Below are 137,101 nucleotides of genomic sequence, written 5' to 3'. Positions count from 1 at the left end.
CAGGTGATTTCTGCATTTTCAACTGAGGTACTGGGTTTATCTCACTGGGGCATGTCGGACACATGGCGCTGGTCCACAGGTACAGCCTGACCAGCAAGAGCTGAAGCAGGGCGAGGCATCGCCTCACCTGTGTAGCGCAAGGGGGAAAGGAATTCCTTTTCCTAGCCAAAGGAAATTGAGACACACAACACCTGGAAAATCAGGTAACTCCCACCCTAATACTGCACTTTACCAAGGATCTTAGCAAACAGCACACCAGGAGATTATATCCCACACCTGGCCCAGAGGATCCCACGCCCATGAAGCCTCCCTCATTGCTAGCACAGCAGTCTGAGATCTAACTGCAAGGAGGCAGCGAGGCTGGGGGAGGGGCGCCTGCCATTGCTGAGGCTTAAGTAGGTAAACAAAGCCTCAAATTGGGTGGAGCCAACCACAGCTCAAGGAGGCCGTCCTGCCTCTGTAGACTCCTCCTCTGGGGACAGGGCATAGCTAAACAAAAAGCAGCAGAAACCTCGGCAGAGGTAAATGCCCCTGTCTGACAGCTTTGAAGAGAGCAGTGGATCTCCCGGCACAGAGGTTGAGATCTGAGAACAGACAGACTGCCTGCTCAAGTGGGTCCCTGACCCCTGAGCAGCCTAACTGGGAGACATCCCCCATGAGGTGCAGACCGACACCTCACACGTCACACGGTGGGGTACACCCCTGAGACGAAGCTTCCAGAGCAAGAATCAGATAGCAACACTTGCTATTCAGGAATCCTCTATCTTCTGCAGCCTCTGCTGCTGATACCCAGGCAAACAGGGTCTGGAGTGGACCTCAAGCAAGCTCCAACAGACCTACAGCTGAGGGTCCTGACTGTTAGAAGGAAAACTAACAAACAGAAAGGACACCCACACCAAAACCCCATCAGTACATCACCATCAACAAAGACCAAAGGCAGATAAAACCACAAAGATGGGGAAAAAGCAGTGCAGAAAAGCTGGAAATTCAAAAAATCAGAGTGCATCTCCCCCTCCAAAGGAATGCAGCTCATCGCCAGCAACGGAACAAAGCTGGATGGAGAATGACTTTGACAAGTTGAGAGAAGAAGGCTTCAGTTGATCAAACTTCTCAGAGCTAAAGGAGGAACTACGTAACCAGCGCAAAGAAACTAAAAACCTTGAAAAAGAATGGATGAATGGATAACCAGAATAATCAATGCAGAGACGACCTTAAAAGAACTGATAGAGATGAAAACCGTAACAGGAGAACTGTGTGACAAATGCACAAGCTTCAGTACCTGACTCCATCAACTTGAAGAAAGAGTATCAGCGATTGAAGATCAAATGAATGAAATGAAGCAAGAAGAGAAGTGTAGAGAAAAAAGACTAAAAAGAAATGAACAAAGCCTCCAAGAAATAGGGGATTATGTGAAAAGACCAAATCTACATCTGATTGGTGTACCTGAAAGTGACGGGGAAAATGGAACCAAGTTGGAAAACACTCTTCAGGATATCATCCAGGAGAACTTCCACAACCTAGTAGGGCAGGCCAACATTCAAATTCAGGAAATACAGAGAACGGCACAAAGATATTCCTCGAGAAGAGCAACTCCAAGACACATAATTGTCAGATTCACCAAAGTTGAAATGAAGGAAAAAATGTTAAGGGCAGCCAGAGAGAAAGGTCGGGTTACACCCAAAGAGAAGCCCATCAGACTAACAGCAGATCTCTTGGCAGAAACTCCACAAGCCAGAAGAGAGTGGGAGCCAATATTCAACATTCTTAAAGAAAAGAATTTTCAACCCAGAATTTCATATCCAGCCAAACTAAGTTTCATAAGTGAAGGAGAAATAAAATCCTTTACAGACAAGCAAATGCTTAGAGATTTTGTCACCACCAGGCCTGCCCTACAAGAGATCCTGAAGGAAGCACTAAACATGGAAAGGAACAACAGGTACCAGCCATTGCAAAAACATGTCAAAATGTAAAGTCCATCAATGCTAGGAAAAAACTGCATCAACAAGCGAGCAAAATAACCAGCTAATATCATAATGACAGGATCAAGTTCACACATAACAATATTAACCTTAAATGTAAATGGACTAAATGGTCCAATTAAAAGACACAGACTGGCAAATTGGATAAAGAGTCAAGACCCATCAGTTTGCTGTATTCAGGAGACCCATCTCGCATGCAGAGATACACATAGGCTCAAAATAAAGGGATGGAGGAAGATCTACCAAGCAAATGGGAAACAAAAAGAAACAGGGGTTGCAATCCTAGTCTCTGATAAAACAGACTTTAAACCATCAAAGATCAAAAGAGACAAAGAAGGCCATTACATAATAGTAAAGGGATCAATTCATCAGGAAGAGCTAACTATCCTAAATATATATGCACCCAATACAGGAGCACCCAGATTCATAAAGCAAGTCCTTAGAGACTTACAAAGAGACTTAGACTCCCATACAATAATAATGGGAGACTTCAACACTCCACTGTCAACATTAGACAGATCAACGAGACAGAAAGTTAACAAGGATATCCAGGAATTGAACTCAACTCTGCACCAAGCAGACCTAATAGACATCTACAGAACTCTCCACCCCAAATCAACAGAATATACATTTTTCTCAGCACCACATTGCACTTACTCCAAAATTGACCACATAGTTGGAAGTAAAGCACTCCTCGGCAAATGTAAAAGAACAGAAATTATAACAAACTGTCTCTCAGACCACAGTGCAATCAAACTAGAACTCAGGATTAAGAAACTCACTAAAAACTGCTCAACTACATGGAAAATGAACAACCTGCTCCTGAATGACGACTGGGTACATAACGAAATGAAGGCAGAAATAAAGATGTTCTTTGAAACCAATGAGAACAAAGATACAACATGCCAGAATCTCTGGGACATATTTAAAGCAGTGTGTAGAGGGAAATGTATAGCACTAAATGCCCACAAGAGAAAGCAGGAAAGATCTAAAATTGACACCCTAACATCGCAATTAAAAGAACTAGAGAAGCAAGAGCAAACACATTCAAAAGCTAGCAGAAGGCAAGAAATAACTAAGATCAGAGCAGAACTGAAGGAGATAGAGACACAAAAAACCCTCCAAAAAATCAATGAATCCAGGAGCTTGTTTTTTGAAAAGCTCAACAAAATTGACTGACTGCTAGCAAAACTAATAAAGAAGAAAAGAGAGAAGAATCAAATAGATGCAATAAAAAATGATAAAGGGGATATCACCACCAACCCCACAGAAATACAAACTACCATCAAAGAATACTATAAACACCTCTATGCAAATAAACTGGAAAACCCAGAAGAAATGGATGATTTCCTGCACACTTACACTCTCCCAAGACTAAACCAGGAAGAAGTTGAATCCCTGAATAGACCAATAGCAGGCTCTGAAATTGAGGCAACAACTAATAGCCTACCAGCCAAAAAAAGTCCAGGACCAGACGGATTCACAGCCGAATTCTACCAGAGGTACAAGGAAGAGTTGGTACCATTCCTTCTGAAACTATTCCAATCAATAGAAAAAGAGCGAATCCTCCCTCACTCATTTTAGAAGGCCAACATCATCCTGATACCAAACCCTGACAGAGATACAACAAAAAAAGAATTTTAGACCAATATCTCTGATGAACATCGATGCAAAAATCCTCAATAAAATACTGCAATGTATTTTGCATGAATCCAGCAGCACATCAAAAAGCTTATCCACCATGATCAAGTGGGCTTCATCCCTGGGATGCAAGGCTGGTTCAATATATGTAAATCAATAAACATAATCCAGCATATAAACAAAACCAAAGACAAAAACCACAATTATCTCAATAGATGCAGAAAAGGCCTTTGACAAAATTCAGCAGCCCTTGATGCTAAAAACTCTCAATAAATTTGATATTGATGGAACGTATCTCAAAATAATAAGAGCTATTTATGACAAACCCACAGTCAATATCATATGGAATGGGCAAAAACTGGAAGCATTCCCTTTGAAAACTGGCACAAGACAGGGATGCCCTCTCTCACCACTCCTATTCAACATAGTGTTGGAAGTCCTGGCTAGGGCAATCAGGCAAGAGAAAGAAATAAAGAGTATTCAGTTAGGAAAAGAAGAAGTCAAATTGTCCCTGTTTGCAGTTTACATGATTGTATATTTAGAAAACCCCATCGTCTCAGCCCAAAATCTCCTTAAGCTGATAAGCAACTTCAGCAAAGTCTCAGGATACAAAATCAATGTGCAAAACTCACAAGCATTCTTATATACCGGTAACAGACAAACAGAGAGTCAAATCATGAATGAACTCCCATTCACAATTGCTTCAAAGAGAATAAAATACCTAGGAATCCAACTTACAAGGGATGTAAAGGACCTCTTCAAGGAGAAGTACAAACCACTGCTCAGTGAAGTAAAAGAGGACACAAACAAATGGAAGAACATATCATGCTCATGGATAGGAAGAATCAATATTGTGAAAATGGCCATACTGCCCAAGGTAATTAATAGATTCAATGCCATCTCCATTAAGCTACCAATGACTTTCTTCACAGAATTGGAAAAAACTGCTTTAAAGTTCATATGGAATCAAAAAAGAGCCCGCATTGCCAAGACAATCCTAAGCCAAAAGATCAAATCTGGAGGCATCACGCTACCTGACTTCAAACTATACTACAAGGCTACAGTAACCAAAACAGCATGGTACTGGTACCAAAACAGAGATATACACCAATGGAACAAAACAGAACCCTCAGAAATACCACACATCTACAGCCATCTGATCTTTGACAAACGTGACAAAAACAAGAAATGGGGAAAGGATTCCCTTTTTAATAAATGGTGCTGGGAAAATTGGCTAGCCATAAGTAGAAAGCTGAAACTGGATCCTTTCCTTACTCCTTATACGAAAATTAATTCAAGATGGATTAGAGATTTAAATGTTAGACCTAAAACCATGAAAACCCTAGAAGAAAACCTAGGTAATACCATTCAGGACATAGGCATGGGCAAGGACTACATGTCTAAAACACCAAAAGCAATGGCAACAAAAGCCAAAATTGACAAATGGGATCTAATTAAACTAAAGAGCTTCTGCACAGCAAAAGAAACTACCATCAGAGTGAACAGGCAACCTACAGAATGGGAGAAAATTTTTGCAATCTACTCATCTGACAAAGGGCTAATATCCAGAACCTATAAAGAATTCAATCAAATTTACAAGAAGAAAACAACCCCATCAAAAAGTGGGCAAAGGATATGAACAGACAGTTCTCAAAAGAAGACATTCATACAGCCAACAGACACATGAAAAAATGTTCATCATCACTGGCCATCAGAGAAATGCAAATCAAAACCACAATGAGATACCATCTCACACCAGTTAGAATGGCAATCATTAAAGAATCAGGAAACAACAGGTGCTGGAGAAGATGTAGAGAAATCGGAATACTTTTACACTGTTGGTGGGACTGTAAACTAGTTCAACCATTGTGGAAGACAGTGTGGCAATTCCTCAAGGATCTAGAACTAGAAATACCATTTGACCCATCCATCCCATTACTGGGGATATACCCAAAGGATTATAAGTCATGCTGCTATAAAGACACATGCACACGTATGTTTATTGCTGCACTATTCACAATAGCAAAGACTTGGAATCAACCCCAATGTCCATCAGTGACAGACTGGATTAAGAAAATGTGACACAGATACACCATGGAATACTATGCAGCCACAAAAAAGGATGAGTTCATGTCCTTTGTAGGGACATGGATGCAGCTGGAAACCATCATTCTCAGCAAACTATCGCAAGAAAAGAAAACCAAATACCGCATGTTCTCACTCATAGGTGGGAATTGAATATTGAGACCACTTGGACACAGGAAGGGGATCATCACACACTGGATCCTATTGTGGGGCAGGGGGGAGGGATAGCATTAGGAGATATACCTAATGTAAATGACGAGTTAATGGGTGCAGCACACCAACATGGCACATGTATACCTATGTAACAAACCTGCACGTTGTGCACATGTACCCTAGAACTTAAAGTATAACAAAAATATAAAAGAAAGTTTTGAGAAACATTGAGTTCATATCCTAACATGAACATTAGGTTTTCTTTCACTTAAACTTACCATCAAGAGCACCATTTTAGCAGATTCTTTTAAGGTTTACTTAGAAGGCATGTCTAGGAAATCAAAAATCTACATTAAAAAAAAAAAAAGTGCTAGATAAAGGTGAGCCATTACCACTCTTTCAATCATTGCTTGTCTGGGAAGGATGAGGATGCAGGTAAAAATGGAAAATGAGGCAAAGGGATGAGGTCACTCTGAAAAGAAGGAAAAATGTAGAGCTCGTGAGGCCTTAAATTTTGCCAAGCCATTTTGTGATTAGACTTCAGTTATTTAAAAATATCTCCATCTTACAAACTTCTCTGTATTTGAAACTCTGCATTTTCAGACTTTGTTTTCGATTTTGACTTTACTTTGCTTCTTGGGGAAGCCTGTATGAAAAATATCAGCATTGATATAAAGTAATTAATGCCCCAGATCATTAATTCTTGGGCTTCAGAGGGTTTCTGAAATAAAAATTTACTGATACTAGATATTTAAATGCATTTATGGATCTTAGGTAAAAATATTTTCCCCACCAAATTCTGTAAGAATACGGGGACACCAAAAGGTTAAAAATCGTCCTCTAGGAACCAGCTTCTTTGTGGCTTCTTTCTGACCCCACTGTCTGTGACTCCAGATGAGCTGGTACTCAAACAAGGGTAGTCTTGACCCCCTCTCCTCTGGAATCATTTGGCCATGTCTTGAGATATGTTTGTTATCACAACTAGGTAGTGCTAGGGGCATCCAGTGAGTAGAAGTCAGAGATACTACAAAAAATCTTAAAATGCACAGGACAACCACCCCCAACAACGAATCATCCAGTCTAAAATGTCGGTATTGTTGAGGTTGAGAAGCCCTACCTTACAGGTGACATCAGCAGAAGTTCATCTGAAGACTGGGGGCAGCTCTGGTGAAGCTGAGCACTTAGTGGGGAGGAGTAGCAGAGCTGGGGACAAGAGAGATCATTATTTGATGAGCAATGGCATAGGCTTCCTGTCAGTGCTATGCCAGATGCCAATGGCAAATTATCTTGGTGAATGTAGGAGATACTCCTACCAGGACCCTCTTTGGGTCTTCATGACTTGGTACTACAGGGGTACACTCCTACCATGTGAGTCTCACCGCTTACTCCATTCATAGATGAGATGTCAGGCTCACTGAAAATGTGGATGTTTGATTCAGAAGCAGACACACTTAAATTCTTTTTCTGTAGCATAGACTTATCAGGGGAGACATTTCCTCACGTGGGTAATGAAGTCCCTATAATAATTAGCACTAATTGAGATCCAGGTAGGCAGCTTAAGTAGAAAGGCTGACAACTAAATCACTGATAGTGGTGACCTAGGGGACTAGTCTCACAGGTCCTCATTTAGTCAGAAAGAGGGAAGCAGAATTGAATAACATTAGTACGTTTTCAGGAAGCATTACATTTGTTACAAACAATTAGCAAAATATTTATTTGAGCTAAATGCTGTGAACAAAACACACACATACACATACACACACATATACACACTTCTCTCAAGAAGAGTCTGATCTTTATCTCATCATATAGAGAGATCAAGAGCCAGCAGGATTATTCTTTGAATAATATATAGATTCTGTCTAGTAGCCTGGGGACAAGATCACATGGGTCCCAGTTGTGTCCCTAGAGTGTCTTCCTGTGACTCTCACTTAACTTTTCTACAGTCTCTTCATCATTAAAATGGCCTAAACCTTTATTATTTTCTGTTCTGTGGAAGTGCTTCCTTACCTCTGGAGAACTGCATTTGAAGGTGAGGCTACATCACAGAGGGCTGTGCAATTTAAAGAGATGTGAGTTCATTAACTTTCTAGAGTTATATCCTAGTTTGTGGGATAAATAGAGTGAGTATGAGAAAGAAAATCATGAAAAACATTTCTTTTAGATGGATCACAGATCAGAAAAAATTCAACAAAAAAACTGGAAGAGACCTGCTTTGGAAAATAAGGTGTACACTGTTTAGACCTTAGCTTTGTCGTACAGACTTAGGGAATAGAAGCCAATTAAAGTTTGCAGGATTTTGACATTTCTCTCTAATCTTTCTGCTGAGAGTACAGAATAAAGAGTGATCTAGACTACACAGGGGCGAATTTTCCATAATCCAGGACTAAATGTGGCAGATGCTAACTTTATGAGTGTTAGTAATATTCACTCTGTTGTTCTTGGGATTTTTCCATGAGGAGAGAAAAGAAAGAATTATCTGGAATCTAGTTCCAGCCTTTCCACTACCTAAAAAAAAAAAAAAAAAGTTTCTTTATATGCCAAGAAGAAGGAATTGAACCAGATGACATTTAACTTCCTGTTCAGAATTACATTTCTATAAACTCAGCTCCATGATGTTTCAAGAACACTAAATTCAATCCAAAACAACTTTCTATAATGGAAGTGTCTTTTTTTTTTTTTTTTTTTTTTTAAGTCTTGCTCTGTCACCCAGGCTGGAATGCAGTGGTGTGATCTAGACTGATTGCAACCTCTCCCTCCTGGGCTCAAGTGATCCTCCTACCTCAGCCTCCTGAGTAGCTGGGACTACAGATGCATGCCACCATGCCAGGCTAATTTTTGTATTTTTTGTAGAGACGGGGTTTCACCATATTGGCCAGGTTGGTCTCAAACACCTGAACTCAAGTGATCTACCTGCCTTGGCCTCCCAAAGTGTTGGGATTACAGGCATGAGCCACCACACCTGGCCTATGACAGAAGTTTCTGTGAAAAACAGAGTAGTGTCTCTGTGATCTATAATCCTGGAACTCCTCAATTCTGAACAAGATTTCAAACTCAGATCTTACCCTGGCCAAATATATCATCAGAATTAACTTACTGCTAGTGGTCCAAGCTTGAGCCTACGCTGCTGTCACCTCAGGCCATTGGTCACATCTGCTCCTGTTGGCAAAGCCAAGCCAGTGAGGTCACTCACCAGGAAACTATTTGTACAAGAGACCTATGAACTCTGTGCATTCTCTGTCCAGGCAAGAAATTCTCGGAGAAGAGGGTGCTAGGCACCCAAGCTTGCTCTAACTACTAGCCTTGGTAGTTGAAATAGCTTTGAGTACATATATAGTAGTGTCCACTATTTCTATTTTCCTGTTTCCACTAATATCTCACAAGACCTGAGAGTGGCTGGCTGCTCTGCTTTGGTATTTGTGTGGCAGAGTGGAGCACAAAATGGGGAAACCCTTCAGCAGGGAGCAAAATTATGGCTTTGGGAAATTGAGGGCTTCAGAATATAGCATCAAAAAGACTTCAGCAGAGTGACATGTTTGCAGTCAAGATATCTAGGGGCTCTGACAAGGGTCTCTGGGGTGGCCTTTGGAGCATTGGGAAGCAGGACCCTTGTGGTTGTGGTCTCACTGTGGGTGCATGCTGCAGCTGTGCTAACAGGACTCTCTTGAATGACTTTTTAGGGAGTGTATGTGTTGGGGAGGAGATGTGACAATATGACACAACAATGAGGTACTCCACATGGAGTGGAGAAAGCTCTTCCTTGAGAACTTGTAAAGCACCCTTGGGTGGGATGTCGGATTGGGACCGGAGCTCCCATTAAAATAGGTCCAGGGAGGAATCCAACAAACACTGCATAACTGTAAATGTGGCCTCCTGTTTTCACTCTTTCTCCTCTGCTCTAATTCCACCCTCAACCTCCTTCTGCTAACCATCTCCATCACCAGGCTGGTACCCTAAAAATCATTCCATCAGAGGTCACATCTCTTGTTAAGTCTGAATAGAACAGAGCTAAAACCATTGCTTTGCTAGGTACTGCAATGTTTGAAAGCAATTCTTTTATAAAAGTTGGAAATAGAAATGATTTTGAGGGGTTTCAGGATAATTTGATGCCAAATTTGGAGTGATAATGTCTAGAATACAGGGAAAATGCTAAAAAGAGCACCCAAATGGAATATCTTGGAGCAGAATTTGTACACATACCACAACTTCTTGGAAAAGAGCCATAGCATATGCTGTGCTACCAACCTTACCTGGTGGTCCTAGCTTGGAATGGACAAATAATCAGCATAATTTCTATCACTTTTCCAGTTCCAAAATCAAGTACAATTGCTTAATTGCACTAAGCTTCCTACCCTGACATCCCAGATCTGTACCTCTGTAATGGTCTCCAATATTGATTTTATTTTGCTTTCTGGCATCCATTTACCCTATTTTTGGCAACTGTACTCCAGTTTTCCTCTGGTAGACTACTGTATTCAACTTTCTATTCACAGTCTTCATTCCTCTGTAGTTGTCTCCATCTCCGGCTTCAGAGACAGGCAGCAGGATAGAACCCTGGGTAATTAGAGAATTATACTGCTCTGGTCACAGTGATTGGCTCAGAAATATCCCCATGACCGACTGGGATCAATGAGAGGTACTGAGACAGTTGCTGGAACTTGTGAGAAAGAAGCTCTCTTTAGCTTGTTTTCTGCAGCCATCTGGTGACCATGAAATAAGAGCCTGGCTGAACATGAAGCCAACATAGAGGAGAGTAGAGGCAGATAGTGGAAAAAGAGGCATTGAGTCCTGGCTTTATCACGAGTTTTCCATAACTCAAGGGACTGGGACTGGCTTCACCATCATGCATCCTGTGCAGTTTGCACAGGGCTCCATGATCAGAAGGGCCTCGTGCTTTGTTTAATGCTCTGCTGTTGCTATGTTGAACATCTTAATACATTTTATCTTTGAACTTGTATTGTGTAAATAAAATCCAGTGAGATAATGGAGCATGTGTGTGAACAGAGGAGCACATGAAATCAGCATGCCTGCCATTCCTTGCCATGCCATTTGCATATAGTGACCCATGAGTACAGAACTCCAGCTAGCCCCCTATAGCCCCCAGTGTGCAGAGGTTCAGTGACTCAAAGTAAGTAGGAGGTATGTTGATGGCTGAGTAAGTGGTGTGCTGACAACCTGGAAAGCCATGCTTTCCCTTGGAATCAGAACTTGCTTCAAATGCAGAAAGAAGGCCATGACATTTTAAGAAAACACAAATGGCCAAAGAGCCCTGTTAGAACCTTTCTTTTATATCACTTCTCTATATTACTCAATCATTTTCAGGGGAATTAATGACACAGATGGAAAGAGAAAGAAAGAAAAACCCAGAGTTGCTTATCCTTTTAAGTCTTTCTTCACTCACAGATGAATGTAGAATAGAGGATGTTGGCAGAATGTGTATCAAGAAGTGAAATAACATCACAGTTGAGTTAGTTTTTGAAGCTTTTCCACTATTCTGTTAAAAATGGTATATATATGTACATATGCATGTATGAGCTATGAAATATAAATTCTGCAATTTTGGTGTTCTGCACATGACTTAAGAGCTCTTGTATTTACATTTAAAACTGATTTTGCATGTACAGATAAATGGTAAAATTCATGCTGATAACTAAAAATTTTAGTTTTTCTTTGCTTAGAAACACTTACGTAGCAAAACCAAGTCATCCCTAAACTCCAGAAAACTCGCACAACAAAACCACCATTACAAGTAAGAGTGAGACCACAGAAGGAAAAAAAAGCCTTATATTTCAGTATCATGAGTCACACTTTTCTCCTACTTTTCATTTTTCACTGGATTCTGCCAATTTTACAACTAGCCCTACAAGAGACTTGTATTGATTTGCTCTGGCTGCCATAAAAAATACCATAGAATAGGTGACTTAAACAACGGAAATTTACTTTTTCACACTTCTGGAGGCTTCGAAGTCCAAGGTTAAAGTTCTGGCAGGGTTGGTTTCCTCTGAGGCCTCTGTCGTTGGTTTGCAGGTGGTTACCCCCTTTCTACCTCTTACCGTGGTCGTTTCTCTGCGCCTGCGTGCCTCTGATGTCTCTCTTTGTGTCCAAGTTTCCTCTTCTTTAAGCACCCCAGTCAGATGGCATTGGGGCCCCTCCATATAACCTCATTTAACTTTAATTATCTCCTTAAAGACCTGATCTCCAAATATAATCACATATTTGTGAATGAGGGAGGATTAGGGCTTCAACCTATACATTTGAGAGTAGGGCACAATTCAGCCTGAATGGTACTTTTCAATGGCATGAACCAATAAATTCCATTTTTCTTTATGCCAGGTTAGATTGTATTTTTTTTAATCCCTTAGAACTTAAAGGAGCCCAATTGCCACAGCTTCATAGTGTAACCCCTCAGCATCTACTCCTCAGTATTCTGCTACCCATGGACAGGATATTTTCAACACTCTTAAGCAACTCAGAAATGAGGAAAAGAGACAGCTAAAGTTGTCAGGAAGTGAAACAAGATGCTTGTGAAAATGTATATTCACTCTATTCATGAAGCCTAGAAAATATTAGTGCCAGTGAAGATCAGCCCCTTTATTTTCACAGTTTCTAGAATTAGGACGTGGAGGAGTAAAATAAAATCTGCATAGGTCAGGAAACTAGTATCAGAACCCACAGCCCCTGATGGCTACGTCAGGATTCTTTTCAGTCTACTCCATGGTACTTACCTGAATTTTTCATAGTATGGAGATGAGGGGTATAATTTTAATCTCTGAGGTGGTTCACCTGTTTGATAAAAACTCCTTTGAAGTTGTTTTTGTGTATTTTTTAAACAAAAGGCCATTTAAATAAAATATGCACCAATCTACCAAGATCCCCTGTTAAGTCCAAACTAGCAAAATAAGTGGTGTAGAAGAGAGTTTTTTCATTTAAACAACTTTTAAAAAATAGAAGTGATGCAAATAAATGCATGTCTCATTCTGGAAAAATCACATATGCTGCAATCTAAACTGAGATCTTTGTAGATGTGACTTCAATTATAGTATGTATGAGGTAATCAATAATTATAGAAGGCAACTTCTCAAAGGCAACAACGGGCCTCAGAACCAGGATTGGGATTTGAAATTTAGAACACCTTTTACCCATCCCCTAATGTTAATTCCACATTCAGGGCATAAACTTTTAGTCTGAAGAACTAACAGGGAGCAGAAATAACACTATTTTACTTGCACAAATTTTTAAAGAGGAATCACGTACAGGGGGATGGATATTTTTTATTTATTGAATGTTCTCAGCATTTCTCATTGGTGTCTCTAAGCAGCAGAACTAAGATCAATAGGAAGGCATAAAGTTGCAAGATGGGAATGAAAAATGAGATTAAGAGTAATGCTTGTAAAAATGCAAAGATACCTGCTTGAGAGACAGCAGGGGCTGCGTGACCCAGGCCCTCTTAAGCCGTCTTCTCTTCTTACATGGCAGTCCCAATGTTGCAGGCCCTTGGAAAACGCTCCTTTCAAAGTGTGGAGAAATAGAAGGCAAAGTGGAGATAGTGACAGCAACAGAGAGCAGGAGACTTCAAGGGAAATAACCATTCGGTCGGAGATGAGATGTTTGTTGCTGCCCTAAATACACATGACAGTGATGTGGCTGTTTTTGAGTTGTTCCTTATTTTCCCACAACTGTACTAACAAATCCAAATGAGTGTTTTCATTCAGAATAGTCATCTTAACAGTACATGTATTGCAACACAGTAGCCATTGCTTAAATACCTTTGGGATTGCTTTTTTCCTTTTAATATATTCAGAGCTAATAAACATTTATCAGTTGAGTTTTGGAAACTGCCAGAAGCCTACAGGTGCCAAGTTGAATAAAGCCATTATTTGAGTCCGTACCTCCCTCCCTCCCTCTCTCCCTCTATTCCTTCCTTCCTTCCTTCCACAATTGGTAATCAAAAATGGAGACTCGATATAAACTACGAGAATTACCTTTCTTGTATGGTTTATAAAATGATGCGGAAGGCTTAAGAAAGAGCGCAAAATGACGACGTCATAAATAGAGGCTCCCAAGGTAACTCTTCTGAAGGTTCCAATATTCAGGAACATTTGGTTGTGCTTGTAAAATACACACACACACACACACACACACACACACGTGTGTGCGCGCACGCACATACCAGCTTGTGAGTCGGTGTTTTCAAGTATCTTTGTTGTGTAAAAAGATACTTGTGTAGCTTTATTTTATGTAGCTCTACTAAATACACATTCAGAGACACTATTATTCCATGGTTATAAATAATACCAGTCAAGTGAATTCTGAGTCTGCTCTGTTTCTGATCTAAGCTCCATCAAGTCATTAATTTCTCCTTTTTCCTGGTGCTAATCTAAGCTGTGAGGTTTTCAGTCTCAAGCAAGTGAAGAGGAGAGTTAGTATCTAGTCCTTGGTCATTCCCTGTCCTGCACTGGTCTCTCCTGAGATACACAATTCTTCCATTTGGTCCTCCACGCTGCTCCCTGCTGCTTTGCCCTTGCGTCATGACTACAAGCCCATTTGGGGTCACTTGTTCTCTCTCTCTCTTGTTCTCACTCCCACTCTCCTCTCTCTTTTAGAGTTAACTTCTGTTTCACAAAAATGTGGGAAAGGGGGAAGGATCAGTGTGTCTCCCACAGCTTTTAGAGGTGCTGGAGACTTAGGGAACTCTTGGATCCTCTGCCCCAGACATCTCTTGAAGCCATTTGGCTCTATTGCCGCCTTGCTTTAGTGATGTAGAAAAAGCAATAACAACCCTGTAAAGGTTCGCCTGGCACACAACAGGATCTCTCTGAATATTTATTGATTGATTGGCTGGCTGACTGAATGAATGCAAATGCTATTTCCTAGAGTTCCATAGGGCATATGTTTTCTCTTCTATTACATTCTCCAAATAATGTAAGGATTCTATTATCTTCTCTACTCTCATTGAAACTCATCCTGGATGCGGTGGAGAGAAGAGGATAAGGCCCCTTCACAGGGACCCTGCAAGAATAATTCTAGATCTCTGAGGAGCTTCTGTAGTCATGTAAGGAGGCTGCCAAGTGTCTCACCTCATTTGGTTAAATTATGCTCATCTTTTAGGTATCAGATGAGACCACCTTGACTTTTCTTTAGACTGTGTGCTCTTTTCTGTTCTGTCCTCATCACCATTTTATTACTAGGTATTGTGCTTGGCATATCAGGTTGTCAATATTTTTTTTGTTTGTGTTTCTGAGATGACCTCACCTGTTGCCCAGGCTGGAGTGCAGTGGTGTGATCATAGCTCACTGCAGCCTTGAACTCCTGGGCTCAGGCAACCCTCTTGCTTCAGCCTCCGGAGTAGCTAGCAATATAGGCACACCACTATGCCTGACTAATTTTTTCTTTTTCTTTTTGTAGAGATAGGATCTTATTGTGTTGTCCAGGCTGGTCTCAACCTTCTGGCCCTAAGCAGTTCTCCTGCTGTAGCCTCCCATAGTTCTGGGATTATAGGTGTGAGCCACCACACTCAATCGGTATCTTGGAAATAATTAATGTGAATATGAATAATCGAACTATTTGAGCTAGGCTTGGTATTTCTGAGTGTTAACTGGAGTTTTCTAGATTTTGCTAGTTTAACTATCTCAGAAGACTGGAAATATTGTTTTTTTACTGTCTGCATTTTTGCAAACATGGAGATAATGGGTTAAGAGGGAAAAGTCACATTTCCCAAGTAAACATCCTTTATGCTATCAAAAACTAAGGGAGGTAATCTGGTTTTAAGATGCCATTTATTTAACTTTTCAGATAGTTTCTTAAACATTTTTTTGCACATATTAAATGTCCTGTTAGAGTGCTTTGGGACAAGTTGAGATCTAACAAAGTCAGTAATCATATGTAAATTTTTGGTTGTATAACCAACAGCCCATTTCTTACAATTCAGATTCCTCAGTGACCATAAATGACTTTGAAAGGAAGAGTACTTGTCACCAACTAGTACAGGGAAATCTCCAATGGACATTTTGCACAGTGAAGATTAGAAATGGCTGGTAAATCTTTAATGGACAATTGGCTTTATTCTTCATGGGTTTATGAGAACAGCTGCACCAAACTTACTAAATTAAAATGTTCTATATTCTGCTGAGAAGGGTCAATTTTTCTTTCCTTTCACCGTCCCTTTTTCTGTCACTCCTTTCCTTCCTTCCTTTTCCTTCTTTCATTTTACCTGTAATATTTCCTTTTTTTTTTTTTTTTGGAGACGGAGTCTTGCTCTGTCACCCAGGCTGCAGTTCAGTGGGTCTATCTCAGCTCACCGCAACTTCCACCTTCCGAGTTCAAGTGATTCTCATACCTCAGCCTCCCAAGTAGCTGAGATTATAGGCATGTGCCACCACACTCGGCTGATTTTTGTGTTTTTAGTAGAGACAGGGTTTCGCCATGTTGGCCAGGCTGGTCTTGAACTCCCAACCTCAAGTGATCCTCCCACTTTGGCCTTCTAAAGTGTTGGGATTACAGGCATGAGCCACCACCCCTGGCCCATTCCCTGTAATATTTCTAAGCCATCATTCTTTAACCTTCAACTAGATTTGCACAGAAGTAATTGTTTTTATGATTGGCATATGTGGGGGTGAGAAGAATACTTATTTCTGGTTGTTTAAACCTCATCCATATCCAATTCAGCTATACATAGGAGCAAAATTCTTTTCAGGATAAAGAATAAAATCCAAGAAATATACTTAATAATATGGGACTTCCTCTGGATACATGCCTTCCTTCATCAGATACCAAAGAGTTATTATATGTCCTCAGGGTAAAAACCAAAATTCATTTGGTGCATGCAGTTTTTGATCTTTATTAACTTGGATTCATCACTTCAAGGCAGCACAGTCAATAGGAAGGGTGAGAGTTAGATGTTGTTCCTTTATCTTAGATTTGGGGAAGATTATTTAACTATAGTTTTGAAATCTGGGGCAAGCATACATTCAATATGTTTTTTATTTCTTCTTCCTTCTCCCTTAGTTTTGACAGTGGATATTCCAAACATTTGATGAGAAAATTGGATTATCAAAAAAAGTCTATTAAACAACTAATTGCCTATGTCATTGACATACTGACTGCATTTATAGCACATTTTAAAAGTTTCTATTATAAAATATCTAAAATATGCAAAAAGGACTGAGGATTTCACAGTGAACTTCTCTGTATCCAAATCCTGATTTCATTTATCAATTCACAGCCAATTTTAATTTATCTAAACTCTCACCCACTTCCCCTTAGGTTAAATTATTTTGAAGCAAATCCTAGACATTGTGGTATAATTCATCAGTGTTTCTATGTTTTAGAAAAGATTAAGATTCCTTTAGAAAAGCCATAACCACCACATCATTATCACACCTACAATTATCAGTAATTCCTTAATATTATCAAATATCTCTTCAGATTTACCCATTTTTAAAAACATTTCATTTATTAAAGATCTAAATAAATCTAAATATTGGAATTGGTTGATGTAATTTTAACTTTCTAAAGATGGCTCTTCTCTCTCTTTTTTAAAAAATGTTTTTGTGACAGAAATTGAGTTTTTCATCTTGTGAGTCTCCCTTAGTCTTGATTTTGCTTATTGTATCCCTGCAGTGTCATTTAACATGTTCCTACCTCCCTTGTCTTTCCTGTAAATTGGTAGTTGGATCTGGAGGAGGCTTAATCTACTTCTTAGATGGTGGTGTGTGCTTCTATTAGGTGATGCCTAATGTCTAGTTTTCTTTCTTTTGTTATAGCATGCATTTTAACACTTGATCATACAACTTATTTTTTATTTATTTCATTAATGAATATTCAATCTAGTAAAGGAGATTTTTAAGTGCCTTTAGGGTGAGATTGGTTTCTTTGATATCCTGTGTAGTGTTTTACCAAGGTTAGACTCACAGCATGTGGGCTCAATTCTGTTTATTGACTTGCTGCATGCCTTCCAAACAAGAATGGGGGCATAACCATTGGCAAGCATGGCAGATAAGTGGACCTAATTTCACTCATTATTAAGAGGCTTCAGCGGGAAGACAGATGAATTCAACATCTGCTGTTCACTAAAGAGGAACAAAGTGAATGCTACCAAAACTTGCACTCTTTTAAAGAACAACTCTTCTACAAGCTTTCAATGTGCAATCGAGAACTTATTTGCTTCTTTGCATCTGTATGTGGTGATTGTATGATGCTCTAACTCCATTTTAAATTTAATAATCAGTGCCAATGAAGAAGAGACCTGTTATTTGTGTATTTGGAGCAATTCCAAATTCCATGAACTGAAGACTTGTTGTGATGATTGACCAGGACATTTTGTTCTGATAAATAAGATTTCTGCTGCTTCATCTCTTTTAGCCCCACAATTGGATGCACTTAGGGTCTGGTGTCAAAGTGATTGGTATTGATGGATAAAAATTTTGTTTGGAGTAAAATAAATAGAAAAGACAGATGCTTTTAGTTTTTCTTAAATAGTAGTAAGAAATATGTTAAAAGTTAACATATATCCATGAATGGGTTGGAAGCATAGAAAATATCAAATAAATATTTACTGATTTAGGAGAAGGAAAAAATAGTAAGTGACTAATTTGTATGGCCAGTCTCTATGTCTGAGGGTCTTTGCCACATGTGTTATGTATGTTAATGTACAAAGTGCTGTGATGGCTAGATTCTTACTTGTCTTTTGCAGATAGGGAGACTACAGTTCAGAGATTAAATAACATGCCAAAGTCTTTGCAGCTATTACCTGGTAGAGACTTAGTTGAAATCTGAAGCTATCTGATTCCCAAGCCGATGCACTTTCCACCCTACCAGCTTTTCCAAAGTGTCTGGAGAAGGCCAGTGCTGAGAAATGCTCCCTGAGTAAAGGATTATGTCGCCCTATGAATTTGGAAGACTGTGAATAGCAAACCCCTTTCTTAGCAAATTCCCAATGCATATAATAAAGTTTCTGAGAAGTCCTGTAGAAATTAAACTAAATTAAGTTTGTTAAATCCAGCATTGGATTATGAAAACTTTTCTTTTTTCCTTATAATTCTTTGAGAAATACATACTTTACTGAGTTGGACTGAGAATCAGTGGTCCTGGAAGCTTTACCAGCTAAGTAGGTAAAACTGTTTACCTGTGGATAAGTCACATTACCTCTCTGGGCCTAGAATTCAACATTTATAAAATAAAACTCTGGCTAGATGTTTTCTAAGATCCTTCTTGAGTATAAATGCTTGATGACTCCAACCCATTTCCATATGAACAAAACCCATTATGCTTTGTTTAGATTACCAACAAGATACCCGAAATCTCCACTCAATTTCCTACAGACATCTCAAATTCATTATGTACAAACATGTTCTTATCCATTCCACTTCCCCATCCTCCTACATTTCTTTATCTCTGTCACATTACCAGTCACTTAAGTTGTTTAATCTAGAGACCTAGTAGTGATCCTGGACTCCTTTTTCCTTTGTCACCATCACATCCAATCGGTACAGCTTAGTAATTAAATGTGTGGGCTTCAGTACTGGAGTCTACAAACCGTGGCTCTACTTGTAGGAAAATGGGAAAGCAGCTTGACTTCTCTGTGCCTCAGTTTCTTTATACATAAAATGCCTATGATAATGCCAAGATATAAATGTATTGTGAAAATTATACAAGAGATAATCACATGCAGAAAGGAAATTCAATAAATGGTTCCTTCCTGTTATTCTATCTTTAAACCTCTTATGCTCTTCCCCTCTTCTCCATCCAGAGTAATACCATCCTAACCCGGACCTCATTGTCTCTTACTGATACTGCAATAGTCACCTAATCGGGCTCTCTAACTCTTGTCTAGTCCCTCCCACTTTATCCTTTGCATTTTTGGCTGGGTGATCTTTTTGAAACAAATTCTGTCATATTACTCTGCCCTTGAGTCTTGTGGTCCAGTGACAGCAAATGACTCGAAGTTCCCAGAAGAAGCTGTGTCACTGCACACTTTTGTATTTTGCTTTGTTACTTCCTAAGGTGACCCGGAGTGCTCTTGCCACTGCCCTTAGTTTGGCTAGCAGATATCTATTCATCTTTCAACTTAAATAATGTTTCTGGTCCCAGATAAATTTCTAGAATCTTGCTGCTTCTCTGAAGAGACGGAACCTATTTTCTCTCCTTTTAAATCTAGATAGAGCTTTCAGATTGCCTCAGCAAATAGAATGCAGTGGTAGTGATACTGTTTAGCCCCTGAGGCTAGGACATAAGAGGCAATGGGATTTCAGCCTGGCTTGCTTTCTTTATTGGGATGCTTGCCCTTGCATACCAACCACCAAGCTTGGAAGAAGCTCAAAGTAGCCCATCTAGGGAGACAACATGAAGAGACCATCTGGGATGCAACTCCCACATGGAGAGTCTTCTAGATGATAGCCAGCATCAACTGCTGACTGGGACTTCATATTTATACATGTGTGTGTATCTGTATTTGTGTATATATATGGATATATGTATATACACGTGTGTGTGTGTGTGTGTATCTTCACAAAAATCTCTGCCTTCATGGACCCTACATTCTCTGTAGCCTTGTGGCCATGTATTGGAAAGGTAGTGAAAGAGACATATCTGATGAGGCAAGAGGACAGACCTCAGGAAACTGTACTGTTAGGTAGACTTACTCACTAATGTGAAAATCCATTTACTATTTAGCATGAATTAGAAGAGAAAGCTTGAACGAGAGGGTCCCTTTGAGTTGTTCCACCTGCTTATCTAGCCAGTGAACTTCACAGCCAGTTCTACATTCAAGCTTCTTTGTAATTTAAACGTTCTCTTGTGTGTTGCATATGGCAATCTGGGCTAGCCGTCTGGGATGTGACTCCTGCTTCAAGAGCAATGAAAAAGTTTCTAGCAGTCACTGTTGATGTGGGAAGCAGACTGTTGTTGAAGTGTTATTATTAATGAGAATTACTGCTGGACAGCTTGAAATGGAGGATAATTTATTCTCCGTGAACTTCTAATTGCAGTAAAATAGTTTTTTCACTGCCATGCTTGTCCATCTTGTTTGTTCCTGTCTTTCAGGCACGGTTGGCTGCAATGAAATAAGGCAGAACTGCACAAGCTGCACTAGAAACTGGTCACGCGGGGTTAGCTCGTGTAAGAGATGCTTGGGAAAATGGTCAAAGCAATATGGCATGCTCAAGGTGGAGCCAGTCATAGTCAACTCAGACGAAGCAAGACACCTACCGTGTGCTATGCCTTATGCCAAAATGGGAAATCAGTATTTCCAGATGGCTACTCACTGCTCTTACTTTTGAAGTTCTCATTTCCCCTGTGGCATTTCTGACAGAGAGCTCTTTCACTTATTTTAAAATTCGGCATGTCTTCTCCTCTCTCCTCATTTTGCTTCTGTTGATTGCTTGGGGAATATAAAAACTGACCATGATGAGGAGATGTAGGTTTTCCTGGTAATATCTTTAATGTTCTGGTGTCTTCCCCCCCAATTTTTGCCAAATCTCTTTCTCCCATTGATCTCATTCTTCTCCATTTTGTTTCCCTCGTAGAACCACTGCCTTTCTCTTTGCACAAACGTCATTAAATGTGCTCCTGATTTGCTGCTACCATGGTAATAGGCGCTTGTCATAGGCTATTGACTCATTACTCTATTTATATGAGATTTGGTCACTTGTGGTTTAGCAAGCTTAAGAAACAAACTGACTGTCAGCCAGGAAATGGATTCAAACCTGTCTGTGATGAATGATAGATTAGGATTTGGGTGCTATTATTATTTAATAGTTAGTAAAGCCTCTGAGTGGACTAGGGAGAGTGCATCACCTGGGGAAATGGTCCTGGCTGTCACACAGCATCTATTCTACTATAGACAACATTAGTGGAGCACACAGCCAGAGAGAGGGGGAAAGAGGGGGTATGAGAGAGAGAGAGGGAGAGAGAAAGAGAAAGTCTTATCATCACTATCTTTGAATATCCCTGGAGAACAGGGCTAGAGGACAGGTCTGGAGGAAGCCAGGAAATGTCAGGAACGTCTGCATAGATGTTATGGAAGCAGAGAACCTAGTTAACCTCTTGATCTAACTGTGACTATTTCAGATGAGAAACACAGGGCTTACATTGTGATTTGAGGAACACTAGAAAAGCATGCCTACAACAATTCTTAAACAGATGTGCCCACTCACTGCTACAGAGCCTGACATTTTACCCCAAGGTTTCCTTCTTGAACTTCCTCACTGTACACACCATTTAACAAACTCTTTTCCTTGCCTTACAATAACAATTCCCACTGCAGATCACCCAACCACGTGTCTTCTCTCATCTTACTGAATGTTGCTGGTAAAATATTTCTTCTCAGAATATCTGTCTACTTTCACATGTAAGCAGGAGATAGTAATTATTTTTGAAAGAGGAGGAAGGGGGACAATATAGGAATGTTGAGAATCAGTGTTGTTTCAACCTGGTAATAACCAATGGAAGAGGTCATATTCTTATGTGTTGAGACAGAAAATTACTGAGATCGATTAAGCTTAGGCACTGTCCTCCCTGGAATTCAGTTCCCCTGGGAGAATAGAAACACCTCCTGTAGATAACAGCTATACTGAGAGGCAGTTATATAGAGAGGAATGGCCCCCAGATTTTGTAGACAAATGTCCTGGGTCCAAACCTTGACTCTGCCCATACTGTCTGCATAACCCTTGGAAAGTTATTAGCTCCTACATCTTTCATATTTCTTGTCTATAAAATAGAATTAACCATTGTATTTAACTCATGGGATTACTGTGATTAAACGAGCAAATGCATTGAATACACTTAGAACAGTATCTCGAACTTAACAAGTACTACAAAAGTCTTCATAAATATTAATACTACTTTTCAGGGTACATTTGTTTTTCTCAAATTGCCTTTTCTTTTCTTTCTTTCTTTTTTTTTTTTTTTTTTTTTTTTCCTGACACAGAGGCTTGCTGTGTCTCCCAGGCTGGAGTGCAGTGACGCGATCTTGGCTCACTGCAACCTCTGCCTCCCAGGTTCAAGTGATTCTCTTGCCTCAGCCTCCAGAGTAGTTGGGACTACAGGCGTGTGCCACCACGCCCAGCTAAGTTTTGTATTTTTAGTAGAGACGGCATTTTACCATATTGGCCAGGCTGGTCTTGAACTCCTGACTTCATGATCCGCCCAGCTCAGCCTCCCAAAGTGCTGGGATTACAGGCATGAGCCACCGCATCTGGCCCTCAAATTGCCTTTTCTAAGGCAGTTTGCAATTGACTGTAGCACAGCCAAGTCAGTTTGATGAAAAGAGAAATAAAGGATGGTTATGACATTGAGAGCCCCTCCCCTGCCATGGTGTTCAGTCTGGGTAGGTCTTTTCAGGGACTGTTTCTGACATCCTGAGATCCATGTCGGGACACTGTATGGCTCCTCAGGGAGAGCTGAGTGAGGGAGAAGAGATGCTAAAAAGATGTTTGCTTTTTGTTACCCATTTTGTCAGAGTCTATAACCTTGACATAATCTTTCCTCCCATTCTTGTTCCCTTTTGAATGATGTAGAGAGTGTTTCACCTAAGTGGCTGGGGAATGATCCGTTGTTGGTGACATTATGAGTATTGTTGTACAAGGAGCTAGCACTTTAGCGACAGACAGACCAAGGTTCAAGTCCTGTCTGTGCCACCTACTATCTCTGTGACTCTTGATAAATCACTTAAGGTGTCAAGAGTTGCAATTTCTCATTTACAAAATGGACATGCTAAAGTATGCCTACCTCCCAGAGTGGTGGTGCTAATCAAATGTGATAATATGTGTGAGAGCAACTTGTAAACTGTAAAAGGTGACATAGATGTGAGTTGTTACTATTAGTGGTTCTTTTAATTTCCCTGCTCTCTACAAGCAGACCTGAATTCTAGCAGCACCTGTGTGCTGTCATCACTTGGCTGCTGATTTTATTTGAGGGCTTTACTTATAAGTCTGGGACCAATAATTGTACGCTGGCTTCTCTTGTAGTGAGAGAATGGTAGATGGTAGATGCCTATCACCCGACTGGCTCAGAGTACCGGTGTGGAAGCTTTGTTTTCATAAAACAAGGGATCCTGACAGTTTTCAGAAGGGATTATTTTCTCTCCTTCAATTTGTAAATCGTGCAATATTATAATAGAAAACTTTTTGGAATTATGAGCTGTTATTTGGTGATATTGTTACTCTGATAGTTGATAAAACACTTTTAGAAACCAAGAGAATTAAAGGTTGGTTAGGGTGGAATGAATGCATAAATCAAGATTGCCTGAAGGGGATATGTATGAGAGATAAGGGATTAAACTGAATAAAGAGGAAATAAGGAGAAATAACCACGGAGCTTGGGAACATTTACCTACTTTCAGGAGCAGATCTCTGCATGTTATTTTGTGCTATTAAAGAAATGATGAAATCACTCTGATGAAAACCATTTTCACTTATACATTTAGGTAATAAGAGTATGGTTTTCTTAATTTTGTATACAGGGTCAATGTAGTGACTTTTGGCTACAGTGGATTGAAGTGTTACAAGAGAAAAAGGAAGAGAAAAGAGATGTTACTGTCAGTTGTGAACAGAATCAGATGGGGTCAGACCTGTGCTCTGCGGGTCACAGAAAACATTTTCAAATACCTTGCATTTCAGGCCTTGATCATGGACAGAAATAGAGCACAGAAGGTGCTTCTTAGGGAAGTCTTCACTTTTCCAACCTTTTGCCGCAAGTGAAAAATGGAGCAAATGAGTGGCTGGGTACAGACCCTTGGCACCAAGTGGCTGGAGTAAATGGAACACTGCAGGGACACAGAACTTCGCCCGCCACTGAGCATATTACTGGAGAAATACAGTATGAAACCCAGCAGGCTTCTGCAAACAACGCATCCCTTTAAGTTAATTGGTGTTATATAGAAGCTGAAATGCTCCGCTTATTTACAAAGCTACAGATTTATGTAAAGCAAAACCAATTACACTTAATGCCTAAACTATTCCAGGTGCTCAATGATAATGTTGCTAGGCAGTAGAGAAGAAACTGCTGTGTGAATGCATCCTGTTCCGAATGGAAGCCTGTGTCGTTACTGCAATTTAGCTAATCACGAGTGTCAACGCCAACGTGAGGATTCTAAGCTCTTTTGGTGTTTGCTTTGGGTCAACTTTATAATTCTGTAGATCTTTCAGCTCTAAGGACAAGTGAAAGCATAATGAGCATCTTTTTCTATTATGATGTAGAAATTAAGGAGATGAAGGCAAATTTGTGGGGAGGGGGAGAACAAAATAAAGCAGGCCCCTTTTCTAACAGTAAGAGAGACTAGAGCTTCCCATTTGTACTGAGGTGAAGTATTTAAAGACTTCTGGCTCTTTTGGGTGTTCATTAAACCCAAATTGCAAACTTGGCATTTAACCTTTTGCAGCAAGGAAAGCTTCTAAGGAATATCAGGGGTCTGCCTCACTGTTTTGCTAGGAAACAATTGCTAAACAGAAAGGATTTGAAAAAGTTGCAGGAAAAGAATTTATGCCTGTACCAGCAAGTCTTTTCAGTTGTCCTCAAACAAAAAATAGTTTGAGTAACAGAAACACCTGGTGCTTTACAGCTCTTTTGCAATTAAAAATGCATAGCATACCTAATCAAGTTGAATAAGTCTTTTATTCTACAGACCTAAAATATTTTATGTATACACAAGCGAGGTGCATAATTGCAGAATAATTTGCAGTCAGCTGATAACACTCACCTGTCCTATCCAGCACGAATTGTCCTGGAAAGCAATGGCTTTTAAACTTTAGGGAACATGAGAATGATTTGGGTGTGCTTATTAAAACCACCAATTCCTGGACCCCAATCTGAAAAAAGATTTGGGTTAAGGCAGTCTGTGTAGGGGCCAGAAAGATTCACCTGTAGCAAACTGTCCTCAACCAGATTTTGACAAACACTGCTACTAAGAAACAGACATTAATTTTACTTGATTTTTTAAAAGATGAGTTTCCACATATTTTTGCTTATAAAAGAAGAAACTCTTAGAAGATAATTTTCTGAATGCATCTGAATTGGCAGTGGAGACCATAAGATGTTATTCATATAATTCCTTTAAGCATCTCTATTTGGTTTGGTCACTTACCCTCCTCTCAGCCCTCATTTGATCTTCCTGAGTTTCCTTCTTTCCTTTAATTCCAACTGTTCCATAACTTACATTTATTTTTCAACTTTTTTAGTATGTGGACATTCTCTTTGTTAAGGACATCTATTTTAGTAATACTCTTTTAAATTCAGAGAAAATTTCCTTAATGAAGTCGTATCTTGATAGCATAATATTAAGAGCAAATATAGAAAATCGTGTATATGTTTATTATTTACTCAGCTATATACAGTATATGGTCACAATGCTTGGCATGTAATAAGGGCTCAATAAGTATATTGAAAGAGAGTATATTAAAATACTGTCATTTTGCTTCGAATGACTCATTAAAACTCCAAAAAAAGGTCATATGCTTTCAATGGCTGAACCATTGTAGAAAGCGGCAAGGTACTATTGGTGTATAGAAAACTGTCATTTTTTTTTTTGTCATAGAGTAATCACCTAGGCTTTGAAATTATTTTATTAATTTTAATGCTATAGCATGTTAATGCAAAAGCATGACAGTTTGCTAGAAAGGTCATAATTAGTTTTTGTAAATAAAGTATACAGATGATATTTATAAAATCACCTCCATATATATGGCTTTTACACTAAAACGCATAAAATGCTCAACTGAAGAAGAAAACAATGAATACTGTTCTCATAAGACAGGTAGACTCAAATACAGTTTCATAGGGCTGTCTCCCAAAGATCAATACTTGAAGAAAATTCCTGTATACTGCCATAAAATTTCAGAGACTTTTCGTGGAGGAGAAGTGTTTCTTCAAGATTACTTCCACGGATGTTCTGGTCATTAAAATGATTTAGATTACAATATCTAAAAAAGAAAGAAAGAAAGCTTTTCTTAGGACCAGATGTAGATGAATTGATAAATCACTTGCTTCCCTCCTGTGCTTGTCTACCTTTTATGATGGGCTCATAGATACTGGCACAACAGTGACGATTATTTAAGAGTGCTGCTCACCAAAACAGTCTTTTTAAAAGTACAAAAGGAGTTTTGTGACTTAGTAAAGTGTCTCATAAGGACCTTTAGGTGGCGCTTTTTTTTACAATTTGCTGTGCTGTCTTCAATGCTGACAGAGAGATGGTGAGAAGGCTGAAAGCCTATCGACTTGACAGATTTCCTGGCGGTCAGGCTGCGTAAGAGGTTTACTGGGGATTTGTAAATTCAGTGCTGAGATTATGTGTAAAGCACCATTGTCAAAGAAGAATCCATGAATGTATTTCTAGAATGTGCACTCTCCATCCCCGACCTCCAGAAAAACCTGCCTTTCCAGTGTCTTCTAAGTACCAGTCCCATGCAAGGGTGGGATAGAATCATCCCATTTCGCAGATTGAGAAATTGAAGTTTCCAAGAGGTTAAATAACGCACTTGAGGTTCATAGCAGTAGTAGTTGGCAGAGTTTGGATTTGGAGCCAGAACTTGATTATTCTGAATCCTGGTCCTCTATGGCATACTGCCTCTAAAGACAAATTACTTTCTTAAACACTTTTGGGTAAGTTCCAGGAAAATAGGAACTTCAAATTGCTTTATTCACTGCTTTATTCCCAGTGATTGATACACAGTAGATGTTCAATAAATATTTGTCAAATGAACAAATGAATATCGGCTATAAGTTTAATTTTATCACATACACATAAGTTTCAAATATAGATGGGGTCAGTCATCTATTTTTGATTTGTGAAGGTTTCAAAAGTTAATTTTACCTTCTTTTCCTTTTCAATACATTACTAAAAATAACTGTAGCTGTAAGAGAATGAATACTGCCTGAACAACTCTGGTCATTTGTCTCTGATTTATGTCACTTTCAATGATTCCTACAGCATAGACACAAAAGATTACTGGAATATTTGACAAAACAAGTGCAATATCAACTTCTATGTTTCACAACACTGGAAGGACAGTGGTGTTAGTTATAAAAGCACTCTCTGCCCCCTCCCTCTCAAAACACCTGAAATTTCTTTTTATTTTGGCACCCAGTGTGGGATAGGATACATATTTATATAAAGCACTGTAGACATATTTACTTGCATTTACCTACTTCCTTCACCCCTAAACTTGAAAGCCTCGAGTATGACACGTCATCAGTGCAGTATTTCAAATTTGATTGTGGAGGGATTGTTTTCAGTTTCTTTGATTTGGTACATGTGACAGGTAAATCTGGCCTTATATTTATGTATAATTCCTAGCTGTATGCAGCTGGGGATTTGAGATAATGTCCCAGTAACCCTCACAAGATTGGTTTGGCTCTAGGACTTAACAATAAGATTGTATCAGACTAATATGATGAACTTGGCTGTGGAGGTGTCTAGGGTGCTAAAACAGACCTCATCCTACCTGTATTTTGGTGAGGAGGTTGTTTCATAATTAATCCACTGTCCTCAAGATCTTGAGGGCAAGAATAAGTTGGGACTGCCTTGTTCTTGATAGATTTCCACTATTACCTGGCTCTGAACAGATATACCTTTGGGTTTGATAAAAAATGGGATTGTGATTACATACGTGCTGAGATTAGATATGATTTGACTTTACGTAATATGTTTCAATAATGCTGTCCCTGGGACATTGGTACTTTCCCCCATTTATTTGCATGCTTATTGTTCCTTAGTGTTTGACAAAAACAATCAGTATAGAAAAAAATCGGAATCATGCACTCCTCACTGCAGGCACTGGTCTTTCTCTCTCAGGTTTCATACTGTGTCTTGCTTAATTCTTCTGACTTGGACTGTCCAATCCCAATGGCCAATAGGTTCCCAAGGCAACATGTGTCTTGGCATTGATGTCATTGGTTCTAGCTGCTTAATCTCTGGAGGCAAATGATCCAGACTCTCCTTACTTCTGACATGTGACATTCATTCTTTTCCTGTGGGGTGCTGGTCAACAGGTAGTAGTGGGTAGAGTTACTTTAACTGAAGGAAATAGTTTTCTCCCAAACCGAGTTAGGAATTGTCAGAGAGCAAGAAGATGGCTCTTCTATGGCACTTGGAGGCAGCATAGTATAGGAGTATAGAAGCGTGGGCTTCAGAGACAAATCTGGAGTTGAATCCTAGTTGTGTGAACTTGGTCAATTTATTTAACTAGCTTTGCACTTTAGTTTTTTTATTTATAACGTAGAATGATAAGATCTATATGCCAAGAAGATGGTGGGGAGTAAGGGCAGTTGTTTGTGTGTGTATAGCATGCCACCCAAGATACACAGGCTGCTCAACACATAGAAAATTAATTTATTTCCTTCTTGCTTTGTTTGTTCCTCTCTCTCTATCTTTATTCCCTCTCTAAAAAAGTATGCAGGAGAAGAGAAAGTAGATAGGTGATGGAGAAGATTTGGTAAGAATCAGATTTATCTCTGAATGAACTTTACATTTGTACTTAGTCCCCTCTCATCTTTGGTTCCTCCAATCTCTGGTGTGTTGTATGTTTTTATTCTTACCTCCTCCTCTGCACTCCACACCACTATTTCTCGCTTCTTTACAGGAACTCACTAGTTCCACAATCAGAGAGAAAGAATCACACTTTAATATTTTAATTTGGGCCCTAGATGTTAGCTCCATGTAGACTACGAGTTTGCCTATTCAACTCTATTTCTCTATTGCCTAGAACAATGCTTAGCATGTTGGTTGGGTGGATATATTAATGAGTCAATCCCTGGGCTAATGGATTCTGGGTCCACTGCTAGTTCTACCTGAACTCTGTCCATTACTGCGGTCATCTTGGCCACACCTCAATGTAAGTGTAGGAGAAGCATAAAAAGGAGGAAGAAGACAGCATATGGCTAGGTATGAGACCATTCTAATTATAATTGCTAACACTTTGGAGCATTTACTCATCCTCACAAAAGCCTTATGACACAGTTAGTATTTTTATCATTTCCATTTTTCAAATGAAGTAACTGAGGTTTAGCAAGGTTAAACAGCTTGCTGAAGTTTGTATAGCATATAAATTGTGAAACTGGACTCAACTGGGGTAACTAAATTACTTCATGAAAGACAAGGATCAAACCTTACTACAGGATACAAAGTAAAAATTGAGAGACGGTGCAGGTTTTTGAAAACTGCTGAGTGGGCACCACTTACGTGTCTGGAGGCAGTGGATGGAGGGGAGAGGCCATGCCTCCAGTTTCCATTTCCATTGTGAAATCTGTTTTGCTATAATGCTAAGAACATTCCTGTTGGACCTTTCTGCAAAACTTTCTGGTTCTCTAATTTGATTTTCAATCTAAGAATGAGATCAGCATTCAGGAAAAGTATACACTGTGAAGGACCAGTTTGATATTTTATACACTTTGGAGTGTAAGAAATATAAAAATTCAGGGAGCCATTAAGGCTTTTAATTTTGTCATCAGTTCTGCCTTGCATGAGGTTTGATTCTTTCTTATACCAGACCATAAGCCTGATGAGAGCAGAACACTGGTGAAAATAAACCTTTATTGACTTACTGACTTTGTATCTTTCTAGTTTATGACACCACCTATCACATGGCTGATATTCAAAAAGAGATTTGTTAGGTTAATAAAATAATGACCTAGGCAAGGGTGAAGTGACAATGAATGAGATAATATATGACTAAATGACTAAAGAGGTAAATGGATGGAAGGAAGTAAGGAAAATGAAAATCTGTTTAGTTTCTGCTTCATGACAGACATTGTGATTAGTCTTTTATCAGTATTCGTCCCCCTAAAACCGACAAGAGGTTTTTATTTTACAGGTGTAAAAACAGAGGCCCAGAGAGGTTAGAGAATTTTCTCAAAAGTACACAGTTGTCCAAGAATATGTCAAGGGGGGAGAGAGAGAGAGAGAGAGAGGGAGAGAGAGAGAGGCTGGCAATGGATGGGTGGATGGATGGTAGATGGTACCTATTAAGCCACTCTCAGGTGGTCTCAGGCAACAAGCTAAGGGATTTTGTACAGTTTTTTTATTGGCCTTGAAATGGTCACTGCTGATTTAAAGGCCTGAATAGGATCCAAATCTCAAGCATCATTAGATTTCTAGCTATTTGTTTAATGATATTTGCTTTTAATGGTAATGATGCACTCGTTCTTATTATCAATATGCTTATTTCTAATTCTAAAGTGATGCTACATAGTGGAGAGAAAAATCTTGTGTTGGAACGTATTTTAGAATTTGTAAAGCACTATTTTATTATGAGGATCGATGGAAAAAGTGAAGTCTAAATTGAAATTTCTTGCTCTGAATAATCTGTTGAATTTCTCTGATATGCTAATTTGTCCGGTCATGGTGTACAGAGTTCCCGCTGGCTCAGTGATGGTTCCCAGACCAATATTTCATGGACTCAGAAATTTTTCATCTTACCACACACTTACTTACCTTTGTGAAACACTCCAGAATCCCAGGATGTTCAACAATGTTAATGATGCCAGGAAGAAGAAGAAGCTTTCTAAATTGCCTTTGTTTAATGTGTTTGGAAACCAATTGCCTGTTTGGAACAAATGTAATTGTTATTCAACTGCAGAGTTGTAAGTTTCTGTGAATATTTTATCATTCCACAATTCATAGAGCTTTATTCGCTTCAGTAATATCCACAAAGCAAAAACGTTCATATGAAACTTGATTGTCAAAATTTATTTAATTATGTAATTAATAGTAAAATAAGCAAAGCACCCCAAATATTTTGAAGGTCACAAAACACTCTTAATTTGCATCACACAATATAGGTGTCAGAAGAACTGGTTCGTAAAGGTAATCCTGACTATTCCATTAACTTGCAGGAGCCATGTGTGTATCTTATTTCTCGTTATATTTCTAGTATTTAGAACAGTGCCTGGCATGTAGGGATTATTTGGCAAATATATAGTGAATGAATGAAAACTATTTTCTATGACCAGATAGTCTGTTTCATTTGCTAATTGTAAGGATAGTGAGATAATGTATGTAGGTGATAGATGTTAAATTATTTTCACAACTTTGATAAATCCAGGGCTACCTTATGATAATATCACAGACCTTATTGGTCAAATTACTTGCAATCTCTGGTTAACATGGAGATTTTCTTTTCACCTAATAAGTAAATTCTTCAATTTAATACCACCAAATAAAGGATTTCTACTTCCTTATGATGTCATACTGGGTATATATGAACCTATTCAAGATTCAAGGTAATTACTTTAATTTGCTTCTAAGTTTTGACTTTTGCTTTGGATCTGTGCTATAACTCTATCTCTCTATCTCTGTCTCCATCTTTGTCTCTGCCTCTGTCTCTGTCTCTGTCTCTGTCTCTGCCTCTGTCTCTGTCTCTGTCTCTATCCACACACATACTTTTTATTTCTTCAGTAAATTTTGGGGTATTGTTTAATGTATACAATAAAATGCATTATATTATACATATTATATATGTGATACTTATTTTTAGGCAATACATTAAAAACAGCAAGGGAGATCTGTTATTACCAAATGTATTTACATAGCATTACAGAATGCTTCAAAGGAAAAATCTAACTTAACAGAGAGAATTTAACTGTCTCTCTGAATGGGCTGAATTTTTTTAATGTTATGCATTATGAGAACAGGAAATGATCATCTTTGAACACACAAATGCCAAGGTTTCATCATTTTCTTGCGTTTTTATAGGAACAGCTCCTACAGCGGGAGGTGAAGAGGGTGTGGGACCAGAGCAATCAGTCTATGACCCAGTAGGACTGGGCTTCAGTACCATCTTTGGCACACGGGTTGTAGGGTTGCTTCCTGCAGTAGAAAGTGGTTCTTGGCCTCTCCCTTGACAATGCATTCTTGTAAATGGGATTTAACTGAAATATTCTGATCACAGTCAGCAAGTGCATAAGTATGACAATTGTGATTAATTGTGCCACTTCGCATTTAAAGCTGTTTGTCTTCTGTCTTTTACCTACTCAGTGACTATTACTATGGATCAATAATGAAAATTAGCTGTGTCTATTATTTTCTGGGACCTATGTCTGAAAGCTAGCCTAAATAAATTATAGGACAAATAAATAAAATGGTGAAGTGCAACTCACAAAATAGGTATTATTTTGTCAAAAGAACTGGGTTGTAAAGGTAATCCTGATTATGCTATTAATTTGCAGGAGCTGTGTGTGTCTTATTTATCCTTATATTTTTAGTATTTAGATCAGTGCCTGACAAATGGGGATTATTTGGCAAAATAATACCAAAATAGGTATTATGATAGGTATAAATAAGCATTACCATACCTATTTCATAAGTTTCACTTTACCATTTCATTTGGGTTCTATTATAATGAAAATTTATGGTTTTATTGCTACAGTGACATGATGCCTTTATCTGGTGTTTAGATGAGTAAATGAAGTTCGCTAAATGTTTCTCTATAAGTCTGCCTATTGGATATTGTGTAGCCTTTTTGATGTGTATATGTGTGCTTTTGTGTGTGCATGTGTGTGTGTGCCCGTGTATGGGTGCACACAGGAACTAAACATTTGATTGTACTTGAATGGGGAGAGTTGAAGTGGAGGTCAAGATAAGGTGTAATAATATCCTACGTATTTTCAGGAAGAACTAAACCATCCTTCTAAGCCTATTCAAACAGTGCTGTTTTTTCCCCTCTTGAATTAATGTCCCAATCGTATTTCCGACCTTTTCATTTCACATCAGCACTTTGCATGTCATGTGATTATACCTTTTTATCACCGTGTTTCTCTGGCTAGTGTAAGAGGAGTTTGCACAGAGTATGTGAAGCCTTAAAGTTAACATGACATTAATTCTTCTTAGAGCATGAATTCTGGTCCATAATAAGTAATTGAAAAGACTATCTTTATATTATAAGAGAGTCAGATGAGGAAGAAGAATATAAATTTTCTAAGATCTTTAAAGGTAAAACATAATATTTTAAAGAAATTTTGTCATTATGGCAAATGCCAGCCTTTGGGGAGATACCACTAGATCCCCCTGGTCACACCAGAGCATTCTCGTCACTGGGGAAGCTGTGGAAAACAGAAATGAGAAGTACTGTGACGTGGTATTTGGGAGTTTGGGGTGACAGGAGAGAAAGACATTTGTACTAGAAAAGTTAGAGAAAGATAATATAAATCTGTGGATATGGACAAAACATTTTGGAGTGGGATTATCTGTAAAAAAAAAAGAAAAGAAAAGAAAACCCCAAACCAAAGATTCCCATATCACGTATTCAAAATTTCTAGAATGCTCCTGTATTCATTCTTAAATATCATTTTTAGCACGTGACTTTCTAACGCTCATCTTCATTCTAGTCCCATATTTTGGCCATATTTAGATATGATTTAAAATTCTCTGTGTAGCTAATTTACATGGTAAAGAGAAGCATCGCCTGAATTGATAGCATGGGACAAACACTTGTATCAAGTCAGACAGAAAGATTCTTCAGGATACCTAAAATTTGCTTTATTTATATGGAGATTATCTGTGTATGTGAAGAGACAGAACTGTGTATAAAAATATATAGAAAGATCATGGGCTTTGGAGTCAGGTAGACTTTTAAAGTTAAATCTTGCCTTAACAGTATAGTCGTTGGGCAAATAACTGGACCACTTAAGCCTCAGTTTCTCTTCTATGAAATGATGATAACAGAATCTCCCTTACTGAGTTGTAATGAGAAGTTAAAGAGATAATGGTTGTCAAGGGCCGGACACAGAGGAGGCACTCCACAAACCTCAGATTATCACCTCCTCCTGCCTCCTTTCCAGGTAGCTCACACACCGTCATGTAGCCTGAGCTTCATCTTGGTCTGTCTCCTGTCAGATATTTCTTCATGTTCTGTGTGCCTTTTTTTTTTTTTTTTATCATTATCCCAGGACTGGTTGTAAAATGTTCCATTTAACATTGTCAGTTGACTCAGCTCTTAGGTACTATAACTTTATTTTAGTAGCTTATAAACTTTTATTGTCGTAATTCACATTTGTGCCATTTTTCATCTGACATTTCCAGTAGCTGATTGAAATCAGGAGCATCCTTGCAAAGGAGACATAGTGAAGACTTGAGGTCTAGAATGAGACTAACTAAACTTCTCCAGATCACAGGATAGCTGAACAGGAGCATGAGAAACAGTGTGCCACATAGAGTCTGATGAGTCATTCACTCACTGCCATTCGTAATGCCCACAGTGCACCCTAGTTACTACTTTCATAATATAACCAGCTAGTTAGTAATAGTGTTCAACTGCTGAAATAGTAAAGGACTCAAAATATTTAGCATTGTTCAGAATTTCCCCAAATATCTCTTACTTAGCTACATGTATTTGTTCATTTGAAAGTCATTTTTTAGAATTTTTTTGTGTACCAGGAAATGTGCATTCCATGTTGCTTAAGAAAAGGGATTCATAAATTAGTAGGGTAATTATCCTGGAGCATTAGGCCTTGTAGACAGTAAGTAAAGTGTTTATATTTATCTGAAATTATCACAGTCATTTTAGAGACAAAGAATTGTAGAATCGTCTAGACTCGTTCTTTATTTTATATATTAAGGAGTGAAGGAACAGAGAGGTCAAGTGAAACATCACTCAGCAGAACCCTCATCTTCCTGCTGTTACATGAAATGTACGGCTGTAGTCCACCTCTTGGTGTTTAATGCAACTACCACTTTTATGCCTTTCTTTAACATCTTCTCAACAGTTTTAAAATGTCTGGATTTCAGTCTTTGAAATCACTTACCCCAAATTCTTTCTAAAATACCTAACGACATTTCTACTCCGGTCTTGAGACTGGCATTCAACCTACTGTGAGATTCTTAGAGCAATTTACACTACATTTAAAGCTTTTGAAAGTGGATTGAAAAACATATATGGTGATGCACACATGCTATAACACTATAAACTACACAAATTTGCTAATATGAAAAAGAAATACAGTTTATTTCTCTTCTCCTTAATGCCGTACATTGTAAGGCTCAAAATTTCATTTGCTGTCTTGATGCCTTTGAGCCTCACAGGCCCCAAAGGTCTAACCACGTGTTTCCCTGTTTTCATTGGATAGGCTCCTCACCCAGCTGGAAGAGCTCCCCACCTGGCTAGTTCCCCTATTAGTCAGACCAGCTGCACTCCACCCAGCCCTCAACCTGAGAGGTTTCACTTCCCTGCTAGCGCTCAACATTATTCAAACCAACCAATCACATCCAGCCTACAGGAACCAGACAATCACATCCAGCCTACAGGAACCTGCCTGTCACCACAACCCTTTGTTATTACAAAGCCTGCGCCCGCACAGACCCTGCTTGTTCACTGTATGCCTGAGTGCAGCCCCAGGTGACCCTACACATATCCGGGTATTTTCCTTTCCCAGATTGTGAGTGTACGTGACTAATAAACTACTGTCAGTCTCATGTGTAGACTCTGTCTCAAAAAAAAAGGATGCGTGTTTTCCATGATCTCATACTATCTAGAGTAAGAGGCACCCCTAGGTCACCAATGTGGTGAATAGGAGATGATCAGAACATGCCCTCACCACAGAAATCAAGGTCAGTTCTAGAGAAAATAGTAATAGCTTTTGCTTTAATGCATAATTACTGTTTATTTTTCTTTTGGAAGGTGAAGAAAAGAGAAAGGAACCCTCCCATTCATCCTTCCGTACCACTACTCAGAACCAAGTACCTCTGCTTCTAAACTACATCAGGGAGTGCAACTCCCATAGAATCACAGGACAAGAAGTAAAGGGAACAGATATTTAAGGTAAAAGATATCCAAATTACCTTGATTTGACTATATCAGTTTATCAAATGATCACATGTATGCTGAAAACAAGTACACCTAATATGTATCAATAAAAAAATTTAAAAAATAATAATCAAATAAAAGAAGTAATGGGAACAAGACGCAGTCAAGTTGCACTGCATCCAAGAAGTATTGGCCTGACCAAAAATAAAACATTATAGGTGAGTATGAGTTCTGGGGAGTGCCGGATAGCCATGTATGCTTGACAATGCAGTCTGTAATCACTCCAGCTAGTCAGAGTGTTAGAAAACCTAAAAATGGTGTAAAGTTCTCACTGTAGCCTAGCAGTCTTGGGTTTAGTGGGGCACTTTAAATGCAGACTTTAGCAAAAATATTCACATATACTCTGAGTTAGTAAACCCTACCTCTCAGCAAATCTGTTCTTTTGAGGATGAGTAAACATAAAAAGAGCCAATATGGGTAAGGAAAAGTGACTACTATACATATTTGTTGCTTACAGGAAACACCCTGAACACAGAATGACAAAGCTAATAATAATAATAATAATAATAATAATATAATGAACGAGAAACTCGTAAGACAAAGACAGAAAATACTGTAAAATACTAATCTCCGCAAAGTTGAATTCAAAGGAAAACCATTTTAAAGGGACATTGAGAATTTTTTTATATTGATAAAAAACACAATTCAAATTGAAGATATGCCAGTGGATTTCCCTTAAGTAATGAAATCATAACAAAATCTGTTGTCTTTTGGAAATAACGATATATAAGTAATTCTTATCAATGACTATAACACGTTCTTGTCAGTTTTTGATCAAATTGGCAAAGAAGGGATGTAAAGAATTAACGTGATTGACAAGTGTTTAATAAAGATCACAACATTGTTTAGTATGAAAAAGAATATTTCACCCTCTTATAGAAGTTTCAATAACATTAGTAACAAACCAGACCTCCAAGAAATTGAAGATATGCCTCTTGAATAACTAACTGGTCAACAAAGAAATGAAAACCACAATATCAAGGTATTTAGAAAATGAAGAGAATAAGGAAGTTGCATTTACACATTTAAGAGATACAGATATAAACTCTACCCAGAGGCACATTTAAAGGCACATAGGCTTTCATTTTTAAAGTCAGAATTAAAATAAATGAAATAAACATTCAAGACAAAGAAGTTAGGAAATGCATAAAACAAATCTAAGGAAAGTAGGAGTAAGGAAATAGAGATGAGAACAGGAAATCAATATATTAAACTTTTTTAGATCTAATAGTTCTAAGAGATGATTCATTGGAGAAAATATAACAAAATAAATAAAACTGACAAATCCAATCAGAATATGTCACAACAGATACAGAGGAGATAACAATGTTTAGTTATGAGTATGCTACTTTAGAGTAAAAACTGTTATGGAAATGAGGTATTTAGATAAACATTAATTACCAAAGTTGAATCAAGAAGAAATGGAAATCTATTAAAGACCAATAATAGTAGGAAAAAGTTACAAAGAATAATTTTTTTAAAAAAGAGACATTAAGATCCCTACCAAAATTCCAATGACACTTTTCACAGAAATAGAAAAAACAATCCTAAAATTTATATGGAACCACAAAACACCACAAATAGACAAAGTAATTGTGAGCAAAAAACAAAGATGGAGGCATCACACTACCTGACTTCAAAATATACTACAAAGCTATAGGATCAAAACAGCATGGCATAAAAAGAGACACATAGACCAATGGACCAGAATAGAGTCCAGAAATAAATCTGTGCATTTACAGACAACTGATTTTGGACAAAGGTGTCAAGAACAAACTGATATGATTAGGCTTTGTGTCCCCACCCAAATCTCATCTTGAATTGTAATCCCCATAATCCCCATGTGTCAAGGGAGAGAGCAGGTGGAGGTAATTGAATCATGGGGGTGGTTTCCCCCATGCTGTTCTCATGAGAGTGAGTGAATTCTCAGGAGATTTGATGGTTTTATAAGGGGCTCTTCCCCCTTCACTCAGTATTCTCTTTCCTACCGCCTTTGAAGAAGGTGCTTTGCTTCCCCTTCACCTTCCACCATGATTGTAAGCTTTCTGAGGCCTCCCCAGCCATGCTGAACTGTAAGTCAATTAAACCTCTTTCCTTTATAAATTACCCAGTCTTGGGCAGCTGTTTATAGCAGTATGAAAACAGACTAATACCCAAACAAAGGAGAAAGTACAGTCTCTTCAATAAGTGGTGCTGGGAAAACTGTATATCTACATGCAGAAGAATGAAATTGGACACTTATAGCAGATATGAAAAATAAACTCAAAATAGATTAAGGGCCTCAGTGTAAGACATGAAACTGTAAAACTACTAGAACAGGGGAAAAGCTTCATGACATTGGTCTAGGTAATGATTTCTTGAATTCGACAACAGAAGCATCGACAATAAAAGGAAAAATAGACAAATGAGAATGTGTCAGACTAAAATGTTTCTGCACAGCAAAGGAAATAACAGAGTGAAAGAGATAACCCATAAATTGGGAAAAATATTTGCAAATTATATATCAGGTAAGGGCCTAATATCCAAAACATGTAAAGAATTCAAGCTACTCAATAAGAAAAAAGCCCAAATAGCTAATTGAAAATGGGCAAATGACCTGAATAGACATTTCTTAGAAGAAGACATACAAATGGCCAACAGGTATATAAAAAACTGTTCAATATCACTGATCATCAGGGAAATGCAAATTAAAACCACCATGAGATATCACCTCACACCAGTTAGAATTTTATAAAAAGGATGAAGATGAAAGATAAGTGTTGATGAGGATGTGGAGAAAACGAAACTTCAGTACACTATTGGTGAGCATGCAAATTAGTACAGCTATTATGGAAAGCAGTATGGTGGAATCCTGATAAACTAAAAATAGCATTACCACATGATCCAGCAGTGCTACTACTGGATATATATCCAAAGGAGTTGAAGTCAGTATATCGAAGAAATGTTTGTACTCAGTTTGTTACAGTACTGTTCACAATGGCTAAGATATGAACACAACTGAAGTGCCTATCAATGGATTAATACATTTTAAAAAGTGGTATATATACACAATGGAATATTCAGCCTTAAAAAAGAACAAATTCTGTCATTTGTGACAATATGGATGAATCTACAGTACAATATGCTAAGTGAAATAAGCAAGACACAGAAAGACAAATACCATATCATCTCACTTATATGTGGAATGTAGGAAAGTCAAACTCACAGAAGCAGAGAGTAGAATGGTGGTTACCAAAGGCTGAGGTGGGGAAGGGAAGTGGATGGGGGAAGGGGAAATGTTGACCAACAGGTGCAAAGTTTGAGTTAGACAGGAGGAATTAGTTCTGGTGATCTATTATACAGCATGGTGACTATAGTCAATAATAATGTATTGTATATATCAAAATTGCTAAAAGAGTGGATTTTAAATGTTCTCACCACTAAGAAATGGTAATTATTTGAGGTGATGGATATGTTAATTAGACTGATTTGAGCATTCCACAATGTATGCAGGTATTGAAACATTACATTGTACCCATAGATACATACAATTACTATTTGTCAATTAAACATAACATGCAATTTAAGAACAAAAGAGAGATACTAGGCATTTTTTAATTTTCACAGAAAAAATAGATCTTTTCTCTGGATCTTTCCAGAACATAGTGAAAGAATCATAATTGCCAACAAGTATTGTTTATTGCACATATATAAAGATGATTTAATATTGAAAAATTTATTAATTAAATGCACCCTAATGATAGGTCCAGTTTCTTATGATTAAGAAATATCATAAGGTGATCTTAATAGTTGCTTAAACATTCGATAAAATTTAAACTGATTTGTTTACCTCTTAGAAAACAAGAATAAAGTTTTTATATAATAAGGAATATTCTTTAAGGAATATCCTTTTTAATCCTGCAAATATACTTAATAAAATAAAAGATGTCCTCATTAAGATCATGAGCAAGATATAATGTGACTGTCTTCTGGTATTACCATTGCCCTGTAAGTTCTGGGTCCTGAGAAAGATGCAAAGCATAGGAGTAAATATTGGAAATAAGGATAAAAATTATATGTATTTGAAGATTAATTTTGCTGAAAAAGTAAAAGGATCAACTGAAATACTCTTATAAATTTACTAAGTTTATGAAATTGGATGCAGATGAAGACATATACATTAATAAACAGTAATAATCTCCCTGTATAACAGTGATCACCTCAGTGAATTGTAATGAGGGAAAATGATTCAGTTCAAATAGCAAAAAGGAAAAATGTATAAAATGTCTATGATAATTTCAACAAGAAATGATCAGGATATATATGAAGAAAAAAACTTCCTGAACTCAACTTTGAAATATTAAATTTAAAAAGTATGTTATATACTTGGATGGACCACTACCTATTGCAAAAACTTTAGTTTTTCTAAAATTAACTTACAAGTTTTACTCATTTTATTAAAATAAAAATAGGACTGGGGGGCCGGGTGCAGTGGCTCAAACCTGTAATCCCGGCACTTTGGGAAGCCGAAGTGGGCCGATCCTTTGAGGTCAGGAGTTTGAGACTAGCCTGGCTGGCATGGTGAAACCCCGTCTGTATTAAAAAAATACAAAAATTAGCCTGGCATGGTGGCAGATGCCTGTAATCCCAGCTAGTTAGGAGGCTGAGGCACAAGAATTGCTTGAACCCAGGAGGCAGAGGTTGCAGCACTCCAACCTAGGCAACAGAGCGAGACACTGTCTCAAAAAAAAATGGAGAAAAAAATAATAAAAATGTGAAATTCATCTAGAAGTATAAGCCATGGAGAATATGGTTTTCATAAATAAAAAATAACCAAAAAGATAAGTATGAGTAATAACTGATATAAACTATATATCATAAAATTATTATACTAATTAAAAGGAGAGTGATACTAAGCTAAAATAAAGAGGCAGCTGAAGGGAACAGGCCAGAAAGCCCTGAAACAGTCCCAAGATCACCTAAAAATATGTTAAAATATGTAAAACTGATTAGTTTCATTTCACTTACTGTATCGTTGGGAAATATTTAAAGTTTAACCAACTTTTCACAACTTATATTAAATACTGTTGTGAATGTTGGTTATTTGAAGCAAATAAGTATTTTCTTTAATGAAACCTAAATGAAATCCACATGAATAATAAAATTAATCCAAAATGTGAAACCATTAAAATTCTACAACCATAAATGCAATGAAATTAATCATAATGAAAAAGGTAGACAGATTTGATTACATATAGCAGCAAAACTTGTATAAAATAAATTTATGAAATAAAATGTTGAGTTAAAACTGGGAAAATACTAGCAATAAATATGACATAAATCACAATATTCTTAAAGTATAATGAGCATATGTAAACAGACAAAAAAAAGACCCAAAGAAAAATAGGCCAAGACTAAGCATATCATAAAAAAGATAAAAATGTTCTATAAACATTAAATATTTCAATTTTACACTCTAAAAAATACAAATTAAAGTATTTAAAGTGGAATATAACTTTTTCCAATCAAATAGACAAGGATCAAAATATTATGCTAAGGACTGAAATTCATATCTTGAGGCAAGTATTATCATTTCACAATGGCACATAATTGCAGTCTTTTAGAAGTCAGTTTTGCTTTAATTCTCAATAGTCTTTAAAATATTTAAAATATTTATCCTCATTGAAGGAATAATCCCATTTCCAGGATTCTAGTCTAAGGAGGGAATAAGTTATGTACTTAATGATTATAGAAAAGGATGCTTACCTTAGTAATATTTATAGCATGAAAAATTAGAAATAACCTAAATATACCATAAGAAAGGAAGGGTGCATATATATACACACACACATATATATGTGCATAAATATGTATATATGTATACATATATAAACACCTTTCCTCACTTCAGCAATATGTCAGTCCATCTCCCACCAAAATCAGAGCTTTACTGGATACTTCAAGTATATGTGGCATTAAGTGCTATAGCATATTGCTTTGGATTCAAGGCAGATTTCTGTTATCTCTCTTTGGAGAAAGATGCAATATTTCCCCTCTTGACAAACTACTGTTTTATTTTGAATGTAATGGAACTATGAAAATCTTAAAATGTGCCTTTTGGAATCTCTTCAAAAGATAGTTAGAGACAGTGAGCAATTATTTCCCTCAGACTTCATTAGATTTTTTAAAGTTATTTTGTAGTGCTGGTGTTCTAGCAAAAGTCCAAAATTGTGGAGACAAAACTGAAATGGATTTTATATTCTGCTTTATTTGAGGCACGCCTTCTACTTCACTATGTGCTTTTTGCTTGGGAGTGAAAAAGGGTGCAATTAAAAAGATGTTGCAGTCTGTCTCCAGGGTAGATGTGCCTCTGTACCACAGGAAATAAAACTAGTGTAGTAAAAAGAGCTTTGGAATCAGGAATCCACCATTACTATGTGATTTGGACAACTTATGCAACTTTCTGGGCTCACTTTCCTCTTATATATGATGGGGCTACAAATATCTACCTCCAAAGAAATGTTGTGAAGATTTAATGAAATAATATCTTCATGAAATGCATATAGCAAGGTCTGCATGTAACTGACACTTAATAAATGTTAATTTCTTTCCTTCCTCCTTTCAGTAACCTGATTTAAATGCTTCATTTGAGATTCATAGCTCTCCTACCTGAGTTAATTTTTAAAACACATTAATTTTCATGATACCTGAAGGAAATAATACCTAACCACTGTATTCTAACTTTGACTTTTCTACCAGTTTTTCATATTTATCTAATAAGGACTCAAATTTTTATTACCCTCAATTTATAAACAAGGAAACAAAGGCAGAGCAGCTGAACCGTTTGCCTAAAGTCATGGAAAGGGGACAGAATAAATATTTGTTGAGTGACTGGATGAACTGAGATTGGGCCTCAGATCTGAACATGCTCAATACTTTAATCTAGATAATAATGCCTGCATCATGACTTTAATTGGCATTTCCAGATCTTGGGAATTGTGGATAAAAATTAAGTCAGGCTGCTGTTTCCAGGAAGGAACACTGTGTCTTTCAAAATTGTAGGGAAATTGCTAGGCATTGTTCACCTGAACTGCAGAGAGAACAGGCATGGGTGATATTTGGCATAACCAGCTTTCTTATAAGGGTGAGTTCATTCTCTTGAAGAGCATTGGGAGGTAAAAACCCATCAAGATAGTGTGTTCTCATGATGATTTCAATGAATTATCATGGAAATGAGTTTTAGAAGAGAGGTAATGCTTTGTGATAATAGCCCGATAATGCCATTAGCTATGAACTGTAATTGTAATAGCATTAGTCAAATGAATATATCTGATATTAATTTGAGTGTCAAATATTTCTATAAGGTTCTTCTTATTAATTAAACATCAGACTTGGTATTATTAATTCAGCATCTAGCAGTGCTTGCACATAGTAGGAACCCAATATGTATTTGTGACTGAATTAATAAATCAGTCTATAAGTGGGGTTATTTAAAATAGTAAAATATTGAATTTAAATAATTTCATGGATATGACAACACTGATTTTTGCCCAGAACCTGCTTATTTGTACAGTCGGTTCTTCATTTGCAACTCTACTAATAGTGTAGATATATTAATTTCATAATTTTAGAAGAAAGCCTTTCTTATCTTTTGCATATTTGGAGGAAAATAAACCTTTACCCCAAATTACTTTAAGAGTAGAGTTTGTGCCTTTCATCCTGTGTCTTGTGCTCTTTAGGCTATTTAAAAATTTATGAGACATCTTTATTGAGCTTCTGAATATCACTGGGCAAATTCATGCTTTAGGTAGTTTGGGATCACTCTTCATGATCACCAACACAATTGGGGCCTTCAACACCACCAGCGATTTTTTTTTTTTTTTTAAGATGGAGTTTTGCTCTGATTGCCTGGTCTCCAGGCTGGAGTGCAGTGGTGCAATCTTGGCTCACTGCAACTTCTGCCTCCAGGGTTCAAGTGATTCTTCTCTCTCATCCTCCCGAGTAGCAGGGATTACAGGTGCACACCACCACTCCCCGCTAATCTTTGTATTTTTAGTTTAGACAGGTTTCACCATGTTGCCCAGGCTGGTCTCGAACTCTCGACCTCAGGTGATCTGCCCACCTTGGCCTCCCAAACTGCTGGGATTACAGGCGTGAGCCACTGTGCCCGGCCACCACCAGCGATCTTAACATTTGTCTTCTAAATCATCTTTTCATACCTTCATAATAAGTTTGTAATCCTTGCTCTTCCAACTCCCCATTCTCATCCTATTCCCTTTGCTCTCACAGTTGGCTCACTGCATACCTCATAAAAAAATGGAGAGTTCCAAAGGAAGGCTCCAGGATCTTCCCAATATCAGAACTATGCATCTGTGTGCACCTGTGCCTATCTTCTCCTTTCTCTCTTCTGTTTCAGTGCAGGAAAGAAGTATCCACCTTCCAATAAGAAGTCACCCTCTCTGGGTTGTCACTGACCGAGTCCTCCATTCCTTTCCTTAAGTCTTTAGCTCCATCAATTCTCTCTTCTTTCTCTTGCATTATTATTATTATTATTATTATTATTATTTTTTTTTTTTTTTTTTTGAGACGGAGTCTCACTCTGTCGCCCAGGCTGGAGTGCAGTGGCGCGATCTCGGCTCACTGCAAGCTCTACCTCCCGGGTTCACGCCATTCTCCCGCCTCAGCCTCCGAGTAGCTGGGACTACAGGCGCCCGCCACCACGCCCGGCTAGTTTTTTTTGTATTTTTAGTAGAGACGGGGTTTCACCATGTTAGCCAGGATGGTCTCGATCTCCTGACCTCGTGATCCACCCGCCTCGGCCTCCCAAAGTGCTGGGATTACAGCCTTGAGCCACCGCGCCCGGCCTCTCTTGCATTTTTAACTTCTCCATTTACACCAGGTATTCTTATCAGAAAAATACACTCAAATGTCTCTCAGAAATAAAGTATTAGGTGTGGTGGCTTTTGCTATATTCCCATCTACTGGAGAGACTGAGGTGGGAGGATCATTTGAGGCAAGGAGTTCAAGACCAGCTTGGGCAACCTAGTGAGACCCACATCTCTAAAACAATGAAAACAAATATTAGCTACGCTGTGGTATGTGCCTATGGTCCTACTCTGGAGACTGAGGCAGGAGATCCTTTGAGCCCAGGAATTTAAGGCTGCAGTGGCTATGATCTCGCTACTGCACTCCAGCCTGGATGACAGGGCAAGATCCCATCTCTAAACACCCCCCCAAAAATAAATAAAATAATAAAAAAAAGTATCTTGAACCCACACCTAAGGTTTTAAATACAGGGTTCCCACTTAAATTTGCATTTCAGAATGAGGAATTATTTTTTAGTATAAGAAGGTGTATGTATTTTTTAGTATAAGGAGGTATGTCCTCAATATTGCATAGGACATTCTTAAAGACCAAAAAGTTATTTGTTAACCTGAAATTCAAATTTAACTATGTATCTTGTATTTTTATTCACTAAATCTGGCAACTCCACCCACATCCCCTTCTAGCCATCACTCTCTCTCTTAAATCTTTTTCAGTTTCATGTTCTTCAAAAGAGTTCTTTAAACATGAGGCTTTTTTTTTCATTTACTGGATATTCATCACTCTAATTCAATCTAGTTTTCATTTCACCACTGAAATGGCTCTTATTAAAGGTATCATAGTGTTGCTAAATTTTACGAATACCTTCCATTCTTCGTCGTACTTGATTTTACAGTAGCATTTGACACAATTTACCATTCTCTGCTTGAAATCATCTTCTTTCTTATCTTCAGTGAATATACATATACGCATATACATATATACATACATATACACACATATATGTGTGTATATATACATATATAATTCCCTCCTCCCAGCTTTCTGACTGCTATATATTTTCTGTGGCAAACTAGTTCCTTTCCACTCAACCTCTAATGTTGGGGCTTCTTTTTCTCCTCATTCTTAATACTCACGCTAGGTAATTTCATTCACTACCATGGTTTCAAACGTTATTTTTGTGCCATAGAGTTTCATACTTATATATCTAACAAAGACCTTTTTTTCTGGCCTCCAGATATTTCTATTTGGATGTCTCACAGGTGTGTCAAACAATGTGTTAAAAAGCAAATGGATGGCAACTTTTAAAGTCTGTTCTTCTTCCAGTTTTTTCCATTTAGTAAGTGGAATCTTTGCCCACCCAGTAGCTCATGGGCAGAACCTGGGATGCTTTCCTGATACTACCTCCTCCCTCTTGCATCCTACTGTCTCCTGACTTTCTCAAAGCCATTGCTAAGACTCTGATTCTACGTCTAAAATATGCTTATATCCATTCACTTCGCTCCATCTGCCTACTTCCTCTCTAGTTCATTACTATTTCAGACTTATCTGGATTACTTCAATTGTACTTCCTTGTTTTTCCCAAATTATTCTTTCTTTCCTCAAAATCATACTGCATCCATAATGATCTTCCCAAAACACCAGGAGGTCATTGGTGTTTTGAATGTTATCGTTCTTATAACATTCAAGTAAACATAAAATCCCTGTATTAAAAGGTCCCACGTGGTTTTGCCCCTACCTAACTCTCCAATGTGACTTCAGGCCATTTCCTCCTTTTTTGAATATTTTCAGCTTACTGGCCTTCTCTGGGTTCCTCTTATGCACCTATCATTTATTTATTTATGGGCCTTGATATATGTGCTCTGTACCAGAAATCCTTCATTCCTGTGCTTACCAAGCTAAATTGCACTCATCTTTCTAGTTTCAGCTTCAATACCATTTCCAGGTACTCCTAATGTGCATGTTCATGTGTCTGTAACTCCACCTAGACTTACAAATTTGCCATGCGTAGGAGGGTCCATTAATTACATGGGTACATGAGGCCAAGAAGAATCTCAGAGCACTTTCTAATTTCATCGCCTCCCAGTCTCCACCTGGAACTGAAGTTGAACAGGACAACTGAACTCTGCAAATATGGAATCTATTCTTTTCTGGAGAATTAAGTGCCATACCAAAACATCATATCTATAATACATCTAGCCCACTTGGAAGATGTTGAGGTCCCACTCAAATTAAGATAACAACAAAATCATTCTTTTTTGTGCATCTGCATTTAGCTGGTGATTTTTATCTATTTCTTCTGGTCCTCATAAAAAGCTTGAAAGGTAAGTTACTAGTGAAGACTAGAAAGAGAAACAGACTCCATTCTAGAGAAGGTGAAACTGAGACTCGGTATGGTTAAGTGATGAGCTCAAGATCTAGGAGCTCATTGAGAGCTGAGTTGCATTTGAATTCAGGTTCATCTGACTCAGATGTCTGCCTTTCTACCTCTCGTGAGCCAACAGCAATGACTGTTGCTTTCCACAGTCTAAAGCTGGCTCTTTCCTGATGCTGTTATAAACTCAAAGTCCTCTGTGCAGCATTGGGGGTTTCTGTGGAGTAAAAAGTTAAGGATATAGAATAAATTGTATCTGAAATACATAAAACCATTGTATGAGGGGGGCTTTGCTTCAAATTCTGACTGAGGACCAAGAGCAGGGTTTGCCTATGGGAGTTGTTGGGGCCCTGCTGACTTAGCTACAGGAACACTGGCACTAAACCAGTTGACAAGTAGAGTATGGGCCTGGCTAAGGGTGAATTATGGCAGTAGGCCACTTATTTTCCCCTCTGAATCTAAAAATCTATAAGCCCAAATCCCATATGAAGTTGGACCCGAGGCATAGATCTGAATTTGAAGAAGCGTATCTCTTAGATAATAGGCATGAGCCCATGAAATGGAATTGGAATACTTTTCCAGATGCGTATTTTCTTCTTTCAAGTTTGCTGCAACTGCAAATTCCTGTTTCAAGAGTGACTCAGTGATTCATGCTGACATAACTGCCAGTGGCCTCAATAATCATAGATATTTAAATGAGTCTTTCAGGTGATCTCATTTTTAATTTAAAATACTCTTGATGGAAATTAAACAGCTACATTATTTGCCCCTTTCCTGAATTTTGAGGAGAAAGAACTTGTAGGGACAAGAAGATATACCACTTGACCTCTTGATTCTGCCCAGTTATCCCTTTTTGTCTTAAATATTTTGCTTTGGATCTTTCAATCACCTGCATGTCCATAACTAAGATGTCATTTTTTACTGAATTCTGTTTTGTTTTTTTTAATGAAAAGGTAAGTTCAAATTCAGGAGTGTGAGGAAATTGATCTTGTTGCTAATGGGATAGAGTCGAAATAAGCAGTTTGACTGACTTCTTCATTCCCTTATATTAGCATTGCTACTTTTAGATAAACTATTCCTGAAATGATTAGTGTAGGAGGATGAGTTTAGTCTTGTATCTTCTCCTTTAAAGCACTCAGAGTTAGAGATCCCAGAAGGATCAGTTTTCTCACTTGTACTGAAAATGTCACTCTAACAGTTATCTGTCTGCACAGTCAAGTTTTGAGAAATCTTTTGAATTTACCGCATTCACACCATTCTCCATCATGGTGCTAAAAATGACTAATGCAGCTTGGAGACTGGAAGACTGTGATAGCTGATCTTCTTTTCCAATCGTATCCTAACACTCTCACACACTCACACGCACACATGCTCAGCTGACATGAATCCTTAAAGGTTGAAAATATCCTATATACTAAAAGAAATGCTGAAGGATATAGGGTGCCTAAATATATAATTATAGTGTTTGTTTCATTATGGTCACTTCTGTCAAAAAAATTGGTCTGTTTGTTTGAGTGGACTGATCTTGTTTTTGGCCAAATGAGCCATTATAATGTATGACAATTTTGTATTTAAAAATAATCTCTGGCAGAGAAAAGTTTCAAATATCTTATTTAATTTTATTCTCTCATCCTCTCTGAGAAAAGTGAAGTAAAATTTCCTTTTTTAATTAAGAAAACCCAGTTTTAGAGGGTATAATGCTGACCTACCCAAAGTCATGCTTATGGCCACTCTCTTTTAGGGCCTTTATTTGTTACACCAGTATAGGATTACTATAACCACATCATCTAAATGAACCTCATTTCTTTCATTGAGGAATACTATCCTGATGGCTAAAGGGATTGTCACAAAGAGACTTATCCTATTTCCAGAAAAACCTATGAAAAGTCTCCTGTGATGTCATTTAGTGAATGATGGAGAAGTATGTGGGCTGAATGATAGTAATTAGGTGAATTGGGAACTGATTATATCCAAAAGGAGAGGATTAATGGATTGTCATTAACTTGCAATGGGGTCTAGGAATTTTCTGTAAGACTCTTTTTTGGTCCTGTCCAATTCAAAAATTTTATCAATTACCTGGAAGAAGTCTAGGAACTTGCTTACCAAATTTGCAGATGACACAAAGCAAGTAAAGATTAGTAATTCCCTGGATGACACAGAATCAATTTTCAAAAATGTCTATTACTTAGGATGATGGGTTGACATTTATTAAAGATAAAAATAAAGTGCTGCATCTAATTAGAAAAAAGAACTGTGATGAGTAGAACTGAGCTGAAAGCAACTCCTGAAAATTAAAAAAAGTTTCAAGTTTTAATTGACCATAAGCAGGATGCAACTGTGAAAAAGTCAACAAAATCGCTGTTGACATTCAGAGAGAGAGAGAGAGTCCAGGTTGATAAAAGTAACATACTTATCTTGATTGTACCCATTTTGTACCCTGGTTGTACTCATATTATCTTCAGTTTTGGAAGCCATATTTTAAGAAAGATACTGATAAGCTGTTGTTTGTTTAATGGATGGAGGGGCCTTGATAGTGAAAAATCAAGGAATCATGCAATATGAAAAGACAGGGGTGGTTTGTCTATAAAATAGAAAGGGTCATGATTGCCATCTTTATTGAACACTATGCATATTAATTGCTTAATCTTCAGAACAACATAATGAATTATTTATTGTCATTACTGAAATAGAAACTGAGAACACATAGCTAGACTACCTGGATTCAAATTCAGGTGGTATGACTCCAGAACCTATTCTCTTAACCACTATATGATATTATTTCTCCAAGTATTTATCAAATGTTTGAAGAGCTGCTATGTGAATGGAGAATCGGACTTACTTTGTAGAACATAGTGATCACTAGATGGGCACACTCAGGTTATATCTCAAAGTAGAGAATTTTTCTCAGCACTAGATTATCCTACTACGTTTTCTGTGTTTGGTACAATGTTAGACTAGTTGAGATCTAAGGCACCATTCAACTCTATGATTGTAATTTATTGGGATTATAATTTGATATAACACACTATTATTATTAACTGGAAAGAATACACTTAAAAGAAGATGTAGCTTAAATTGATCAGTGGTAATTTAAATGGTGTTCTCTTGAGCACAGTTTAGAAAGTGCTCCACCCCACAACCCATCTTGCTAAGATGTCCTCACCATGTGTCCCTGATAAATTTCCTGTCATGGGCACCAAATTGTGCCAAAATTATATAAACTTTTGTTTCTGCACCTTTGTACTGTATCTAGAATATTATCAATATTATACAGACGTCCATCCACGGAGGTTATATTGCAAAAGTAACAAAAGTCTTTAAAAACCTTTACATCTGGGGATTCCTACAAGTTCCTTGGTGTATTGAAATCAATGTTGGAACTGGTTTCAGAATGCCAAGAGGATTAGATCTCTGTCAGCTACCGGTTGTGATGACTAGAGAACTTGACTTCATTTTTTTTCTGCCTGAATCATTACATTTAAAAAACGAGAAGAATAATATAAGGTTGTTGTAATAAATGCAATAATGCATGTAACAGCTCCTACTATACTATACAGATTGCCAGTAAAAATTTAGATTTTCAGTGAAATGCTTTTGTAAGAATAGTTGTGTGATTAAAACATTTGCCTGGATTGATTTCTGGGAGGTAATCTAAATCCTTTCAACTTCTTGAGTGGTTGGAATATCTGTTATTTATGGTGGGACCCTCAGCCCCACCTGATAGTTTATGCTAATGAGGCAACTCAGAATGGAGAGGGCCCATAGATAATTTATGCTAATCAGATGACCCGGAATGGAGAGTGGGCAGCCAGGAAGACCAACCACGTAATCAGACTTCGAGCTTTGAGCCACATATACCAGCCCAACTTCTGGGGAGCAGAAGGAAGATGGAGATTGAGCTCACAGTGATTCAATCAATTGTGCCTATGTGATAAAGTCTCAATAGAAACGCTGGGCACTGAAGCTCAGGTGAGCTCACCTAGTTGGCATTATTCTTATATTGATGCAGGTAGTGCATACCTGAGGATGAAGGAAGCTCCACTTTTGGAACCCTCCCAGACCTTGTTCCATGTGCCTCTCTCTTTAGCTCATTCTGATTCGTATTCTTTTGCCATAATAAACTGTAATTGTAAGTATTGTCCTTTTCTAACTTCTATGAATCATTCTAGCAAATTATCATACTGAGGGAGTCTGTGGGGATCCCCACATTTATAGACAGCTTGTCAGAGGTGATGACAGCCCTAGGAATCTCCAAACTTGTGGCTAGTATCTAAAGTGAGGGTAGTGGCCAAGGGTGGTGGCTCACACCTGTAATTCCAGCACTTTGGGAGGCCGAGGCGGGCAGATCACGAGGTCAAGAGATCGAGACCATCCTGGCCAATATGGTGAAACCCCATCTCTACTCTTAGCTGGGTGTGGTGGCGGGCGCCTGTAGTCCCAGCTACTCAGGAAGCTGAGGCAGAAGAATTGCTTGAACTTGGGAGGTGGAGGTTGCAGTGAGCCAAGATCGTGCCACTGCACTCCAGCCTCTGGAGTGAGACTCTTTATGTCAAAAAAAAAAAAAAAAAAAAAAAAAAAAGTGAAGGTAGCCTTGGAGAGAACTTAGCCAAGGATGTTTGGTCTAACTCTGGGTAAGTTGCTTAAGCATGCATATGAAACATTGAAATTTATATAAAAGATAAACTAGTAGTAATATTTGACTTTGCAGTTCTTCATGTATATGTCAAATGTGATTTGATTCTAGAAATTTTGTTTTAGCAAATTTTTGGAAATATCTTCACTGAGTAACGTAAAGAAAGGAAACACATTCAACACTGAAAATGTTTCAGGTGTGAATATATGTTAAGAGTTTGCAAGATTATCTTACAAAATCTTAATGTCAGTGCTTTGTCTCTAGCTTATGTACAAAGAATCTGAGTACTAGAAAAGTCAGCAACTTGCCGCCGTTCACACAGTTAGCTATCGCAGTTTGAATTTGAGTTCTTTGAGAACTGGACCATATCTCACACAATTCCATATAGCACACGACCTAGTACGTAGTAAATACTCAACACACAGTTCATCTTAATTTTCTCAGATAACTGAGGAAAGGGCAGAGTTTGACCTTGTCAGTCATCAATCAAGGATTAGTAGGTTTCTCCCCAAGAACTCTGCTATTATATCTATCATTGACTTTCTCACTTTTAATTTCATTCTTACTTGTACCCCTGGAAATTTCCTGAGGGCTTAGCAAGTGTTTATTTTGCTTGCCATGGTATCACCAGTGCCCAATATGGTGCCTGGAACAGAGCGGGTCCTTGATAAATATTTTTTGAATGGAGATTTAGTGTTAAAAGGAGTGTCTCATTCATAGAAGTTGATTTTTTCCATGGTTTGAAAGCAGGTAAATTAGATTTGTTTGTTATAAGAGAATAGAAACTAACACTTTCTTTACATCATTTTCAGTGCACAACTATAAGTATTTTTGAAAATAGAGAATACATTTGTGATCATTTCCACAAAATAAGCAAACATACATTAAAATTAAATTAAAGCTATATTAACATTTTAGAACAAAATTTCAAAAGTCCGGATTTAAAATACAGCCAAAGTCATTTCACTGTGATGGCTGATCATTATTGTCATCCTGTCTGGCTGTTATTTTTTCAACACATGCAACCAAAGAGTAGTTCTTTAAAATTTGCTTTAATCAAATATTTGCTTTAGTAGATACTTTAATGTTTCAAATAATGTTTGAATTTTTCAGATTAGTTGTTTCTCCTGACCAAAATCTCTACTGGGAAAATTTTAAAATATCATTTATTATTCAATTCACAATTTCTCTTTGATTGCATAGACAAGAATTGTGGCAAATCATGAGAAAAAAAAAAGATCATTCAGGTACCCTATCCCCTATATTTACACAGGTCTTACTTTTTCTGAAGACTGTCTATGCCAGCTGTGAGGTATTATTGCATATGGCCTCATTGAAAGATCTAATAAGAATATAATAACCAGTTTGTTTTAAAATACACTAAGGACAGCATGACATTCTGTAATTACCTCCTCCTATCAAAAGAAAAACAATTCCCAGAAATTAATGAATACAGCAAGAGTGTATTTCCTATCTTAATTCTATCTTAATTGCAAAAGTGGATCAATTAAAAAAAGACTGCACTGGCAAAGCCCCTCTCTTAAGGTTTGGTCTCCCCGTTCCCTAGTCATCAACTCAATGTATATAAGCATGCCACGAACCTATTTTTACCTTCTGAGATGAGATATACCAACTCCACCAGCAGTGCGCCTGTGAAACAGCCAAATCCATTGAACAGTGTCAGAAAATTCATGGAGGTTCCTCTGACGGTGCTTGGAACAAATCTGTATGATATTACAGAGACTGAGAGAAAAAGAGAGATCAGAATTTAGAACTTCCTCCTGAAAACTCTTTCATAGAGACTGTTCAAATTGATGTTGATCATATATCAAAGAAAATTTACTGATACAGTAAAAATTTGGGTTGGACTTTGTTAAGGTTATTATAGTAAGATATACTGTGATACAATTTACAGATGTCTTCAAGGAATAAAATATGACAAAATATACCTTGACCCAGCTACAAGGAGAATTTGATTACTTAGTAGTTGAGTGTCCTAATGTATTCCCCCTAATTTCACTCCAAATTGAATATTTCTGATAAATTTTGGATTGAGGTGTGGCCTCTGTTAGATAATATGACAATCTATCAATTCTGTGATTCTGTGTAATTCATTAGGTTCCTTATAGAAAACTTGTATAAAATTTGCTTCAAGGTTAAGAGCATGGGCTCTGGAGTTGGACAAGATAGTATTAAAATACCATGTCAGCCATCTACTATCTCTGTGATTTTAGGTAAGTGACTTAAACTTTCCAAGCCTCAATGTCCTCCTCTATGAAATGGGAATAATATCATTATTCACTTGCAGAGGTGCTGGGACACTGACCTGTAATACTACATGTAAAGTGCTTAGTCCAATGCTGACTTGTAGGTCCTGAATAAGGGTTAGGCATTTTTGACAGTATTAATCTTATCAAACTAAGTAGCTCCTACTCTACAAAGCCATTAATATGCATTATCTCACTTCAGGAGAGGTTCTCAGAGAGAGAGAGACAATAGCTTAAGCATTAGATCTCCAAAGTGGTTATCTTTCCTTCCCAAGTCATTTTTTTGGGTGCCAGTAATGATGGTAACAAGAGGTTAAAAAAACCACGAAAAAAATTTTTTTAATTTTCAATTGAAAAAATAGCTTTCTTTTGAAATCAAATAGATGAAAATAAGTATATGAGGTTTTGTACATGCCATATAAACATAATATATTAAAATGCATGACAATCTTAGGGATATGTCTTAAAATATTTGATGTTTATTATAATACGATATTTGGGATTCCTTCAAAATTATACAACAAGAAGGAAAAAAGATGTGAATGAGAGTAGAGATGAAACAAGTTTTGGCTATGAGTTGAAAATTATTGATTCTAGAAGATGGATATAGGAGAGTTTATTATACTAATCTCTAATATGATGTGTGCCAAAAAATTTGTAAGGAAATACACCAAATAATATTAACAGTCTTAGCTTTGAGTGGTTGAATTACTGGATTTCTAATATTCCTCTTACTCTTTTGTGCTTTGCAAATCTTTCCACAATGAAATCATAAATAAATATTACAGCTCATTTTAAAAAGAAAAGTGATGATAGAAAACAGATGTGCAGTCATGTGTGGCTTAATAATGGAGATATGTCCAGAGAAATGTGTCATTAGGTGATTTTGTTGTGCAAACATCGTCGAGTGTACTTACACAAACCTATGTGGTGTAGCCTACTACACACCTGTGCTATATGGGTAGCCTATCACTCCTAGGCAATGAATCTGTACAGCATGTGACTGTACTGAATACTGTTGGCAATTAGAGGACAATGGTAAGTATTTGTGAATCTTAACATATCTAAACACAGAAATAGTACAGTAAAATATGATATTATATCTTATGAAACCGCTGTCATACACCTGATCCATCATTGATCAAAATGTTGTTACATGTTGCATGACTGTACTGTAAACACTAAACCTTTAGTTTCCTTCTCTATGAGAAGTAAGAGATCTTATTATCTCCTCCCGCTCCTCTCTGGAATACTTACCCCTGTGTTTTTTGTTTTTAATACTTTGCCACAGCAAAACTCTGCATTTACCAGAACTTTTCCATGATCTTACTAACACATGATGTAAATGTATTAATGCTTCTTCCTTCATCAATGTAAAATTTCTGTTTTACTTTCCGTGTGTCCTCCCTATGTTTTGATTTATTTATCCCATCAACATTTAAAGGAGTCCCGCTTTGTGCTTCAGGAAACTGGTGAGTGCTGGAACTGATAGGTGGGAAAAGGCATCAGTTTAATCTTTCCTGGACTTTAAACTCTGCAGCAGAAACAGCACATGATTTACTACAAAGGGCAGTGCTAAATGTGCACTTTTCCCACAGATGCTGATTGGAGATGAAGATAATAATGGTGATAGGTAAAATACTGTGGAGAAGGGCTTCAAATATTGGTGGCAAGGTAACACAGCTCTTTGTGTAGTACCAATCACCAGCAGAAGCTTTGGAGTATTTTCAGAAAGGTCCAAATAGGAGTACAAGAGGAAGTCTGAATAGGCTTTGGGAATAAATGATTCACAGTTATAAAAAGGTTTTGGCTTGTAAACTTTCCTTTCCATAAGTACAAGGAGACAAGTAATGAGCAGAAAGAGTAAATAGGCCTATTTCTTTCACTAAGAAAAAGCAGAACATACAAGCCCGTTATTACCTTGCTAGTTAATTATTAATCCTATGCTTTTCTCTTGCTAGAACTTCTGGTATGGTATATAATTCATGAACACACTTTGCCAGCTCTCTGCCTGCTGGTTAATCTCTCTTTGGTGTCATTTTAGTTGTTTTTGAAAGCCTCCAGTTCCCTTTTATAGGACTTAGCTTTTCAAGTCCTCGAATCTTCATTTTTAGGCATCTACTTGCATGTTCTGATCTTTTGAAACTTTAGTGATCATCAATTTGATTTTTTTTTTTAGACTCCGAGATACTCCTTTTAGCCCATTACAATGTAGATAATATCAACAAGTCTGTCACTAAAGTTCTCATTTTACTATGAAAACACAATAAAAAAATTCAATGTGTATGTGAAAGCTGGTCTTCTTGCCAATGAGTGCTAAAAACGTGCCTCTAGGTAGTAGCCGGTTAGTGCTTGCAAAGATGCCACATCACAGCATATGCAGAATCTTCAAAATGTAGGGCCATAACCACTTTCCTAATGGCACCTGGTGCTGGGGACTTATTGCTGGAAATTTATTTTACTCTAGTTGTTCTTAAGCAGTTGAAACGTGTTTATTTTGTTTGGTGAAAAGTTATTTTGAACATGTGGAGAAGAAGTACCATAGTCCCAGAAAACGGAACTTTATCCTGTTGCCATTTTTAGACCGTTATATCTCCCTTAACTCTAAAAATACTTCAGCTTTGAACCTTATATTATCAGATTATATCATCTACTTTTCTTTCATGCTGTCATCTGCCAATCTATAGGATATTTTCCTCTTTTTCTCAAAGTTGTCAGTTCCTCTCTCATTGTCATACTCTCTGGTACTACTCCTGCCTTAATGCTTGGCAATTTTACTATACATATAGATCATCCTTCCCACCTTCCATCCTTTCAATCTTGGTTGTCCAGTTCCTTGACCTCCAATGTCCTTGATCTCCAATCTACCTTAACTTCCACTCCACTCATACCCAAGGTCATGACCTCAGCCAGTGGTTGGCCAACTATGGTCAGGTAATATTCAGCTTGTCACCTATTTTAATAAAGTTTTATTGGAACACAGCCACACTCATTTATTATATGTTGTCTATGGCTGCTTTTGTACCACAATGACACAGTTGAGTAACTGTAACAGAGACTGGCCTGCAAAGCCATGTCTTGGATCAATAACTGTACCTACTCCATAATCACAATTTTGTGCACTCTTCTCTGATTAGAGCCTTCTATTCTTCCCAACTTACTCTCTACTACTCGACCACAGAAATGCTGTAAGCTCTACAATGGCAGAAATTTTTGTCTTTTTTTTTTTTAACTGATGTGTCTAAAGCTTCGAGAGCAGTATTAGGCACATTGTAGACACCTACACGGTATTTTTTGAATAAACAAACACAGGGTATGAGACAGATGAGGTGTGCACTACTACAATTAAAACATAATTTGAAATGTTTTCTACTGCTTTTTTTTTTCTAGCTCATCTCCAATGTATAACATGTCTTAGTAGGGCAGACTATGTCTACTGTCATTTATGGAGTAATTCACTGTGTTTCCTTGCTCAATGCCATCAATGTAGGACATTGTCAAAATTTTGAATAATGTATTTTAATTGTACCATATAGAAATAGCCATAGACTTCATTGATTTGTTTCTTCAAACAAAATGTATTTATTGATCACCTATTTTGTATATGCACTTTTTCGGAAGGAGAAACATACATTGACATCAGGAGTGTATATTCTTACAGTGAGAGGCAGGCAATACAAATATAAATAAAGTAACTTCAGATTATGAAAAGAGCTATTTAAAAAAACCAGGGTAATTACATGGAAAGTGATGGAATGGTCAAAGAAGCCCCTCCAAAGAGATGACCTTTGAGAAAGCTCAATAATGAGAAGAAGCCAGTCATTCGAAAACAGAGGAAAGGGAATTGTCAATAAAGGAAAAAGAAAGTAGAAAGTCCTTGGGGTAGACAGAAATCTGGCAACTTAGAAACACACACATTTCTGGGATGTGGTCAAGGGACAGAATGTAACCATATGTAGATGGAACAACCCGCGGAGACCAAATAGTGTGGAACATTATTCACCATTGTGAATAATTTCTCTCTAAAACCCTACTGTGGAATTTCAAGCAGGGAAACAACAGAACCTATGTTTTAAGAACACCACAGCTGTTTTGAAGAGAATGGACTCACGGGGCAGGAGAGGAACAGGGAGAAAAGTTCAGAGGCTCTGGTCAAATTGGGGCTGGAGATGATGGTGTTGTAGGCCAGGAGGAGAACAAAGGGGATAGTGAGATGTGGCCAGATTTAAGTTCTATTTCAGAGTAAAAACGAGGACTTGCTATTGGATTGGAGAGGAGAGGTGAGAGGAAAGAGACGGATCTAGGATGACTCAAGTGAGAGACAGTTCTGCTTACGCTGCCAGGTAGTTTATGGCAGAAAGAGCTGGGAACAGGACACCTGTACTTCTGTTCTAAGTCTGACACTATTAATTCATGTGAAACATGATAATAATATTAGGTCCGTGAAAAAGTAATTGTGGTTTTTGCCATTACTTTTAGTAATGATAACAACACATTATAACTGCTAATTATTGAATGCTGTCTATACACAGGGCACTATGGTTTTTGCTTTACATAAAATCTTCCACTTAGTCCTTTGAACCACTCCCTGTTTTATAGATGATGAGAAAAGCCCAGAAATGAGGAATGATTTTCCCAAACAGAGTTAGTCAGTGACAGAACTGGGTTTGAATTCAGGTCTGTCTGACTTTAAGACCATAGCGCCTAACCTCTATGCTGTACTGTCTCCCAGAAGGGTAATACTTGATTTTATAGTTCGAAATACCCTTTCATATTTTACGTCATCTGATTTTCAAGGAGTAGTCTCTCATTCCCATTGATTCTTACCCTATCAATGCTGTGATATAAAGAAGAATAAAATTATTTCTATTTTGAATATCAGAAAAATGAGGATTGGAGGTTAAATGAGTTCCCAAGTTTATGTAGGCAGTAATGGAAAAGCTAGATAGCAGATCAGATTCTTTCAGTCCCTGGCCCATGACCCCAACAGCAGATGAGTCAAGTGACCTAGACTTCAGTTAGACCTGATTTCCTGCAGAGTAAATCAAGGAGTGGTGGAGTAAGTGATGTATAGTACATGATCTGCCTTTTTCACAGTCATTGGTTTTTCTGTACCTCTCTGGCTTCTGTAGGTTGGACCACTATTGCTAAGCTGGCTAACAATTTCCTCCACATAGTCACTAATTACCTTTACTCATTATTTACTCTAATCCAGCCCAGAAAATTGTGGCTGACTACTTCCAACACAATTTTGGGAATAACATCAGAGAACATCACAAATTTTTGTGTAGTAGCATTGCTTTACACTTCTTTTGTCTTCCTTGCAATGTTGAACAGTGAGGTCCCCAGTATAAAATCACATAAAGTAATTTATGTATGCAAAATATATGGAATGAAATGATATAAAATTATAAAAAGAAGTCTGAGACACACATATATATGAATATACTCCAACTTAATTTTATTTTCATTGTTTAATGAATTGCCTTGGTATCGTAAGTATGTATGTGTATAAATACATATTTATTAAATATTTATCTTTAAGGAGTTTGGAAACAACTTTGAAGATAGTAGAATCATTGAACATTGTAGACACAGATGGAATGGTTAGAAGTGTTATTTAGGATGATTACTCTAAAATCCATGTGCTGGTTGATAGAATGGGAGAGATATTGGAAGTCAGAAGATAGTTAGAAGTTATAAAAATATTATCCATAAAGGATAATGGGGGCTTGAGTTACCATCAGGACTCCTACTACATGAAAATTTAAGGAGGATAGAAACAGATGTAATCAATTACACTGATAAATATATGTACACACACATTACTGTATTGCAAGAAGTCACTGAAATACTGTGATAAATTGTAAAGTGGCTAGTTTAATTAATATAAGCAATCTAGATAATTCAGAAACCCTTGATATTTAATAAACTTATTTTGAACCTGTCTTATGAAACATTAGTGATCTCATTTAATCTAGTGTAATTTAATTCAAAGACATCAAGTTATCTGGAAAATTGGCTTAAATTTTCATTTCATTTGCATGTTTATATACTCTCAAAGAACATTAAGTGTCATTTTTGGAGGGGTATATATGTGAGTTGTTTTTTTTTTTTTGAGACGGAGTCTCACTCTGTCGCCAGGCTAGAGTGCAGTGGCGCAATCTCGGCTCATTGCAACCTCCGCCTCCCGGGTTCAAGTGATTCTCCTGCCTCAGCCTCCCGAGTAGCTGGGACTACAGGCGCCTGCCACCACGCCCGGCTAATTTTTTGTATTCTTTGTAGAGATGGGGTTTCACCATGTTGGCCAGGATGGTCTCAATCTCTTGACTTCGTGATCCACCCGCCTCGGCCTCCCAAAGTGCTGGGATTACAGGTATGAGCCACCGGGCCCGGCCTGTGAGTTTATCTATGAGTGAGAATGGGGGAGGTGAGAAGAGGGAAGGGAGAAGAGAAGAGAGTTTTCATCTTAGTGTTCTGGAGTTGTCTTCTGGCTTTTAGCAGAGGTTTTCCTCCTGTGGTGTGTCTGACAAAATGGTTATTGCCTTTAACCAGGTTAAAAATCTTTTGTTCCATCTGCATCCAGGCAGAATTGATAATTATTCTGTGCATGGTAGAGGAATGAGGAGAAATGAAATGTTTGTGAAAATGAAAGTAATAGATAAATTTGCTTGAAGTGTTGTGGGAACTCTCTAGGGGGTGAATAGATGATCTACCACTTTAATTGTTCTGGTTGAGGTGATGTGTTCTGTGTAAAGGTTCAGTGCATTCTAACAGTAGTTGAAAAAGTGTTTACTCACGAGCTGGGTTTACCAGTGTTTCCGCCACTCCAAGTAAAACATACTGAAGAATCAGGTAGAAACAGGGCATGGAGGAAACAGTGAGAACTTTTCCTGAAAGGGTCTGCTCCACTGGAGGGAAATGTTTTCTGTGCATTTCAAAGAAGCCAGCTATCATCACAGACAATGCAGCAAAAAGATTTCCAGCAACTGAAGGAAAAGAATGCAAAAGAAAAAAAAGTTAAAGGAAGAGCTAGAGATTCATGTAATAGGCCGTAACATTTCTTACCCATTGACATTAGATGTTTCTTCAACATTTGTTTGCCCTTGGGATATCCAGACTCCAGTGAACTGTGCTGTCCGGCCATCCAGTGCTTAGGCTCTGGCCTCAGAAAGGACTGAGTTGACTTCCTATTCCCTGACTTCCGGCTTATAGGACCTCAGGTCAGTAATGTAACCTCATTATCACTTTCTCAACTCTAAGGTGGGGTTAATGATGCTTACTTTGTAGGGTGCTTGTGACATTTAAGTAAGACAACTGATACCTGCTGGGGATTGGTTCCAAGACCCCAAAGACACCAAAATTCCTGCTGCTCAAGTCCATTATATAAAACAGCTTTGTATTTATTTGCACATAACCTATGCTCCTCTTCCCCTATTCTTTAAATCATTTCTAGGTTACTTATAATCCCTAATACAATGCAAATAGTATGTAAATAGTTGTTACACTATACTGTTTAGGGAATAATGACAAGAAAAAAAGTCCATACATGTTCAATACAGATGCAACCATCTATTTTTTATTCAAGGTTGGTTGAATCTGCAGATACAGATCCCTTGAATTAGTAGCAATTATTATTGAAGATAAAGCAATGTTTCAAAACCTTTATTCCCAGATAAGAGATATCATCCTAGATAACCTTCATAAAAAAGATATGAGTCAAAAATGATTTGGAGGAAGTTCAAATATAAAATTACCTTTATATATAGTTTTAATTATTATTTTAAACATGTTTTTGACATAAACTTAAGGTATTATTGATCCTCAGTTTTCTGTCATTTCTCTAATTTTCACAGAGAAGGTAAAACAGCTATTAGAGAATTATGGACTAGAAACTTTTGTTTAGAAAAAAATTCTTAAAGAGGTAAATTAGCTAAGTGAAGAGTGTAAATGCAAACAATTATAGTGGTCAAACTCTTCTCTTCCTTTTACTTTTAAGGAATTATCTAGAAGTTTTTTGTTGAAATTGAGTAGGGAATTTGTTACAGAGTCTATATCTACTCTAACCATTCCATTTCTCCATTTAGCATTCATATTACTGGACTTAGTCCTGTCGTTAGAGTGGAGGCAAACTTTAACTTGATGGAATTTATTTGAAATTTACAGATAGTCACATTTTGCTAACTTGCATAAAATTTTAGATAAGGCAAAGCTTTCAATTCAGAAAAATCAATCTAATGTTTAAATAGCTTAGTGTTTGTTTTGGTTGATAGAGAAACTGGTAGGTAATTTTTTTTATTATATCTCAGAATTTAAATATATTCATAAAGACTGTTCTTTCCAGGGTCCCTAAGAAATCAAAGGTGTAAAAAAGGAGGAAACCTCAATAAACTTCAGTTCAAAAATTTGAGGAATTTTTAACTTATTACTCTTTTAAATTAAGGCCTATAAAGGCTTATTCATTGTAGAGTAGAGATTTTGGTTCTGTAAACAGCTCACATAAAAAATATGCATTTCACATATTACCTGACGTTAAGGCCAAATTCATTATATAATCACATTTATCAAGATTATTGCACACATTACAAACTCATCAGAAAGCGTGCTAATATGTCAATTCAATTTAATATTTGCTCTGTTCCTGTGACATGCAAGATAGTATGCTCAGCACCGTGGGGGATAAAACATGAAAAAGGTCCCTTCCATTGCAGACTCATATGCTATTGGGGAGCATCAAGAGAAGAACTTATTGCTAGGTGGAGAAGTGAGAGACATCATTTTATGCTTTTAAGAAAGAAGGGTTTCAGCATGAAAAGGTGAAGGCAGTACACGTGGCATGAGCAAGGGGACAGTGTTGCGAGAGCATCAGACAGATTTTCAGGATGACGAGATGCTCAAGTTATTTGGGAATCAAGGTAGACAATAGATTGGGGTCAGATCATAAGAAGCATTTAATACACTTTTAAGAAATTTGAAAATTACTCTGAAGATAAGAGAATGAAGATAATAGAATCATTGAAGATTTTAGACACAAGTGAAATGATTACAATTGTTATTTAGGATGATTACTCTAAAGGTCATGTGCTGGTTCATAGAATAGGAAAGATATTGGAGGTAGGAAGATAGAAGTGATAAAAATAATCCGGTAAAGTATAATGGGGGCTTAAGTTACAATCAGGGCTTCCACTTCAGGAAAATATAAGGAAGGTAGAAACATAAAATGCAATAGAGTGCACTGATAAAACCATAGCAACTGAAGCAAAGAGCAAGGAGGAAGCAGAAGTTAGTGATGAATATGAATCCAGGTGACCGGAAAGATGGTAGTGGTAATATAAGCAAGAACCATAGTAGATATGGGAAAAACATGAATTTAATTTTGAATTGAGTTGGAGGTACAAAGGGGTCATCTAAAGAGAAACGATCAGAAAACAATTGAAAATGTGTCATAGCCCAGAAAATTGGGTGAATCAAGAGAGAAAAACTAATGAGTCATCGGATTAGAGTCGGAGTTTAGGACCAGGTGAAACTGAAAGAGGACTGGGGAGGGACAGTAGAGAATATCTAAGCAGTACCTTCAAACATGTTTGCATTTGGAGCAAGACAATGAAGTAAAACGGCTGAAAGCAAGGTCAGAAAGATAGGTCATGTGTAAGAAAAGGTTTCAAGGAGGAGGATATACAAAGTAGAACTTTCAATCTTTCTCTCTAATTCTTCTCCTTCACTCTTCTGATCTCTTTCTCATCTGTGGTCCCCTCTCTTCCCCCTACCTCCAAATACATCATTAAGTTTTGTAGATTTTGTTTCCAAAATACACTTGACCCTTGAACAACATGGGTTTGAACTGCTCAGGTACACTTATATGCAGGTTTTCTTCTACTTCTGCCACCTCTGAGACAGCAAGACCAACCTCTCCTGCTGCTCCTCCTCCTCAGCCTACTCAGTGTGAAGACAGTGAGGTTAAAGACCTCCGTGATGATCCACTTCCACTTAATACAGAGTAAATATATTTTCTCTTCTATATGATTTTCTTAATAACATTTTCTTCTCTGCAGCTGACTTTATTATAAAGAATACACTATGTAATACATATAACAAAAATATATATTGTTTAAGTTATTAATATGGCTTTCCATCAACAGTAGGATATTAGAGTTAAGTTCACCGGGGGTCAAAAGTTACACGTAATTTTTTTACTGTGTGGGGCTTGATGCTTCCAACCCCTGCGTTGTTCAAGGGTCAACTGTGTATTATAAATCAGTTTGCTTCTATCCATAGCCACTGCCATCATTCCAAACCAAGCCATTCTCATTTTTAACTCAGATGATGTGCAGTAGCATATTAGCTGGTCTTCCTGTTTCCACTCTTGTCTACCCCTAACCTATTAAGCACCCGGCAGCCAGGTTGAACTTATGTAAATGTAAATTGAATATTACTCTTCAGCTTAATTCCTTCTATGGGTATCCACACAGTTAAGAAGAAATCCATAATTTTTAACATGGCCCGTGTGATCTTGCCTGTGCTTGTTACTCCAGTCTAATTGCCTGCTGCTTTCTACTGTCTGACCAGGTTTCAGCCACAGTAATCTTTGTCTTTCTTGAATATCTTGAACTCTTTATTTTCTACCTTAGGGACTTTGATTTGCTCTTCACTCTGTCTGAAACTGTCCCCTGCTTTTTACCTGTCTAATGCCTCTTTGACTTTTAGATATATACTTTATAATCTAAATTAGATCCCGTAACATCCATTTTTTCACTATACTTACTACAATTTGAAATGAAATATTTTTAGAGTGTTCATTTGTACCATGTGTTTCAATTACTTAATTGGAAGATTCACAAGAATTGGATCTAAGTTTGTTTTGTTTATTAGTCTTTACTACCAAGAAAAGGGCCCCGGTTCACAGTAAGACACCCACCCACACACACACACACTTAAATAAATAAATGACCACATTTAATATTTTAAGAGATAGAAGATAATAAAACATGTGACAAGTCAACTCTATTGAAGAATGGATTATCAGTTACCTTTTTACACTCAACAGGACTCCCATGATGAAATCAGAAAGCAAGGGGTTGAACATGAGTGGGTGGTGAGTATGTGCAAGTCGTGTCATCTGATCTTCTGAGAAGTTTGGTGTGCAGAAAAGGAGAAAGCTACACAAATTGCTTAAGAAGTTAGCAGGATCACGGGAAGCTCTTTTATAAGATGTGAAAGGCTTAGTCATGTTTGTATAGATGGAAGAGGAGTCAATGGAGATGGGAAAAATTAAAGATATATGAGAAAAAAAAATAATATAGAAACATCCTGAAGTAGGTGACAGAGAGAAAAGGATTAGGGGCCCAAGTTTAATCCCAGCAAGGAAAGAATAAAGTTATTCTTTAAAGGAAAAGTAATGTATAGAATGATTAGAATGCAGAGAATATTGACAAATAGAAAAGTGAATTTGAGGACATATTTACCATATAATCTTATTCTTGCAATTTAGAGAGGCTAGTCACGTGGTGAGAGTGAGTAGATGGGAATGAAATTGAGAGGATAGAGGGGTAAGTTTCAACAACCACTGCTGAGGAGTTTAAACTAAAGATAGAGTCTACAATAGAGCTGGTTGCTGAGGTTTGCAGCTTATTTTACTGAGCTCTTTTTTTTTTTTTTTTGTCCTAATAGTGCAAGAGCTGAACTATCCCAGACAATAGAAGCACAATTTAATATTCGTCCCATAGGCTTTGCTTTTGACATTACAGTAAACAATTAGAATGATGTTAAATTATTCAATTCGTTTACAAAATTTAGATGAATTTTTAAATATTTACACCAAGAGAATAAGACACTTGAGTATTTTTTATTTTTTAATTCTTAAAAAAGACAAGGCTGGGTGCAGTGGCTCACACCTGTAATCCCAGCACTTTGGGAGGCTGAGGTGGGTGGATCACAAGGTCAGGAGATTGAGATCATCCTGTCTAACACGGTGAAACCCTGTCTCTACTAAAAGTACAAAAAAAAAAAATTAGCCTGACATGGTGGCGGGCACCTGTAGTCCCAGCTGCTTGGGAGGCTGAGGCAGGAGAATGGCCCAAACCCGGGAGATGGAGCTTGTAGCGAGCCGAGATCGTGCCACTGCACTCCAGCCTGGGCTACAGAGTGAGACTGTCTCAAAAAAAAAAAAAAAAAAAAAAAGACAAAAATCTTTACATAATTATGTTCTTCAAGGTTTAGGACCTAGATAATGGCCAAGTATTTTTCTAATTAAATAGTCTCCACCAGTGGGATGAATATGATTCTTATTAGTTATATAACTGTGGACCACTCACTTTACCTTAAAAATTCTCAAGTATCTTACAAAATTTGGTATTGGATAATGCATAATGGTGAAAATTCTTTGCAAGCTGGAAAAGAAAGTTAGAAAGAATTATGCAGATTTAGAATACTTTTAAGATCCCATTCTACAAAAAGATTTTTATCTACATTTCAATATCTAGAGCAGTTTAAGGACTTCCAGTTAAGATGGCTGATTGACCACACAATTTTATTTTTCTTTCTCATGATTCTAATTAAATGATGGCAAAGAAATTTGGAAAAGGTAAAAAGTCGGAGGAAGAGAAAACATTGGTGGACAAAAATTGAAAACACGGTAGAAATTGGAAAGAGAAGTGATAACTGATTTAGAAAAATAAATGAGGGAGCTACAATCTAAACTGACAGCTGAGTGAGAGACTGAAGAAGCATGACCCTAATCCCCCTAATCCCCTGAGGAATCATTTAGAAGCTCATGACTTGAAGGCACCAGGTATTTCAGAAGGTGGGGTAAGACTCAGAAGGAAAACTGCAAGGACTGGTTGAAAGTCTGCACACTGAACAGTGAAATTGTCAAGTCTCCATTTCTATCCCCATGAAACAAGGTAAGTACATGTTCCATCTCCTCCTCTGGTAAGAGACTGGAGATGACTTTGCAGAATTTAAATAGGTATGACTTTGGATTCAGAGAAGGCTGAGGCTGAAAATGGAAAATGAGTAAAAACTAGGATTTTGAATGATGAGACATCCTCCATTCGTATCTGCACACAGCCACACATTACTTTCAGCACTAGGAAGTATGCCTCAAAGTAGGAGGCTGAAGAAATCTTCTCTCAATAAGCTGAATAACTCCATTAAAAGATTGCTGCATATAATAGCTGGGGGGAGATCCTTATAATAATATGACTGGTTCCTTGCCAAATGATTCTACAGAGAAACCCCATAAGTCTCACTTATGTACAAAGTCATATCATCCTCAGTAATACTATTATTTTACAGTCTATGAGAATAGATATCCAAAGATCACCAGACATTTGAGAAAAGCTTCCCATGTGAAAAACAAGGAGACACGCAAACAGGAAGTGGGGGTAATCTGTAGTTAATGCAATCAATAATAAGTAGCTATGAAAAAAGAATAATAAGAAATCTTAGAAACCAAATATGACTGCTGAAATACAAAACTCACAGAAAATTTGCAGGATGAAGTCAAAGAAATTTCCAAAAAAAAAAAAAAAAAAAGAGAAACAACAAAGCAAAAAAGGCAATAACAATAAAAATCAACCAAACACATTTATAGACATTTGAAGAGAAAATATTGAGACTTATTGAGTTATTTTAGGAAGATCCAACATCTGATCAATAGGAGTTGAAAAGGAAATACAAAGAAAATGGAAGAGAAAGAAAACTTTTTTTTTTAAATAAAATTTTTCTAATTGAAAGAGCCCACTTGGGTCAAAAGTACAATGGTTGAAAAGGACCTTTACCAAGGTATAATAACATGAAATTTTAGAACAGCATGGAAAGAGAGATGAGCTTTCCATTTAGGAAAAGCGATTGTAACACAAGAATGAGCATCAGAAAAGCAATGGACTTCTGGCCAGGTGCAGCAATTTGTAGCTGTAATCCCAGCACTTTGGGAGGTCAAGGTGGGAGGATTATTTGAGGCCAGGAGTTCAAGACCAGCCTGGGCAACATGACAAAACCACATCTCTACTAAAAATACCAAAATTAGCTGGATGTGGTGGCACATAACTGTAATCCCAGCTACTCGGGAGGCTGAAGCACAAGAATTGCTTGAACCAAGGAGGTGGAGGTTGCAGTGAGCCAAGATCACGCTACTGCACTTTAGCCTGAGCTACAGAGCTAGACTCTGTCTAAAAAAGAAAAAAAGAAAGAAAGAGGAAGAAAGCTAGAAACAGAGAGAGAAAGAAAGAAAGAAAAAGAAAAAGAAAGAAAGAAAAAGAAAAGAAAGAAGGAAAGAAAGAAAGAGAAAGAAAGGAAGGAAGAAAAGCACTAGACTTCTCAACAGTAATTCAAGTTGCTTTCTTTGGTTTTCTTTTAGAATTTGAATTCCATGGGTATCTTTTAAGACACCCCTTATCCTAACTAATTTGAGGTAATTTAGATTTTAAAACTATCATGCACTTTTTTTTGATTGTTACTTGTGCTATGTAAAAATGCTTATATTTTATGAAGGAAAGTTTGTGGCATTGTCAGCAAAAGTGTAGACAAGGGTCACTATTTTTTTTCTCTGTAAAAGGCCAGTAATAAATAGTTCAGACTTTTGAGAAAAACAACAAAATTGAGGATAAGTAGGTACTTATGTAACGAGAGAAAACAAATTTCTACGATTTTTAAAATTGATAAAATTTAAAATTATTTCTTTTGGAAGGGTGATGCAATTTCACTTAACTGGGGTTCAAAGGTGTTTTCTATTATGAAATCAGTTGCAAATGTTCATCTGTGTAAACCATTCTTACCATGCACGTCATACAAAAACAGATGGTGGGCCAGATTTGGCCCATGAGCTGTAGTGATTGGCTAACCCCTGGTTTAGTCATCAGCTTTTATTGCCTGTTACCGAACTTTCATTCTGGCCTAGTGAGAAATTGTGGCATTTTATCTGGGCCACTGCTGCCTATACACATGTATGAAACTTGAGAGAGCAGTCTTTTGGCCACTTTCTTTGTCTTTGATACTGAAAGTGTCCTCCTTGACCAGTAGTGTAGGTATCACCTGGGAGCTTGTTAGACATGGAGAATCTCAGGCTCTCTCCAGAACCACTGACTCAGAATCTGCATTTTAAACTAGGTCGCTAGATGATTCTTACACAAATTAAACTACGAGAAGCACTGCTCAAGCATATAACACTATCGGGCCTGATCTAGCAAACTCCAATGAAAGACAGTTCTCCAGAAAATTTCAAGCAAAGCACACATATTGAGTTTATTGTCTTAGTTTGCTTGTGTTATTCAAAAAAAAGTCTGAGACTGAGTAATTTATAAAGAACAGAAATTTCTTTTCTCACAGTTCTAAAAGCTGGAAAATTCGACAAGGTGCTGGTAGGCTTGGCTGTCTGGGGGGTGCTGCTTTCTGCTTCCGAGATGGCACCTTCCCCATGGCATAAGGTAGAAGAGCAAATGGAATGAACTCTATCAAACCCTTTTATAAGAGCACCTAATCCCATTTATGAGAGTGGAGCACTGATGACTCACTCACCTCCCAAAACCAACACCTCCCAATACTGTTGTACTGGGGATAAATTTCAACATGAATTTTGGAGGGAACAAACACATTCAAACCGTAGCACTCAGTTACCTAGGTATTTTAGCGCAAAGCATATTTTAGGATATTTAAGGATCTATGTTTGCTTTTTATTTGCTACTGGACTCTGGGTGCCAATAAAAACTAACTTTCTTAAAATTTAAAGCAAAGTTTGATTCCAACCTAAATTTAATCCACTCCATTTTAAATTCATAACTCGTATGAGATAATAACACACCCAAAGCAGAGTGCAGTTTATCAGAATGCACACATTTTAAACCTCTAGCAGATCTGTACTTACAAGATAAAGCACAATGGTTGCATAGGAGATATTATATTCAGATATATAATGTGTGTTTCAATATTGCCTGTGTGGTTGCAGACAAGTCCACAAGAGTCTTGAAGCTCTTATAATTTATGCTACTATTGAACCATGTAATAATTTTCCAAATTAGTCTACAATGAAATAAAAGACATTCAGAATTTATTCAAACATTAGGGTTGCACTTGTGATTTCATAATGAAGCTGAACTTCATACTAAAAAAGTGGGCATATTAAGATTCTTTAGGTATTGGTATAAGATTCTTTAGGTATAAATTTATTCACTGGGAAAACTATGGGTTTCTATGGATAGTGTGATGTTTGAGGTTCTGATATGTAAGCTCACAACCTTAAGTATGAAATTCTATTGAGTCCTTGAGAAATTCCCCTTGGATCCATGATTTTGGCAAATTCCCAGAATGAGAAATTTGCTCAGTGTTAATATATCAATCAGTGTTCATGAACTACTCTCATAAAGTCAGCTATAATTTTATTGTCTTATGTATCTGCTGCCTTTGGGGAAGATATTTGTCACTCACTTTTTAGGGTGGCATGTGTTTTTTACTTTTATTGTTTTCCCCTATTTGTGGCATGTTTCTAAATATAATATATACATAAAACGTGACATGTTCATATATATATATATGACCTTCTATCTTTTGTTTCTCTGTAGACCATTGGAATTCATTTCAGAAGACCCAGCTTCCGTTTATGTTTTATTTCTGAATGTAGAACAGGTAATCATTTACATAGAGATAAAATACACAAATGTATCGCTATAAGACATCAGTTTGCTTCAGATTACATATTAGATGATCTACTTCACCTCTGATTTAATTCCAACTTGATGTTACATTTAAGGAGAACACTAACGTGTCTATATCAAACAAATGTACAACCGAATGAATGACTTATTCAGGCTAGATGTTTACAATTCATGGTTTACTTCTTTTGGTGTTTACACAGTTCCTCCTATCAAGTATTTTACAATGGGTACATACCGTGATGTTTCTTGGGAAAATGTATCAGTTTGAAAGCTATATCAAAAAATAATTTTCCCTGAGATAATTGAACTTGCAATGAAAACAACTGGATCCCTGACTTGGTTTTTAGCTTAGCAACCACTTTGGTTTCAACCACAAAAAGAACTTTATACGACTGCCAATTATTAGAACTAGTTGAAGTTACTGGGACCTACACTGACTGTGTCTATCATAAAAGACTTTTAGCTGGAACTTGAATTTTCATGTTTTTATTTTAAGGAAAAAGGTATTGCAGTTATGTGACTATATTTCATCTACATTTCAATTTAAATGTTATTTAAAAGCCAAGATAATTGCTGCCTACTGTGTTGTACACTTCCTGCTTTGTGTAAGCCTTAATAACAATCTTAATTAGGCTAATTTTAGTCAGATTAATACTTGTGTGTGTCAGCACTAACTACTGAATGCTCCATATTGCAGGATTTTAATTAATGCTAAGGAAAGGAAATACTCATAGTGTAAACATTTTTGAACTAAAAAAAAGATAAAATGAAGTAAACCCAATTATGACAGGATAAATTACAACAATATCATTAGTTATGGATTTTTAGTGAATTAAGGTTGACTTAAATAGATAAATCCACACAAGTGTAATATTAAGAAAATGCAGCCATGAATAAAACACTGTGAGCCTATGAAGTCTCTGCCTTTCACGTTCTTGGAAGACCTAGAGATTTTTTTTTTTTTTTAAATAGTTGGAGACCCCAACATACTTCTTGACCTCCGTAGGTGATGAACTCAGGAATGTTGTATCTTGAATCGGAAACACCTTTGTCATTGCATTGCTTATGAGCTAGATAAAAAAGTAAGTTTATTTTTTCTTTATAAATTTCTAGTTTGACCCGCTGGGTAAGATTTCCCCATCTCTCACTCTTGGTTTGGGCTGTGATTTTGCATGTCAAACATTAGGCATTGTCATTGACTTTACCATCTGCCTCCTTAAACATGACAGTCCCTGGAAGGAGAATGCCTGAATGTGGAAGGGAGTGTGAGAGTATAAGGAGTAACTGCCCATTGTGATGACAAAAGGGGTTTTTCGGTTACTTCATAGTGCTAATTGGAAATATCAGTAAGGATGCCAAGCTAATATCAGTACATTAACTTCTGTAATCTAACAGCTACGTTTAGCTGCTAAGCAGAATAGTAATAGTAATAATAATAATAATAATAATAAAGTTATGCCCTTAAAATTAGAAAACCTGTTCAAATGACACTATCTTTGTGACTCTGATCTATTAAATGGTGGTTTATCATGAGATTGAATGTAATATATATATGAAGGTACCTGAATTCAAATTAGGAACTTATAAATATATGTTCATTCGTAATTCATATACTTATATACTTCACCCACATTTTCAGGCATTTGAGTTCAAAGTGAAAGGTAACTTTAATATTAGACTAATTCAATTATGTAAATTAGTATCAAAAAAGTACCCCAGATTGGTACTTTTATGTCCTGATAAAACTTGTTAATCTTTCATAATCATAACCAGAATATGGAAAACTTAAGCAAATATCTAGTTTAAAAGATGCATATCATCGCACTTTTATATTCCCATAGCAAAACATTATGCAAATAAACATACAAGTATGCAAATGAATGAATGAATGGAGTGGGGTTCAGAAACAACTGAAGTCAGAATTCTGTACCCAGTGGAACATAGCTTAGTTTCTTTTGAAGTGGGTCTAGTTTTTCCTTTTTCCTGTGCAATAGGTCTTGTTACCAGTCTTGAAGTGAAATATTTAATTCATTAACAACATCAAACAATGTACTAAATAACTCTCTAACTTTTCTAAATCCAGAAAAAAATACTCTTCTTTAGGAATAGATATGATTTCAAATACGCGGGAGTAGAGAACTGTCCAAAAGAAAGTTGCTTAACTTTAAAGTGAATTTAAGATTTCTCATTCTCAGGAAGAATTTATTTTAGCCATGCTGTATAGAATATTTTTCTAAGGTATTCAAAATTTTAAAATAGTAATTAAGCATGATTTGGAAGCTCAGATTGGGATGTTTCATGATACTGTACAAAACTGCTGAGATTTTTGGCACTTCACAGTATGATTTTACTCTTATTTTGTCCTGCATGCATTACGTTTCAATCATGGACTTGTTGAAAGTGTATACAAACCATGTCTTACTTTTCCTTTTTTATCTTCATTGTACCCATGCTAATCCTGGACATTCACCAAATATGTGGTGACTTTTGGATTTCTACATTGGCAGACAGAAAAGCACTTTTTAAGACTTAAGGATTGTCAAAACCTAAAGATTTATAGTTTGCTAAAGCCTATTACAATAAATAAAGATGGGGTTACTGGCTTAAGAAATACATCACAAAAGGTTATGTACTAAAGTCCTCCTCTATAATTGAAGATGATAAAAGAAACTAAGGTGAGTTTAGTCACTTTTAGTTCTAACCAAAAATAAACCCACTTCATGATGTGATGTTGATTGATCTGGTAGATAAAGAACAGGAAACGGCTGGGTGCGGTGGCTCAAGCCTGTAATCCCAGCACTTTGAGAGGCCGAGACGGGCGGATCACGAGGTCAGGAGTTCAAGACCATCCTGGCTAACACAGTGAAACCCCGTCTCTACTAAAAAATACAAAAAAACTAGCCGGGCGAGGTGGCGGGCGCCTGTAGTCCCAGCTACTCGGGAGGCTGAGGCAGGAGAATGGCATGAACCCGGGAGGTGGAGCTTGCAGTGAGCTGAGATCCGGCCACTGCACTCCAGCCTGGGCGACAGAGCAAGACTCCGTCTCAAAAAAAGAATAAAAAATAAAAATAAAAGAACAGGAAACACACACAGTGAAATGTAACTTCTGTAAACGGAGAAGCAACAAGAACTATCTGTGACTAGAAGACTGCATAGTCTCCGCAGATTATTTCAAAAGAAGAGCTTAAGAACAAGAACAGGTTAACTGAGAGAAGAGAATCTGACCTTGACTATTCCAATAGAATTGTTTCTCAAGTAGAGGATAAGACATTAGGTTACCATTGCAGGATATTACTTAAGAATTTCAAACTTCCTTTGCTTTCTGTTTATGCTCACTAAACAATTAAATGTGTCCCCTGCACATGATGACTCATAATAATAGCTAACATTTATAGAGCTTTTGCTATGTGTCTGGACTACATTCTGGGCACTGATGTCATCCTGAGAGATGTCAAAAGTTTTACAGAACAAAACGATCCAAAATTTATCTAGGGTATGTCCCTCAATGAAAAAAATAAGCAAACTAAAACAAGAAAGTTTCGGTGGCTTTGTCAAAGTCACCAGGAGCAGTTCAATGGCAGAGTTCTCTGATTCTTAGATTGCAACTTGTTTTACTGCATCTTCACTGTTCTCTTGTTCCCTGATGCTGTCGAAGGAAGACAGGCAGAGGAGAGTATGAGCAGAATGGACTTCCATGCTTCTCTGCCATTTCAATCAGATACATTTTATTTTATGGCCTATTGATTATGTTCTGAGAATGATATCCTAAATTGTTTCACTTTAAAAAATGATTAAAAAGCATTATTTCTATACCACTTACTATTTGATAAAGTACTGTATCGAAGCTGTAACTCACAATACTAATCCTTAATCAGTTCTCTTACTGATTCAGAAATTAAAATGATCTTTTGAAATTCATTAACTGTGTTTATTTTTAAGAACATATTTGACATAGACTTAAGGGGTAAGGACTGCCTGACTTTAAGGATTGGTCATTTGGCAGTGCTGGAAATTTCACCATCTCTTTATATCAGGTGTGTCTTCTGAGGAGACATAAACATAAAAGGATGGGAAGAAGATGGGACACATGTCTGGCTAGAGATTTGGGAAAATGGATGTTATCAGTCACAAATTCACCTTTTTTCCAATTTGTCAAAATCTGACACTACTCAGGAGCATATAGCTAGTTCGGATCTTAGCAGAATGTTGTTTTAAAAAGTTTCAAACGATTCACATGAAATGGTTAAGTTGTACTTACTGATGCATGTTGACAGAAATGATCCAACTCTCTTAGAGGGAAACAGGCAGGTGCTGAAATACTCCAGAAAAGGAGACAGAATTAGTAGTGGTAGGATGCTGATGGCATTCATTACTGCAATCGGCAGAAGAAATCCATCTAAACTCAGGTTGGAATTCATGGTTTGCAGATAATATCCTGAAGGAATCTGCATTCGAGAGGGAAACAGCCATGCATTAAGACAGTGGTTTAACATTGAAGAAAGCATCGTCCACCAGAGGCCATCCCTCTTGCATGTACTCTGAGATGGCTGAGCTGGATGTTCCCTAGTTTTTCAAGTCCAGTTATGAGCTGATAAAGGGTCTTCATCTGTGGTGGCAGGAGCTCTGTTTCGTCTATTGACAATAGTACTTATTCCTCATGGAAGACTCTTTCATCATTTAGTCTCTCTTAATTTTTCTATGAAAAGTAATGATGGCGGCCGGGCATGGTGGCTCAAGCCTGTAATCCCAGCACTTTGGGAGGCCGAGGCGGGCGGATCACAAGGTCAGGAGATCGAGACCACAGTGAAACCCCGTCTCTACTAAAAATACAAAAAATTAGCCGGGCGCGGTGGCGGGCGCCTGTAGTCCTAGCTACTCAGGAGGCTGAGGCAGGAGAAAGGCGTGAACCCAGGAGGCGGAGCTTGCAGTGAGCCGAGATCGCGCCACTGCGCTCCAGCCTGCGCAACAGCGTGAGACTCCGTCTCAAAAAAAAAAAAAAAAAAAAGTAATGATGGCCCCAATTTTGTGCTTAAGATGACACATAAAAACCTAATAACTTAAATTCTGCAGATAAGCAAAGTGACTTTTCTTCATGAACACTAATACAAAACCAGTAAAAAATACTAAAGACGTCTGTTTTTACCCTGATGAAAAAAAAATGAGACTAGAATAGATTCTTTAAAAAGCATCTAGTTTGGTGGCAATATAGAAATAACTTTTTTCTTAAGAAGAGGGGCCCAATGTGGACGCATGTTAATTGCTGTAGGCTGTCCTTGAGGGGGCTATTTAGAGAGGCTTTGTTTCCAATGTGAACTAAGTAACATGGGGAGGAAAAATAAACCTTCTTGTGTCTTTGCCCTCCCTTCAAACTAATTACATGATACTAGAATTCTATAAAGGAAACAACATGAAAAAGGTTTGCATGATAAAGTGAAAGATACAGATTTAAAAAAACAAACAAACAAAAAACCCTGTGCTCCACCCCAAATCCTCAATGTATTGTTAGAATTCCTTCATTTTAAAAATAACCCCAACCCTAACTAAAACTCTAACACTAATTTGAAGTCTCTTAGTGTATTCCAATCCTCTCGGCAACCGGGTGTGATATCAGTACCAAGGGATGATGTCACATGAAAAAGGTGTCTCTTCACTTTTCTAGTTCATGAGCTTTATTACAGATTCATCATGATTTTTTGTTTGCTTGTTTGTTTGAGATGGAGTCTTGCTCTGTCGCCCAGGCTGGAGTGCAGTGGCGCAATCTTGGCTCACTGTAAGCTCCACCTCCTGGGTTCACGCGGTTCTCCTGCCTCAGCCTCCCGAGTAGCTGGGACTACGGGTGCCCGCCACCACGCCCGGCTAATGGTTTTGTATTTTTAGTAGAGATGGGGTTTCACCGTGTTAGTCAGGATGTTCCCGATCTCCTGACCTCGTGATCTGCCTGCCTCAGCCTCTCAAAGTGCTGGGATTACAGGCATGAGCCACCACAACCAGCCCATAATGATCTTTAGTAGCGTATAGTATTTCTTTAATTCCCAGTGGTACACAAAGCTATTGAGTGGCATGGAGAGAAAGTCAACCAAGTCTTCTTGAGGAATGGATCCTCCAAACTCTTATAGTACAAGAGCTGCATTAGGATCCCTGCTTCACCACCATCCTGGGAGAGCAGTCTCGCTCAAATATCCAGATGATAACTTCTCATTTGAAACCTTTGCTAACCCCTTCTCTAGACTCAAATGTACAGTTCAAGAGGGTATATATGGAGAATCAGTGTTATGGTGTCAGTACAACTGTTACCAAGTCCACCAATTATAAAATGAGCCTATTGCCATGTTAACTGCCCAAACACAGGACAAAACCACATTTTCACTGAGATTCTTTCTATAGAAAACGTGTCCTGGTGATCATTTATCTTCCGATCTTTAATTTGACCCTTAGCATAGTAAACAAGGATTGTTTTGGCTGGGTACAGATGGCAAGAGTTGAAGGAACATTAGTTCATTCTGCCCTACTTCAATAAAATTATTAGGCATGGATCCCCTATCGGAGGAAAATGAATGATGTGTTTTAACAAAAAGTGCTGGCAGCAGAACAACTCTAAGACTGAAAGGCTCCCAGCACAACTTGGAAGTTTCTGTTACTGATTTCAAATGAGAATTATTGTTAATAGGAATAAAGTTATTATCGGCATGAATCACAGACATGGAAATCTGTTAACTTAATAATGTGGCAAATGTACTATTAATCTTTAGTGAAGCAATATTAATATATTGCCTAATCTTAGAAAAGGCTCCAGTGTCTTGAAAGCTTGAAATCATTTCTGCCTCTGCCTCAAGTTCTGAAATCATCCCCGTGTAAAATTTTAAATACTTTTATTTCATCCAAGCCTGTGAGTATTCAGAAATAATTGCTGTCAATAGAGATTCATTCTCACCTTTGAGTGGCCAGTAATGTCAAATGGCAACCTCATCAGCCGTAATATCAACATATTTTAGATGTATGTCCTGCAACTGAAGGTCAATAATGGCTACTAAATTTAAAATATGTATGAAATTCTATGATGTTTTATTCTTGGTACTTTGATTGCCTTTGTATTGGTGATTATTCCATTTGGGGGCAAAAATCTAATCCCAGCCTATCCTATTGGAAATTCCTCTGCCTCCCTGGTGAAGTATGATCTAAGCATTTTCTTTGAAGTTTCTAGCCTAACATTACTGCATATAATTTTGGAATCTATGTAGTATCAGGGTTTTTTAACCGAGTGCAAAATGATATTGAGGGTAATAAAGCATGGCCCTTGACACTAATCCTGAGTTGGGATGTTGCTGTGCCACACACTAGCAAGGTGACTGGGAACAAGTTGCAAGTTCGTTTCTGAACCTCGGATTTAGGAAAGTGATAGCCATGTAGCCTTGCTATGGGGATTAAATTACATACTGTGAAGCTATCTTTTAGAAGCTATGACACATAATAGGTGATCAATAAGTATTAATTTCTATGCTTTGCAATAAATTGGGCATCTTGAGTTGGTGATATGCTTAAAAATTAGTTTATCAAAATTTATTGCAATATATGTTAAATTAAAAAATATATGACTGTGTGCAAAGAAGGCTCGAACTTGGTGGAAAGAAATATCAGGTGTCATTGCATTATGAAGTTAAGCAACTGGTATTCTGTGCTACTTGCACATAAGGTTTTCAGGTTAGCTATGGACCATGTAGTAATTTTGTACTGTTTATCAGTTCCTCCATTCTAAGAGGTTTTATTATATTAATGTTTACATATATGGTAATATTTCTGCTGTATTCTGTTTTTGTGGCTACTGCTATTGCAAAATCAAGAGGGAGTTTGAATCTCCTAAATCAGACTAGTTTTCATGCATTTTTTAGTCTAGAGGTCAAGAAACTTTCTGTAAAGGGCCAGATAGTAAATATGTCCACATATGGGTTCCGTGGCAGTTACTCAACTCTGCTATTTTTGTACATAAGAAGACATAGATATTACAAAACAAAGAGCATGGCTATGTTCTGATAAAACTTCATTTATGGACACTAAAATTTAAATTTTATACAATTTTCTTTGTTTTCTTTCTTTCTTGTTTTCTTTTTTTTTTTTTTTTTTTTTTTTTTTTGAGATGGAGTTTCGCTCTTGTTGCCCGGGCTGGAGTACAATGGCATGATCTCTGCTCATCACAACCTCCGCCTCCCAGGTTCAAGTGATTCTCCTGCCTCAGCCACCCAAGCAGCTGGGATTACAGGCATGCACCACCAAGCTCGCTAATTTTGTATTTTAGTAGAGACAGGTTTTCTCCATTTTGGTAAGCCTGGTTTCAAACTCCTGACCTCAGGTAATCTGCCTGCCTCGGCCTCCCAAAGTGCTGAGATTATAGGCGTGAGCCACCACGCTGGGCTAAATTTTATACAATTTTCATGTGCCAGAAAACACTATTCTTTTTAATTTTTTTTCAAACATACAAAAATGTAAAAATCATCTTAGCTTACAGGATGTACAAAAGTAAGTAGTGGACTGGATTTGGCCTGCAGATAGCGGATTGCTAACCGCTGGCTTAGAGGGGCAGGCACCGTACTGAGAGGCAGAGGACAGATTGCATTTCCCTTGCACTACTGTTAACTGTGACCTGCGGCGCCTCACCTCTACCGAAAGAAAGTCACTTAATTTTTCTGAGCCGAAGGTTACTCTTTAACAAATAAAGTAGTTGATGAAGTTAATCTCTAACTTTTGTTGCAGCTCTATTATTCTGTGATTTCTAAATGTAACTCATTCATGAGCCTTCTAAATTCCAAGTTGGGGGTTAGCAATGAACAAAGTCCCAGATTTATTCAAAGACATTTGTAATCATTTATTTTTCGCAGTAAATAAGTTAGTCTTTAACTATAACCACATGTAAAAATTTTTTCAATCACATATATCTATAAAAGATACTTTGGGCTTAGTGTTTTCCCTTGATTTTCTCACAGCACAGGAACAGATTCCCCAAGGAACTAATAGAGTGGGTGGGGAGAGAATCGCTTGCTCATTAGTACTTATATTTAAGAGTACAGTGGAGGTGGTACTCAAATCAGTCAATTTAGCTACTTGTTAGTACCACTTTCTAAAGGTTTAATGAGGGAGGAAGGCAAAACCTTTGGCTAAAGGGAAGTTTGGTAATTGCTTAGAGATCTGATATGTTCGTGCACTGCTCTTATGCCTTACAACTATGCACTCTGAAGTACTGTCTGCACCTACTGACAGACATTTATAGCTCCACAAAAGAAACACATCCCGGGTCTCCTCAGGTATGCCTCTGCCTGACCCCGCTTAGCTCTGGAAATCAGAGCCTGTAATGATGAGAAGCTTCTGTGGGATAACTGCCTGCCAACGTATATGGAAAGCACTCGTTGGGGAGAAAATTCACCTTGACTTGTACTGTTGACATGCAATCACTTTCCTGTTGTTGGGGCAGTACTCATCTCCTGTCCTTACCTGCATAATGCACATTCTGTAGAGGAGCTGAAAAATGAAGAGAGGGAGAAGGGTGAGGGAAAATGTTGTGTCTTCTACATGGAGCTCACTGCAGCAGCCACCATTTTTTTCTTTGGCATGGTCTAACTGGCTTGTCGCGTCTCTGCCAAGAGGGCAGTATTGCAGGTGGCATGTTTTCAGCGCACGAACCAACACCCCAACGCTTGTCAGGAGAGAACAACCTGCAAGTAATTGGAGATACTATGTATTAGTATAGGAATTGGTCTCCAGTTTTTCAAGATGCTGATCAGAAAGATAACGATTCAAGGATGCAGGGCAGTGAAGTGAGAAAGTTTTTAGCACCCAAATGGTTGGATTCAAAGGACCACACTTCTGACAGTGATTCTGGCATCCTGATGACCAGTCCAGGGTGGCCCCTAGCAGTTGATGTAAAAAGTGAAAAAGGTAAGATCAATGAAAACATATTAAAAGGGAAAGAAAGGTGACAAAATAATATGCCAAAGTTAAGGACTTCAGAACCTCTGAGAAGTCTCTAATGCATTAATGAATACAATAAACTGAACTTTCTTTAACATCCTTAACACAAAGAACTAATACTATCTTTTCATATAAATTATTATATAAATAATCCTCATTTTACTTAGCAGGTAGAGGGTGGCTTCTTATTGTGACATGGAGATGAAGGGAAATGTAATCTCTGCTTTAACTTTAGCCTTGGATTTCAGAAATAAGGTTAAACTTTGAACTCTCTAAATGATTTTATGCATGTTCATAGTGTCATTAAGAGTTCAGATTAGATTAGTTAGCTTTTGACTTTTCCAGTAGTTTCTTCTAGGTTTACATGGCTGTTGCTCTATGATCAGAAGCACTTTATTGCTTCAGATGGCAGCACTTACTGCTAGTGATTTGCAACCTCCTTGTTGCTTCTTTTATTTTTCTTTGAGACGGAGTCTCGCTCTGTTGCCCAGGCTGGAGAGCAGTGGCGCAATCTCGACTCACTGCAAGCTCCGCCTCCCGGGTTCATGCCATTCTCCTGCCTCAACGTCCGGAGTAGCTGGGACTACAGGCGCCCGCCACCTCGCCCGGCTAACTTTTTGTATTTATGGTAGAGACGGGGTTTCACTGTGTTAGCCAGGATGGTCTCAATCTCCTGACATCATGATCCACCCACCTAGGCCTCCCAAAGTGCTGGGATTACAGGCGTGAGCCATGGCGCCCTGCTGTTGCTTCTTTATGATCTTTCAGTTCCTACCTTTTCTTTGACTCCATTAGGATTTCCTGATACAATGACAGATACGAGACCCCCGTTTAAGTAGCAGTTCAGCTGTGCCATCATGATGGTTACAATTTTTCATAGCACTCCCTTTGACCAGATAAATCCCCCCAGAAATTATGTAGACACCAAACTACTGTTGCCAGGTAAATAGCATAATACATGTGAAAATGTTTGTGTTTCTCAAAAAAAGGCTGCTATAGAAACTCAAAGTATAGTTTGAAAGTCATTTTGATTATGTTCAAGTTTCCTATAATAAAATTCTAGATAAAATGCATTCTAATGAAATTCATTTATATGCCATAGAGTCTTGGTTTTTATATTTAAATAAAGAATATGTATTAATATATTTTTATAGCTATAAAGTGGTTATATTGATTTGATCTGGTCTTTTCTTCAAGAGTTGTAATAGACCCATTATGTCAGCCTTTGATTAATTGAGGTAGCTGGGGGCCTGGTAATTGAATATGGAGCCTTTCACCTCTAAGTCACTGAATCAAATCCAGCCCAAATTGGTAGTGACCAAGAATGATTATAGCTGTGGCTCTTTGGTGGCCTTTGTGAAGTGTGCTTAGGTCTTCTGGGAGTATGTTGGGATACTTGCTAACAGGAGATAGGCTTATATCTATAGTCACTTTTGCCTCTTCTTAGTCACTGTTGCCTGAAGTAGATGAAGGCCCACGTACTGGTAAGGCCAAGAAAATAGAAGCCCCTGTGAGACGCCAAGATTTGTTTCTCTTAGGAAAGAAGTAATAGGGACTGCTCTTTATTATTAAGAGAATGAACTGCTCTATTATGAGACTTTCCTAGCTATTTCAATTAGTTTACTTAAGGTTTAAGTAAGATGAGAACTGAGAATGTGTTGATGAACAGTCTGGAAACTGAATTTGAACAGGCCTGGGCTGGGGGCTTAACTTCCTGACATTTCCTTACAATCTTGTCTCTGTTACTCATCAACCTGTTCTCTGCTAAACTCTTGCAAAACGGTGCTGTGTAGATAGTAGGGTTATTATGAACACTGATCCAAATTACTTTTTGCTTTCAGGTAGGTTTTATTATTAAATGATAAGTATTTGTAGGATGAAAGATTATTTCCTAAGATATTTTCTCCAGTTTCCCCCCAATTTTTAAAATTCAGGAATTTGTATTAAATATAATATATTTTAAACTCACTAACCCTTTTTTTGTATAAACAACCACTATTTGTTGCAAGATAAACTTGGATCTGCTTCTAATACATGACAAATTGATACCTGCAATCTTATTAAACAATTAAATATTGCCATCATTTTATTTCTAACGAGAGGTAGTAGTAGTTCAGATTAGTGCTTCTCAACCTGTGTTAAAAGCGAGTTTTAAAAAAATTTTCTCAACTATCATGGTCAATTCATTTGTGAAATCCAATAAAAATGAAATATCTAAACACAAAATAAAGGCATACAAAATATAAGCCCTGATATTTTTATTATTAGATTCAACAGACATAAGATGTCACTGTCCATAAATATCTCTGTATGTTTTCTCTTAACGTCTGTATTTATTTTGTTGTATACTGGCAACAAATAGTTCAGACACCAGCACTGCTCCAGGAACCAGGCTTTGTGTAGCACTGATTTCAGTTGAATATGTACTTTGAAAAATGAACTTGTTTAAACAAATAAAATTGTATCAGATATAGTTATATGAAGCAACAAAAACAAAATGGCCAAGAAACAAGAAATGATAACATATGAATGAGGTCTAAAACTCTAGCTAACACAGCAAGGGCATATAATTGATGCCAAAGAAATGTCATCACGATCATTGATTTATTCCACATATTTACTGAGAATCTACCAGGAGTCAGGAAACTGTTTTAGGCCCCGAAAATATAGCAGTGAATAGTACCTACAAACTCCTGATTCTTCTTTGTGGTGGGGGAGACCCTAAAAGCAGGAAAATATTAGGCAAGTTCTATGATGAAAACACAGTGGGCTGATATGGTAAGAGACCTATTGTGGGGTAGAGGAGACCTCCTAGAGAGTTGACATATGAACTGAGGGTTAAATGACTAGAAATAGGCAAAGAGACCTAGGAAACATATGCCAGACTTATCACAAAGTAGAAATTAGCCAGGAGGGGTTCAGAAATCATAAAGGCCAATAAGGCAGTAGCTGAGTTAGAGGGAGGATTGTGGGGAGATGAGGTCTAGGAGGTTGTCAGGGGGGTCAGATTATATAGGTCAAAGTAAGGAACTTGACGTTTATCTACAATAGTATAGAAAACCATTAAGAAGTTTTAAGTAGACTAGAGAGATCTTATGATGTATATTTTAAAATAGTTACTCTGGAACCCTGGTAGATGCATGGATAATGAATTTTAGGGGCCTGGGGAACAGGCAGGAGATAGTGGTGACCCAGACTAGTACAGTAGTAGCCATGAAGAGAAATGAAGAGAATGGGATGGTTTTTGAACAATCAGTAAAATTTTCTGATGTGGGAAAGGGGTGAAGAAGTGAGAAAATTTGAAGATGTCTGCTTTTTTTCCCCTTAAACAACTGGATGTTGGTGACTTTATTGAGAGGGAGAAAAAAAGAAGCCAGTCTGTAGTTAGCTGAATCAGGAGTTGTGTTTTGGTCAAATTAAGTTTGAGGAATTATTAGATAACCAAGTCAACATGTCAAATAAGAAGTAGAATATATGCTTTTCAAGGTCAGGAGAGAGGTCAATAGGACATTGAGTGTTTGGTATATTAGATGCATTAAAAGTCATGAGTCTAGAGATTAGTTGAGGAAAGAGGCAGGAAGAGAAGATTCAGGGTCCCTGGAATGAATCCTAGGGCTGCACATCGGGTAGGAAATTATCACAGGAGAAAGGTTGGTTAAGGAGATTGAGAAGAGGTAGACAGTGTGCTAGATGAGTTGTAAGAGGGAAGGAAAGGAGTGAAATAACCTAAGTCGATCAACTAGACTGAGAGAAACCCAGTAAGTCAGCAAGAAGGTCCAAGAAAAGAAACTATACAATAATCTGTCTACCCAAAGGGAGTGGCCCTTGTCCCATGAAACTGTAGTTACCACTAAATGTTAGGATGGATACCCTGTTGAAAACATTTACATGTAAACATCATACCGCTTCCTTGGATTAATCCATTAGACTTAATAGAAAACTCATGCCTTCTATGCAAATAATTTTGGATGTCATGTAGGCTCAGCCTTTAAAAAACTCCATTATCATTGTAGTTCTCAAATTGATTTTCTGTACCAGGAGCAGAAATGAGAAGTTGACGAAAATACTGAAATGAAAAATTCAACTGAGACTTCAAGTTCTGGTTTAAATGTGCAGGGCAAACACACCAGGCGTGCACATTTTAAAATAAAACAGATGAACTATTTTAAGTGTTTTATTGCAAAACTTAAAGATTGTAGTTATTACTATTTTTTTTTAAAAAAACTTTTAGAAAGCAATTTTCCTATTCTTTGGACCTTTAAGTCCTTGGCTTTAATGTTCTACTCTTCTGACCTTGATCTAATCATGAATATCTATGCTACTTAATTATAATTTAAAAAGCCTACATTGCACTCTAGATGGTAGATGCACATTTTTTTTTTCTTTGGTCACCTGCCAGTTCTCAAAATTATAGCAGTGGGAAGAAATGCAAATGAAAGCCGTGCTTGACAGCTAAACATAATGGAATGCATGGTCCACATTTGAAAAGTTACCTTAAAATAAAAGGTAGCATATAAAAAATCATTTCTTTAAGGTCACCTATGGCTTTGAATTACAGCTTTGAGGAATTTCCAATTTAGTCATCAGAGAGAAAGAAGCCAAAATAAGGATTATATACTTCACTAGAGGAAAGACAGAGTTCTACTTCATCATAGTTGGGTGATCTTAGAAATAGTAAACAAAACAAGGAAAACAAAGCACAACCCTCAAATATTCATTTTATAGAGGCTTGTGTAAAGTCAGTCACTGGAGAACATTTTCTATGCTAATTGTTCCTGTAGCTAATAAAGTTTTACCTTGTTAACATCCAAAAACAGGTTACCTTATCACATGTTAAAATATGTAATATATGGACTGCAATAGGCTGGTAGTAAACAGAGTTGATTATGTAGATCTGTATTAGTTGAAGGAGAATTGTATTTCTTTATTCAGATGAATATATATTCAAATAGTAGATTAAGAAGCAAATGAATGGATGCTGAATAGTTATTTAGAAAATTTGAATCCAAAAATAGTAATGAATGTATGTGTACATATGTGTGCATATGTGTGTGTGTATTCACAAAACCCCAAATTATTTGATAATTAGACACTTGAGAAAGTGCCAAAGTGGTTTTTAGGAAAAATCATATACTTTACATTTTCTTCTTTTTTTTTTTTTGCTATTTAGGACTTTTTGCATATTGACCCCAAGAATGGGGTCTATTAGGAGGACATGTACTGCTAAGTGTGGTCCACAGACCACAGAGCTCTCAGAAACAGGACAGTGTATAATATTTTCAATGCTTCACTGCCTCAGTATGTGGTGTAATAGAATGAACTCCAGTCTAAGAAAAAGAAGACTTGGGTTCTGGTTTCACTGCAGCTCTTTTCTGTGACATCTTAAGCAAGTCATTTAATTATATTATGTCTCAGTTTCTGTGCTCAGTTTAACAATAACAAACACTGATTGAACACTTACCATATTCAAGTATTTATAAGACACAGGAATTTCTAATTGTTTTTATAAATAGATAATTTCAACATGTGTGGTAAATAAAATGATAAAGGTGTGTTCAGAGTGCTACAGGAGCAGGGGCAAAGCATCCAGAAGCTAGTCTGCAAAAGGTGCCCTTCCTACCTACCTTGTAGGTGTAGGATAAAAATAAAATAACATTGGTGAATGTGCCTCATTTTTAAAAATGTAACTCATTGCATTACTATTGGTAGTAGCTGTATAGAGAAATAAAAGGAAAAGAAAAATATGTTACGAACTAAGGTCTGAGTTAAACAAGATGAATAGAGAGACTTAACAATGGAACAGAATAGAAACTCCAAAAGTGCAAGTGAAAGTACGCAATGAAGATGGCATCTAAAATCAGTTTGAAAAACATAAGCTTTTTAATAAGTAAGGTTAGGATAAGTTGGTAATAATATGGAAAAAAGATACAGTTGGGTTTATTCTTAAAAGATATTCTGACATAATTTATGAAGGGGTCAGAGAGGTAAAGAAAAGAGGCAATAAAATTAATACTAAAATAAAATGTGGATTAATTCTTTTATAACCTGAAAGTGAGTAAAACTTTTTACCACGACTCAAAATTTAGAAGCAGTAAGGGAGAATATTGATGAATTTTATTACAAACATAAACCCCAATGAAAGACAAAACAAACACATGGAAAAACTTGTGCATAAAAAATAACACAAGAAGCAAGTTAAAAATATGTATGATAAATAGGAAATAATATTTGCAACTTTTATCATAGATAAAATGTTAATACTCCCAAAATATAAAAATGCTCTAAAATTGACAAGAAAGGAACAACCAAACAACCTACTCTTAACAAATTGAACAAAGAAGCAATCACAAGGGAATTTAGAAAATATCTGGACACAGATCAAAACAAAAACACACTATACCAAAACTTATGAGATGCAGCAAGAGTGGTAAATACTAACATGAAAGTTTTTAATGGCAAATGTTTATATTAATGAAGAATGATCTCAAATCAATAACCTTACACCTCAAGGAGCTAGAGAAAGAAGAACGAACAATACAAAGTCAGAAGGAAGGAAATAATAAAGATTAGAGCAGAGATAAAATAGAGAATGGAAAACAATAGAAAAAACTCAATGAAAACATGTTGGTTTTTGGAAAGATTCAAAAAATTAACAAACCCTATCTAGACTAAGAAAAATAGAGGAAAGACTCTAATAATTAAAAATAGAAATGAAAGGAGACATTACGAATGGTGTCACAGAAATAAAAAGGCTTATAGAGGAACAATTATACACCAACAAATTATATAACCTAGAAGAAATGGATAGCTTTCTATAAACATACAACCTATTAAGACTGAATCATGACAAAATAGAAAATCTGAAAAGACCTAAAACTAGTGGAAAAACTTAAACAGTAATCAAAAACCCCCTAGAAGAAATGCCCAAGACCAGATGGATCCACTGGAGAATTCTACCAAACATTTAAAGAAGAATTAACACCAGTTTTTCTTGAACTCTTGCAAAGACTCTAAAAAGAGAAAACATTCCCAACTATTCAGAGGCCAGCATTACTTTGATACCAAAACCAGACAAAGACATAACAAGAAAAGAAAAGTACAGACCAATAGTTCTGATGAATATTGATACAAAATAGTAACAAACCAAGTTGAATAGCACATTAAAGGGGTCATAGACCACAGACAAGTGGAATTTATACCTGGAATTCAAAAATAGTTCAACATACAAAAATCAATCAGTGTAATACATCACACTAACAAAATGAAGGACAAAAACCACATGATCATCTCAATGGATGCAGAAAAAACATTTGACAAAATTCAACACCCTTTCATGATAAAAACATTAGACAAAGTAAGAATAGCAGGAAACTACCTTAACATAATAAAAGTTACATATGAATATCCCACAGCTCACATCATACTCAATGGGAAAGACTGAATGCTTTTCCTCTAAGATTAGGAACAAGGCAAAGATGCCCACTCTTGCTGCTATTATTGAACATAGTGCTGGAAGTTTCAGACAGAGAAATAACAAGAGAAAAAGAACTAAAAAGCATACAAATCAGAATAGAAGAAGGAAAAGTGCCTCTGTTCACAGACGGCATGATCTTATATGTACCAAATGCTAGGAATTCGACACAAAAGTCATTGGAATTAATAAAGGAATTCAGCAGTTTCAGAATACAAGATCATCACTCAAAAGTCAGTTGCGTTTCTATAATGAACGATGACTGATCTGAAAGTAAATTAAGGAAACATAGCATTGAAAAGATAAATACTTAGAAATAAACTTAACCAAGAAGATGAAAGACTTGTATAGTGGAAACTATAAAACTTTACCAAAAAAAAATTGAAGAATATACAAATAAATGGAAAGATATCCTGTGCTTGTGAATTGGAAGACTTAATACTGTTAAAATGTCCATACTAGCCAAAGTGATCTATGGATTCAATGCAATCCCTGTCAAAATCTCAATAGCATTTTTGCAGAAATAGAAAAAAATTCCTGAAATTCATATGGAATATTAATAGTTAAAACAAACTTGAAAAAAGAAAATTGAAGTTGGATGTCCCACATGTCTTGATTTTAAAACATACTACAAAGTAACAGTAATTAAGAGTGCAAGGTTCTGATATGATGATAGGTATATAGACCAATGGAACAGAGTAGAAAACCCAGAAATACACCCTTGCATATGTTGCCAAATAATTTTCAACAAGGGTGCCAAGACTACATAAGGGGGAAAGGACAGTCTCTTTAACAAATAGGGTGGGGAAAATTGGATATCCACGTGCAAAAGAATGAAGTTGGATCCTTGCTTTACACCATATACAAAAATTAACTCAAAATAAATTAGAGACCTAAAAGTAAGAGCTAAAACTATTAAACTCCTACAGGAAGAAACTACAGGGCAACAGCTTCAGTAGACTGGATTTAGCAATGATTTCTTGGACATGACAATAAAACAGAGGCAACAAAAAAATTTAAAAACAGACAAATGGGATGGCATCAAACATGAAAACTTCTGCATTTCAAAGAAAACAATCCACAGGGTGAAAAGGCAACGTATGGAATGGGAGAAAATAATTGCATAACGTATGTCTGATATGGGGTTAATATCCAGAATGTATAATGAATTTCTACAACTTAATAACAACCCCCCCAACCTCAAATAACCTGTTTAAAAATAACCAAAGGACTTGAATAGACGTTTCTTCAAATGAGATTTACAGATGGCCGATACACACATGAAAAGATGCTGAACATCACTAATTACTAGGGAAATGCAAACCAAAACCATAATGAGGCTGAGTGTCATGGTTCACACCTCTAATCCCAGCACTTTGGGAGGACGAGGTGGCAAAATCCTTGGAGCTCAGGAATTTGAGATCAGCCTAGGCAACATAGGGAGACTCTGCCTTTGAAATAATAATAATAATAAACAGGATATCACTTCATAACCATCATTCAAAATGGGCAATATTAAAATATCAGAAAATTACTGCATTGACAAAGATGTGGAGAAATTGTGGGTAACCCTTGTGCACTGTTGGCGGAAATGTAAAATGATGCAGCCTTCATGGAAAGCAGTAAACAGAGTTCTCAAAAACTTTAAAGTAGGATTACTACTATATGATCCAGCAATCCCACTTCTGAGTATATATCCACAAGAATTCAAAGTGAGATTGTGAGGAAACATTTACATACCCACATTCATCTCAGCATTATTTATATTTGCCAAGAGCTAGGCACATCCCACATGTCCATTGTTACACAAGTGAATAAAGAAAATGTGGTATATACATACAATGGAATGTTATGTGGCACTAATATCCTAATATTCTCAAGGTATATCCATGTTGTAGCATGTGACAGGATGCTACAACATGGATAAACCTTGAGGATATTAGGCTAAGTGAGTTGCAATAAAAGGACAAATACTGTATGATTCCACTCATATGAAGTATCTAAAGCAGTCAAAAAATAGAAACAGAAAGTAGAAAGGCATTTACCAAGGGCTAGGAGCAGTGGGGGGGAGGAATTAGTGTTTAGTGGATATACAGCTTTAGTGTTGCGGCAAGATGAAAAAGTTCTAGAAATCCGTTGCATAACAATGTGAATATACTTAACGCTACTGAACGGTACACTTAAAATGATTAAGGTGGCTTATTTCACTTAACACCGTGTCTTCCAGTTCTACTCGTGTTGCTGCAAATGACAGGATTTTATTCCTTTTTATGGCTGAATAGTATTCCATTGTGTATAGATACCACATTTTCTTTATCCATTCATTTGTTGTTGGACGCCTAGACTGATTCCATATCTCAGCTATTGTGAGTAGTGCTGCAATAAATATGAGGGTGCAAATGTCTCTGATATATTGACTTCCCTTCCTTTGCATAAATGAATGAAACTGGAAGACATTATGTTAAGTGAAATAAGCCCAGAGAAATTTAAACATTGCATGTTCTCATTTACATGTGGAAGCTAAAAAAAAGCTGATCTCAAAGAAGTAAAACATAGAACAGAGGATATTAGAGGCTGGGAAGCATAGAGGAAAGGGAGAGATTTATTAAGTGACACAAAATTATAGCTAGGTAGGAGGAATATGTAGTAGTGTTCCATACCACTGTAGGATGACTGTAGTTAACAATAAAATATTATGTAGTTTTAGATAGTTAGAAGGATATTGAATTTTCCCAACACAAAGAAATGATGTTTGAGATGATGGATCTGCCAATTACCCTGATGTGATTACTATACATTATATGTATTGAAACATCACTAGGTATCTCATAAATATGTACAATTATTATTATCGATTAAAAGCTACAATAAATAGTCCTGATACCTGAATGCCTAAGCTGAAAATTACATGTTCATCTTATACACTCAGAAAAAAAGTGATAGGGGTGGTAAATTTTATATTATGTGTGTGTGTGTTTTTTTGTTTTTTTGTTTTTTTACCGCAATAAATACTACAACCCTATAGAAAAGTTGAACTAGAAACATGAACAGGTAATTCACTGAAAAAGAAATTCAAAATGCTCTAAGGCAATGAAAAGATTCTCAACTCTTCTCAAAATAAGAATAATACAAATTTAAACCACAGCAAGATACCATTTTCCACCCTCGACTTGGCAAAAATCCCAAAGTTTGACAATATACTTTGAGAGGCTGTGGGGAAACAGGCATTCTTGTCCATTTTTGGTAGAAATACAAAATAGTGCCACAACCACTATAGAAAGGAATTTGGCAACATATAGAAAAATTATATTTGGACTTACTTTTGATTTGAATCTATCCTAAAGATATACTGGCAAAAAAAAAAAAAAAAAAAAAGCAAAGAGAAACATGCACCAAGCTATTTATCAGAATCTACTTAATACAGCAAATGTAAAAAAGCAACCCAAATGTCTATCCATATGGGACTGGTAAAATAAATGATAGTTTGTTACACAATAAATATACAATTATAAAATGATCCCTAAACTATACTAACTAAAAAAAAAGCAAGTGAGAAAAGTGTGCATTATATGTTACTTCTCCATCAAAAGGGCAGACAGTATCTATGCCTACATGCACACACACATATTTTAATATTTGCATTTATTTAAAAAATGGAAGGGTAATCCAGAAAACCAAGGAAGCAATGAAAAACAGCAAGAGGTTTATCTGAACAACTAAGGTACCAACATGAAGGGGACTTCACTGTCCAAATATGGAAACAAATTTGAGAATCACTAGCTGTAGTAGACTGAAACACATCAAAAATGCTTAAGAGCATAAATTCATAATTATAGTTTTTTAAAAAAGAAATCCTAATAATTACTTTTGCAGAATGTTGAAATTCAACTCAATAATTTGAAAATCTATAGATAGAAGGAAATACTTAAATGTTTATCTTGTTTTTATTACAGAAACTATACCTCAATGTAACTAGTTGATGAGGAGATATTTGTCTTTATGAAATTATTTCAGTTAGTAAAAGAGGAAGAAATATAGAATGTAATCACCTTGCAATCCTCAATAAAATATTGGATTTGGGCAAAAATAATCAATGAATGCTAACTCTGCAAAAACAGACATTATGCTTCTTAATTAAAGTACATAATGCCACCTATGAAGAAATTTGGCCAAAATGAAATCTGAATCTGCAAGTATCTAGGTCTATTAGAAAATTTACAGGACCGCTTAGTGCAGAGCTGAGTTCAATTCCTGGATATCCTTGTTAACTTTCTGTCTCTGTTGATCTGTTGACAGTGACATCTACAGAACTCTCCACCCCAAATCAATAGAATATACATTCTTCTCAGCACCACATCGCACTTATTCCAAAATTGACCACATAGTTGGAAGTAAAGCACTCTTCGGCAAATGTAAAAGAACAGAAATGATAACAAACTGTCTCTCAGACCACAGTGCAATCAAACTAGAACTCAGGATTAAGAAACTCACTAAAAACCGCTCAACTACATGGAAAATGAACAACCTGCTCCTGAATGATGACTGGGTACATAACGAAATGAAGGCATAAATAAAGATGTTCTTTGAAACCAATAAGAACAAATACACAACATACCAGAATTTCTGGGACACATTTAAAGCAGTGTGTAGAGGCAAATTTATAACACTAAATGCACACAAGAGAAAGCAGGAAAGATCTAAAATTGACATGCTAACATCACAATTAAAAGAACTAGAGAAGCAAGAGCAAACACATTCAAAAGCTAGCAGAAGGCAAGAAATGACAAAGATCAGAGCAGAACTGAAGGAGACAGAGACACAAAAAAACCCTTCAAAAAATCAGTGAGTCCAGGAGCTGGTTTTTTGAAAAGATCAACAAAATTGATAGACCGCTAGCAAGACTAATAAAGAAGAAAAGAGAGAAGAATCAAATAGATGCAATAAAAAATGATAAAGGGGATATCACCACCGATCACACAGAAATACAAACTACCATCAGAGAATACTATAAACACCTCTACACAAATAAACTAGAAAACCTAGGAGAAATGGATAAATTTCTGGACACACAAACTCTCCCAAGACTAAACCAGGAAGGAGTTGAATCCCTGAATACACCAATAGCAGGCTCTGAAATTGAGGCAATAATTAATAGCCTACCAACCAAAAAAATTCGAGGACCAGATGGATTCACAGCCGAATTCTACCAGAGGTACAAGGAGGAGCTGGTACCATTCCTTCTGAAACTATTCCAATCAATAGAAAAAGAGGGAATCCTCCCTAACTCATTTTATGAGGCCAACATCATCCTGATACCAAAGCCTGGCAGAGACACACACACAAAAGAGAACTTTAGACCAATATCCCTGATGAACATCGATGCAAAAATCCTCAATAAAATAGTGGCAAACCGGATCCAGCAGCACATCAAAAAGCTTATCGACCATGATCAAGTGGGCTTCATCCCTGGGATGCAAGGCTGGTTCAACATACGCAAATCAATAAACGTAATCCAGCATATAAACAGAACCAAAGACAAAAACCACATGATTATCTCAATAGATGCAGAAAAGGCCTTTGACAAAATTCAACAGCCCTTCATGCTAAAAACGCTCAATAAATTCGGTATTGATGGAAAGTATCTCAAAATAATAAGAGCTATTTATGACAAACCCACAGCCAATATCATACTCAATGGGCAAAAACTGGAAAAATTCCCTTTGAAATCTGGCACAAGACAGGGATGCCCTCTCTCACCACTCCTATTCAACATAGTGTTGGAAGTTCTGGCTAGGGCAATCAGGCAAGAGAAAGAAATAAAGTGTATTCAGTTAGGAAAAGAAGAAGTCAAATTGTCCCTGTTTGCAGTTGACATGATTGTATATTTAGAAAACCCCATCGTCTCAGCCCAAAATCTCCTTAAGCTGATAAGCAACTTCAGCAAAGTCTCAGGATACAAAATTAATGTGCAAAAATCACAAGCATTCTTATACACCAGTAACAGACAGACAGAGAGCCAAATCATGAGTGAACTCCCATTCACAATTGCTTCAAAGAGAATAAAATACCTAGGAATCCAACTTACAAGGGATGTGAAGGACCTCTTCAAGGAGAACTACAAACCACTGCTCAGTGAAATAAAAGAGGACACAAACAAATGGAAGAACATACCATGCTCATGGATAGGAAGAATCAGTATCGTGCAAATGGCCATACTGCCCAAGGTAATTTATAGATTCAATGCCACCCCCATCAAGCTACCAATGACTTTCTTCACAGAACTGGAAAAAAACACTTTAAAGTTAATATGGAACCAAAAAAGAGCCTGCATTGCCAAGACAATTCTAAGCTAAAAGAACAAAGCTGGAGGCATCACGCTACCTGAGTTCAAACTATACTGCAAGGCTATAGTAACCAAAACAGCATGGTACTCATACCAAAACAGAGATATAGACCAATGGAACAGAACAGAACCCACGTCTACAACCATGTGACATTTGACAAATATGACAAAAACAAGAAATGGGGAAAGGATTCCTTATTTAATAAATGGTGCTGGGAAAATTGGCTAGCCATATGCAGAAACCTGAAACTTGATCCCTTACTTACACCTTATACAAAAATTAATTCAAGATGGATTAAAGACATAAATGTTAGACCTAAAACCATAAACAACCCTAGAAGAAAACCTAGGCAATACCATTCAGGACATAGGCATGGGCAAGGACTTCATGACTAAAACACCAAAAGCAATGGCAACAAAAGCCAAAATTGACAAATGGGATCTAATTAAACCAAAGAGCTTCTGCACAGCAAAAGAAACTACCATCCGAGTGAACAGGTAACCTACAGAATGGGAAAAATTTTTGCAATCTGCTTATCTGACAAAGGGCTAATATCCAGAATCTACAAAGAACTCAAACAAAGTTACAAGAAAAAACACCCCCTCAAAAAGTGAGTGAAGGATATGAGCAGACACTTCTCAAAAGAAGACATTTGTGCAGCCAACACACACATGAAAAAATGCTCATCATCACTGGCCATCAGAGAAACGCAAATCAAAACCATAATGAGATACCATCTCACACCAGTTAGAATGGCAATCATTAAAAAGTCAAGAAACAACAGGTGCTGGAGAGGATGTGAAGAAGTAGGAACACTTTTACACTGTTGGTGGGACTGTAAACTAGTTCTAGCATTGTGGAAGACAGTGTGGTGATTCCTCCAGGATCTAGAACTAGAAATACCATTTGACCCAGCCATCCCATTACTGGGTATATACCCAAAGGATTATAAATCATGCTGCTATAAAGACACATGCACACATATGTTTATTGCGGCACTATTCCCAATAACAAAGACTTGGAACCAACCCAAATGTCCATCAGTGATAGACTGGATTAAGAAAATGTGGCACATATACACCATGGAATACTATGCAGCCATAAAAAAGGATGAGTTCATGTCCTTTGTAGGGACATGGATGCAGCTGGAAACTATCATTCTCAGCAAACTATCACAAGGACAAAAAACCAAACACCGCATGTTCTCACTCATAGATGGGCATTGATCAATGAGAACACTTGGACACAGGAAGGGGAACACGACACACCAGGGCCTGTCGTGGGGTGGGGGGAGGGGGGAGGGATAGTATTAGGAGATATACCTAATGTAAATGATGAGTTAATGGGTGCAGCACACCAACATGGCACATGTATACATATGTAACAAACCTGCACATTGTGCACATGTACCCTAGAATTTAAAGTATAATAATAATAAAAAAAGAAAATTTACAGGAAATACAGAGGGAAAGCTCTATGCGGATGCAATTCACAAAATCCAGACTACGGGAAATACTCTAAGAAATGTTACGATTTCTTTTTAAAACTGATAAATTAGGGGCCAGGCGTGGTGGCTCATGCCTGTAATCCCAGTACTTTGGAGGCCGAGGCGGGTGGATCACGAGGTCAGGGGATCAGGAGGTCAGGAGATTGAGACCATCATGGCTAACACAGTGAAACCCCATGTCTACTAAAAATACAAGAAATTAGTTGGGCGTGTGGTGGGCACCTGTAGTCCCAGCTACTCAGGAGGCTGAGGCAAGAGAATGGTGTGAACCCGGGAGGTGGAGCTTGCAGTGAGCCGAGATCGAGCCACTGCACTCCACCCTGGGCAACAGAGCAAGACTCCGTCTCAAAAATATATATATATAAATAATAATAATAAATAGAGATACAGATGCATGGGGAATATATATATATATAAAATGTATAGTTTATGGAACATATCTGGCATTTGGAATGTTTAAACCTTTTTTGGATTTGATTTGAACAAATTATTAAAAAAAAAAAAAATTTCAAAAAGGAAACAATCAGGGAGATTTTAACAGTGACCAGACATTTGATGGTGTTAAGAAATCTTCTTCCTCCACAAACACATATGTGGGTGTGTGTGACAGAGACAGAGATTGATAATGACATTGTGGTTATGTTTTTCAAATGGAATTTAACTTTTATGTATACACCTACATAATATATTACATATAAATAAATATAACAAAATACACGAATAAGAAATGCTATAATATTTAGTTTTTGCTTGAAAATTACCTGGGTAAGAAGAAGAAAAAATGAGTGAAGATGAGTTGATAATTGCTGAAGCTCAGAGCTACCCAAGTGAGGTTCAGGTATAATCTTTAACTACTTTTGTTTATGCCTAAGATATTCCATTATTAAAACTTTTTTAACCATGGAAAGAAAGGAAGATGGGGAGAAGAGGAATCTCTACCTCTAAACTTTTCATTGGATCTAAATCTTGCCATTAGAATCCCATTGCAAAGAAGCAGTCTTAATATTTACTTAAAAATATTCTTGGAGACCATTGCTTTATCAAGGGTAATGACAGACACAATTTTCAAATTCCGAGTTGAAAGAGAAGTTATAAAGAATCAAAGAGAAAGAAGATCTGTCAAGAAAACAATATAAACCCAGAAATTAATGTAAAGTGTAATTTACTTACGTTTTTCTGACTGATAAATTAGGTTGTAGTATATCATATGAAGAGTTATCAGAGCCGTAAGTGTAGACATAAAAGGAATAAGTAAAACAAGGGCCCAGGCCTGTGAGTGCTGGATGTAAGATATTCCCAGAAACACAATGGTTGCATTTAGGTTCATGAGCCAATAAAACCTGGGGTATACAGACAGACAAAAATAAAAATACCATTGAATCGCTTTAGACAACTATTGCTAATTTTAATGCTTCTATTCAAATGTGAACTACGAAACGATGACATGTTAACTGAACCCAATTTTGCAAATATTGTTTATCAGATTTCTTAACAAGTGTGTAAACATCAGCCCTGACTTAACCAGTTTCATTATCTTTGTTTTATCCTTGTTTAGAATCGACATAGAAAGAATGTGCTCTCTTTCATCTCTAAATCAGAGGTTGGCGAAGTTTTTCTATAAAGGGCTGGATAGACAGTAAATATTTTAGGCTTTGCAGGCCATACGGTCTCTGTAGCATTGTGGTACTAAAGAAGCTGTAGACAACACTTAATCATTCAAATACCCCTAATGAAACTGGAAAGATTAAAAAGTTAATTCTTCCTGTATATTCCAGTTTTCAAAGTATAGGAAAACAGAATACTCAGGAATATCTGGGTTACACTTAGAATAGGCATGTAACTGAAGAAATGAGTGACATTTGAATAAAACTTTCCATTTTTCTTCCCAATGATTAGTATCACAGAGAGGTACCTACCCTAGTAGTCTGGTTTGCAAGTTCTGGGAACATCATCTCTACCTCTCAACTGTTCACTGGGTCTAAATCTTGCCATTAGAATCCCATTGCAAAGAAGGGATCTTAACTTTTACTTTAAAGATTGAGGTAAAATTAAATACAATAAAATTTACTCATTTACATATATAACTTATATACATATTAGTTTTTTTAAGTGTTTCAGTTGTGCAAGCACCATCAGATGTGTCTTAGTACACTTACACTATCATTAAAATTTAAAGGGTTTATGTGATTAGATGAGACCCACCCAGTATAATCTGGGCTCTGATAACTGAAATCAGCTGATGAGAAACCTCAATTATCTCTGCAAAATTCTTTCACCTTTGCCATATAACATAATTAGGGGAGTGATATTCCAAAATCTTTCCAATATTCTACTGTTTAGAATCAGGTTACAGGTTCTGCCCACACTCAGGGGGATGGGTCCAAACAAGCATGTGGTCCACTGGGGGTCATCCTGGGGCATGTCCACCACATCTTCTTTGTGTTTTCCCTTCCCACGATCGATCTCTCTCTCTCTCCCTCCCCCCCCCCCCTCCTCCCTCCCCCCTCCCCCCCCCACTTCTTTTTTTTCCCACAAGGTCTTACTCTGTCACCCAGGCTGGAATGCAGTGATGCAGTCATGGCTCACTGCAGCTTTGACCTCCCAGGCTGAAGCAGTCCTACTGCCTCAACTTCTGTCTAGTACCTGGGAGCACAAGCACGCACTACCATACCTGCTAATTTATTTTTAGTAGAGATGAGGTCTCACCGTGTTGCCCAGGCTGCAAATCTTCTAAATGATTCCTCACCTCGCCCCGCCCTCCCCACCCCGCCCCGCCTCGCCTCCCCTCTCATTTCCTTTTTCCTTTCCTTCATTCTTTCCCTCCCTCCTTCCCTCCCTCCCTTCCTTCCTTTCCTTCCTTCCTTCCTTTCTTCCTTCCTCCCTTCCTTCTTTCTTTCCTCCCTCCCTCCCTCCCTGCCTTCCTCCCTCCCTTCCCGCCTTCCTCCCTCCTTCTTTCCCTTATTTCCCTCTATTTCTTCTACGTAAAAGAAGTAAAGACAACAGGTAAAACTGGCTATGGAAAGGGAATATTGAAGTTTTGAGAAGAAAGAAAATGTTTAGAAATAGTACTTTAAAGGAGGAGAGAAATTGACTGGACATCATATACTTGCTAGGCAGTGATAAGGAACAAGTTTGGTGGTCATGAACTTAATGTGGATATAGTATAATTTTGCATTTTTCTCCAGACTTCTTGTTGTGTGAGTACAATAATGGAATATGTGGAGAGTTGAATTTTAACTAAGATTATTTCCTCCATCACACAGGAGACTATGACAAAGTAAGCTGGGGGGAGGGGGAGGGAAGAATAATTGAAGACATGGAATATTACTGCTAATTAATTGGAGACTAGCCTTGCTGCATACTTCCTGGTTGGGAGTGGAGGCTCAGCTCTCTGCTGTGCCCAGCTGACACTGCCCAGGAGGGTAAATTAGAGCACTTCCAGTTTCTGCTGGGCAGGAGATGAAAGACAGGCTCCTCACTTGGCCTCAGCAACACCACCCAACTTGGGACTCAGAGTGTTCCGGTCTGATTCTCCGAGTGTTTATGTAAAATATTAGATTCTCGCTCATGTCTGCTGACACTATTGGACCAGCAGTATGCAGGGGAGGCAGTGTTTTTAATAGTGTTTGGCTAGAGAAGGACAGATGTTGTCAAAAACATTTTCACCTATATTAGTCTACCTTTTTCCTAGAACTTTGAGTAAGGGGAGCAGGACTTTTTTGGAGCTGCCCATTCCTTGCCACACCTTTGCTCTCACCCATCTGTACCTGGTTCCAGGTTCTAGGTTTCTCTATAGCCCCACTGATAACAAAAAGAAAACCCAGGAAACTCATTGTAGTCCTTCCTCAAGTTCCAAGGCCCTTAGGAAGAGATTGTCTTCTTTCTACCTTTTGAAATCTCCCTATGTCCATTTGTTGTGTTAGGTTTGGGTTTTTTTGATGTAAGAGGAAGTACCTGGGAGAAATAGGGCTCTTCTTGTATTGGCTAATATTGGAGATCCTCTATTTTTTTTTTTTAATTGGACAGTTTCTTTTCCTATCATTGATTTGTCAAAGGTCTTCATATATTTTGGATGCATGTCATCTGTCAGATACATGTTCTACAAATGCTTTCTTATAATATGGGGTTTTCCTTTTCCTTTTCTCAATGATGTCTTTTGATAAGCAAAAGTTTAAAAGTTTAGTAAATTTCATTCTATCATTTTTTATCTTTATTGGTTCATACTTTTTGTATCCTATGTAAAGAATAGTTTCTAAGCCTTAGTCACAAGTATTTTCCCCTGTGTTTTTTCAAAAAAATCACTGTTATGGGTTTTGATCTCATATAAAGTTAATCTAATTTGAATTAATTTTTCAGTAGGGTGTCATGGGGTAATTATTTCCTATATGGATATTCAGTTTTTACAGTATAATTTATTGAGAACATGATCTTTTCCTCAATGATTTTTTGACACTTTTGTTGAAAATCAATTGACCGTACAAATGTAGGTGTATTTTCTGACTCTCAGTTCTGTTCCACTGATCTGTCCTTATGTCAATACCAGTGTCTTGGTTACTGTTACTTTCTTTTCTCCTGCTTTTTTTTAAAGAGCTTTATTGAGATATAATTGAGATGCAATAAACTGCATATATTTGAAGTGTGCAATTTTGTAAGGTTTGAATATATATGCACACACAAAATAATTACCACATTCAAGATAACAAACATATCCATTGCCTCTAAAGCTCCGTCATGTCCCTTGTCACCCTTCTGAACCCTGCCCCTTCTCATTTCCCCTTCCTCGTCTCTAGGCAACCACCGATCTTTTTTCTGCCACTATAAATTAGTTTGCAATTCATAGATTCTTTTTTAAATATTAAATCATCTGTATTTTCAAATCTGGCTTCTTTCACTTGGCATAATTATTTTGAGATTCATCCATGTTAATGTATTTATCTGTATCCATTCCTCTTTATTGCCAAGTACTATTCCATTATGTAAATGTATCAGTGTTTGTTTATGCATTTACTGTTAATAGACATTTTTCAGCTTATTGCTTTTGCAAATAATGCTGTTAAGAACATTCATGTACAAGCCTTTGAACAGACATAGACATTAATTTCTCTTGGGTAAAACCTAGGAGTGTAATGGCTGGGTGATATATGATAGATGTATATTTAATATTTTAAGAAAATTTCAAATAGTTTTTAAGTAGTTGTAACATTTTACATTATCACCACATGTGTATGAGAGTTCTCATCTCTTCATATCCCTGCCAAAACTTGGTATAGTACATGTGTACTGATATATGATGGTGGTTTTATTTTGCATTTCCCTAATGGCTAATGATATTGAGCATCTTTTCATGTGCTTATTGATCATCTGCATATCTTCTTTGGTGAAGTTTCTGTCCTTATGTATTCTGGCTACAAGTCCTTCCTCAATTATGTGATTTGTAAGTATTTTCTCCCAGCCTGTGGCTTGTCTTTTTATTCTATAAAAAGTGTCCTTTGAAAAGCAGAAATTCTTAATTGTGATGAAGTCCTATTCTAATTTTTTTCCACAGATCGTCCTTTAGAATTGTTTCTCAGAAACCATTGCCTAAACTGAGGTCAGAAACTTTTCTCCCTCTCTTTCGGAGAAGAACTCTGAACTTGGAAAACTGAAATGACTCATCCACATTCACACAGCTGTGTTGCTTGTAGAGCCATGAGCAGAAGTCATCATCCTGGTACAGGGCAAATCGGGCTAAATATCCTGTTAATACTTCTTTCTGCATCTTTGCAGTTATCAATTTCATGACACTTTCATTTTCTTGTTAATCTAGCCTTTAACAATTGAAATTAACTTTCATTCCTCTCATCACATTTTATATATCAATCATTAACTATAAATGTTGTCCTTCCTCTTCAGAATGGTAGTCCAAAGACATGAGTTAGAGTCACAAAATCTGAAAATCACATGGTCTGTGATCTTCTACTTTCTGGAATTTTAAAAATTGGAATCACACCCTCTAAATAAGGTTTTTTGGTAAGAATTTTAATGAAGAACATTAAATGAAGAACATGGATTATAACTACATGGTGCTAAGCAAATGTCATCATATCAAATGTTCGTTTTTCTCCAACCCTGATTTCAGGAACAAAAAAAGCAGTGAAGTTGGAGCATAGTGAATGATATGGTTTGGCTCTGTGTCCCCATCCAAATCTCAGCTTGTAGCTCCCATAATTCCCACATGTTGTGGGAGGGACCCAACTGGAGATGATTGAATCATGGGGGCGGGTCTTTCCTGTGATGCTCTCATGATAGCAGATGGGTCTAACAAGATATGATGGTTTTAAAAATGGGAGTTTCTCTGCACAGCTCCCTCTTTGCCTGCTGTCATCTGTGTAAGATGTGATTTGCTCCTCCTTGCCTTCCCCCATGATTGTGAGGCCTCTCCAGCCATGTGTAACTGTAAGTCCAGTTAAACCTCTTTCTTTTGCAAGTTGCTGAGTCTCAGTTATGTCTTTATCAGCAGTGTGAAAGCAGACTAATACAGTAAATTGGTACCAGTAGAGTGGGGCACTGCTGAAAAGATACCTGCAAATGTGGAAGTGACTTTGGAACTCGGTAACAGGCAGAGGTTGGAACAGTTTGGAGGGCTCAGAAGACAGGAAAATGTAGGAAAGTCTGGAACGCCCTGGAGACTTGTTGAATAGCTTTGACCAAAATGCTGACAATGACATGGACACTGAAATCCAGGTTGAGGTGGTCTCAGATGGAGATGAGAAACTTTGGAACTGGAGCAAAGGTGACTCTTGTTATGTTTTAACAGAGACTGGCAGCATTTTGCCCCTGCCCTAGAGATTTGTGGAACTTTGAACCTGAGAGAGAAGATTTAGGGCATCTGGCAGAAAAAACTTATAAGCAGCAAAACTTTCAAGCGGTGACTTGGGTGCTGTTAAAGGCATTCAGTTTTATAAGGGAAGCAGAGCATAAAAGTTTGGAAAATTTGCAGCTTGACAATGCAATAGAAAAGAAAATCCCATTTTCCGAGGAGAAATTCAAGCCTGCTGCAGAAATTTGCATAAGTAACAAGGAACCAAATGCTAATCCCCAAGACAATGGGGAAAATGTCTCCAGGGCATGTCAGAGGTCTTCATGGCAGCCTCTCCCATCACAGGCCCAGAGTCCTTAGAGGCAAAAATGGTTTTGTGGGCCAGGTCCAGGTTCCTGTGCTGTGTGTAGTTTAGGGACTTGGTGCCCTGTGTCCCAGCTGCTCCAGCCATAACTGAAATGGGCCAAGATACAGCTCAGGCTGCTGTTTCAGAGGTTGGAAACCCCAAGCCTTGGCAGCTTCCATGTGGTGTTGAGCCTGTAGATGCACAGAGGTCAAGAACTGAGGTTTGGGAACCTCCACCTAGATTTCAGAAGATGTATGGAAACACCTGGATGCAGAAGTTTGCTGCAGGGGCAGGGCCGTTGTGGACAACCTCTGCTAGGGCAGTGTGGAACAGAAATGTGAGGTCAGAGCCCCCACACAGAGTTCCTACTGGGGCAATGCCTAGTGGAGCTGTGAGAAGAGAACCACCGTCCTCCAGATCCCAGAGTGATAGATCCACTGACACCTTGCACCGTGTGCCTGGAAAAGTCACAGACATTCAATGCCAGTCCATGAAGGCAGCTAGAAGGGAAGCTGCAACCTGCAAAGCCACAGGGGCAGAGCTGCTGAAGACCATGGGAACCCACCTCTTGCATTAGCATGACCTAAATATGAGACATGGAGTCAAAGGAGATCATTTTGGAGGTTTGAGATTTGACTGCCTTGCTGGATTTTGGACTTCCATTGGGCCTGTAGCCCCTTTGTTTTGGCTAATTTCTCCCATTTGGAATGGCTATATTTACCCAATACCTGTACCCCCATTGTATCTAGGAAGTAACTAACTTGCTTTTGATTTTACAGGCTCATAGGTGGAAGAGACTTGCTCTGTCTCAGATGAGACTTTGGACTGTGGACTTTTGAGTTAATGCTGAAATGAGTTGATACTTTGGGGGACTGTTGGAAAGGCATGATTGGTTTTGAAATATGAAGATATGAGATTTGGGAGGGGCTGGGGGCAGAATGGTATGGTTTGGCTTTGTGTCCCCACCCAAATTTCATCTTGTAGCTCCCATATTTGCCACATGTTGTGGGAGGGACCAGGTGGGAGATGATAGAATCATGGGGGCAGGTCTTTCTCATGCTGTTCTCATGATAGTGAATAGGTCTTACAAGATCTGGTGGTTTTAAAAATGGGTGTTTCTCTGCACAAGCTCTCTCTTTGCTTGCTGCCATCTATGTAAGACATGACTTGCTCCTTCTTGCCTTCCACCATTATTATGAGGCTTCTCCAGCCACATGGAACTTCAAGTCAAATTAAACCTCTTTCTTTTGTAAATTTCCCAGTCTTGGGTATGTCTTTATCAGCAGCATGAAAATGGACTAATACAGTGATTAAGGAATAAAATATTAGAAGAAAAGATAAAGCAGGAAATGTGGTCCAGGTCATTTAGGGCCTTGAAGTTCATGGCAAGAAGTCTGGATTTTATTTTCAGTGCATTGGGAAGCCATTTGAAGGGAATTGAGCAGGGGGCTCATATAGATCTTGTTTTCAGTGGAAAGATTATTGTGTCAGTTCCATGAATTGCAGATGGTGCAAGGTAGGGAGAAAATCGCAGCTATTGTAAGTCTGGATGAGAGCTAAGAGCAAACTGGGCCATGGTGGTAGCAAAGGAAAGAGATAGAAGTGGATAGATATGTGATATGTGTTTGGAAAGAACATGTGTCAAGTTGAGCTAGTCTCCTCACTGTCTGAGAAACAGACCTACCCATGTTTGTCTCCTTAACTTGTCTTATTTCTTGGCTTGCCCTGTCTCACTTTTAAAGTCCTATATTCAGTCTCTTTTCCTTCATTAAATACTTTCTTGAATATTCTGCTGCTTCTCTTCTGTAAAATTTTTTTGAGACATTATCTCACTCTGTTGACCAAGCTGGAGTGCAGTAGCATGACCTTGACTCACTGCAGCCTTGATCTCTTGGGCTCAAGTGATCCTATTGCCTCAGCCTCCCAAGTATCTGGGACCACAGGTGCACACCGCCATGCCTAGCTAATTTTTTTGTATTTCTTGTAGAGATGGGGTTTTGCCATTTTGCCCAGGCTGGTCTTGAACTCCTGAGCTCAAGCAATCCACTTGCCTTGGCCTCCCAAAGTGCTGGACTAGAAACAGGAGCCACTACACCCAGCTTCTTTTCTGAACTTCTAAAGCAAATACTCATTATTCAATTATTTCATTTTTGTCAGTTTTGCTTTTCATATATAGATTGTGAAGCTCCCTGATGGTAAGATTTTATTCTTCATTTCTTTATCTCCATGAGACCTAGCACAGTACTAGGTTGAAAATAAATGGAGATTAAATAACAGATTAATAATACAGCATCTCATAAAAATCAATTAATCAAACAAACACAATATTAAAAAAAAAACAAAACTAAAACCTCTCAATAATTGGCCTAGAAAAGTAATAGAACATCAAACATGACCACATTGAGCAAACTGATTTACTGTGATCCACTAATGGAAATGTATTTATCACAAGGTAGGTGAGGTACAAAAAGTTATAATTTTCTAGGACAACTGGATGGAGTCCCTAGGCTCAGCCACAGGTTATCCTTTCATGCTGCTGCAAGCCGTACACTTGACTTGTGGCTGTAGCAACACAGAGAATCTGGAGCCAAAAGTGCTGTTACAGTGCTTTCAGTCTTTAGGAAACTCTTTTTAAAATGTTAAGCATTGTTGAGAAAATCTAAGAGAACACTGTGTGACTCTTCAGTGTACCACATGGTGATGTAAACTGCATTGCTCTAAAGAGGGTCAAGGAAAATTACAATTATTCCAAGACTTAAATCTTGTGAAAAGTAGTTAGAAACCAAAAAATTATAGTGCTGAATATTTATGTCTAGGAAGAGATTTTACATGAAGTACTAAATGTATTTTAACAAATGTCACCCAACATATTTGATTGTGTAATTTTCTGAAAGAATTACCTAGTACAGGCATGTTTTATATATATCTTTGTTGATCCATGGACAGGACAAGCTACAGATAATTAAGGGTGAAATTGTATATGTATCATCTACAAAAAAAAAAAAAGAAATAAAAACCCACAGTCTTCAAACTTACCATTAAGACTCCTTTCATCTCATAGCTCACTAGCAAATTGAATTTATAAAGCACCTCTCACACAAAAAGTCAGAGAGCAAAGCACTAAAGCAAAACAAATACCAGTGATTAAGGAAAATTGAAAGCAGCAGTAAAAATATGTTTCTTTAGTCTACTTTTAAATACAGACTGGGAACTGCAAATAATTGGGAGTATATATAAGTGGTAATTTTTTTGTCTTCATGATTGTATGGTATTGAATACAAATGAGAAAAATCGTGGCTGCAAAACTCAGCAATCCTTACGAGATTATTTTAAACATTCACTTAATTAATTTAGTAATACATTTAAATTACTCAAATATTTTGTCATTTCTTAGACTGGCCAGTTTTGATGTGCTTCATGTTTACTTTTGGTGATTTGAAGAGAAATTATTCAAAATGGTCTTTCCTAACCTGAGGCAGTATCAAAGAAGGGAGGCAAATTTTCTGTAAGTTTCAGGTCTTCATAGCATTAGTGGACCATTTAAATATTCCAGAGAAAGTATTTTATTCTACATTGATCAATATTCAGATAATTTTCCAGGGGATTTGTGACTCTTCAATGGGATAAAACTGAACTGTTTAGAGGAGTCAGTGAAATAAAATACTTGGGCACCGATTTCATGGTGGATGGCTGTTGTCAATCATTGCTTCTTTTAGCATAGCCATTGGCCACTGAGGTACTTCAAAGAATACTCTGGTAGCCAAATATTTGGAGAAAGAAGAGGAAAAACAGAAACTTTAGAGTTCCTTTTTATCTGTGAATACATATTTTTTTCCAGCAGAGCTATTAAAGACAATAAAATATTGATTTGGGTAACTAGACATTAGGATTGAAGAAGTTGAGTTTTTAATTTAAAAATTTGGGGGACTGCTTTACTCTCTCTCCCAAGCTCTTCCTACTTCTCTTACTCTTTAACCTGTTTCATTCCCTTTCCCTCCTTTCCCATTCCCTCATTCTTTTGCCAACAACCCCCACCCACTCCCCGTCTTTTTATTTTTATTTTTTTGAGATAGGGTTTCACTCTGTCACCCAGGCTGGACTGGTGCAGGGTGTTCATAGCTCACTGTAATCTCAGCCTCCTGAGCTTAAGCTCCTCACTTTCTGAGTCTCAGTCTCTCAAGCACATGCAACTACAGGCTCACCCCGCCATGTCTGGCTAATTTAAAAAAAATTTTTTTTGGTAGAGATGGGGTTACTCAGGCTTGTCTCAAACCCCTGGCCTTGAGTGATCCTCCTTCCTAGGCCTCCCAGAGCCTAGGGATTCAGGTGTGTGCCTGGCCAACACCCTAATTTTAACAATTGTCCTGACTCATGTATCTTTCAAGCTTAAAAGAGAACATGCGCCCGGCGCAGTGGCTCACGCCTGTAATCCCGGCACTGTGGAGGCCAAGGCGGGCGGATTGCCTAAGCTCAGGGATTCGAGAACAGCCTGGACAACATGGTGAAACCCCATCTCTACTAAAATATAAAAAACTAGCCGGGCGTGGTGGTATGCGCCTGTAATCCCAGCTACTTGGGAAGCTGAGGCAGGAGAATTGCTTGAACCTGGGAGATGGAGGTTGCAGTGAGCTCAGATCACAAAGGAAAAGAAGGAAGTGCTTGTTGTTATTAGGGTGAGAGGGTAGCATTTGTTAAACTTGGCTAGAGCCAGTGCAAATAGAATTTGGGAAGGTCTGTGATTTTTTCAAAGCTATTTACAAGCTACTACTCCTCAGCATGTAACTCAAAGGACATTTTGAGTATTAATAAGATTATTTCATGAACTGCTTTGATTTTGTTCGCTGAAATGTACCTTATAAATTATGATTTTACGATTGAAGAATATAGGTAGATTTATATTTTTTCCTCTCTCTTTTCAGAATTATGTTGAATTTCTCAATCAGGTAGATTTCTAAATGTGATGATAATTGCTATAAAATTGTCAAAAAGTTCCAAAGCAGTCTGAAACACAGTAGTGGGTTCAATCAATGGTTAGTTTCATTTCTTTTCAAAGGCATCACTAGACTTTCCTTATGGCTCTGGAATTGTTCTCAAACTTTGATTGATCTTCTGAATCACCTGAAGTACTTGATATGGTAGGAATATTTGTGTCCCCTCAAATTTCATATGTTGAAATCGTAACTTGGTATTAGGTGTTATATACCTCCTGTAACAGTGGTATTAGGGAGCGGTGTATTTGGGAGGTGGGGCTTTTGATCATAGAGGTGGCGACTTTCTGAATGGGATTAGTTCCCTTGTAAAAGAGACCTCCTAGAGCTCCTTTGCCGTTTCCACTATGTGAAGACACAGTAAGAAGCCAGCAGTCTTCCAGCCAGGAAGGGAACACTCACCAGAACCCTGATCTCAGAATTCTGGCCTCCAGAGCTGTGAAAAATAAATTTCTATTGTTTATAAGCCAGCCAATCTATGCTGATTTGTTATTGCAGCCTGAATAGAGTAAGACAGTACTTGTTTAAAATATGCATTTCCCACCTGTCCTCCCAGGAAATTCTGATCCAGGAGGTTTGAGGTGGGACCTGGGAAACATTTTCAACAAGGCTCTCAAGTGATAATTAAAATCAGCAACACTGCGTTAGAACAGTGGTTCTCAACTCTACTTGGGCAGCTTAAAAAAAATCCTGGTCCCTGGGTCCTGCCTCTAACCAATGTAGTCAGAATCTTTGGTGGCAGGACCCAGGCATTTGTACTTTTTAAAAAAGAATCCTCAGGTGGCTTTAATGTGCACCTAGGATTAACAATCATTGTTCTCAGTGTTCTTGTGAATATTAAAATAGATTCTGGAAAAATGCTGTGGGATCATATATTTTTACCTCTAGTGCTTCTCTAAGATAAAATATATTTAATTTGAGGAAGTGTTAAAATCAGAATATTTCAGTTTGAGACAGATACCACGTAGAGTCAATTTGAGTACCAGATAGTCAACATTTCTGGGGTGAAATAAGTCAGTCTCCAGACTTTTTTCAAGAACTTTACCAATATTCTACTTGGGCTTTTAATCATGTATATAATTCACCCTAGTAACCCCTTAGCAACAGACTGTGATATGCAGATAGGATGCAAATTATCAGGTGAAGAAAGTAGAGAAATGCAGAAGCAAGATTTGAGGTTAATTGTGGTAGAATTTAAAATTGTGGCCAGGAACAGACTTCATTATTCTCCTTCTTTTTGCTTCCAGAAAAGAATCTGCACAGGTGTATTTACCTAGGTGATCTCCAGTCTGGCTATTCTTAATTGGCCATCTCAGCTTTTGGAATATGTGGAAAGCCAGGTTCTGATCTGGATAATGGCACAAGGATGTTGGCAGATCATTATGTCTCTTGATTTCAGGGAGTTTAGCTTTATTTTTGCAGTGAGGTGCATTCGTTGAGGAAGATCCAGTACCAGATGGTAATGTTGGCTAGGAGTGGTTTTCTCACCTACATTTGGCAGCTTTACTCGGAAGTGGTGTTTTCAGTGCCTGAGACTTCCAGTCTATGCTACTTAACATGCTCACTGGGAAGCTTTAGGTGGTACAGAAGCAATGACACATCTCATTAAAGGTCCTGTAACTATGAACATCTGACATCTGTGCTGCAAATAGAACTGAATGCAGCCTTCAAGTAGTTACAGATTCAAGGGGTATGTTGTTTTCTAAAGGCACGGCTGAAATTCATTATATTTACCAGGCTAATATCTAGAGGCATTGACTGGAAGACATAGATTATGCATTAATAAACTGCTCCTTTCCAAGATGACCTCCTCCTAAATGGGTCCCCTCTTTCCTAGCATTTAGACAGTGGTTTCAGCTGATGGCTTATCCATGATTTAGCAATAATCATAACAATAGTGATCATAATTTGAATACCTATAATATGCTAGGGTACTTTATGTCTAAGTGATACAATAGCTTTCCAAGATATTCCCACTTGGTGGATGAGGAGCCTGGGGCTCTGAGGAATTAAGGAACTTGCCAAAGACCACAAAACTCCTAAGTGATAGAGCCAGGATTCTGCCAGCTGTCTGGTTGCCCAGTGGAGTCTCTGTCCATCTTGTCACCAGCCCCTGCACTGTGTACAGGAATGGAATCAGCATTCGTTGCTATAAACTACAGTAAGGTAAGTGAACATTCATAAAAGTTGGCCTGTAGTTTAGTATTTAAACTGGAAAAATAAAAAAAGGTAAAACAACCAGATTCAACCTTCAAGGAGCTTATCATCCAGTTCTTTTATCACATTAAAGAATAACACCCTGATTCTTTATACACATTTCTGGATGCTTTAACTTTAAATTTTTAAAATACTGGGCTATTTAGTGAAATTGGAAAATAATTTTTAAAAATCTAAATGTGCTCATCCTCAATTTGGCCTGGTTCCTTACAGCTGCAGAAATTCATTTTCTCCCCATTCCCCATCCCCCTTCCTGAAGCCCTAAAGCACGGACCCAGTGGGAGTCCCCTCTGTTTCCCAAAGGAAATATTTCATTCATATAATGTCTCCTTTGTAATCAACACTGAGAAATGTCACTTTGATTAAACACAACTCTGAATGACTAAGACCACAGTACAATAAATTCTCCAGAGCTATCTTTCAGAACAACTGATTGCTCTCCAGTCTTAATCCTCTAGAGTCTTATTTAATCAAAATGATGTTGCTAATTAAGGATTAAAACCTCCGAATAGAATAAAAAAGAAGGATTTTTCTTTCTCCTTTGGGCAGGTCAAGGAGGCAGAATTTGCTGCAAGGAAGTAGAGAGTCCCTTCTACCTTTAGTAAGACTGCATTGTTCTCTGACATTAGGACTTAATCCAAAATAGGGCTGAGTGCTTTATAATATTAATATCATTAGAGAAAGAAAAAAGGGGAGCAAGAGAAAGAAAAAGAAAGAGAAAAGAAGAACGGCCTCGGAGAGCTACATATGCCTATACATATACATATAGACACTATTTACTCTAAAAATGGACAATGTAGCTCACATCTGTTTGACATCCACTGATAGATAACAACAATAACAAAGAAGTTTTATACTAAATGCTTAACTACCCTCCCTTAAGATCCACATATTAATTTTTTTTCTTGAATTTGTATTTGGTAATATAAATTGTTTCCTTAAAAAACACAAAAACTGACGAACTCCATAAGAACTCATTGGGAGAGGCAAAGATTCACAGGAAGGCTGTTTGATTTTCATGGAATATAAACTCTTTTAGGTGTTGGGAGCGAACTGGGTGAGAAACAGAGATGCTGGGTGATGTTTTAACAAATTGTTAAATACTTCTTTCATCTTTGCATCTTCTCTCTGCATTGGCCTAGAAATTTATAATTTCTCCCAAATTAGTCTACTACAATACAGACATGCTAACAGCTACCTTTTTTTGATCACTTACTATGTGCCAAGTTCTTTGCCAGCAGTACACATGGTGTTACCTCTAATAAAACTGGAGAAGAGGTATTATCCCCCTTCAGAAATGAATAAACTGAAGTAGAGAATACATGACTAGGTCAAGGTCAGTCAGCTTGTGTTAAGCAGAGTCCAGACTTCCACCCAGGTCTCTGGTTCCAAAGCCACCTTCTATTCTGCAGGACAAGGCACTTCAAATCTTTTTACCTGGAGGATAAATGTATCCGTGTGTGTTGGGAAGGTGCTGGTAAGCTGTACTGGTCTGCATGAGATTTAGAAGCTCCTGTGATTACTGACTGAATCATCATCACAGATTCATTCCATCGTCACTTAGCCCAATTCATCACAAAGACTGAACAACTACTACCCAAATGGAATCAGAAAGTAAACAGTGAGGACGGTCATAAGCCTCTTTTGTCTCCTAGCCAGTGCTACTTACCAGTTAAAAAAAGACATTGTTTTTTGTGATCCATACTCCTGAAGGCCAAAAGCACCCAGTGGACACACGATGGCTCTTATGCCTCCAATGCCAAGGCAAATGGTCAACAGTGCTACGTAAAACAGCCTGTGCTGCTCTGTTTTTGGTATGTTGTTAACTGCATGGTAAGTGCCCAGATAGAAATCTTCCAAGGGAAAAGCCACCACAGATAACAAAGCAGTGCCTGTAAGTGGAGAAAAAAGAGAATAAATGTAACATAGAACCATTGGATCACCAAATCACATAATAAACAGGGTTTTTCCTCTGACAGTGGCATCATTTTGTGATTGTCTTATCCAAACGTTTATGCTAGTCATTGCAATTTCAGGGATAGCCTGATGTTTTCTAATTGTAAGAATTTCCTTCAATATGTGTCTTAACTAATCCAGAGTTTTAGGTTATTTTTCTTCCTCAAGCTTGAACTGTATTTTCTCCCAGAATGTATAAGCAAATCGTGTTTATTTTGCCAAAATTAAAATAACTCAGAAAAGCATTGTATACAAAATGAAGCTGTTAGTATTCCCACCCCCAGAGAAAACCACTGTTAATAAAGGTTATTTGTTCCTAATCAATCGAGTGACAGAAAACACCATGATCTCAGACATCTCGGAAGCCTATGACATAAAAGCTTTTAAGAAGAACATTATTATCGTTAAAGAGAACACAGCCTTTTTTCTCCTTGTAATGTCTTTCTTATTTATCTTATTTCTCACACAGCTGGATGGAACCTTCTTTGCCACATACAGGGGTGAGAAGGCTGGGGACAGAGGAGTGTGAGCTGGAAGGAGAGGGGACATAAAGTGACAAAATAAGGTTGAGTATCCTTCTCTCTTCCACCTTGCGGGGACCACATTTGATGTCTTTCCTTGTCTAATAAAAATTACGATACAATTCCATGCTTTTGCTAAGCTCTTTATATTTTACAAAGGATGCTCATGAACTATATGTTTCATCTTGAAAAAACTTTGTGATGTGAGTGGATAGATTTTGTTATTTATTTTTTTAAAGAAACAGGTTCAGTGAGGTTAAGTGGCTTGCCTAATGTTATAAAGTAACCCAGTTGTAATCTCCCTCTTCTTGGACCTCCTACCATCAAGTAGTCAAATACTTTTTTTTTTTTGGAAATAGCATTTCCCCCCCATCAGATTACAAAAGTAATACGTTCTTATTTCAGAAAATTTGAAAAATAGAGGAAAGCACTCAGAATAATACAAAAGGCCCATAATCTCATGACTCAGAGATCATCTTTACTTTTATAAAATAAAATATTTTATAAATATTTATATTTTACTTAAAAATATTTTACTTAAATATATATAAATATATTTTACTTAAATAAATTGAGATTACACTGTTGATTTTTTAATGTAACCAAATAATATGAACAATTTTTAAAATACCTTTATACTTTTCCAACATGATTTCTAGTGATGATGTGATATTCTAATCATAATGTATTTTAAAAGACCTTTTCAGTTATTTTAAATGAATACCATAAAATACCCTGACACATAATTTTTGTGCACATCTTTATTAGCCTAAGTTCTCAGTCAAAGGCATTCCTATTTTTATTGCTTCTTAATACCACTGGCAAATGTTCTTTAACAATGCAACAAGTTAATCTCCTACCATCATGGCATGAGAAGACCTTCATTCATGGTAGTTAGCATCATTAATTTTTTTGATGATTCGATTAGTGAAAAATGACTCCTCCGTCTTCGTTTTGCTCTTCATTTTATCAATTTGGCATTAGTGTTATTTGGTATAAATTTTTATAGAGTTATTTCATGTGGTTTGTTTTCTCAATTAGATTATAAATTCTTTATAGATAAAAATTTGGTCTAATGCTTCCATCTCCCCTACAGAGGCTTTCACAATGTAAAGAATATATGCACTGAAGAGCTATTTGGCAACAGATTCATTTACCGTGAGGTGAGCCCTTTAAATTATTGAGTTTGAAATGTTCCCTTTTAAGGTTAGCCGGATATGAAACTAACTTCTCTCTTTCTACCACTCACTCAGTCCTCTCTTCTGTAGGTGTGATGTGAGGTCTGGCTAGACAAAGGGATGTCCAAAGAGGATGGACAGGGCAACTATTTCATGCAGCAACTATTTACTTAGGAACAAGGCACTTTTAGTTTGAATGGTATATTTGTGTAATTTAGAAAGGCACTTTCCTTCTGTCTTTTGAGAAAATGTCATAATAGGCTGATTGTATTAAATCAAAACTTTATCTCTATCTGTTGTAAAATGGGGCAGCAAAAAGACAAATCTATGACATATATGAAGAAAAGTCTCCTCTGTGATGTGTGCAATTGTGTATCTCATCATCAGTATGCCCGCATTTAGTAGCTCTGTAGAAGCACCATGATGTGTCATACCCCCTGCTAGGTGGTGGGGGTCCACTGGCTCTTCTCTCCAGGAACTGCTGAGTCCATCAGAGAAGTCAGCCGTGCAGGTGGACTATTATGTTATAAAGTGATGGATGCAATCGTATAAGTATTATATGGGTGTGGTTGAACACAGAGAAGCTAGCAACAACGCTATTTGGTTCTTGAAACAATAGCAGGAATTTTCCAATCATGGATAAGGGATGGAAAGATAAGGGAAGGTGACAATTTCAGGAAGAGAGAAGAGCATGTATAAGATTAGAAAACTAGGGAAGGAGGCCAGGAGAAATTAGCAAGGTTGGGGTTGCATGTTGAATGAGAAATCTAGAGAGGTGAACTTGGTAAGGTTCTTGTATGCTAAATTAATAAATTTGGATTTGATTTTTTAGATAATAGAGCCAATAGAGAGATTTATTTGTTCAGGAAGTCAGTGTTGTTGGTAGAATGGAGTATGAACTGGAGACTGATTGACAACTGGCAGCCGAGTAAGTAGGCCATTGGAATGGTCAGAAAGAAGAAAGCTGCATTTTTTTCAGCCAGGGTTGTAGCAGTTCAGACGGGAGAGACTATTTTTATATAACCTCTAATATTTAGTGACTGGTTGGAATTTGATGGCAGCTGTAAGCAGAGGGCAACAAAGAAATAACTTTTAGTAAAAAAAAATGAATGGATGTAGAGTTGACTTAAGTCTTTTGTTTGCCAAATTCCAAACTTGGGATTTCCATCCTGTCTGATGACTAACCTCAGAAGCTAGACTGATAGAAATTACCATGTTAAACAAGAAGTCAGCAAATGCTACTGGTGTGGCCTGTTACCAAGGTACGCAGAGTAAATGAGTCTTGGATTTGCTTAAATGTCTTCTTATCAGAAAACTTTTTCGTGGTACCAACTGGCAGCCTCATCACTACTCATTCCATCCTGTCCCCATTCCCAGCTTCATTTTTCATCCTAACTCATTGCCACATGACATCACATCCATTTCCTCATTTATTTTCTCTCTCCCTGCACCAAAAAGTCAACTTTAGCAGGAACACATGACTTTCTTCTCTCTTGCATTTCCAGACCTGGAATAATGTCTGGTACAGAGTAGTCAATAAGAAATATCTGTTGAATGTTGAGTGATTATTTGTCATGCAGTGCCTTAGTTTTTATTCCACAGAACTTCAGCTGCGGGCTTTCCAGGTTTGACTTACACTCCAATGGATTCTCTGAATGGTAATTTACCACCTGCCTGAGATTGTGTGATATGTTGAGTACCCGATATCTATCCATCTCTTTCTCATCTGTCCTCCTACCAACACTCATTTCGGCTGCACCTCTCATTATTGGTGAACAGCATGCTATATTCCCAAGTTGCTCAGATCAGAAACTTGGAGCTAATTTTTGACCCCCATCACATTTGTACCTTTATTTAGTTGCCAAGTTTTTATAGCTTTTCACTTGTTCTCTCCTGAATTGGCACTTTATTGCTTAAACCATCATCCTGAGATGTTCTGATCTCTGTCTATTTAATCTCTCACTGTGGTTGACCATCCTGTATTGCAGAATAGCATTTCTCAAATGTTGTTTTCATGATATTTTCAGAGACTTCTTGTTGTTTAAGAAGAATCACTTGAACTTTTCAGTCTAAAATTCTAGTCTGTTCTTCAAATTGCTCTCTATTCCTTATTAAACTAACTTGATATTTTCCCAGCGTTTCTCGCAATCGATCCCAAACCTTTGCAGATACATATTAATATATATGTAAAGACGCACACTGTGGTGTCTAATGTACTCATTTTTAAAGCATATAATCATAATTAATAATATAGAAATCATACCATCATATGCAATCTTAATTGGTATATGACTAATTAAAAGACCACCTTTGGATAAAAACATTTCTCAATTATTTTACATGAACTTCAAAAACCTTTTTTTAGCACATTTCATCTTGGTTGTGAAGCAAATAAATTTCACATTTCTGAGGGAATTTGTCATGAATTTGGACTTGAGGTAAAAAGGTTTTGGGAAGGGAGGGCATTCTAAGGAGTAGGATATATATGTAAAGGAGTAATTACTGTAAAATATAAGTGCAATGATATAGGCATCAAAGCATTCTCTTAACACACACACACACACACACACACACACACACTTACTAGCATTCTTCAAATAGTACAGAGAATGAAATACATTGAAACCACATTCTTACTTCATTTATCACATTTTGTGCTAAGAGCAGAGTGAAAATAATATAAACTAAAAATTCTAACAAACATCTACTCAATTAAGTCACAAAACATTCCAGTCAGCAGAGGACACTCACCTAGAAAATGTAGAAACAAGCAAATATACACCAGTTTGTTTCTTCCTAAATAGACATCAGTGAGCCATCCAACAAACACAGGGGTAAGTATTGAAGTTCCAATAAAACACAAGTTTAAGATGGCTGCCTGGCAATTGTGATAGCCAAGCTTGATCGTGCAAAAGGGGATCATGTTGCAGACGACTTCAAAGAACGTGAACCTCTCACACAGCTCCACCAGAAGCAAGCAGATTCCAACCTGAATTTTTTTCACAGAGTATGAGGAACAGAAATCGCCAATATGTCTTACAGTTTTCTCCTTTTCAATGCTGTGATGTAAGCGTACTTTCTCATCAGTTATGATAAAGTCTGTAACAGACATGACTACCCTCCTTGAACACAACTTATATTAGTGATTTGAACTTCGTGATATTTTGAGCCCTATCCCTCCGATGAAAAAATAAGTAAGAAGGTTGCTTTGAATTTCACATCTCCACGCTAGAATTTCATAAGGTTTGTTTTTTGCACATGAACGTTTTTCATTTTGATGATCCAAGAGCACAGGAGAGGAGACATGAGTATTTAAACGTTCACGGTAGCTCAGTGTAGCCAAATCTGATTTGTTTGCTTAATTACTTAGCCGCTAAATTAGGATCGTCCTCCAAAATTATATTGAATTACATGAATCCAGTTGCAAACATGTGGAAACTCATCTGCCTCATACTGATAAAGGTTTAAATATTGAGGCAGAAGAAGCAGTTTTTCAGGAGAATTTGAGCACTGGATCAAGAAATAATTTGAGTCTAATAATTTCTGATACTTTAATTAAACAAGCCAGAACAGTACCAAGAGATAAAGCACAAAAGGAAATCTGTTTTGAGGGAGCACGATATCTTATCATTATTACATTTCTTGTTATTTTTGGTTGGAATTCTGATAAGAAACTTAATTAGGTAACAAAAGTGCTAGTACATTTAGGTAACAAGCAGAGTTTACAAGAAAGTAATTTAAGTGCACTAATGAAAGGAGAAAATATTAAACAAAACCCCGCTTCCTTTAAGTTGACCCCATGCTTGTAGAACAGCCTCTCAGAGGAAATCAGAATCAAAAGGTGCTATTTGACTCCTTTATTATTAATCAGTAGTCAGGGATACAGCAACCAGCCTACGCAGGCTTTGGGGAATATTGGATCTGGTATCACCCTGACCCTCCAACTGGGTGAATGAGTGTTAGCATTGTATTTTGGAAAGCAGGAGGGCCAATTAAGCTAAAAAAGCAGCAGTGAAGGAGAACACCTTAACATTTAGTGGTTTAGCTGCAAGGACATACAAAGACAAGGGACCAGAATTATTGGGTCAAAGTCATAATAATTCAACACTTGAGTATAGGAATATTATTTTCATGCTGGAGTCAAAACCTAAAGACCAAGAGGGACTTTTGACTCTGGTTCTCATCTTTTGGTTCTGAGAGACTGGGAGCAAAATACTCTGTTTTGACCCCTCCTAATAGCCTCATAGTAATGGTAGCTATTTGTCTCTGCTCAGCATTGCTACCTTGGTAACAATGCCCCAAATTTCCTTTGTGTGAATTGATCATGCAATTTATGATCAAAACTTGGACAAAACAGTTTTGTGCAGGTGAAAAGTGATGCTATTTATAGTTACTCCTAAAACAGTTATAAACTGGGACTGTCCAGGGCAACACTCTGACATGTGTTCACCTTCCTTTGGAGAATGACTCCTATCTATTACCTGAGATCGTGGTGGGACTGTTTATCAGGATATCCCTTTTCTTCTGGCCAAGGGGGTCAACACATGATCTAAGATAGTCCTTTTACTTTTCTCCTGTGGAATTTTAATCCTGAGCAGAATGACTCAAGAGTGGGCATGGTGGCAGCTGAGTTATTCAGATGGCAGTGTATTAGTCTGTTTTCACGCTGCTAATAAAGACATACCCAAGACTGGGTAATTATAAAGGAAAGAGGTTTAATGGACTCACTGTTCCACATGGCTGAGGTGGCCTCACAATCATGAGGGAAGGCAAAAGGCATATCTTACATGGCAGCAGGCAAGAGAGAAAAATCACAGCCAAGCAAAAAGGGAAACCGCTTATAAAACCATCAGCTCTTGTAAGACTTATTCACCACCATGCGAACAGTATGGGGGAAACTGCCTCCATGATTAAAATACCTCCCACCAGGCCCCTCCCACAATACTTGGGAATTATGGGAGTTACAATTCAAGATGAGACTTTGGTGGGGACACAGTCACATCATATCAGCAGTACCCAAAAAGGACTGCCCGTGAGGCCCTGATGGAGAACTCAGCACCTCCATGGTTCTTTTTCTTCTGGAAGCATGGTTACTTTTTCCTTCTGGAAGCATGGTTACTTTTTCCTTCTGTAGAAGGCTCAAAGGATTCCCATTAATTTTGGTTTGATTTAGTTAGGCCTATTTGGCTTCTGTGGCTTACAAAGAAGCCTAAATGATACTTTACTTTTTTGTTTACCCCTAGATGCAAGGGCAAGCTGTTCTCTAGCCACTGACTGATTTCTTTAGCGCCTGACAAAGTGCTCCTTCCTAAGCAGAGTAGCACTGCTGTTTCCCACGGCCTGATGATGATCCCATCTGAATTGTTTGGCTCCTCTCTGTCTACTGGCTCAAGATCAGGCTCCAGGTGGTGGTAACCTGTGGTCTGGGGACACTTGAGTCAGTAAGAGCAACAGCATTTGCCTTCTTTGGAGGGGATATTTGGTAAACCTCCAAGAGGGGCACCTACTCAGAAATAAAGTTTATTTTAATTATCTGTAAGGGGGAAAAATCTGACTTCAATAGGGACATAATAGTGCGCAAATAGGATATTCATTTAAGTGGGAGTTAGGAGAACTAAGTTATACTCCTGCCCCTTTATCACTTAAGGCAAATTTCTTCCTGTCTATGAGCCTGTTACATTAACTGCAAAATACAAACAGTAAAGTCTGTCTCAGAAGATCATTTCTGAGGCTTGGTATAAAAAAGGGCTTATGAAATGTCAAGAATTGCACATGGAAATGCCTTTGTTATTACTTGCTGCTATATTCCTGCATTTTCTAGCTACTCTAAGCAATGAGCCATAAAGAAATGTCATGGAACCACTTCCAAATTCCAGTTTGCACAAGAGACAGACGTTAGAAGGCCTGGATTATGCGGAATAGAGTTGAAGCAATGGGAAACCACCCCCTTTTTATTTGTCACATCCCTGCTAGTTCTCAGTACAAAGTTCAGAGTGAGCTCAAAGGACAAGTAGTAATTCCACTTGAGAATAATACTTGGCAGGGAATATTGAATGTCATCGTCTTTATCAATAAACTTGGGCCCTTGAGTAAGACTTATGCATACTTTAGTTTTATGCAACCCCCTCCCCCACTCCAACCCAGGCTTGTTCTCTGTCCCTGCTGCTTCTCTCTGGTATAAAGTAATATTTTTCTCCTTTACAGAGGTAATGTATGTAATGTAAATTGGATACAATTTGGAAAATATCTAAAAATAGAAGAAAAACCATGGAAGTTTTTGGAGCATTTTGTTGGATGTTTTCTCCCCATGGCTCGTTTTCTTTATTAGTAGATTTAAAATATTTAAATTGTATAATTGTGTATTATTGTACAATACATTTTCTACCCCATTTGTAGGTACTGTTAAAAAGCATTTTAACATGCCATTATGAACTCTTTGTAAACATAGTTTTTTTATGGTTGTGTTAATGGAGACATAGTTTGCTTAACTATTCTTCCATCGTTGGTTAGTTATATTTGTTTCAGATCAGTTATAAGCCAGCCTTTGTCAAACATTTGACCATGAACCCACAGTTGAAAGAAAAAAAAAACCTTTATAAACAGTGCTGAAATGAATATTTGTGCATAAAGCTTTCCCCATTCCCTGATTATATCCCTAGGCTGATTTTTCCGAAGCAATATCACTGGCTAAAAGTATGAGAAAGTGTTTCAGTTTCTTGACATATAAAGCAAAATTACAATATAAACTTCAGAAATTTTTTAAAATTGGAAAGCCTATATTGTTTTTGGAAGGCAAAGACTATACTTATCACTAGAATCCTTCATTGGAAAGACAAAGTCACAAATGAAACAGAGGGAGTAATAATGTTGACCACACTTGTACGTGTTGGCAAATGCATCTTATTTAATAGAGAAAATGAGTCAGATGCTCATTTCATGAATTGATGACACCCATGTTTTTTTCTGAGGACCGAGAGCATGTGTAAATCAGATCTTGTGAGGATTGTTTAGGGAACACACTAGGAATGCAAACCCTGCTTCTAAGGAGGCTATTTTTAAATATTCAGGATTAGAAAGAATCTCTGTAAGCTACCTCCAATATGATGATAAGTTCTGAGAAAATGGTGGTGCCTTTTAAAATGTTTGTACAGTGGGTTGCTGCAATGCTTTTCCATTTGTGTATGTATTTTCAGAGTAACTTTTCATAGGTCTTCTAAACAGTAAGTATTTTTAAGGGAAGAGCTTTTCTAGCTCAATAATTCTCTGTAAATGGTATACACAAAGGTCATTTGAAGATATTTATTCTTTTAGGCCTATCAATTTCATTTAATTCCATTGACTATGAGGTTTGGTACCTGGTTTGAAAGCATTGTCAAGAACATGAGGATTGGATTCCCTATAATTTAATTGTTAAAAATGGCACATCAAAGACTTGGAGTGAAATTTTTGCTTCATTGTTCAAGGTGTAAAGCAGAAATGAAAAGATAACATATTGGGCTTTACTTTTTGCTTTGTAAAAATAGACATTCTCTGTGTAAACCTCTACTCTTCCATTATAAAGAGGCTCTGGCAGTTGTATGATATCTATACCTTGATGCTTCTGTCCAGTGTGAAAGAGAATTACTTTAGCCCTGATATGGTTTGGCTCTTTGTTCCCAAACAAATTTTATGTTGAATTGTAATCCCCAGTGCTTGGGAAGGGACCTGCTGGGAGGTGATTGGATCAAGGAGGTGGTTTCCCCGTGCCTTTCTTGTGACAGTGTGTGAGTTCCTATGAGATCTGATGCTTTAAAAGTGTGTGGCACTTCCCCCTTCTCTCTCTCTCTCTCTCTCTCCTCCTCTGTGATGGGAAGATGTGCTTGCTTCCCCTTCACGTTCTGCCATGATTGTAAGTTTCCTGAGGCCTCCCACTCATGCTTCCTGTTAAGCCTGCAGACCTGTGGGTCAATTAAATCTCTTTTCTCCATAAATTACCCGGTCTCAGGTAGTTTTTTGTAGCAGTGTGAAAATGGACTAATGCAAGCCCCTAGCAGAAAATAACTCATATAGTCCCAAGAATATATAAGATATTCAATTCTTCTCTAATATACTGTGTTTTTTCCTTTTTCTTGGGATAACTAAGAATGAAGGGTATTTTTCTCCTGTTTTTCCCTCCACATTATGCAATGACCATTACAAACCTTGCTATTTTGTTGAATTCTACATGCAAGATAAATCAGTATAAAGTGAGTAAAGTGGGAATGAGTCATTACATGGACACCATAATGGTTAATTTTATGTATCAACTCGGCTGGGCAATAGGCCCCAGGTATTTGATCAAATATTATTCTGGATGATTCTGTGTGTTTTTGGATGAAATTTGCATTTAAGTGAGTGGACTTTGAGTAAAGTAGATTACCTCATCTAATTGATTGAAGGCCGGAATAGAACAAGAGGCTGAGGCTGACCATACCCCGGCTTTCAGCAAGAGGGAGTTATCTAGCAGACTGCGAACTTCCTTTGCAACATCGGTTCTACCTGGTTTCCTAGCAGACTGCCTTTGGACTCAACTGCCATTCTTCCCTGAATCTCCATGCTATCACACTCACGTCAGATTTTGGACTTGCCAAGCCTCCACAATCACATGAGCCAATTCCTTAAAATCCATTGATATATACGTACAAGCATATTCTATTGGTTGTTTCTCTGGAGAACACGAATATTGACACTGTTCATACCATCCCTATTGTTCATTCTGTTCATTCTTTCTTTTTTTCCCCTATTTGATCATAAAGGAAAAAGAAGGATTTAGATACAACACCGGTAGCTTTCATATTGATGTGTGGAACTGAACCTCTTCTTGAGTTTTTGGTAGATGGGTACACACTTCCATCTAGCTTTCTAATTGAAAATTCAAACTCATCATGTTCCAAGCTTAACTCATCTTCTTCTTGCCAGATTCTACTCCTCTTTTTCCTTCTCTTAATGGTTCATGGCATCACCACTTATCCACATATTCAAGGTAAAAACACTGAGATGTCCTAGGCTCTTTCTTCACTTCTTTACCTATTATATTTACCTTTTTCAGGAAAATATTTATTGGGTCCCTAACATGTGCTAGGCTATTTTATACTTGGTGGTGGTGGGGAGGGGCAGTGCTGTCAATTCAACATTCTTAATATTTTACAAATCCATCCTTTATCTTTGCCTTCTACTCTGCTGTAGTTTGAGTCCTGTAGCATGTCTCCTTTGCACTGCTGCCTCAGGCATTGCTTCCGTCTCTCTCGTACCTTAGTCACTTGTACATCATTTTCATCAGTTTGCCCTAGCTGCCTACTTCTTGTCCCTCTGACTTGCCTGATTTTTGCCATATGTTATATTGTTTTCTTTTTTTTTGACTTATTTCCTATTATTTTCTTAATAGTGTTATTTAAAATGGCTTACTTTGAAAAATCAAGTAATTTTATTTAACAAGGAAACTTTTATTTTCAACTTTTATTTTAGATGCAGGGGACAATCTACAACTTTGCTATCTGGCCATATTGCATGATGCTGAGGTTTGCGGTACAAATGAGCCCATCACCCTGGCAGTGAGCTTAGTACCCAATAGTTTTTCAATACTTGCCTTCTCCCTCCCACTCCCCAGTAGTCCCCAGTTTCTATCATTGCTATCTTTATATCCATGAGTACCTAGTGTTTAGCTCCCACTTACAAGTGAGAACACACAGTATATGGTTTTCTGTTTCTGTGTTAATTTGCTTGAGATAATGGCCCCTAGCTATATCCATGTTATTGCAAAGGACATGCTCTCATTCTTCCCCCCTCTCTCCCCAGACGGAGTCTTACTCTGTCACCGGGGCTGGAATGCAGTGGTGCGATCTCGGCTCACTGCAACCTCAGCCTCCTGGGCTCAAGTAGTTCTCCTGCCTCAGCCTCCCTAGTAGCTTGGATTATAGGCATGTGCCACTATGCCTGGCTAATTTTTGTATTTTTAGTAGAGACAGGGTTTCACCATGTTGGCCAGGCTGGTCTCAAACTCCTGACCTCAAGTGATCCACCTGCCTCAGCCTCCCAAGCTCTCATTCTTTATCGTGTTTTCATAGTATTCCATGGTATATATGTACCACATTTTCTTTATTCACTCTACTATTGATGGGCACCTAGATTGATTCCATGTCTTTGCTATTGTGGATAGTGTTGCAATGAACATGTGAGGGCATGTGTCTTTTTGGTAGAAAGATTTGGTTTCTTTTGGATATATGCCCGGTAATGGGATTGCTGGATTGAATAGTAGTTCTAAGTTCTTTGAAGAATCTCCAAACCACTCTCCACAATGGCTGAATGAATTTACATTCCCACCAGCAGTGTATAAGCATTACCTTTTCTCCACAGCTTCATCAGCATCTGTTGTTTTTTTGACGTTTTAATAATAGCCATTCTGACTCGTGTGAGATATCTCATTGTGGTTTTGATTTACATTTGTCTGACGATTAGTGATGAGCATTTTTAATTTTTGGGGGGGGGGCTACTTGTATGTTTTCTTTCGAGAAGTATCTGTTCATGTCTTTTTGCCTACCTGGCCATATTGGCCCATCTTTAATGGGGTGGTTTGTTTTCTGCTTGTTCTGTTGCTTAAGTTCCTTATAGATTCTGGATACTAGACCTTTGTCAGATGTGTAGTTTGAGAATATTTTCTCCTATTGTGTAGGTTGTCTGTTTACAGTTTATTTTGCTGTGCAGACGCTCTTTGGTTTAATTGGGTCCCAATTGTCAATTTTTATTTTTGTTGCAATTGCTTTTGAGCACTTAGTCATAAATTATTTCCCAAGGCTGATGCCTAGAATAGTGTTTCCTAGGTTTTCTTCCAAGATTCTTATAGTTTGAGGTCTTAAATTTAAATCTTTAATCCATCTTGAGTTAATTTTTAATATAGTGAATTATAGGGGTCTAGTTTCATTCTTCTTCATATGGCCAGCCAGTTATCCCAGCACCATTTGTTGAATAGGGTGTTGTTTCCCAATTGCTTAATTTTGTTGACTTCATTGGACATCAACAAAGGTGAATGTAGGTGTGTAGCTTCATTTCTGGGCTCTCTATTCTGTTCCATTGGTCTATATATCTGTTTTTATACTAACACCATGATATAAAAACCAGTGCCATGCTGTTTTTGTTACTACAGGCTTATAGTATAGTTTGAAGTCAGGTAATGTGGTGCCTCCAGCTTTGTTCTTTTTGCTTAGGATTGCTTTGGATATTTGGTCTCTTTTTTGGTTCAATGTGAATTTTAGAATAGTTTTTTTTTTTTTTATGTCTGTGAAAAATGATGCTGATAGTTTGATAGGAATAGCATTGAATCTGTAGATTGCTTTGGGCAGTATGGCTATTTTAACAATATTGATTCTTTCAAACCATGAACATAGAATGATTTTTCATTTGTTTCTGTCATCTGTGATGCCTTTTAGCAGTGTTTTATAGTTCTACTTGTAGAGATCTTTCACCTCCTTAACAAGGAAACTTTAAGTTACTACCATAAATGAAATTACTTGTCATAAATGGAAGGTAACGATAAAGATAAAAATACTACTTAAAAATAATTATTAACATTTACTATTTTTCTTTGGCCAGGCTGTTCTAAGAATGAATTCATTTATCTTTGAAACTATCTTATGAGGAAGATACCATTTTTATGAGCCTCATCTTACCATTATGGAAACTGAGGCACAGAATAGGAATAACTTATTCAAGATCCATTACAAGTAGTAGAGCAAGGACTTAAATTTAAGTGGCCTGATGCCACCACCTCCACTCAACATATGCTTTTTCCTTTATATAATAAAAAAATTGAAAGTACATAAACAACCACCTTTTTTTATAGCAGGATTCTACATTATCTAATGCCCAAACCACATATCACTTAAAATCATTTCAATTTTCAAGATATTGGGAAACACTTTTCTATTTAATCCTCACTAAACCTCCAGAGATTTTTTTGTTTAATCTAAACTTGTTCAATATGCTCCCTTGCTTAAAGTCCGTAAATAATCCCTTTAAACTATGAGATCAAGTTAGAAATTCTTTGCTGGCACAAAAGGCCCTTTATGATCAAGTTCCTGCCTTGTGATAAGAGTCTTCCCTTGCTGTTCTGCCATGGAGCTGGATAACATGCTCACAGTCCCAGGACTATGCCATGTTCTTTCACCTTGTCTTGCTTTTTCACATGCTATTTCTCGTTCTTGGGACACTTTCATTTTCCATTCACTTTGGGAACTTCTCTTCATTCTTTAAACTTCAGCATAAATATCATGTCTCAGTAAATGTTTATTTGATTCTCAAAGATAGGCTCTCTGGGCTCTTAAAACACTGCTTCTATTTCTCTCTTCTAATACATATGTATTATATTAATTAGTTTGAATGCCCCTTTTCTTGCTTACCATGAGTTTTTTTGATAACAGAGGGCAGATTCATATTTGTCTTTATAAGCCTAGCACAGTGCCTGGAATGTACTAGTTATTTCAGTGCATGTCCAGTGGCTTACATGGCTGTGCCATGTGACATACTCAGACATAAATTACTTTCATTCAGACAAAGTTCTACAAGAAGTACTGCTTACTATATTTTCCTCCCAATTGGCTACTAGGGTCTTGACTCTTAATAACTGGGTAAAATCTACTTGCTACCTATGTATTAAAACATTTTGAGTGAATGAATGCCTGGTTGATTTTCTGAAGAATGAATGAATGAATAGTGTAGGTTTAGACATTGTCAGGATGTTATGAATGAAGTAAAAGCATTACTATGCAGCAAGTAGACTGTATCTGACTACTAAAAAATATTTATTGAGCACCTAATAGAAGCCAAGCACCAAAATGCTATGATGACAAAATACCTATCTTGGTTTTATGGATCTTACAATCTAGTGAGGGGTACCAACAATTAGCAAGAACTACAGTCCAGTGAGCTATATGCTATGAAGAAGGAAGAAGGAAATGTCACGGAGGCATATAGCAAGGCTTGCATCTCAACCTGAGAAAGTCCACATAAACCTTTCCATGGAAATAATACCTGTGCTTGAGATCTAAAGGAGGAATAGAATTCAGCTGGGGGAAGATATATAAGGCTAGGATTGTTATTAACAGAGGGTATGCCCTCTGTGATAATGAGCTTGTTACTGTTTAAGGACCTGGAAAAAAAGCTTTTTATGATTTAAGGCAGGAGCGGATTTGGAAGTCCTGGGTCAGGGACCTGGAGGAGTTGGGGGAGAAATGAGACTGAAGAGCAAGAAAATCCAGATCATACATAGCTTTATAAGATGGAATTTTAACTCATTCTCGAAGTCATTCCTGGACCTGTCTACATAGAGTGAATTTCTACAATAAAGCAAGGTATAAAGAGCTAAAGTCTTTGATGCAAAGCCATTTTGCCTGTTTGGGTCTGGGTGCCAATTAAGAGGTACTAGTGAGATTTGATAATTCTTAGCTATTTATTTTACTACTACCACCACGCTACTGCTGTCATCATCTAGGCAAAATGTACAGAAACAGAAGTACCAGGATTTGGCAGAAAATTTGATAGAATTTGATAGAAAAATCAAGGTAGAATTTTTTTTTTTTTTGAGACGGGGTCTCACTCTGTCGCCCAGGTTGGAGTGCAGTGGCCGGATCTCGGCTCACTGCAAGCTCCGCCTCCCGGGTTCACGCCATTCTCCTGCCTCAGCCTCCGGAGTAGCTGGGACTACAGGCGCCCGCCACCAAGCCCGGCTAATTTTTTTGTATTTATGGTAGAGACGGGGTTTCGCCGTGTTAGCCAGGATGGTCTCGATCTCCTGACCTCGTGATCTGCCCGCCTCGACCTCCCTGAGTACTGGGATTATAGGCGTGAGCCACCGCGCCCGGCCTCCAGGTAGAATCCTAATGACAGAAGGGAGAGCATCAGAAATGCTGTGCAGGTTTCTAGCGTAGGCGTCCTGGTGGACGGTGGTGCTATTCACGCAAGGGAACAGACCAGGACAAAGGAACAGGACTTTACCATTTGACATTTTGAGTTCGAGGCACCTGGGGCATATCCAATAGTTGATGAAGGAAGGGAATCAAATTCATTTTTTCTCTCTCTCTCTGTCTCTCTTTCTCTCTCTCTCTCTCTCCCCCCATCTCTTTTTTTCATAGGAAGTCACTTTTTCCTTTGAGTGGAGGTGAAACATATCCCCCACTGTGCAGAAAGAACACAATGACATTTTGTGTAACAATGTTAAACATTCCCAAGCCAAAAGCAGCTTAGAACATTACTATTTAATCACCCTCTCCTGAATACCATTTGGATGGATTTCATGAAAATTTATTGGGGCACTGTGCTATTCCTTTGTGAAGTACCTAGGAAAGAATATAGAATGCTAAACATAAACTGTAGAATAGCGATGAATTGGAGAAAAAATTAAAGTTTTTATTAAAATAGGAAAATGGACAGGTTTTAGTTGTTTTGAAATTCATTGCAAAATACTTATCAAAATTTAATTTTAATTTCTACACTTGTTCTTAGCCCAAAGGCCGAGAAGCTATTGAATTAAACTAAATTAAATTTAAATTTAAAATCAAATTTCATTTATTTGAGTGTCTTTTTTATTTCTTGGAGTGAACTAAAGAATTTGGCTACTATTTTAATGCAAGATTATATTTTCATTATAAGTAAAACATAAGCATATGGATCACGTACTGTTAGTCAATGTCAAGATAAAACTAATTCTTTGTCATTCATCTGAGATTTGAGTTTTGACTGCAAAAACTTTAGGGAAGATGTGGAGGAGGAAATTAAATTGTCAATGAATGTTAAGGCCCCCACTTTTCAGCCTATCATTTGCTTAGAATATGAGTTAGTAGACATGTTTTGAGGAAATGGCTACCTTACAGAAGGCATCCTACCGTGGAAGGGCAGGATTGGTGAGGTGGATAAAGAGTTAGGATGGTGATCTCTGATTTTTACAGTTCATCATTTTAGACCAATTCTCCCCTAATTTCAAACTTATACAACATTAGACTTGAAAGAGGGCATTTTGGCCAAGTCTTTTATGTTACATTGTTATACAGCTGAAGATCTGAGAGGTAAATTAGCTAACTTAACTAATTAATAGCTTGTCCTGCAATAAAATTCATGCCCCTTGGCGGCTAATCCCATTTTTTTCTTCAACATTGTAATTGGATAAAAATCTGTCCTAGAGCTTTGAAGTTTTGAGTATCTTAAAAATTAGAAATTGACTTGGACCGATAGAGTGTATGCCTAATCAAATCCATAATACTATAGAAATGATTTTAGACTTAGTTCTTCCACTATCTACACAAATTTGCACAATTAACTTCTTAGGACCTCAGTTTCTTACACAGTGACTAAGGGCTTTGGATTAAATGATATTTAAAACACTTTCTAGTTCTCTGAGTCTAAGTTCCCTTTCTAAAGACCCTGGAAATTTACAAGAAATAAATCTTTTTCACAGTAGTAATAGAATCATCTTCCTATAAATTTTACTTTTCATTATATGTAAACTATGCACAGGGCATAAGCAAGATTTAACCATTTTGAAATATGCAATTACCATGGTTATGGCTAGATTTCTATCTTCATAGTACCCTCCCTGTGGATCCAGTTTGAGAGATGGACACAGAGGAAAGCAAAGGAAGAGCTACTCCATCTTTCTCTCTTCCTGCACCCCATAGTTCAAAAATTATCCCTGGTGTTTCAAAATGTATACAGAAGAAAACAAAACAGAACATTTAAAATTATATAGTTATAAATAGCTCTTTGGTTCTGGTTTCATTGTTTCTTCAAACTCTGCACATTTTATTCTGGGGACTTTATTCACACACATGTAATTACCTGAGCTAAGCAATTTTTCATACTTTTCAAGGCTCTTGCATTATTGCACCTGTACGACGACGGCTTTATAATTCAGTAGTAATTGAACAGCAATTATTTTCTGTGATGCATGTACATTTTTATATCAGATTGTTGGCAGATATTCTTTATGATGTCGTTTTCACTAATGAGGAAATTAGAGTAAGTTATCTCATAGAGTGAGATGTCTTTTTCTGACTCATTTCCCAGCTCTTGACATGGATTTTAGAAAACTTTGTGTATTGTAAAACAGCATCTATGAATGGGAACAATGTTGGCTCTGGATCTATGGGGGCCAGGAAGAGTGGTGAACCATTTTATAGGTCTAGTAAGGTCCTGTCTGTTCCATCCATATGATGGACTCTGACAGCAAATTTACATATGCATGAATGCAAATATTTAGATTGTAAAATTCTAAGAGAACAAAGACTAAGCTTTGTACCACTTTTAAGCTTTTCATCATGCTCACTCAGCCCAGTCTAGGTCCTCAGAAGGCAGAGACTGTCTTAATAGTTTGGCATAGGACAAGAGAGCAAAGGGCTACCATGGTTATCCAATAAACTCAGGCACCAAATCATTTTGATGGAAACCATTTGTAGCCAACAAAATTCAACATATTTGGGGCACCTGCTGTGTCAGACACTCTGCTCAATGGTTTGGTTTCTAAGGCGAATAAGGCCTGATTAACTTGCATTCTATTTAAGTAAGTATGTTATATGTTTTAGATATGCCATATGTATACATATAAGTATGACGAGATTACTTCATTCATTCGGGAAATATTTATTTTACACCTGCTCTATGCTAAAAAATGTACTAAATAGGGGGTCCCAAAGAAAAAGACATGGATTTTGCCTTCAAGGAATTCATAGTCTTAGGGTTGAAAGAGAAATAAGTACATATAAATACAATTAGAAAATAGTGAAAATTGTTCTCAGAGAGGAATGCATGGGCACTGTGGGATAGTGAATGAGGTGCACCTTCATGAGACTATATGATAAAAACTTTCTGGAGGAATTGGGGTCTGCATGAAATCTCAGTGAAGAACAAAGCGTTGTCTGGGACAGGAAGGTAAAGCACATTCCAGGAAGAGGGGAGAAAGGGCCAAAGGCAATGATATGTGAAAGCAAATAGAAATGGAGAACTGTAGATACTTTTAGCTAGTTCTAGAGCATAATGTGAAGAGGAGTGGTGAGAAATGATTTAGATGGGACAAAATTGTGGAGAGCCTTGCCGGTCATGATGAAGAGTTTAGATTTCATTCTCAGCTCAGTGGGAAGCCATTAAAAGTTTTCACCTGAGGATTAATGCGGTCAGAACTACATTCTAGAGAGCAAAGGGAACATTTTTCTAGCAGCAATGGGAAGAATGGACAGGAGGTCATAGTAACCAGGTAGTATGGAACTAATCTTAGTGATAAGTGATAGGAGCCTATTAGCAGGCATTATAACGGAGATAGGAAACAGGGTACAGATTAATGAGTCATTAAGGAGGGAAGATTTACAAAAATTTCTGACTGATTTAGTATCTGTGCTAGGGAAGGGAAAATCAGTCTTGATTCCCAGATTTCTGGCTGGAGAAATTTCACAGTGCCATTCCCTGAGACACAGACGAGTGAAGACGGTGGCTGGTAGGAGATTGGGTGGGGGGGGGGGGCGGTGAGGGAAAAAATGAACCAAGTGTTGTTATATTGCTTTGGGAAGTCTATGGGACACAGAGAAAGAGATGCCCAGACTGTTCATATCTGAAGTTGGGGAGACCAGCCTGGGCCAGAGATACAGATTAAATAGGAATCATCTGTTTACTGATGGTAGAGGGAGCCATAAGAGTGGTTGAGGTCACTCAAGGAGGGTGGGAAGAATAAGACAAGGGGAAAGCAAGGCTTCTTGGAGGATTTCAATATTTAGGACAGAAAAAGCATTGCTTATGTGGGAATGTAGGAAGAAATGAGAATGGCAGGAGTGGTATTGCCAGGTAGACTTAGGAAGAACTGAATAGTCAAACATGAAGTTGACAAGAATTAAAATGTACTTATTTGATATAATAATAACCAAGACATCGATGTCTTTGGTGAGGGATAAATTTCATTGGTATGTTCAGTACTACACTCAAGGTATTTTTAAAGTGCTCAGGAAGAGGGAGAAGTTGATTAATTCCCCTGAGATGAGGAGATAATCAGGTGATACTTGAGCTGGACATGAAGAAAGTGGGAATTTGTTATGTGGAAAAGGTAAAAAAGTGAATTCCACCCAGAAAAACTATCTGAGCCTAAGAAACGTGGTATATTTGGGTCAAAGTTTGGCTTGAAATAACCTGACCCCACCCCTTTCTCCAAGCCTCCAATTTTGCATGTGTACCCCATTGATCAAAGTTAAGTAGAAGGAAGTGGTAAGAGAGTTTCAGAAACAGTTTGCAGAGGACAGCCTCCCAGTTATAGATAGCAAAGTAGAGGAAAGGCTGGGAATAGAACTGAGAGAAAGTAATACTGGAAATAGAGAGAAAAAGGTGAACTCAACAAACATGTCACAGGTATCATTGTCTAAATATGCTAATTATGTGGATCGGGCTGGGAATACTGGACCCAGAGGGATGTATAGACACTGACTGCACATTCCCCCTGTCTCTGCCTCCTCTGCCATCCCACACTCATTTGGGTGAATAATGTTTCACTGGGATGGAGAATACAGAGGCAAAAGCAGGTTGGGGTTGGATATTTAGCTTGAATTTAGGCATGCTGGTTAAAGTTACTGAAAAAGATTCAGATCATGTTAAAAATACATCCTGGGGCAAAGAATGTGAGTGATAATAATGTTCATTTGGGAATGTATAATCATTACAGCCAATGAAATAAGTGAGGTCATCCAGGAAAAATGTGTATAGTAAGAAATGAAAGGCCACCAACAACAAACCTTGTGAGAGACCCCCACATTTTGGATTAGATATTTATAATATGTTTTCGTTACTTACCCTTCTAGATTCCGATGTCATTGTGGCCAAAGGTGTTCATAAGTAGCTAAAGGAAATGGAAAATCGAGTCTGTTCTAACATTGCTAGGTATTCTAATATTTCTTTTAAAAATGAAACTTCTGCTACTGAGAGAAAAAAAAGGTTTGCTTGTTTAATTCTTTATTTGCCGTATTTTTATTTTTCTTACATAAAAACCACAGTAATGATTTGAGTTGACACATGATTTCATCAACTCGTTTCCAGGTACCTCCTTCTTTGGGGCTTATGTACATGTAGTCATACCTGGTTAATGTACTTTAAAAAATATACTTTGGGCCTTACTTTGGCCACCTCTACTGAGAGAAATCATTGACTGTTTCCTGAATCTCTTTGTGCTCTGCCAACAGTCTCCATTTAGCACTGAGAGAGCACAGAGCATTTAGTTGTTGCATTCCCTTACATTTGCAATTCATTTTCTGTGTCAATTCATGTGGTTGATATTATAAAAATCATTTTAAACCTAGTTTAACTTTTCTTTTTTAACGTTTGGCTTATTCATAATTTTATGAGCTATAAATTTTATTGCATTGTGAATTGCTTTTCCCATCTGCAGATAATGCTGAGGAAGTCCTTGGAGGAATTGCTTAGGATGTGGTAAAAAGTGAAAAGAAAGGGACTTCTGCTGTGAATTGGTACATGTTAGGCCAAAATGTATCCTTGAGTAGAAAATAACCAAAGAGGAAAGATGTGGACTTTGTAAATCTGGTTTTATTTGAAGTATTCACTCTAGCTGAACAGGTACACTCTGTCCACAACATGCAAAATGAATCTAAAATTTAATACAATTGCATGCTTTACTGAAATAGCTCTAACCAATTCAAAGGAAGTCCTTCTCAGCTAAGGATTTTCTGTGGTGTGAATTATCCAGAGAAGCTGTCAATAAGAATTAAAATGTTGAGAAAATGCAAGATTATATTTTTCTTGTGAAATGCTGACTTTGTCTTGGTACAGATTAAGACTGGGGTTATTAAGGTCATGCCAAATATTTATTGATTGTTTCAGGATTCTTCATGCACATATTTTATCATTAAGACAAGGCAGAAACTAAGTACCAGAAATATTTATGAAAAAATTATACTGATTGGTTTCTTGTTGGGTTTATTTATATTGACAAAGTCTAAATGACTCAAAGGATATTGAAGAAGAAGTGTGATGAATTTTAGTTCCAAAGTTCTTCTGGTTCGTTGATTTGGTACAAATATAATTTTATTAAATCCCTTTCCATTCACTGACTATCCAAACTTGTTAAATTTATTATTTCTCACAATGCATAATTGTGCCCTTAAGGAGTTTGCAGAAATCCAATATGAGTCTTGGGAAGTAGAAGAGCCTAGATTTGAATGCTGTTCTGACTCATACCTCACTCTTTTTATTTTGCTGCCTTATAGACATAATCCTTCTTAATATGTACTTTCTATGTATTAAATTGGTGCAAAAGTAATTGTGGTTTTGCACAATTACTTTCACACTGACCTAACATATTCACACTAAGCGTTGTCTCACATTAGGTGTTTTCTCTGGCTCTTCCCTAGCTAGAATGCTTTTCTCCCAGATAGCCACATGTCCAGCTTCCTCACCTCCATCATGACTTGCTCAGATAATATAGTCTCAATTAAGCTGACACTGAGCTTCCTTTTTAAAATTGTTTGCCACTTCCCTCCTCCACACTGTAGGATGACCAACTTGTCCTAGTTTGCCTGAGACTTTCCCAGTTTTAACACTGAAAGTCCCACATCCCAGGAAACCCCTCAGTCCAATATCCTTTACTCTGCCCAAGTTTTAACCTATCTTTCTAATCTATCTTTCTACACACACACATAAACACACACACACACACACACATACACACACACACACGTTTAATTGAATATTTTCCCATAGTAGGATTAAGTTCTATAATGGCAGAAATTCTTGCTATTTTTTTTCCCAACAAAAGCATTTACAAGGGCCCCAAAATAGTGCTCAATGAATATTTGTTAAAGGAAAATATATATATATATATATATATATGTATGTATGTCAGGGCAGATTACTAACAATTAGAATAGAAAGGCCATGTTGACATTGTTCTATCTGTCCAAATAACTATCAAAATTATGTTTTGATTTTTATCATTTTCTTAATTCATATTTACAGGTAAACTCTGATTGAGTCAGAGATTCCAAATAGCAGAAAATGTAATGCCTTATATACTAGTGGTTTGAACTGAAAATTGAGATTTATATAATGAAGATGCTCATTCATATCAGAATTGTGCTTCAGGATGATCAGATGAAACAGAAACTTTCAGTTGTGCCTCATTATTTAGAAGACACTGATAGAAAAATGAAGAGAAGTAAATGATGGGCCTAAAAGAGCATTATAGAACAGGCTTGGAAACTGACTTTAAAGTAGGTATGGTACAGTTCAGTACTAGCAGATTTAGATTGAAATTCAATCAACCAAAATGTACTCAGGCACTTTTATATATAGCATAGAGATATATGTTATCTAGTAAAAAATGAAAACTAGAAAACAAATATAGACCTGGATATGTTATTAGAAGGCATCTAATCAAGTACTCCAAGTAAAAATGAGGTCATTAGCCCAGGGAAATGACATAATTTACCAAGGATTACTCAGATCTCTCTCTTAGTGCCATCTTTATCACTGTTTCTTTGAGCTTCTTACATTCTGGGTCTATGACCAAGTGTTATTGTCTTTTGTTACCCTCTTCCCCTTTCTCTTTAAAATTCTGAGGTTTCAGATACTTGTCCTTCTCCCTCACCATCCTCCACATCCAATCATCAGGCTCTACCCATTTTATCTTTAAATATTTTTCACACTGCCTTCTCTTTTCTACCTTGGTGATCAGAAAATGATAGTTCCAGATGAAGGCCTCAGAAGCAGCTTCAAAAGCACAAGTTTTGGGCTGGACCTATCATCCCAGCATTTCGGGAGGCTGAGGTGGGCAGAGGCCAGGAGATCGAGACTACCTGGCCAACATGGTGAAACCCCAGCTCTACTAGAAATACAAAAATTAGCTGGGTGTAGCGGCACATGCCTATAATCCCAGCTACTTGGGAAGCTGAGGCAGGATAATCTCTTGAACCCGGGAGGCAGAGGTTGCAGTGAGCCGAGATCGCACCACTGCACTCCAGTCTGGCGACAAAGCAAGATTCCATTTGAAGCAAAAAAAAAAAAAAAAAAAAGCACAAGTTTCTCTCTGATCTTCTCCTGCCCTCCTGTCTCTATCCCTTCTTTGTCCCCTGAGGCCAGCCATAGAAACTAGAATCCCTCTTCCCAAGGTGGGCCATAGAAACCAGAATGCCTTTCCCCAAAACCAGCCATAAAACTTCAAAATATCACTCTAACTTCCCTCTTCTCCCCTCCCCACCTTTCTGTGCAAAAACTGGCCAAAAGGAAATTATCTGACAAGCTTTGTTTGACTATAGGTCTAAAACTCTCATTTCAGGATAGATTCCGCCCCATACCTAGAAGGGAGGAATGCACGCTCAGAGAGGCCACGAAGATTCCAGAAAGACAGGCCTGTTTCCCATCCACTCTATTGCATTAGGTCGTACTCTTTTTGTCCAGTCATATTTCTAC

The 137,101-nt window shown here is 37.4% G+C and overlaps 1 protein-coding gene across 1 annotated transcript; it reads right to left on the bottom strand.

Annotated features, from left to right (window-relative positions):
- Nucleotides 1-26,106: 26,106 nt before the first annotated feature.
- Nucleotides 26,107-117,761, bottom strand: LOC105481588 (solute carrier family 15 member 5). The gene is made up of 9 exons (XM_011741273.3): nucleotides 117,401-117,761; nucleotides 112,664-112,886; nucleotides 97,815-97,984; nucleotides 80,846-81,066; nucleotides 75,624-75,810; nucleotides 61,520-61,708; nucleotides 54,064-54,195; nucleotides 31,279-31,387; nucleotides 26,107-26,770 (listed from the first exon to the last, which is right to left on the bottom strand). The coding sequence occupies exons 1-9, from the start codon at nucleotides 117,759-117,761 to the stop codon at nucleotides 26,623-26,625; spliced, it is 1,740 nt and encodes a 579-aa protein (XP_011739575.2). The 3' UTR covers nucleotides 26,107-26,622.
- Nucleotides 117,762-137,101: the final 19,340 nt, after the last annotated feature.

This window comes from Macaca nemestrina, chromosome 10, assembly GCF_043159975.1.
Source record: "Macaca nemestrina isolate mMacNem1 chromosome 10, mMacNem.hap1, whole genome shotgun sequence".
NCBI lineage: Eukaryota > Metazoa > Chordata > Mammalia > Primates > Cercopithecidae > Macaca > Macaca nemestrina.
Note: the sequence above shows the minus strand (reverse complement) of the source record. Positions and strands in the feature narration are given on the sequence as shown.

Bases quoted from the DNA above. Each gene is read 5' to 3' on its own strand.
- LOC105481588 (XM_011741273.3), bottom strand. From the start codon at position 117,761: ATGTCTGTTACAGACTTTATCATAACTGATGAGAAAGTACGCTTACAT. The intron at 112,887-117,400 runs GTGAGTGTCCTC...CTCCACTTACAG, and splicing joins CTTGTTTCTACATTTTCTAG to GCACTGCTTTGTTATCTGTG. The intron at 75,811-80,845 runs GTAAGGACAGGA...TCTCGAATGCAG, and splicing joins ACAGAATGTGCATTATGCAG to ATTCCTTCAGGATATTATCT.